At 43.0% G+C, this 144,179-nt stretch overlaps 1 protein-coding gene across 2 annotated transcripts; it reads left to right on the forward strand.

Moving 5' to 3' along the window:
- Positions 1 to 25,273: 25,273 nt before the first annotated feature.
- On the forward strand, positions 25,274 to 106,272 carry LYN (LYN proto-oncogene, Src family tyrosine kinase). 2 transcript variants are annotated; one of them, XM_073679314.1, is made up of 13 exons: positions 25,274 to 25,540; positions 74,094 to 74,167; positions 83,310 to 83,352; positions 83,449 to 83,557; positions 85,106 to 85,204; positions 85,281 to 85,384; positions 92,344 to 92,493; positions 92,982 to 93,134; positions 95,466 to 95,648; positions 96,397 to 96,473; positions 100,966 to 101,119; positions 102,620 to 102,751; positions 104,465 to 106,272. In XM_073679314.1, exons 2-13 carry the CDS (start codon positions 74,099 to 74,101, stop codon positions 104,665 to 104,667), a joined length of 1,476 nt encoding a protein of 491 aa, XP_073535415.1. In that variant the 5' UTR covers positions 25,274 to 25,540; positions 74,094 to 74,098; the 3' UTR covers positions 104,668 to 106,272. The 2 variants fall into 2 exon arrangements, with proteins under 2 accessions (XP_073535415.1, XP_073535414.1); XM_073679313.1 differs by having other exon boundaries at positions 25,278 to 25,540; positions 74,094 to 74,230.
- Positions 106,273 to 144,179: the final 37,907 nt, after the last annotated feature.

Here is a 144,179-nt window from a genome sequence, read left to right on the forward strand (position 1 = left end):
TGCTTGCCAGTATCCTCCTGTCTGCACTCCAGCCGTGCCTGCCAATACCCACCTGCCTGTATGCCAGTCTAACCTGCCTGTTCCTGCATTCCCCGGTGTGGGTCAACAACTGTGACCGGGGTCTGACCTGGAGTAGCACCTGGTCCCTCTGCTCGGTTCCTCCTTGGTCCATGGAGTCGACTAAGCCGCCGTGCGACCTTGGTCGGATCGGGTTGATACTTAGTTACGCCCCTCCAGGCACTCCTCGGTTCAAGGTACAGTGAGATCACTAATCACACACACGCCAGCCAGTCCGGGCGTGTGCATAACAGATGGTGGAAGCTGGTAAGATTGTGTCAATAACCACAGTGAAACGAGTACTGTATCAACATGGGCTGAAAGGCCACTCTGTCAGGAAGAAGCCATTCCTCAAAAAAAAAACATAAAAAAGCCAGATTAATATTTGCAAATGCACACAGGAGACATGTCCTGTGGTCTGATGAAACTAAAATTGAACTTTTTGGGCATAATGACCATTGTTGGGTTTGAAGGAAAAAGAGAGAAGCTTGGAAGCCTAAAAACACCATCCCAACTGTAAAACACAGGAGTGGCAGCATCATGTTATGGGGTTGTTTTGCTGCAGGAGGGACTGGTGCACTTCACAAAATAGATGGCATCATGAGAAAAGAAGATTATGTGGCAATACTGAAGCAACATCTCAAGACATCAGCCAGGAAGTTAAAGCTTGGGCGGAAATGGGTCTTCCAAATGGACAAGGACCCGAAGCATACTGCCAAAATGGTAACAAAGTGGCTTAAGGATAGCAAAGTCAATGTTTTGGAGTGGCCATCACAAAGCCCTGATTTTAATCCTATTGAAAATGTATGGGCAAAGCTGAAAAGGCAGGTGCGAGCAAGGCGACCTACAAATCTGGATCAGTTACACCAGTTTTGTCATGAGGAATGGGCCCAAATTCTGACCAACTACTGTGAGAAACTTGTGGAAGGATATCCCAAACGTTTGACCCAAGTCATTCAGTTTAAGGGCAAAGGTACTGACGCGCCCCCTGGGCCATGTTCAGGGGATACCCGGAGCCGGATATGGGTAGGGGTAGTAGTCCTTGTGGCGGTGACCCGGTCCGTGCCCAGGGTGTCAAACTAAGTGGCAGTCTAAGGCAGTAGATGTTAACTTGATCGACTACGCCACCCGTTGAGTGCGGCTTTGAAGCCGCCGCTGCAGGACAGTCCACTGAGGCCAGGTGTATAAGGATGTGCAGCGTGGTGGTATAACCCCCAACGGGAGGGGTATGGCCTCAGGGCAGCAGGTGAAGATGAGGGGGGTTGTGACGGTGCAGTAAGAAGAGTCAGAGTCAGGAGATGCAGTTTCAGGGGTTTTACTCACAAGTGTTCTCTCAGTCACTCTGGCCTTGAGTGACCACCCGAGCCGTGCTGCGTCCACCAGGTCCTGGACTCGGCTAACCCCCAGGCAGTTCTGGAGCGTGGTCCTGAGCTCCCTTCTCCCTCTCTGTCTCTGGCCATTCCCACCAGGGATCCACCTTTGGCCGGCTCCCTCGGGTCTCTTAGTGGTCAAACCTCCTCTGGGTTCCCTGACCCTATGCTTGGTGTGCCTTTCTGGTGGATTTGGTGAGGGTCGTGGCAAAGCTTGCCCACGACCTCCGGTTCCTGGCTAAGGGTTACTTTTGCCTCCGCCAGCTTGGGATCCGGTGCCCTTTTCTGCCAACCTTCACCCTTTTTGGTCTGATTCTGGGATCTTAGGGTTCCCTCTGGCTCTGCCTCTCTGGGTCCTTCTTTCTCCTCTCTCCTCTGCAGGCTTGGCTCTGGAGCTGGGCCCAGCCGGAGCCACAGCTCCCTGTCAGCCCTCCTGGCTGAGCTCCCCTGCTCAAAAGACCCTGTCCTAAGATGGTGCCCACCATATATACTCCCTCTATGTGTGAGCCCAGGTGACTAGCACCCAATGAGCTCCTAGCTTTACCCAGAGTACTCCCCCTATCTGCCCCTACACTACTGGGATGTTCCACCCCCCTCCCACTCCAGCCAGGGACAGACGCTGTCGTACCTGCACATATACTTGGTGGGAGTACCGTAGTTCTGTCCCCCGGAAATGGGATGTATGTAGTGCATGCAGCCTACTGAGCTCAGTCCCACACTCCATCCTTACCCGGGAGTGGAATACCACACCTCTGGAGTGAGGTGCAATACCCCTGTAGCAGCCGAGTCCTCAGGGTGCTATAGTACCAAATACTAATGAGATGTATGTAAACTTTTGACTTTGCAGTAAGTAATAAAAATGCCTTAAAACATTCTCTCTCACATTATTCTGGCATTTGGCAAATATTAAAAATTATGGTAATCCTAATTGACCTAAAATGGGAAAGATTTATTCTGATTTCATGTCAGATATTGAGAATAACATGCATATGTGTCTTTTTATCTAGTATATGTAAACTTCTGGTTTCAACTGTATGTGTGTTTTTTATGTATTTTTGCATGCGCCTTTTTCCTCATTCACTTGAATGGGTGAAAAATGCTGCAAATACTCTAAAAGAATTGACAGGCTGCAGAATTGAAAAAAAACTTTGACGATAGTTCAAATCTGCAAGGAAAAAATAAGCAGTGTGTGCATTAGATTTTAGAAATCCCATTCACTTTACTGGTACTATAAAACTCTGCATTTTCTTTCTGCGACAAAATCACAAGGAAAAAAAACACAGCAAAAACGCAGCATGTGAGCAAGCCCTTACTGGGGAATCAGATGTTATAATATCATGTGTTATATTGGCTGTTATGCTGACTAAACAACTAGTTTTTCCTGCTTTGATATTACTAATATTTTCAAAATAAGGTGAATTTACTCTTTGCAAATTTTGTTGCAGAAATTTCTGCACTGAAAATCAGTTCCATTCATATGAATATGGTTTTTCAGATTAATGGGAGAGTTGCCGAACTTTCCGCAATACATTTCACAGAGTGAATTCACTCTTAGGCCACGGCCCCACTATTAGTATTTGGTCAGTATTTTTTCTCAGGAGTGGGAGACAAAACCAGGTGAGGAATAATCAGAGAAAAGGTATAATAGAAACAAGTCACCAATTCTGCATTTACAGTGCATTGTGAAAGTATTTGCCCCCCTTGAACTTTTCTACCTTTTGCCACATTTCTGGCTTCAAACATAAAGATATAAAATTCTATTTTTTGGTGGAAGAATCAACAACAAGTGGGACACAATCTTGAAGTGGAACGAAATTTATTGGATATTTTAAACTTTTACCAAATTAAAAACTGAAAAGTGGGGCGTGCAATATTATTCGGCCCCTTTACTTTCAGTGCAGCAAACTCACTCCAGAAGTTCAGTGAGGATCTCTGAATGATCCAATGTTGTCCTAAATGACTGGTAATGATAAATAGAATCCACCTGTGTGAATCAAGTCTCCGTATAAATGCACCTGCTCTGTGATAGTCTCAGGGCTCTGTTTCAAGTGCAGAGAGCATCATGAAGACCAAGGAACACACCAGGCAGGTCCGAGATACTGTTGTGGCGAAGTTTAATGCCGGATTTGGATACAAAAAGATTTCCCAAGTTTTAAACATCTCAAGGAGCACTGTGCAAGCGATCATATTGAAATGGATGCAGTATCAGACCACTGCAAATCTACCAAGACCCGCCGTCCCTCTAAACTTTCATCTCGAACAAGGAGAAGACTGATCAGAGATGCAGCCAAAAGGCCCACGAACACTCTGGATGAACTGCAGAGATCTACAGCTGAGGTGGGAGAGTCTGTCCATAGGACAACAATCAGTCGTACACTGCACAAATCTGGCCTTTATGGAAGAGTAGCAAGAAGAAAGCCATTTCTCAAAGATATCCATAAAAAGTCTTGTTTGAAGTTTGCCACAAGCCACCTGGGAGACACACCAAACATGTGGAATAAGGTGCTATGGTCAAGTGAAACCAAAATCGAACTTTTTGGCCACAATGCACACCGATATGTTTGGCGTAAAAGCAACACAGCTCATCACCCTCAAAATACCATCCCCACTGTCAAACATGGTGGTGGCAGCATCATGGTTTGGGCCTGCTTTTCTACAGCAGGGACAGGGAAGATGGATGGAGCTTAATACAGGACCATTTTGGAAGAAAACCTGTTGGAGTCTGCAAAAGACCTGAGACTGGGACGGAGATTTATCTTCCAACAAGACAATGATCCCAAACATAAAGCAAAGTCTACAATGGAATGGTTCAAAAATAAACGTATCCAGGTGTTAGAATGGCCAAGTCAAAGTCCAGACCAGAATCCAATCGAGAATCTGTGAAAAGAGCTGAAAACTGCTGTTCACAAACACCCTCTGTGACGCCCTGCTGTGCATGGAGCCACAGATCCTGGAGGAGTGCATTTCAGGTTTTCTCCACAAGAGGCCCTCAGAGCATACACACACCTCCACCCTACCTCAGACCACCAGAGGGAGCCCGGATAGGGATATAAATACGGAGGGTGGAGCTAGGCAGAGTTAGTCTGTTAGTTAGTTCTCCTCAGGAAGTGAGTGGAGACAGAACAGTCTGGAGTCCACAGCCAGTTCCTGCAGAGTGAGACACAGAGAAACAGGTCAGTCTGCAGTGGAGCTCAGTCAGACTCAAGCAGCTCGAGTTAAGTGAGCTAAGAGCGTTGCTGACGCTCAGAGAGCAGCAGAAGAGGCAGCCAGCTAACTGCCAGTGTGTATAGCCTAGTGAGGGCCCGAGTAGGCCGAAGGCTAGAGGAGTGAGTAGCATTGGGGGCAGAGGAGCTTTACCAGCTCACCCCAGAAACCATATACCGGACACTGGGTCCGAGTCTGCAGGGATTCTTTACACCCAGCAGAAGACAATCAGAACCCCTGGCGATCCACATGTCCCAGGAATACCAAACGCTGACTGTTATACCAGGGTCAGGAGTTACCGAGGCCCCATATACCAGGGAGTGTGTACTCCAACAGAGGGCCCTACCACAGGATCAGCCGGTACAGAACAGAGACTAAGTTAGGCCTAGCTCCAGGCAGGCCAGAGACTAACACTAAGCGGCGAAGAAACAGGAGGCCCTACACCTGCTCACTGGGGAGAGTCCTGCAGTGTACCCCTCACCCTACAGTGCTCCGGACGGTACCTGCATTTCCACCAGTAAAAGGTACAGAAGCAAACCATATGTGTGTGTCCCCTGTCCTTCCTTGGACCCGGCTGGGTCACCGCCATATCGTGCACCTCGTCAAACATCACTGCCCTGAGGCCTAGCTCCATCTGTGGGGAGCTACACCATCAAAGCTGCTGTAACACCGGCCTCAGTGGACTGCCGCAGCGCTGGTGATCCTCACCAGACACCACAGGTGGCGTCACGAACTTTGACATTTCATTTCCCCCTTTTTAAGAGAGACCCCAGGGTACGGGCCCGGGAGCTGACCACCGCGACATCCCCCAAGACCAGGCATTAAGGCCCGGGCGCCGAGTAGTCCCCATCCCCTGGGCGCCACACCCTCCATCCAACCTCAATGAGCTCGAGCTGTTTTGCAAGGAAGAATGGGGAAGAATTTCAGCCTCTCGATGTGCAAAACTGATAGAAACATACCCCAAGCGACTTGCAGCTGTAATCGCAGCAAAAGGCGGTGCTACAAAGTATTAACTCAAGGGGGCCGAATAATATTGCACACCCCACTTTTCAGTTTTTAATTTGTTAAAAAAGTTTAAAATATCCAATAAATTTTGTTCCACTTCACGATTGTGTCCCACTTGTTGTTGATTCTTCCCAAAAAATGTAGAATATTATATCTTTATGTTTGAAGCCAGAAATGTGGCAAAAGTTAGAAAAGTTGAAGGGGGCCAAATACGTTCACAATGCACTGTATCACCCACTTCTGGTTTTGGCTCCCACTCCTGAGAAAAAGTACTGACCGAATACTGACCAAAGACTGATAGTGGGACCGTGGCCCATCTGAGAGGAGCATAATGTATGGTATGGTCATGTATGGTATGATTCCAGCAATGTGTCACTTACTGCAGTATTGATAAAATTCCCATTTTCTCTGCTGCAGATCTACCAGTTCTCCGAATGCTGAGCTCTGTATAACCCCGAACACACCACTGATTGGCAGATTTCTGTGTACACTGCACATAGGCGGAAAGCTGACAATCAGTGGTGGGGGCAGGGTCATACAGAGCTCATGAATATGGAGGCCTACATGGCAGCAGGGTTACTAGTCCTCTAGAGATAATCTCCTGCTAATAAAACAGTGATTTTATCAAAACTACAGCAAACAGTCTAGAAACTGACACATTACTGGAATCAGGGTCTCTGTCTATACATTATGCTGCTCTCATATTAGATTGCAAAAGCCTGGTGACAGATTCCCTTTAAACCCTTTCTGACGTATGACCTAATAGTACGTCATGGTGACCTGGGCCGATTGGACCAATGACGTATTAATAGGTCATATGGCGATCGCTCCTGTACACAAGCGGTGCTGGGCGATCGCTGCCGGGTGTCAGCTGACAGTCACAGCTGACACCCGGTGCTATGTGCAGGGTGCAGTCCCGCACCGCTCCTGGCACATTAACCCCCTCAATGCTGCGATCGAAGTCGATCGCAGCATTGCGGGGGCAAGGGGAGGTGATCGCAATACTCACCTCCTCTCCCAGACTCCAGCGCAGTCTGCCGCAGCTTTCCGGATGTTGCCATGATGACCCGATGTCATCATGACAACATCCGGGTCACCAGACAGCAAGAAGATATTTTGGTCATGCACCCATCAATATAATGTACCCATCAATAAATATTATTATGAAAAAAACAATAAAAGTACACATATTTGGTATCGCCGCGTCCGGAACGACTTGACCTATAAAACTGTCCCACTAGTTAACCCCTTTAGTGAACACGGTATAAAATAAAATAAAAAACGAAGCAAAAAACAATGCTTTATCATCTTATCGCCGAACAATAAATGAAAACACGCGATCAAAAAGACGAATATAAATAAAAATGGTACCGCTGAAAACTTCATCTTGTCCTGCAAAAAACAAGCTGCCATACAGCTCCATCAGCCGAAAATTAAAAAAGTTATAGCTCTCAGAATAAAGCGATGCAAATAAATATTTTTTTCTATAAAATATCTTTTATTGTGTAAAAGCGCCAAAACATAGAAAAACAATATAAATGTGGTACCGCTGTAAACGTACTGACCTGAAGAATAACGTTGCCTTATCAATTTTACCACACGCGGAACAGCATAAAAAAAAAAACCATAAAAACAATTCTGGAATTGCTGGTTTTTGTTTATTCTGCCTCCCAAAAATCGGAATAGAAAGCGATCAAAAAATGTCACGTGCCTGAAAATGGCACCAATAAAAATGTCAAGTCATCCCTCAAAAAACAAGCCGTCACATGAGTCTGTCGGCCAAAATATGGAAAAATGGAAAAATGATAGCTCTCAAAATATGGCGATGCAAAAACTAGATTTTGCAAAAAACTGCGTCTTTTAGTGTGTGACAGCTGTCAGTCATAAAAACCCGATATGATTCTGGTATCGCTGTAATCGCACCGACCCGAAGAATAAAGTCGTCTAATCACTTATACCGCACGAGGAACGGCGTAACAAACTCTAGGATTGTGTTAGGGTTAGGGTTGGGCTAGGGATTTTTTTCAAAAGTTAAAAAAAAAAAGTGTTGAGCGCAAGTGCTCGCTACTTGCGTTTGCATCGGGTGCTCGGGTATTCACTGAGTATCGCAGGTGCTCAAGTGACATGCTCAAGTCTCTGCCCCATATGCTTCAGGGCCAAAAAAATCTCACGGGGATTGCCTGCCATACACGAGCGATCCCCGCATTGTTTTTTTTTGGCTGTCTAATAACCATGAAACATGCGAGTGGGGACTCGAGCATGTCACTCGAGCACATGCAATATATGGTGCATACCCGTGTACCTGATGCAAACTCAAGTAGCGAGCACTTGCGCTCAAGACTAATGACAACTTATTCAATATGATGACCTAATGTTATCAAATTCTGTGTCGTACCTCTGGGTTCAAAATGTTCACTATACCCCTTGATAAAATCCTTGAGGGGTGTAGTTTCCAAAATGGGGTCACTTGTGGGGGGTTTCCACTTTTTAGGAACATCAGGGGCTCTCCAAACGCAACATGGCGTTCGCTCTCAATTCCAGCCAATTTTGTGTTCAAAAAGTCACACAATGCTCCTTCCCTTCTGAACTCTGCCGTGCGCCCAAACACTGTATTTTCCCTACATATGGGGTATTGGCGTACTCAGGAGAAATTGAACAACAGTTTTTGGAGTCCATTTCTCCTCTTATCCTTGTGAAAATAAAAAAATTGGGGCTAAAACATAATTTTTGTGGAAAAAGTTTGATTTTGTTATTTTCACGGCTCCATGTTATAAACTTCTGCAAAGCATTTGGGGGTTCAGGGTGCTCACCACACATCTAGATAAGTTCCCTGAGGGGTCTAGTTTCCAAAATGGTGTCACTTGTGGGGTTTTTCCACTGTTTAGGCACATCACGGGCACATCCGCTAAGTATTCAAGTAAATTTTACATTCAAAAAGTCAAATGGCGCTCCTTCCCTTCCGAACCCTGCCGTATGCCCAAGCAGTGGTTTTCCCCCACATATGGGGTATCTGCTTACTCAGGAGAAATTACACAACAAACTGCAGGGTGCAATTTCTCCTGTTACCCTTATGAAAATGCAAATTTGGGGACTAAAAAACATTTTTGTGGGAAAACTGAAAATTTTATTTTTACGGTTCAATGTTCTAAACTTCTGTGAAGCACCTGGGGGTTCAAGGTGCTCACCACACATCTAGATAAGTTCCCTGAGTGGTCTAGTTTCCAAAATGGTGTCACTTGTGGGGGGTTTCCACTGTTTAGGCACATCAGGGGCTCTCCAAAAGCAACATGGCGTCCGCTAATTATTCAAGCAAATTTTACATTCAAAAAGTCAAATGGCGCTCCTTTTCTTCTGAACTCTGCCATGCGCCCAAACAGTGGTTTTCCCCCACATATGGGGTATCGGCGTGCTCAGGAGCAATTGCACAATAAATTGCATGGTGCAATTTCTCCTGTTACCCTCATGAAAATGCAAAATTGGAGGCTGAAAAACATTTTTGTAGCAAAAATGTGAAAATTTTATTTTTACGGCTCAATGTTCTAAACTTCTGTGAAGCACCTGGGGGTTCAAGGTGCTCACCACACATCTAGATAAGTTCTCTGAGGGGTCTAGTTTCCAAAATGGTGTCACTTGTGGGGGGTTTCCACTGTTTAGGCACATCAGGGGCTCTCCAAACGCAACATGGCGTCCGCTAATTATTCAAGCAAATTTTACAATCAAAAAGTCAAATGGCGCTCCTTCTTTTCTGAACCCTGCCGTGCGCCCAAACAGTGGTTTTTCCCCTACATATGGGGTATCTGCATGCTCAGGGGAAATTGCTCAACAAATTTTAGGGTCTATTTTTTCCTGTTACCCCTGCAAACATAAAAAAATTGGGTCTAAAGTAACATTTTTGTGAAAAAAGTTAAATGTTAGTTTTTTTCTTCCACATTACAAAAATTCCTGTGAAACACCTGAAGGGTTAATAAAGTTCTTAAATGTGGTTTTGAGCACCTTGAGGGGTGCAGTTTTTAGAATGATGTCACTTTTGGGTATTTTCTGTCATAAAGACCCCTCAAAGTGACTTCAAATGTGATGTGGTCCCTAAAAAAATGGTTTTGTACATTTTGTTGGAAAAATGAGAATTCGCTGGTCATCTCTTAACCCTTATAGCTCTCTAATAAAAAAAAAAAATTTGGTTCCAAAATTGTGCTGATGTAAAGTAGACATGTGGGAAATGTTATTTATTAACTATTTTGTGTGACATATCTCTCTGATTTAAGGGCATAAAAATTAAAATTTTGAAAATTCCAAAATTTTCACAAAATTTCCATTTTTTCACAAATAAACGCAAGTCATATCTAAGAAATTTTACCACAATCATGAAGTACAATATGTCACGAAAAAACAATCTCAGAATCAGGGGGATCCATTGAAGCGTTCCAGAGTAACTCCTCATAAAGTGACAGTGGTCAGAATTGTAAAAATTGGCCTGGTCATTAACGTGTAAACCACCCTCGGGGGTAAAGGGTTTAAGAGACAACTTGTAAAGTGAATCTTTACAATTAGGGAGTGGACCAACCATAATTAAGGCACAACTTGTCATAGTTAGATGACATTTTCATTTCTTGGTAAAACAAAATGTTAGCTAAATACCTTATATTTTTAATGTATAGAGCAATAGTGGCATTCATGTATTCATTAGTCACAGTGTGCTGAAGCATAGTCTATGTATATGATTGTATATTGGCCACATACTCTATTGTGCATCTATACATTAATTATATAATAAAGGTGTGCAACTCTTTTTTATTTTTTTTGTAGATTTACTGTAATGTGAACCTGTCCACAGGATTTTGCTAAGTAAACTACAGGCTGCGCCATGTTGGGGCTGCTGCACTGATTATTATTATACCTGATGTGAAGAAATCCATCTTGTGGTTCTTGTGTAATCAGTGCTTGCAGTTCTGAGTTAATGATATGTTCGTGCTCCGGGGTGGGACTGTAGGCAGGGTTTTTCCTTGATAATCTTGGCCAGATAAGAGCTATGGCAAGATAAGACCTGGTCACAGGCCACCCCTGTCTGTCTCTCTGTGTGTTTCTTTGATGAGGTACATACATGTGCTTCGGGGCGGCCTGTGGCCAGGTCTTATCTCGCTGATCTGGCCTAGATTATCAAGGAAAAACCCTGCCTACAGTCCCGCCCCGGAGCACGAGCATATCATTAACTCAAAACTGCAAGCACTGATTACACAAGAACCACAAGATGGATTTCTTCACATCAGGTATAATGAAAATCAGTGCAGCAGCCCCAACATGGCGCAGCCTGTAGTTTACTTAGCAAAATCCTGCAGACACGTTCACTTTAAAGGAGAGTACAAACATTGCAAACTTGGTGCAGAATTTTGAGCAGATTTAACCCTTTCCAATATATGAATTGAAATCCTCACTGAATTCTGCACAAAGAATTGATATGCTGCAAATTTTAAAATCCTCACCAATAGTTCAATTTCCACTCAAATTCTAAGCATTATGTACAAGAAATTTGTTGAAATTTCATGTATTTATATAGCACTATATTAAGCTGTGAATTTTCTGTATGTAAGTTCTTGTAGAATATACTCACCAAATCCACAATGTGTGAATTTCCCTTAAAGGGTTTTTCCCAAACTTGACATTTATCACTGTAAGGCCTGGGCTACACTGCGACTTTTCATAGTGCTACTGATTGAGCTTAACTGTATAGCTAGAGGTGCAATCTAAAGCAATACATTGAGTTATATGCAATTGGGTAGACTGAAACTTCCACTTATTAGTTAAAATCAATCATCAGCGCTCACAAAGTCCTAGTGCAGCCTAAGCCAAAGGGCTCGCACACACGAGCGTATACATCGGATGAGTGCTATCCGATTTTATTGGATAGCACTCAGACCAATGTTATTCTATGGAGCAGTGCTGATCAAATGCTACGTAAATCGTATTGCACTCACCCATTCAAGGCTATGGGTGTGTGGAAATCATCGGACTGCACTCGGATGTCATCTTAGTGCAGTCCGATTTCCGCAGACTCACACAATGGAGAAGATGGAGAAATTTTGTTCTCCATCCTCTCCTTACTTGTGCTACGATTCTCTCCTCTGAGAGAATCAGATCACACTAAGCTGACACACTGATCAGAGTTTGATCCAAGTGTCATTTACACGACTGATCTGATTCTCTTGCATGAGATAATCTACGCTCATGTGACCACGGCCTAAAGGTGATAAAACGCTAATCATTGGAGGTTCAACCACTGCGATTCCTTCAATCACTACAATGGTGGTCCTGAGTCCTGCATTTCTTAGCAGTGGACATCCGCAGGGAGGAGGATTCTGGATGATGTTATGGATAAGAATGCTCCCTGCTGTTCACCATCCCCCATTCTGGTGATCAGTTGAGGTCTATACGGTTGCACACCTTCTGATCTAGTAATTATCACCTATCCTGTGGATTCATTTTAATGGATTATCCATACCAAAAGTTATGGGCTGCAGCACTAGGCATGATGGACCATGGCGAGCTGCTGTGCTGCAGGCCAGACTAGTCCAGTAATGCTCTCAGGCATCAAGCACAGTTCAGTATGGCATTTTCATATCTATCCAGGGAACAATGATGTGGTTACCAAAAAATCTTCTATTAAGGAAAAAGGTGATCCAACATATTGATAGGACTCCAGTATCTCACTCAGGGGTGTACAGATTCGTAATAAATGGACATATTTTATGGCCTTGGTACCTATTTATAACACTTTGGTATTTTCATAACATTTTATTGCCATTGTATTGTCGAAGATTCCCAGCCACTTCCTTTACTCCTGTTTCTGTGCTTCATACACTTGTTTTTCTCTGCATTTCCTGCAATTCTAAGTCTATTGTGCCTTATATTATGACCTGTACGTCAGCAGCAATTATCCTATGAGGATGTGACATCTATCTCATGAAAACAAGAAGGTCTCTGATTCCTCCATTATGCCATATGGAGAATAACCTTCCTTAAGAGTTTGTTTGCTGTTAGGGTCTAGTAACTACAGGAGAGCAGAGTTTGCTTAAGATTTATGCAGTTTATTGACTTTATATTTTGTAGTCTTTTCATCTTTGTAATATTTTTTTCTGATACGTAGAAGACCATGTACCAGATATCTTGTATGCACATGGGTGATTTCTATTAACTTGAACTGCAAACAATTTTCAAAACAAAGGTACTCTATGCGTAAAGATTTATTCACATCTTTAGAAGTTATCGCTTATCCATATGATAACTTGCTGATCAGTGGGGGTCCAATCGCTATATCCCCCACCAATCCTGAGAATGGAGCACTACAGAGTCCTGTCTGAATGGAGCGGATATGCACCCACCGCTCTATTCATTCTCTTTGCCACTGCTGGATACAGTCAAATGCAGCACCCTGCATATCCCAGCAGCCCCATAGAGAATTAACAAGTACGACTATGTTCCCCCAATGAGTTTTTAGTGCGGTTTTAACGCTGCATATTTTTGTTGCGTCAGAAACGCAGTGTCTTACAGTTCCAGCAAAGTGGATGGGATTTATAGAAATCTCATATAAACTGTGCTTCTTTTTAACCCAGCTTAAACTGACCTGCGGTGCTTATATCACATCCACAACACGTACATTTGTCTTGCAGGTACGCCGAGTTTTCTGTGCGGAATTTCCCCATAGACTTGTATTAGGTGCGGAAATTTTGCAGGTAAAAAATGCGCATATGTTTTTAGTGCGTTTCTGCTGCAGCATGTAATCCACACGTAAGTATGTCAAATACCATGAAGTATCAAAAACAAAGCAGCTTTATTTAAAGGCTGATACACCAACAAGAGACAAAAACCACGGAGTCAAAAACGCGATAAAAACGCATGTTAAAAAAACGCAAGTAACCTAACTTAAATAATAGGTGCAGAAATGGTGCCGAAATACTGCAACATCAAAACCTCAACAAAAGCTCATCGTGGGAACGTAGCCTAAGAGGTTGTTAAGGGACAGAAAAAGATTTCTTTATTTTGCAAAAGTTTTAAAATAAAATGTACTAATAAAGTTAATTACAAATAGTTGCCAGTACAGGGGTCCTGTCATCTCCACTTTCACATACGTTCTGACACAGCAGAGAGGTACAGCTGTACTTTTCACATCCCCCACTGTTCTCGCACCAGCGATTCCCTAGTTCCACGCTAGTCTTGACATATGTTTACACCAGCCAGTAAATGGTGACACGAATAAGGGTAACACGCCACCAATGTGACCAGTAACTGGATGCCAACGACATGCCTCTCGAGAGACATAACTAAAGTAAAAAAAAGTGTTTTTGGTCATTTTAATCCATGTTTAGTTTATTTAAAGCATCTTCTCATATAATATTATAGGGTATTGCAAGTTCCAGCTATTTTGTGTCCCAAAAATGTTAAGATTGTGTTTTCAAATTTCTATGGTGACTCCTTTTCCTTTACATTTCATTTTGATCAATGACTCATCCCTGTTTACTACGCCTTCCTTCCTCTCTTTCCGGCATGTAGGCCACGACTTCCATCTGTCCAGTGCACATCATAGATATTTTCCATGTATTTCATGTTTCTTGTTGTAGGAGAATATATAAAATAGATCATTTTAGAAGGACTGTAGTGAAACACAGATATATGTTATATTTCAGAGTTACCTCTCGTAGAGATTACATAATTACATATTTCTACTAATTATGTTCATATTATTTGGATAGTTTCTGCTGCACCTCTTCCCTCTCTTCAATAAGTAATCAGAAGTCAAATACTTGCAGATATTGTATTCCTGATAGGTATTTTCCAGGACTTTATCATCGACGGGAAATCTGCAGGACAAGCCATCAATATTTGGTGCAGGTCTGACTCAGAATACATCCACGGTTTAGCTAGATGGAGGTACCTTAGCACTTGCTGGTTAACCAGGAACAGCACTATACATATGCCATGCCTGTGCCTGGTACTGGAGTGTGCGCTACATTCCTCAACATGGGCCAAATGTGTACACAATCCACACTTCTAGCCATTGCCAGGTCACAAATACACTGCTCAAAAAAATAAAGGGAACACTCAAATAACACATCCTAGATCTGAATGAATTAAATATTCTCATTGAATACTTTGTTCTGTACAAAGTTGAATGTGCTGACAACAAAATCACACAAAAATCATCAATGGAAATCAAATTTATTAACCAATGAAGGCCTGGATTTGGAGTCACCCCCAAAATTAAAGTGGAAAAACACACTACAGGCTGATCCAACTTTGATGTAATGTCCTTAAAACAAGTCAAAATGAGACTCAGTATTGTGTGTGGCCTCCACGTGCCTGTATGACCTCCCTACAACGCCTAGGCATGCTGCTGATGAGGTTGCGGATGGTCTCCTGTGGGATCTCCTCCCAGACATGGACTAAAGCATCCGCCAACTCCTGGACAGTCTGTGGTGCAACGTGACGTTGGTGGATGGAGCGAGACATGATGTCCCAGATGTGCTCAATCGGATTCAGGTCTGGGGAACGGGCGGGCCAGTCCATAGCTTCAATGCCTTCATCTTGCAAGAACTGCTGACACACTCCAGCCACATGAGGTCTGGCATTGTCCTGCATTAGGAGGAACCCAGGGCCAACTGCACCAGCATATGGTCTCACAAGGGGTCTGAGGATCTCATCTCGGTACCTAATGGCAGTCAGGCTACCTCTGACGAGCACATGGAGGGCTGTGTGGCCCTCCAAAGAAATGCCATCCCACACCATTACTGACCCACGGCCAAACCGGTCATGCTGAAGGATGTTGCAGTCAGCAGATCGCTCTCCACGGCGTCTCCAGACTCTGTCACATCTGCTCAGTGTGAACCTGCTTTCATCTGTGAAGAGCACAGGGCGCCAGTTGCGACTTTGCCAATCCTGGTGTTCTGTGGCAAATGCCAAGCGTCCTGCACGGTGTTGGGCTGTGAGCACAACCCCCATCTGTGGACGTCGGGCCCTCATATCACCCTCATGGAGTCGGTTTGTGCAGACACATGCACATTTGTGGCCTGCTGGAGGTCATTTTGCAGGGCTCTGGCAGTGCTCCTCCTGTTCCTCCTTGCACAAAGGCGGATGTAGCGGTCCTGCTGCTGGGTTGTTGCCCTGCTACGGCCCCCTCCACATCTCCTGGTGTACTGGCCTGTCTCCTGGTAGCGCCTCCAGCCTCTGGACACTACGCTGACAGACACAGCAAACCTTCATGCCACAGCTCGCATTGATGTGCCATCCTGTACAGTCAAGCTGTTTTCTCCGTCACACGGATCACATATGCGTTTTCAGAAAATACTGCCATTTTTGGCCTCCATTCCAATTATTTTTCACTGCGTCAGCGAAGTTTTTGACACCGGTTTTCTGTTCAAACTAGTTACCTACAGGCCAGGTACTTTAAACTCTGTTTTCTCCATCACACGGATCATATAAACGTTGTCAGAAAATACTGCCATTTCTGGCCTCCATTACAAATTTCTTTCTGTGTGTCAATGAAGCAATTCACACCAGTTTGCTGTTCAAACTAGCTACCTTCAGGCCAGGTATTTAAAACTCTGTTTTCTCCGTCACATGGATCACATATAAGTTCGCTCCAAACTCAATAATTTGTAGTCAGCGTGGAAGATACTGTCCTTCATTTAAAATTGGTAAAGGCACGTGGCAAGGGACGGGGAACTGGACGTGATGGTGATGGTGCATGCAGAGGCCGAGCACAAGGCCGTGGGCAAGCTGAAATTGTGCCACAACAAACACCAACATCTTCTCGCCCGACCTTCCTGTCCCAATTCCTAGGGGACCGCAGCACACCACTATTGAACCCAGAGCAGTGTCAAAAGGTTGTTGGTTGGATAGCGGATAATGCTTCCAGTCACTTAGCCACCACCACCACTACCCTGTCTTCCACACGGTCAAGTCTCACTAGCCGTGAGTCTGGACCGCATATTCCTGACCCTGATCATCCTTCCTCCCACCATGCCGAGTCCCCAGAGACAGCTGATCCCACACTTGGACACTCTGAAGAGCTGTTCACTTTTCCATTTATAGATTCCAGCCTCTCACCCGGTCCACTTGAAGCAGGGCAAGAGGAGATCGCATGTAGCGATGACCAAATATTTGAGCAGCCACGGTCACACGAAGGCGACGGTGGGAAAGTGTCACAAGAGGTGGACGATGATGAGACACAATTGCCAGAAAGTCAGGAGGAGGACCAGGGTACGGAAGTGGAAGACGAGGTGGTGGATGATATAGTAACTGACCCAACCTGGCAGGAGGACATGCAGAGCGAGGACAGTAGCACACAGGGGGAGGGAGGCAGAGCACCCCAACAGGCAGGAAGAAGCAGTGTGGTGGCCGCAGACAGAAGGCAGGCAACTGTTCCCCGTAACACCAACATGAAGGAAGTTGCCAGTACAACTGTTAGGTCTTCCCGAGTCTGGTTGTTTTTTAAAGACTCTGCCGATAACCCCAAAAAGGCCATTTGCACCACCTGCCAGGCCAGCATCAGCAGGGGTGGCAAAACGACCAGCCTGACCACCACCAGCATGATCAGGCACATGGCAGCAAAGCACCCGACTTTGTGGGCCGAACCCCAAGGTCCAGGAACAGTGTCTGCGGGTGGCACCATTGCTTCTTCCACTGTTGTGCATGCAAGCCAATCCCCTGTCCATGGTGCATGCGAAGATGCCTCCTGCCCTGCACCTGTCATTGCACACGCTCAAGTAGCAGCATCAGGAAGCATGTCCACGTCCTTGTTTCAGCGCAGCGTTCAGTGGTCCATACCCCACTCCTTGGAACACAAGCGCAAATACACAGCCAACGCCCAACAGGCCACACTACTAAATTCTCAAATTTCATGACTGCTTGCGCTCGAAATGTTGCCTTTTAGGCTCGTGGAGACGAAAGCATTCCGCAACCTGATGGCGGCGGCAGTCCCTTGGTACTCGGTCCCCAGCTGCCACTATTTCTCCCTGTGTGCCGTCCCCACATTACACAAGGACGTGTCCCAAAATATTAGCCATGCCCTCAATAACGCAGTTACCGGGAAAGTCCACCTAACCACGGACATGTGGACAAATGCTTGTGGGCAGGGACGTTACATCTCGCTGACGGCACACTGGGTTAACATAGTGGAAGCCGGGACCCAGTCGGACCTTGAGACGGAACACGTCCTCCCGACGTCAAGGATTGAGGGACCTAGGTCAATCAGGATTGCTCCCATGGTCTACAGCTCCTGCACCTCATCCTCCTCAGCCTCCATCTCCGAAATGACCCCATCAGTCACAAGCTGGAAGCACTGCAGCACTGCCTCGGCCAAGTGGCAACAGGCTGTGCTGAAGCTAATATGCTTAGGTGACAAACCGCACAATGCTGAAGAGTTGTGGACAGCTCTGAAAGAGCAGGCAGATCTGTGGCTCACACCGCTGAACCTACAGCCAGGCATGGTCGTGTGTGACAATGGCCAGAACCTGGTGGCAGCTCTGAGGCGAGGCGAGCTCACAAACGTACCATGCCTGGCCCATGTGCTTTACCTTGTGGTTCAGCTGTTTCTCAAATCCTACCCGGAGCTGTTTGTTAAAGTACGCCGCCTGTGTGCCCATTTTATAAAGTCACCTACAGCTTCCGCCGACCTTGCCGTGTTTCAGCAGCGTTTGCGTTTCCGGCTCACAGACTGGTGTGTGATATCCCCACGCGTTGGAACTCTACACTGCAGATGTTGGGAAGGATTTGTGAGCAGAAGAGGACAGTTGTTGAGTACTAGAATCAACAAGGCCGTCGGTATTCAGTTCAGACTCCACACATAAGACCTCAGGAGTGGACATGGATGTCAGACATATGTACCATCCTTCAAAACTTTGAGGACTCCACCAAGATGGTGAGCGGCGATGACGCCATAATTAGCGCCACCATCCCGCTTCTCTGTCTTCTGAAATGCTCTCTGCTCACAATCAAAGAGGATGCATTGCAGGCGGAGCACAATGAGATGGAGCAAGGAACCATGCAGAGTGATTACACACAGCCCAGCCTCATCTCATCCCAATGTGGATTGGGTGACAATGAGGAAGAGGAGGAGGAGGAAGGACAGGAGCTAGTTTCATCCGCTATAAACGGTACTACCTGCACAGCTGTCATACCGTCTGTTCAGCGTGGATGGCCAGAGGACACAAAGGAGGAGGAGGAGAGCATGGTCAGTCATCCTCTTGGTGAGGACACAGAAGTCTTGCCTGTTAGTAGTCTGGCAAGCATGGCTGAGTTTATGTTGCACTGCCTTTCACATGACTCTCGCGTTCTCAAAATTTTGGGTGACAGTCATTACTGGTTGGTGACACTTCTAGACCCACGCTACAAGGAGAACGTTATATCTCTTACTCCTGAGGCGGACAGGTCTACAAAAATAGGGCAGTACCAGACGGCCCTTGTTGCGGAACTATTAAAAAAATTCCCATCTGAAAACGCTGGCGGCAGAGGACACAACTTCAATCCAGCAGAGGCAGGGAAACACTGTCAAGGTTCTGGGAGAGTTTTCTCAGCCCCTGCCATCGCACAGGCCCTGAGGCGTGGGGTACTCTCACAAGGAGTGCAAAGTTTGGGAAGATGCTGAGGGAGTACCTTGCCAACCGTACAAACGTCCTCCGTGATTCCTCTGTGCCTTATAATTATTGGGTATCCAAGCTGGATACGTGGAATGAACTGGCTCTCTATGCCTTGGAGGTCCTGGCCTGCCCTGCCGCCAGCGTTTTAACAGAGCGGGTTTTTAGAGCCGCTGGTGGAATTATAATCGATAGACGCATCTGTAGCACCCTGAGGACTCGGCTGCTACAGGGGTATTACACCTCAAGCCAGAGGTGTGGTATTCCACTCCCGGGTAAGGATGGAGTGTGGAACTGAGCTCAGATAGCTGCATACACTACATACATCTCATTTCCGGGGGACAGACCGACGGTACTCCCACCAATATATGTGCAGGTACGATAGTGTCTGTCCCTGGCTGGAGTGGGAGGGGGGTGGAACATCCCAGTAGTGTAGGGGCAGATAGGGGGAGCAGTCTGGGTAATTCTAGGAGCTCATTGGGTGCTGGTCACCTGAGCTCACACATAGAGGGAGTATATAAGGTGGGCACCATCTTAGGACAGGGTCTTTTGTAGAGTGAGTCAGTCTGTCAGAGTTTAGCCTGAGGAGCAGAGCAGAGAAGCTCAGCCAGAAGGGCTGACAGGGAGTTGTGGTTCCGGCTGGGCCCAGCTCCAAGGCCAAGTCTGAGAGAGAGAGAGAGGAGTCAGAAGGACCCAGAGAGAAGAAGAAGGAACCCCAAGACCCCAGAATACAAACAGCAGGGTGAAGGGTTGGCACCCAGGGTACCGGATCCCAAGCTGGTGGAGGCCACTAATCTTCAGCCAGAGACCGGAGGTCGTGGGCAGGATCTGCCACGACCCTCACTAAATCCACTAGGAAGGCATACCAAGTATAGGGTCAGGGAACCCAGAAGAGGTGTACCCACCAAGAGACCCGAGGGAGCCGGACATAAGTGGATCCCTGGTGAGAACGGCCAGAAGAGAGGGAAAGTCAGACAGGAGCTCAGGACCACGCTCCAGAATTGCTTGGGGGTTGGCCGAGTCCAGGACCTGGTGGACGCAGCACGGCTCGGGTGGTCGCTTCAGGCCAGAGTGACCATAAGAACACCCGTAAGTAAAAACCCCTGAACTGCACAGCCCGACTCTGAGTCTTCTTGCTTGATCATCCTGCACCTTCACAACCACCATCCTCTACATCTGACCCCCTGAGGCTATACCCCTCCCGTTGGGGGTTATACTACCACAGCTGCACACATACCAACAGCCTCAGCGGACCCTGCTGCAGCGGCGGCCTTTTGACCGCAAATCAACGGGTGGCGTAGTCGACATTAAGAACATTTAACAACATCTGTAAAGACTGCCACACACTGAGTTTGACACCCTGGGCACGGACCGGGTCGCCGCCACTCGGAGACTACAACCCCCATCTGATCCGGCTCCGGGTAATCCCCAAACAGCACTGGCCCAGGGGGCGCGTCACATCCACCTGTCAACTGAAAATGCTGACAGGCTGACTCTTATTAAAATGAACAAGGGCTGGATTGGGCCAGACTTCTCAACACCACCGAATGAGAGCAGCGTAACATAAAATCAAATCCAGTGTCTTTTCTTGGGAGGTGTATTCCCAGGCACCTTTTCACACCCAGACATTGGTATACGCTTCCTGATTTTGGCTATTTGCTCTTGTCCTCCTCATCCTCCACCACCATATCACCTGGGTAACCGTGGTCCGTGATGCAACATCCACATAATTTTTTTAAAGGGTGTTTATGATACCCGTAAAAAAATTTTTTTATATAGTATGTTCATGTATACCCCCCAGGGGTAAATGTTTGTCAGCCCATACACTTAGTGCATGGGCATTACAAGTATAGGAGGCCTGCTCCTTTCTAATGGGAACATTTTTTTATGAGGCCCTCCTCCATGTCTCTTCCAAGGGGCATTGGAGTGCCTCCCAATTTTTGGCAGCCCTTGCATTCACTGAATAGGCCAACACAATGGGAGACCCACTTCGTAATAATGGGAATATTTTTTTATGAGGCCCTCTACGTCTCTTCCAAGGGGCATTGGAGTGCTTCCAAATTTTTGGCAACCCTTGCATTCATTGCATATGCAAACACACTAGGAGACCCACTTCCTAATAATGGGAACATTGTTTTCAAGAGGCCCTCTGACCTCCACGTCTCTTCCAAGGGGCATTGGAATGCCGCCAAATTTTTGGCAACCCTTGCATTCACTGCATAGGCAAACACAATGGGAGACCCACTTCCTAATAATGGGAATATTGTTTTCAGGAGGCCCTCCTCTAAGTGTCTTCAAAGGGGTATTGGGGTGCATCCAAATTTTCAAAGTGGTATTGGGGTGCTTCCAAATTTTGGGAAGCCCAGGCACTCACTGCATACGCAATAATAGTATAGGAGACCCACTCTTTAGTAATGGGAACAATAAAACATAGCCGGCTGATGGCTCTCGAAGAATAGTGAGGGCCGACTGCTGGCCCTTTAAGAGTATTAAAGGCCGCCTGATGGCCCTATAAAAATAGGCTTTGTGACTCTCAGAGTCCCTCCTTCATAAATGAAACACAATGTGCCTGATGATATCTCACACACCACATGGCCAGATAAGGTTGTAAAACGTTAAAATGACATTTCCTGGTGAATGCATTAGTCACGGCTGAAAGCAACGCAAAAGTGAAAAAAAAAAAAATCGCATCAAAAACGCTATGTGTGAACATAGCCCAGGGTGTGGAGGAGCACTTTTGTTTTTGGTTATTTATTTTTCTTTATATACAAGTCATTACCCTGGAAAGGATGTTCCTTCACAGATTTCCCAGGAAAATCCATTTTGGTTTTGTTTTGGTATGTTTTATTGTGAGTCCGTAAAAATGGCGTAATACCTCTGACAACATTGTTGACAGCAGTGACCTGGGAGTCAGAAATGCTTCCAGGGGTCTTCCCCATGCTGTCCCCATGTAATTCGAGCACTGTTCCCATCGATTTGGGCAATTTTTAGGCCCTCTGCAGACCGCCGGGGGGAGCCACTAGAAAAATGCTCGAGTTTCCCATAGACTTACATTGGGCTCATTACTCGGGTCGAGCACCCGAGTATTCCAATGTGCTCGACCCGAGCATCGAGCACCCGAGCATTTTAGTGCTCGCTCATCACTATGTAGGACCCATTATACTGTATACTGGGTGGCCCATGACTTTGTCCAAGTTTTTCATTTTGGCCCTCTGCATGTTTGAGTTTGACATCCCTGCTTTAGGGTATGTGCACACAACATCTTTTTCAGTTGGGTCCACTCTGAAACCTACCTAAGTGCTCAAAAGAATGAACATATGCATTCTTATGTAAAAATTACTTGCTGTTCGTACATATATTCATTATTTTGAGCGCCTTTTAACTGCCAATGGTTAAATGAAGGGAGCTGACCATTCTTCCGGCATTTTCCATTCTAAAGACGCTGTATAATTTATAATAGCAAATAACAAATAAGAGCATGTGCACACGGCCTCATTTAGACACCTGTGCAGCCTCTGAGTTTTTCCAGGTGAAACCGCTTCTGGAAAGCATTGGCGGTCATTTCCCAGAGGCGGCTTAGCAGCGAGTACTGCCCGTTGTTCTTGTGGCGACTCTGCCAGCCGCAGCATTCACTCTACACTGCCATGTGCACACGTTCAGTATTTGGTCATTTTTTTACCTAAGCATTTGTATGCGAAAACCAGGACAGTCTCCAACACACAGAACAGGTGTCAGTCTTTCAATTATAGTTTTTCTCTGTAAGTTCTACTCCTGGATTTGGCATAGAAACATTGATGCAAAATACTAATGTGTGCATAAGGCCCTAATGGGGTTGTCCAGTCTGAGAGAACACGTTTGCGGTTGCTCTCTGACTGTAGACTTGTGATTCCTCTCGGCATGTGCCTTGTGCACTGTGAGGATTTTCTGGGGTCGGCGCAATTCACATACATGAAGTCACGTAAGGTCTAGACGCATCCGGCCTCGCTCAATACACTTGCATTGCGAAGCTGTGCCCACCTAGTCAGTACGTGACGGCATGTACAGTACAGACCAAAAGTTTGGACACACCTCATTTAAAGATTTTTCTGTATTTTCATGAATTTGAAAATTGTACATTCACACTGAAGGCGTCAAAACTATGAATTAACACATGTGGAATTATATACTTAACAAAAAAGTGTGAAACAACTGAAAATATGTCTTATATTCTAGGTTCTTCAAAGTAGCCACCTTTTGCTTTGATGACTGCTTTGCACACTCTTGGCATTCTCTTGATGAGCTTCAAGAGGTAGTCACCGGAAATGGTTTTCACTTCACAGGTGTGCCCTGTCAGGTTTAATAAGTGGGATTTCTTGCCTTATAAATGTGGTTTGGACCATCAGTTGTGTTGTGCAGAAGTCAGGTGGATGCACAGCTGATAGTCCTACTGAATAGACTGTTAACATTTGTATTATGGCAAGAAAAAAGCAGCTAAGTAAAGAAAAACGAGTGGCCATCATTACTTTAAGAAATGAAGGTCAGTCAGTCCGAAAAATTGGGCAAACTTTGAAAGTGTCCCCAAGTTCAGTTGCAAAAACCATCAAGCGCTACAAAGAAACTGGCTCACATGAGGACCGCCCAAGGAAAGGAAGACCAAGAGTCACCTCTGCTTCTGAGGATCAGTTTATCCGAGTCACCAGCCTCAGAAATCGCAGATTAACAGCAGCTCAGATTAGAGACCAGGTCAATGCCACACAGAGTTCTAGCAGCAGACACATCTCTTTAACAACTGTTAAGAGAAGACTTTGTGCAGCAGGCCTTCATGGTAAAATAGCTGCTAGGAAACCACTGCTAAGGACAGGCAACAAGCAGAAGAGACTTGTTTGGGCTAAAGAACACAAGGAATGGACATTAGACCAGTGGAAATCTGTGCTTTGGTCTGATGAGTCCAAATTTGAGATCTTTGGTTCCAACCACCGTGTCTTTGTGCGACGCAGAAAAGGTGAATGGATGGACTCTACATGCCTGGTTCCCACCGTGAAGCATGGAGGAGGAGGTGTGATGGTGTGGGGGTGCTTTGCTGGTGACACTGTTGGGGATTTATTCAAAATTGAAGGCATACTGAACCAGCATGGTTACCACAGCATCTTGCAGCGGCATGCTATTCCATCCGGTTTGCGTTTAGTTGGACCATCATTTATTTTTCAACAGGACAATGACCCCAAACACACCTCCAGGCTGTGTAAGGGCTATTTGACCAAGAAGGAGAGTGATGGGGTGCTACGCCAGATGACCTGGCCTCCACAGTCACCAGACCTGAACCCAATCGAGATGGTTTGGGGTGAGCTGGACCGCAGAGTGAAGGCAAAACGGCCAACAAGTGCTAAGCATCTCTGGGAACTCCTTCAAGATTGTTGGAAGACCATTTCCGGTGACTACCTCTTGAGGTTCATCAAGAGAATGCCAAGAGTGTGCAAAGCAGTCATCAAAGCAAAAGGTGGCTACTTTGAAGAACCTAGAATATAAGACATATTTTCAGTTGTTTCACACTTTTTTGTTAAGTATATAATTCCACATGTGTTAATTCATAGTTTTGATGCCTTCAGTGTGAATGTACAATTTTCATAGTCATGAAAATACAGACAAATCTTTAAATGAGAAGGTGTGTCCAAACTTTTGGTCTGTACTGTATATAAATCACATACTTGTGGTCAGGTGCCCCCGCGCCGGAGAATCCTCACATATCTACATAAAAACTATGCTGTGTGCACATAACAAATGCTAGAAAACCACTCAAAATACCCAACGGTGCTCAACAACCTCAAACAAGTGCTCAGGTAATGACCAAACTGAAGTAAAAAATTGCTTCAGGATAAAACCACCAACAGTTCCTGAAGTGTCTCCTGGGAAAAACATAAGAAAGCAGTGTCACAGGTGATTAGTACCACGTTTATGGAACAGACTCTGGACACTTCTGAGTTGTGCTGGCAGCAGAGACATTGGCATAAACATGCGACATTGCAGCCTGCCAGCAGAGATACAAACCCTGCCAGCGCTGCTGGTAACCCTGGGCCGTCACCATGCTTTCCCTGGGGTCGGGGAACTTTCCTTTCCCTTTTGCCCGTCACCGTTATGCAAATTCCGCCCGAGACTTCACACCAGGAAGTAAAGAGAAAAACCTCCCGAGTAACTGAGCGAAGTTCCTCATAGTGAGCGGCTGCAGGGCGCAGCGTCCACGGGTCCGGAGGAGCTGAGCAGTCACCTGGCGGAGAAGGAGCTCTGCTCCCCGGGGAGGACACGTAGGTGAGTGTGGCCCCCTCAGCCCTGAGGGTAAGGCTGCTGTAATCAGTCAGCTATGGCTCCATTACTGGGTGGGAGTGATAAGCCACAGCTGAAATTAGAGGAGTACTACTACCCCCATCTGCTGCCTCTGCCCCATTCTGTACCCATGTACTACTGCCACTCAGCGCTGTGCATTATAAAGTGTTGTGCACTGATATGTTTTATTATATTTGGGGCATTGTATCTTGTAAGTCACAATATTTGATATTTGTGTGATATTTGACTACTTTCTGCGCTGCCCTTGTTGCTTCCATACCAGATCACCGGCATGTTGTACGTGGTGTGCGGCCCCCGGTGCTGTGGATCTGTGGGACCGCCGTGAGCCTTATAGGAAACGTGCCATCAGGGCTTGTAGACGCCATCATTGGAGGTTTATGGTACTTTTATAGTTGACACAATATAATCTACATTAAAGGGGTTTTCAAAAGAGTAGACGCCAAATGCTGACCGGCATTCACTCTCCCCCCAATCCTTGCCCTCCTCTGGTCTAAGTATTTTGGCCGCAGCAGTGATGTCATGTTGACAGCACAAATCACCGCTGCAGCCAATCGCTTAGCTCAGCAGCTTGTTCTGTCTACATTGTCAGAGCCAGTGATTGGCTGCAGCGGTGATGTGCTTTGTTAAGGTAACATGGTGTCATTTCAGCCAAAACAGTGAGACCGGAGCAGAGGTCTGGAAGACACTGGGCTCGGGAGGGAGAATAACATTTTGGCTTTGTTATTTTACATGTCTGGCAGAGTTTGTGGTCCATTTTGCTGAAAGTGGACAATCCCTTTAAGAGTTGAGTAACTTTGTAAATGTATTACTTGTTTTATACTGCTTTGAGTTGTAGACGGTCACATATCCACAGGCTTCAGAGCTGCAGTCTCCCAGCGTTCATTGGTCTGCTGCTTGCATGCTGAAAATGAGGTGTGAAATCACCGACACTACAGTAATCTAATGAAAACGTGAAGGGTTATTCCCATTTTTAGAAGTTACAATCTATCCATAAATTAGGTGGTGACTCACTGATGGGTGGAGGCTGGAAGCTGAGACCCGACCAGTCCCGAGGCCGAGCCCCGGGATATGTGCACCACACTTCACCCATTCTCTATGGCGCTGCCGGAGATATGCGAGTACAGTGCTCGACTTTTTCCAGCAGCAACATAGAAAATGAATTGAGTGGTGGCGGGTCAGTGGGGGTCTCTGTGATCCTACCCCCACCAATCTTGTTACCGCCTAGCCTATGAATGGGATGGGAATAAGGCTGCTTTCACATTACATTTTCTCCAAATTCGGTGGTCCCGTCGGGCTTGCATCTGAATCCCCCTCCCCTGCAAAAGCGGGATTTGGATGTATACGCAGATGGAGCCATAGACTATAATAGTGTAGGTAGAGCGAACCTGCGCTCTGTCGTGCATCATTTTCGGGCTTATACGCCTACTGTAGGCGGACACTCAGACGTAGTAGACTGCGCCTTGCTCTCCGCCTCCAGTAGGCGTATACACCCAAAAATGACGCACGACAGGGCGCAGGTTCGCTCTGCCTGCACTATTATAGTCTATGGTTCTGTCAGCGTGTACGTCCGAATCCCATATTGCGGACTGTTTTAACGTAAGCCCCGATGGGACCAACAAACGGGTGCCAAGATATGGCAATAATAAGGGATCATAATAACATGGCAATGATAAGGGGTCGTTGTTGCCTGGCTGTAATAATGGTTAGTGTGTAATTATATAGAGAGGATTATATCGAAGTGCATATGTAAATATCTCATAATGTGAATGGTTATTATTAATGCACGACTTTCTGTGAAAAGGAGAAGTAGAGAATCTTTGCTGGAGCAGTTTGTGCAATACCATGACATCTAGATACTGCTGCTGATGTTCTTTGGGGGAAAAAAAAAACCTTAAAGAGACAGTCACCTGTTTCCTTTTTTATTAAGAGCTTCTAAAACCTGACACCTATTATGTTGTTGATAATAATTAATTTAGTACATTTCAATCACTGTGTAGTTATGTGTGGATGGCTGAGTCATGATATCATTGCTGTTGATGGCGTCCTATCCATATCCCTTTTAGAGTAGGAATAATTTCCTCTGGAGTTGTATGTGCTGTCGCATAGGTAAATTGATTATCGTGGTGTTTTAATGGTTTAGATCTATTAATAAAAAATTCCCTTTTTGGCGCACACTATATTCTCCATTTTTGTTGCACTAGTCATTAAAATTTGATGTACAATTACTGTTACATTGAAGACTTGTATTTACAGGTTGACTTAATGTAGAGGTAGTGTAAATGTATGTATAATCTCATGCAGGGGCTTATATGTATATAGTATATGGTGTAGTGGTGGGGCGTGTATTCTGCAATAGAAATAGCACCACTGCTTCCCATGTAATGAAGCTTTTGTCTGGAGCTCTCCCTTCACCTGTCCTGCCACTTTCTTATCAGGACTGTAAAGATATGAATGGTTGACTGGTTACTACTCAACGCCTTGGCTTTAGGAGACAGCTGCTCATAGAAATGAAACTATTTTCTGCTGAACCCATGAAACTGTTAAAAAAAACAAAAGCCCCCTGGACTCCAGTAGGATCAGGCCTGGGGGGGGGGGAAGCCTGAAACTATGCATGATCAAATATGGCAGCATCAACTATATGAAGAACATTAATATTTCTCAATATTTTGTTTAGCGGATAATACAAATATAAATAATACATAAAACATCCACAGCAGATTACTTCCTAACAAACATTACCTGAAAATAAAAATCCTTTATGTGAGCAACCTTTTTGACTTTGTTTTATGTTAGCCTAGTGTCTACTTAAAAGGAACCTGGCAGAAACTTTTAAGACAAAATCCTTAATCTGATTGTGTAGCCCCTTTAAAAGATAAGTAAGCCAGGCGATCCTTTTATGACTGCAAAGAATTGCTCCAGCAGCTGAGAAATGGCATTGACAGGTCTGGTACACACCATTCACCTGTCAATCAGCCAAGGTCGGGTGGTGCTAGGTAGGAAATCCAGCTTCGCAGCCGCTAGCTGGAAGTGCATCCTCACGCCCCAGAGCTCCTCCAGGCTCAACTTGAAAATGCCAGTTTTCCTTTGCTTGTGGGTCATAAAAGGATCAACTGGCTTTTATTTTAAAGGCTTACCCATTCATATAAATGCGTTTCTGACAGGTTTCCTGTGTACCAAGTTTAGAAGTTATCCCCTATCGGATTGGGGATAACTTTCCAATTGCAGGATGATTGATCAATTCCAAGAACTGGAGCTTTGAAGAGTCCCATGTGAATAGGGCAGTGGTCGATCATCGCAAATTCCCTCCATTTATTCTTAAAGAAGTACTCCAATGAATATTTTTTTCATTAAATGTGTGTATACGTGTTTAATATACTCCCCTATCTGCGTCTTCTCCGGAATCCAGCGCCGTTCCTCTTCTCTTCTCAGTGACGTCACCGGAGATCAGACTCTTCGGATCACTTTGTGCCCTATGTGTGAGCCGAAGTCTCTTTTACAATGAAAGCCTATGGAGCCTCGTTCTGACGCTCCATAGACTTACATTGTAAAAGCCACTTGCAGAGCGCAGAATGACCCGAAGGATCTGTAGAGCGGTGACGTCACTGAGAAGAAAAGCAGAATGGCGCTGGATTCCGGAGAAGACGGAGGTAGGGGAGTATATACACTGACACTACATTACATGTACATGGGGATCTCGGTAGTGGGGACTCTCAGCAGTTGGACTCCCAGCGAACAAGAAGTTGCCTTCTATCTTATGGAAAGATAACTTCTAAATTTAGTACAACCCTTTTAACTTAAAGTGTAACTGTGGTCTCAGAAGAACTTGCAGCAAAATGTCTGTCTACCTCTAGCTTCTCCCTCCATAGAACTTTAAGAGCACCAACTGCCATCTCCAATCTCAACAATGGGAAAGTCTTTATTCACTGAATACAGATTTTGCCTGTGAACTGAGAATTTTGAGAATGAAAGATCAGTCCAGGATGACAATGAAGTGGATTTCTCTGATGATATATATTACAAAGTTTCTTATTTTCATGTGTACTATTGATTTAGGAGAAAAAAAAACACAATTAAAATGAGTTATTCTTTAAGTTTCAGCCGGCCCAGCAATCAGCGAGGTTCTGCTTCATAAACCCCTGCTATCACTGCTTATCGCCAAAAGAAGCTGCAATTGACCACAGATTTACCTTACAGGGGCAATGTAGTATTACATGCTGCTCAGACAAATAAATTGTCCAACTATGTAATATTAACATGTAAGTAGTGTTGAGCCACCCCCGTAGTGTTCGGGTTCGGTTCGTCGAACACCGGGATGTTCGTGGAACTGTTCGTCGAACACTGTCGAACACTGTTAAAACCAATGGCAGGCAAACAAAAACACATAGAAAACACCTTCAAAGGTGTCCAAAAGCTGACAAACTGCTCAGAAGACGCTCTCTTTAAAAAAGCCGGCCGACAATTTAGAACAGAAAGAATAGAGCTTCACACATAGATTAGATAGATAGAAACATGTCTGTCACATATATAATAAGTACAGTGATAGTGTTGATTACTGTACTTGTCATTTAGTGTTAAAATAAAGGATTTATTACAAAAAAAAAATTGGCCTGGGGTTCCCCTTAATTTTAGTCTCTAGCGGAGGTTAAGCAGACGGCTGGGGCAGATGTTTGAAGCCTGGGAAGGGGGTAATACCCACGGAGCTTCCCAGGCTACTAATAACAGCCCCCAGCTGAATACCTAGCCTTTACTAGCTATTAAAATGGGGGACCCCAAAAAAAATGACGTGAGGTCCCCCCTATTTTAATAGCTAGAAAAGGCTAGGCAGACAGCTGGGGGCTGATATTAATAGCCCAGGAAGGGTGCCATGAATATTGGCCCCCTCCCAGGCTAGAAACACCAGCCGTCAGCCGCCCCAGAAATGGCGCATCCATTGGATGCGCCAATTCTGGCACTTAGACTCGCTCTTCCCACTGCCCTGTAGCGGTGGCAGTGGGGTAATAGGGCTGGGGTTGATGTCAGCTTATAATGCCAGCTGACATCAAGCCCAGCTTAGTAATGGAGAGGCGTCTATAAGACACCCCCATTACTAACCCCATAGTCAAAGTTAAAAAAAAAACACAAACACCCAGAATAAAGTCCTTTAATTGAAATAAACACACAATTCTTTATTGTTCTAAATGAAACCATACTTATCGTCACGCACATTCCAGCTGAAGCCAACGATCTCCTGCAATAAAAATAAAATAATAAACCAACCTCATCCTTAACTTTCCATGGTTCCTAAGACTGCTCCAGCTCTGCTACATTCACATGACAGGCTGGATCGCAGCCGAAACCTGCCATGCCGCAGACACTGAGAAGCGCAGGCATGCTTGCGCTCCTCAGTGTCTGGCTGTGACGGCATCCAGATGAGCCGAGTTCATGTCCTATGACCTCTGCTCACCTCATGCACGTCACTGACAGCGTGGGAAAATTCTCCTGCGCTCACGGCAAGCGCAGGAGAATTCTCCCACGCTGTCAGTGACGTGCATGAGGTGAGCTGAGTTCATTGGACATGAACTCGGCTCATCTAGATGCCGTCACAGCCAGACACTGAGGAGCGCAAGCATGCCTGCGCTTCTCAGTGTCTGCGGCATGGCAAGCTGGATGGCAGCTTTCGGCTGCGATCCAGCCTGTCATGTGACTGTAGCAGAGCTGGAGCCGTCCTGGGAACCATGGAAAGGTAAGGATGAGGTTGGTTTATTATTTTAATTTTATTGCTGAAGACATTGGCTTCAGCTGGAATGGGCGTGATGGTAAGTATGGTTTAATTTAGAACATTAAAGAATTGTGTGTTTATTTCAATTAAAGGACTTTATTCTGGGTGTTTGTGTTTTTTTTAACTTTGACTATGGGGTTAGTAATGGGGGTGTCTTATAGATGCCTCTCCATTACTAACCTGGGCTTGATGTCGGATGGCATTATAAGCTGACATCAACCCCAGCCCTATTACCCCACTGCCACCACTACAGGGCAGTGGGAAGAGCGAGGCTAAGTGCCAGAATTGGCGCATCCAATGGATGCGCCATTTCTGGGGCGGCTGACGGCTGGTGTTTCTAGCCTGGGAGGGGGCCAATATTTATGGCACCCTTCCTGGGCTATTAATATCAGCCCCCAGCTGTCTGCCTAGCCTTTGCTAGCTATTAAAATAGGGGGGACCTCACGTCATTTTTTTTTTTTTGGGTCCCCCATTTTAATAGCTAGTAAAGGCTAGGTATTCAGCTGGGGGCTGATATTAGTAGCCTGGGAAGCTCCGTGGGTATTACCCCCTTCCCAGGCTTCAAACATCTGCCCCAGCCGTCTGCTTAACCTCCGCTACAAACTAAAATTATGGGGAACCCCACGCCAATTTTTTTTTTTTTTTTTAATAAATCCTTTATTTTGACACTAAATGACAAGTACAATAATCAACACTATCACTGTACTTATTATATATGTGACTGACATGTTTCTATCTATCTAATCTATGTGTGATGCTCTATTCTTTCTGTTCTAAATTGTCGGGTAGCGGTGTATGCCGCTGCTGAATTGCCGGCGTTTCACTGTGAGCACTGTTCCCATCGATTTGGGCAACCACTGTAATGCCACAACCACCATGGCTGTGGTATTACAGTGAGTGGCAGACAATCCCTGCATGATGTGAAAAAATCCAGTTACGCTTTTGGTGCACAAACAGTTATCGAACATAACCTTGAACAGCCGAATTTTTTGCAAATCGTTCGCGTTCGTCGAATGACTCGAACACCGCCCAAAACAGCTCGAATTTGAGATTGGCGAACAGTTCTAGTCGAACATCGCTCATCTCTACATGTAAGTGATGGGTCCTTCATAGCAACTTTCCTTACGAGAACATCTATAAGCCTTTTTTATGTTCTCCAGTTCTTTTAAATCAATGGCCTATCCTTAGGACAAACCATCAACGTTTGACCTGACTCGTTATCCTTTAGGTCACATCTTTGGAGGTTCCATTGTTTTAAATTCTGGTTCTGAATTTTACAGAGATGTCACAGGTTGGAGAATGTCACCATGGAGGTTGTCAGTTGCTTTGTTTGATGGGGCGATGGTGCTTCCCTTCGTTGTTTACTAGTCATGGCTATTTTCTTTTAGGGCTCATGGAGACATCAGTGAATTTTCTTGTACACAAAATGGAAAAAAAACGATTTGGTCAATGTTTTTACGATGTTTCATTACCTTTTTACGCATGAGAAGCTAAAAAAACCTCTTATCAAACAAGCATGAAAATTGGACATGCACTAGGTTGCAACTAGTATGTTGACCTAGTGTGGGGTTTTCTTTAGACTCAAAGACCTGCATTGGCGGGTTTGACCCATGTTTCCAATCAAAATTGGACATATCTATGTGTTTTTGTGCGGACCACTGAGTCAACAAAAAAATTAACTTGTGAACAGCGCCATAGATTATAATTGAAATACTGTACGTGAAAAACTGATATCTGAATGAGCCGTTAGTTGAAGCTCTGCCTGATATTAGAAGAACAGAGCAGCCTCGTCCTATTCAAGATACTATGATTGAGTTATAATATCAGACATGGCTGTTTATGAAAAGTAAGGTGCTCACCACAGCCCCTTCAAAACAGTTTTTTAAGAACTTGGCAATCCCTAAAGGGTTTCTACTAATATAGGAAGTTATTACCTATCCATATCCTTGTGACTGGCACCGCTCCTTTTGATTTTAGCCCAGTGTTCCCTGGAAGTCTCTTGACATTAACAAAGTCTCATGACTCCTGCATCCATTTAGCAGGTGATGATCAGCTGCCATCTTCAAATTTCCATCCTAGCGGAAGAAACACGTCTTTTCTGCTCAGGCCAAATCGGACCGACTGCCGCTAATCAGTGGCCGCTTATTATCTGCAACAGTCACGTGAAGTTGTTTATATCAGTAGCCATGGAGGTGGGGGGAGGCACAGGGCTGAAAATGGAGAAATTGATCTGGATGTTTAAGATATCTTCTGATGAGACATGATGTTTTTCACAGAGGGAAATAGAGGTAAAATTTGTTTTTAGGGAAAAAAAAAAAATCCACCAATGAGATGGTGAGTTTAAAACGTCACATTTAAGAAATTGATTTAAAATACCAGGTAGTGGTAAAGGCAAAACCACAAAGAATATGGTTTGCCTTTACTACTACTGTATATAGTATTTTATTCAGTTTAATAAATGTGAAGTTTTATACTCCCTATCTCACCGCTGGAGAACTCCTTTTCCAATGTTTAGCTTGTTGCAGCCCTGACCTGGGCGGCTCCGAGCGATGGCTCCTTGCCGCGGCTCCGAGCGATGGCTCCTTGCCGCGGCTCCGAGCGATGGCTCCTTGCCGCGGCTCCGAGCGATGGCTCCTTGCCGCGGCTCCGAGCGATGGCTCCTTGCCGCGGCTCCGAGCGATGGCTCTTTGCCGCGGCTCCGAGCGATGGCTCTTTGCCGCGGCTCCGAGCGATGGCTCCTTGCCGCGGCTCCGAGCGATGGCTCCTTGCCGCGGCTCCAGAAGTGTTAAATGATGGTGAGCTGACTCTCCTTCTATAATTGTCCCATGTTTGCCATATCCATTAGATATTTGATCTTACCCACTTCTCTGCTGGACTATCAGATACAAATAGTTATCAAGCAACTCCTAATTCATGAATAAAGTTTACTTTGTAGATTTTCCCAGCTTATAAAGCTAATTAAACAATTGGCTCATCACTTTATCATCCCTGTCTATAGGTTGTACTTCCTACATTTTGGGCTACAATTTCCCAAATTCACCAGACCATGTGCCAGTTATTGCTGCCGGAACTATGTAGTATCCTCAGGGTTCTCCAACTCTGATGAAAGTTATCTTTTACTGAAAACAGCAGATGTGTGAAGATGTCAAGTGTTTGCTCACAGCTGATCTGATATCAGTAGCCAACCCTAGGGATAGGCAATTAATATCTTAAGCCGGAACAATAGAATCCTTGTGCCATGTCTGTTCATAACATTGAGTGTTTGGTACAACTTTCTTTCATCTTACAAACTGAAGAAAAATGGGGTCACAAATTTATCATATAAAAATAACAACTTTATTATATCGATAACCGTATCAAGGTCCCAAAAGGAGGATAGGAAATACAAGCCGCATATCAACATGATCAAGGGCTGTCTCGTGGAGACGAGCGTATAAATCGGATGTGTGCCATGTGATTTTTAATCAGATAACACACTGACCCTTCTTATCCAGGTCTGTTCAGTTGAACGATTTTTCACTACTTTCTTATGCATCTTGGAGGAGACTCAACCATTCAAGTTTATAGGTGCATTAAAAAACCCCAAAAAACAACAGATCCCACACGGAACATCTAAGTGGAATCTGATATACGGCTGCATTACTATTGTAAATCCAGAAAACTGTATGTGATCATGTGCATTTTTTAATGTAGTTGTATGAAAATGGATCACACACTGATGTCACATGGAAATAAAAAACAGACCTATGAATGACACATGGCTGACAATTAGAAAAAAATGTGTGTTTGTGGAGAGCAGGTATAAAGTGCAAGTGCAGTTCTAGGGAAAATACCCCAATACAGCTCCTGTCAAGTACAATTCAAAGGTGCTGGTACATAACCACAATACATGTGAAGTTCAGTAAAAGCAAGTATAAATCTTACCCATCGTACCCACAACAAAAGTGCAGCATATGTAAGCCACTGCCCTGACGTGCGTTTCATATGCCTGCTTTTCTTAAGGGTTTCTTTTTCATCTTGCCATCAGCAACCTTGTAATATACTGCAGCCCTTCCACCCCCTAATATTCCCTATTTACTTTAGTCCACAATGAGGTTTTGTATTAGATGTTAAGTAATTTTCTGTATCAGACATAGGTCTATGTCTTGTATTCATGGCTGTTCCATGTTAGTAGGCTCACAATATCAGTAATTCTTGAATTTTACTCTTGAGGGTTTTATATATATATATATATATATATATATATATATATATATATATATATATATATATATATATATATATATATATATATATATATATATATATATATATTATAATATTTTTTTTTTGTTTGTTTTATAGAGTTTTTGTATGTATTTTTATGTAGTCAGATTTTATATATAATTTTTTTTTTTGCTTTTTACTATCTGTTTTATGCATGCTAGTTCATATGAGGAAATTTCCAATATTTTTCTATTGAAATTATTTTCAAATTTGCTTAATTTTAGATGCATAATGACGAAAAAAAAATTGTTGTGAATATAGTCTTAAAGGGTTTCTTGCCTAAAGTATTGTCCAGGACTTTGACAAACCTGAGCCCAGCGTTGCTCCTGGTTAAATCAGAAGACCTGAGAGGGGATGAGACTCCACCCTGAGACATCTATACTTGTTATAGTTATACAAGCCATCATCCAAAACGTGCAGCCTATGGGATTTATTGATGTCTCAGATTTCAGTCACCATAAGGGCATTTATTTCCTTTGCTCCTGAGCTGATTGTGCTGTTGTATTGCATACAAATAGCACATTTTCATATGCAAATACTTATATTTTACAACAACTCTGTGACTTTTTAATGAGTTTTGCAGTCAAATTTTATGAAAATTACTTTATACCCCTGGATACATGCAGATGGGCTTGGACCCTTCAAGGTCTGCAGTAAAGGCCTCGTCCCATAAAATTAATTTCTTACTAGGTCTATAACCAAGGCTAAGACCAGGCAGAACATGTTCACTGACAGTGGATAGGCCACAGCATAAAACTACACAATAAAAACATACACTGCTCAAAAAAATAAAGGGAACACTCAAATACCACATCCTAGATCTGAATGAATGAAATATTCTCATTGAATACTTTGTTCTGTACAAAGCTGAATGTGCTGACAACAAAATCACACAAAAATCATCAATGGAAATCAAATTTATTAACCAATTGAGGCCTGGATTTGAAGTCACCCCAAAAATTAAAGTGGAAAAACACACTACAGGCTGATCCAACTTTGATGGAATGTCCTTAAAACAAGTCAAAATGGACTCCGTATTGTGTGTGGCCTCCACGTGCCTGTATGACCTCCCTACAACGCCTGGGCATGCTCCTGATGAGGTTGCGGATGGTCTCCTGTGGGATCTCTTCCCAGACCTGGACTAAAGCATCCGCCAACTCCTGGACAGTCTGTGGTGCAACGTGACGTTGGTGGATGGAGCGAGACATGATGTCCCAGATGTGCTCAATCGGATTCAGGTCTGGGGAACGGGCGGGCCAGTCCATAGCTTCAATGCCTTCATCTTGCAAGAACTGCTGACACACTCCAGCCACGTGAGGTCCTGGCATTGTCCTGCATTAGGAAGAACCCAGGGCCAACTGCACCAGCATATGGTCTCACAAGGGGTTCTGAGGATCTCATCTCGGTACCTAATGGCAGTCAGGCTACCTTTGGCGAGCACATGGAGGGCTGTGCGGCCCTCCAAAGAAATGCCACCCCATACCGGTGGGTAATGACTGACCCACTGCCAAACCGGTCGTGCTGAAGGATGTTGCAGGCAGCAGATTGCTCTCCACGGCGTCTAAAGACTCTGTCCTGTCTGTCATATGTGCTCAGTGTGAACCTGCTTTCATCTGTGAAGAGCACAGGGCGCCAGTGGCGACTTTGCCAATCCTGGTGTTATGTGGCAATTGCCAAGCGTCCTGCACGGTGTTGGGCTGTGAGCACAACCCTCATCTGTGGATGTCGGGCCCTCATACCACCCTAATGGAGTCGGTTTCTAACCGTTTGTGCAGACACATGCACATTTGTGGCCTGCTGGAGGTCATTTTGCAGGGCTCTGGCAGTGCTCCTCCTGTTCCTCCTTGCACAAAGGTGGATGTAGCGGTCCTGCTGCTGGGTTGTTGCCCTGCTACGGCCCCCTCCACATCTCCTGGTGTACTGGCCTGTCTCCTGGTAGCGCCTCCAGCCACTGGACACTATGCTGACAGACACACCTGCAGAACCACTCCTTTATTGAGTGTGTCTTGATAATTGCCAATAATTTCCATCTATTGTCTATTCCATTTGCACAACAGCATGTGAAATTGATTGTCAATCAGTGTTGCTTCCTAAGTGGACAGTTTGATTTCACAGAAGTTTGATTTACTTGTAGTTATATTCTGTTGTTTAAGTGTTCCCTTTATTTTTTTGAGCAGTGTATATTGCATACGTGATTTTGCTGTGACCGGCTGCAATGGTTTGTAAGGTCTAGGGTGAGTTCCTCCCATCTGGTTCTTCCACCCTCCTCTGCTCATGTTGTAAAGTCACTCACCACTTAGGGTTTGAACAGAATAAAGCTAGCTGTAGGCCGAATAATCGCTAAAATGACTGCTATCTCCCCCAATACACATCTGAGTGTTCCGGTTATTTCATGGCGTATAAGTCTCCTCACTCTGACATACCAGACCTGGCATGTCACTCTCCACAAGGAGAAACGTTACCCCTTAGATACTTGTGGGAGAGAGGTGCTGCAAGACACCTCTGGCACCAGATTATAGTTCTGCCAAAAAAAGGCTATTTCTCTGAATTGAAAGTGGTCTTTTACTTCTCGCCCACTACGCATCATGGGGAGGTACTGCAGATCCGCTCCAATTATATGATTAATTGTATCCGTCAGTGGCCTCTACACAATGTGAGGGTGCTGTGCTGTTCTGCTCCATACACTGTTTGCAGGCTGCTGGAGCTGGTAACAGCTGGTCAGATGGGGAGCGGGATGTTGGACCCTGACCAGTATTGATTATTGTTGACCTGTTCTAGAGATGGGTCATCGATATCATACTTAGGAAAAACCTACTTGACGACATTTTTTAGCTGGAATGAGTTATACTTTAAATGTTGTCTAACAGTTTCTATTATTTTTTAATTGTTATATATGCTGTTGCCTGAGGTATGCAAACCAGTCTTGTAAGAAATGGGACATTATCAAGCATTCCTTTTAGGCCGATTTCACACATTAGTATTCCTTGGTACATGTACCGCCCATTATTTTTACGGATCAAGGACACATTTCAATGAATGTGACTTTTCACATGTCCATACTTATTTTGGTGGACTGATTGTCAGCCCCCAAAAAAAATGTTGCAATGAAATAAAAATTGCACACAGAAGCCGTCCATGTGTTGTCGGTATTTTCTGGTTCTTTGGGACGAAGAGTTTTTTTTTTTTTTTTTTTCATTTTTTTTCCATATATGAAAAATGGATGAAATTAGGATTGTGATTGTATAAAACATCCATTATCTCGAGTGTGTGTGTAATAATCCATATCGTTAATCGTGGACATGGAAGTTAACAATTTACAACTTCCTCATCTGGGATACTTGCCCACTAAAAAGAAATTTCAGCCTATAACAGACACTCTCCATCTGGAAATGCAATAATTATTATTAATTATTAATAGACACTAGTAATTAACCATTAGTTATTACAGCATGCTTTTATTGCATAATCATGGGGACTACAAGGATGTAAAATCCAGTTCCTGTTTTATTGCACATGTTATAATGCCTAGAAGACTGACTTGTTTTAGTACATGAACTTTATAAGCTAATTAAACATTTTTTTAGAAGTCTTTTTGCTGATATTACTACTTTTATATAATACAAAGTTGGCTCTTCTAAATGTTACTAAGGCTGCGTGCCCACGTTGCGGATTACAAGCGTTTTTGATGCGGATTTTCCGCAGCGGAAACGCTTGTAAAACGCTTGGTAATCCGTCCTCCATGGTCCCCAATGAGAATCCGCAAGTTCTATGCCCATGCTGCGGATTTTTCCACAGCGTTTATGCTGCGTTCAAAAATCCGCAGCATGTCCATTAATTTTGCGTTTCCGCATGCGGAATTGCCTTATTCAATGCATGAAAAAACGCAAGGCAATTCCGCATGTCGAAAACGCGCGATAAACTCTTGCGGAATTCTGCATGCGTTTTTCCGGGAGAGGACATGCGGAAATGAAGCAGAAATTTTCTGCTTCATTTCCGCAACGTGGGCACATAGCCTAAGAGCCTTGCCCACGACTGCTCAGTCATACTGTTTTTTGCCCAGGAAAGATCCCATAACTGAAGAGTTACAACCTGTTTATATGTAAATCTGTATAAGCTCCACAACTTGCCTATTCCATTTGTGGGACAGTCCTGTGAAACATGTTTGAGAGATCAGATCAAACAATTCATTTTTTTTTTTTTTCAGAATGGGTAATATTTTGTTTTGTGTCGGGAAAATTCATGAATAGCTGATATTTTTTTATACTCTGCTGCAACTTTCAGCTTTCCTAAACTCACATGTTGTGAAATTTACAAGACGCAAATGACGTTCTCTTCTAGTAAATTTTCGTGAGCCTCTACGTGTACTTCTCTAAAATAGATCTAGTACTTTTCCATTAAAGTACAGCTGCTCTCTCTACATATGTCACAGAAACGTGTTAAGTTTTCATGGATGGGGCTCTGGGTGCTGAGACCCCTCTGAACACCAAAATGAAGGGGGAGCATCGCTCAACTGTGGACTTTCTCTCTGCGGAGGCTGAAGAGGGGCACATTGGCCCTGATTAATCCAGAACAGTGTGTTATATGCCAGTGTTGATGATAAGTTCGATGGAATAAGATGCGCTAAATTCAGTAGGAGACACATGAACTTGGTGACTCTTCTAGCTTCTGTTCACCACCACAAGAAATGTACTCCAGTCCGGGACTGAAGAACGTTTATTTTGTAATTATGATGAATTTGTTGGCCATGCTCAGCCATGCCCTTGCTCGCAATTTTTTTTGCTTATCTGAGGTACTCAAAACATTTGCAACATCTCAGTTAGTGTCACAATAGAATTCTGCCTAAAACTCTTTGATGAATCGGGGCGAACGTTCCATTGGGTTTTCAGTCTTGAAAGATAGCAGCGCTCAACTGAGCACTTCTGCCCCTTCAATTAACATCCCGACGTATCAATTTAACGAAAGCCGTGACAGTCTAATATTGCAAATTGTCACCTAAACTTTATATTAGTATCTATTTAACTGATGTCATGGGCTTTGTATAATGTATATATTAAATAGTTAGCATTATAGCCAATCGGTTATGAATGCTTCTACTAAGCATTCGTCACAGACATGTATTACCCATAGACTCTAATGGCAACTGTGTATTAGATACTTATCAAAAGCTGCTGAAGAAAAGTTTTAATGGGTGTCTATGGTGGATGCCAAACAGTGGAATCCATCACCCAAAGTCTTCTAGTCTTCCATGTTTTAAAAGAAGTGCACATTTTAACATATACTTTTTTATGAGTTCCATAAGATAGAATACTATAATCTACTATGATATTCCATACCTTGAGGACAAAAGTCTATGAACATGGCCCTATGGACAAGCTTGGCTTAAATGTCGGAATCTTACATGGCCTACACACTAATTGTAAAAAGACCATAATAATATTGATTTCTATATACAGCAGACAAAATATTTATTTCCAGCAGAATTTGACATGTAATACTTCTTGATGAAATAGGAGGTAGATAGACGTTCAGTAAGAGGACTCGTGCTTCTTTTAGAAAGCCCTTTTATGGCTTTTTATGAAACGGCAACAATGTGACAAGCCAAACAGCCTGAATTGATATATAGTTTTTTGTAATCAGGGCTGTGGAGTCAGTAAGCCAGATTTCCGACTCCACAGCCCTGCCTCACTACTGAGCATGTACATAAAGTGCAGCACAGATTCATCTCACTACTGAGCGTGTACATAAAGTGCAGCACAGATTCATCTCACTGCCTCACTACTGAGCGTGTACATAAAGTGCAGCACAGATTCATCTCACTGCCTCACTACTGAGCGTGTACATAAAGTGCAGCACAGATTCATCTCACTGCCTCACTACTGAGCGTGTACATAAAGTGCAGCACAGATTCATCTCACTGCCTCACTACTGAGCGTGTACATAAAGTGCAGCACAGATTCATCTCACTGCCTCACTACTGAGCGTGTACATAAAGTGCAGCACAGATTCATCTCACTGCCTCACTACTGAGCGTGTACATAAAGTGCAGCACAGATTCATCTCACTGCCTCACTACTGAGCGTGTACATAAAGTGCAGCACAGATTCATCTCACTGCCTCACTACTGAGCGTGTACATAAAGTGCAGCACAGATTCATCTCACTGCCTCACTACTGAGCGTGTACATAAAGTGCAGCACAGATTCATCTCACTGCCTCACTACTGAGCATGTACATAAAGTGCAGCACAGATTCATCTCACTACTGAGCATGTACATAAAGTGCAGCACAGATTCATCTCACTGCCTCACTACTGAGCATGTACATAAAGTGCAGCACAGATTCATCTCACTGCCTCACTACTGAGCGTGTACATAAAGTGCAGCACAGATTCATCTCACTAGTGAGCGTGTACATAAAGTGCAGCACAGATTCATCTCACTGCCTCACTACTGAGCGTGTACATAAAGTACAGCACAGATTCATCTCACTACTGAGCATGTACATAAAGTGCAGCACAGATTCATCTCACTGCCTCACTACTGAGCATGTACATAAAGTGCAGCACAGATTCATCTCACTACTGAGCATGTACATAAAGTGCAGCACAGATTCATCTCACTGCCTCACTACTGAGCATGTACATAAAGTGCAGCACAGATTCATCTCACTGCCTCACTACTGAGCGTGTACATAAAGTGCAGCACAGATTCCTCTCACTACTGAGCGTGTACATAAAGTGCAGCACAGATTCATCTCACTGCCTCACTACTGAGCATGTACATAAAGTGCAGCACAGATTCATCTCACTGCTGAGCGTGTACATAAAGTGCAGCACAGATTCATCGCAACTAAAAGCCCAGATCCTTAGATCAGGAACAGAACAGACATTTATAGGACATTTCATAACTTTCCCAAATTCTTATGAAAACATTTACAGCACATCCTGCATTTTACTACTGTAGCCAAATGTATTATATATTTTAGGAGTCGGTCCATTTTATACTGACTCCACCAAAATCGACTCAGACTCCATAGCCCTGTTTTGTAATATACTTTAACCATAACTAATTGTATATGTCATAGATTTATTCAGTTGACTATAGAGATGATATTCAGCTATCCAAGTAAGTGATAAGGTAATGATTTCTGGAGATCCAATTGCTGGGATCCCCTCTACCGCTGAGAACAAGGCTCTGGCGTGACCTCTCTGAATAGAGAAGTGACAACCTTTTACAGTCTTTGGATTGATATGAAAAGCTGAGACCTGATTGTTATAGGCAAGCTCAGTGTTTTTTAAAGCCATGGTGCTCCTAAGCACCTTATAGAACCACAAGCTCACTCTTCTGCAGTGCTGCAACAATGTGATAAAGATTCGGAGAATCGAAACGTCACTACTGCTGGTCGCAGTCAAGACGCACTGTCTGAATTTCTACTAAATGTTCCATTCACTTGATTCAATTCTTCATTTTTGCTGGAAAACAGCGTGCAGTGAATATTTCACTATTTTTTGACCTGACATCCCCCCTCAATCATTGTGAAAAAATGTTTTTGTCTGTAATCAGTGTTCCTGCTCTTTTTCAATGTGATGATTTTGTATTGTCCGTGTTTTCTAACATACAACCCCTCCTGATATGATAATAAATATATGGTAATGCATTCCCGCTGAAGGACCTGGTAAAGCATCCTGACTACATGTTGTTCCAGTGCAATTTAACTTGCACATGAAAATGTTATGGTTGTTAATAAGTAACCTTTAAAAGTCTCCAATGTTGTAAGAAAGGGAGAACATTATTTTTTGCAATGTACTTGAACTAAGTCACTTCCTAAAGCAGAATTTGCAATGACCAATAATTCTCCAGAATGTCCCTTCCAAGTTGCATAATGGCAATTTTTGTCTTGGTGGCTGTACTTTTAAGCTACATTTTTGCATTTATAGATTAAACTTGCTGGTTCTATACTTACAAATATGCAAAAATATATCAAAGTTTATTCCTAATATTGTCATCTACTGTTTCAGTATTCAAAGGCCATATGGCAACTCCTATTTATGCTAGTTTGCTAATCACATACAGATGCATCTCGCTAAATTAAAATATCATCAAAAAGTTAATTTATTTTAGTTCTTCAAAACAAAAAGTGAAATTCATATATTATATAGAGTCATTACAAACAGAGTGCTCTATTTCAAGTGTTTATTTCTGTTAATGTTGATGATTATGGCTTACAGCCAATGAAAACACAAAACTCATTATCTCAGTAAATTAGAATACTTTATAACAACAGCTTGAAAAAGGTTTTTAAAATCTGAAATGTTGGCCTACTGAAATGTATGTTCAGTAAATGCACTCAATACTTGGTCGGGCTCCTTTTGCATCAATTACTCCATCAATGTGGTGTGGCATGGAGGCGATCAGCCTGTGGCACTGCTGAGGTGTTATGGAAGCCCAGGTTGCTTTGATAGCAGCCTTCAGCTCATCTGCATTGTTGGGTCTGGTGTCGCTCATCTTCCTCTTGACAATACCCCATAGATTCTCTATGGGGTTAAGGTCAGGCAAGTTTGCTGGCCAATCAAGCACAGTGATACTGTTGTGTGTAAACCAGGTATTGGTACTTTTGGCAGTGTGGACAGGTGCCAAGTCCTGCTGGAGAATGACATTTCCATCTCCAAAAGCTTGTTGGCTGAGGGAAGCATGAAGTGCTCTAAAATTTCCTGGTAGACGGCTGCACTGATTTTGGTCTTGATAAAACACAGTGGACCTACACCAGCAGATGACATGGCTCCCCAAACCATCACCGATTGTGGAAACTTCACACTAGACCTCAAGCCGCTTGGATTGTGCCTCTCCCCTCTTCCTCCAGACTCTGGGACCTTGATTTCCAAATGAAAATTAGAACTCTGGGACCTTGTGGAGTGTCAATGACTGCCTTCTGGACATCTGTCAAGTCAGCAGTCTTCCCCATGATTGTGGAACCTACTGAAACAGACTAAGCGACCTTTTTAAATGCTTAGGAAGTCTTTGCAGATGTTTTTTGTTAATTATTCGAACTTACTGAGATAATGACTTTTGTGTTTTCATTGGCTGTAAGCCATAATCATCAACATTAACAGAAATAAACACTTGAAATAGATCACTCTGTTTGTAATGACTCTATAATATGAGTTTAATTTTTTTGTATTGAAGAACTGAAATAAATTAACTTTTTGAGTATATTCTAATTTAGTGAGATGCATCTGTATGTGATACTAGTCCAGCAAGCGTTCGAAAAGTAATATAGTGTTTTTAAAGTAAAATCAACCAGGGTTGGAAATTATGCTTAGAATTTTATAATTTTCCCAGAAGTATCTCCTTGCCTGCTGTATATAGTATATACTGTGTGAAGACTGCACTTGTCACACTAAATATGTTTGGTAAAATTTGCTTTAGGTTAAGTTAACGCAATACGTTTTTTGATGCAGCTTTTTTTCTGCCCCGGAAACGCATTAAAACCGCTTGGTAATAGGTCTGCCATGTATTGCAATGGTGATCCGGATGTGTTGTGCACATCATGCTGAAATTTCCGCTCCGGATTACCATTGCGGCAAAAAAACGCAGTATTACCATTTATTGTGCGATTCCGTCGTGAATTCGCACCCATGGACTTGCATTGAATCGCAGCAAACCCGCAGGTATAATATCTATAGCTGCGGATTTTGCTGCGTTTCAATAAAACACACAAAAGCTACAGAAACAGGGAATGTAGTCCTTGTAAAATTAAATATATTTTATTTCAAGAAAAAAATGAATAAAAACAAACACGGAAGGGGGTTCCACACAGTATGTATATAATTAAATGGAGGTACAATATATAATAGTATAATATCCATCAGAAATAAGTCTCATTATAAAAATTAGCACTGCATACATAACATATAAATCACAAAATTGCATCATATGAAAAAAGTATACATAATGCAATAAATAATATACCAGTAAATTATATATGTATACAACCAGATATTAGATAAGAATAATAAAGTGCTTTAGTTCAAAAGAGTCAAGATCTGGAGCAGCATAATAGGTAATGAGGTATATCATATTTAGGTTCAGGTAGTAAAGTGTATTTTTTTAAAAAGTGCAATCGGTGCATAATCTAAGTTAGTAAATGAGACAATCATGGACGACCCACATAGCAGATGTTATATATTTATACTGACCTCACATAAGAGCAATCCCGTACATTTCGCCTACCTGGCTTTTAAAAGGGAGGTTTCAATAAAAGTCAATGGGCTCGAATTCGCGTCAAAAACATGCTGCGAGTGGTATCCGGGTCGGGAGAGGAGGCTATTACACGTTTCATCCGACCGCTGCCCTGGCTGATAACAGCAAGAGCAGCGTGGATGGGAGGGGCAGCGTGGATGGGAGGGGCAATCTGCTCTTCTGTGCCTGCGGTAGTAAAAAAAAAAAACCTCTATACTCATCTGTCCGGCGGCCCCCGATGTCCTCCTGGTCCCCGTCAGCGATGTCTTCAGCCCGGCGGCCAGCGGTACACTGAGGGAGCTAAGTATACTGTGCTTCCAGGACCTGCGCTGACATCATCGATCAGCTGATGGTCACGTGACCATCAGCTGATCGCAGACGCCGGCAATCAGCTGATGGTCACCTGACCCTGGGAACATTCGCAAGAATGATCCCATGGTGGTAAGTTCACCGGGGCTGATCAGCTGATCAACTTCAGTGACCTCCTGCAGCATGTATACTGACAGGGGTGAATTTACACCACTGTCAGTATACAGTAATGTATTCTACAGCTGTGACATCAGTGATTGTTGATGTCACAGCTGTAGAAGTGACCTAGATCGTCGTGGGACACTCTTTGGCAGTACGTGGACTGCGTCGTTGACAGCGGACAGGTGAGAAATATGGTTGTTTTATGTTTTTTTCAGGATATCGAGGGCTTCGCGGAGGCGTACAATAAATTAAAAAAAAAAAACGTTTTTTTTTTTATTTCATTAAAATACACTGCTCAAAATAATAAAGGAAACACTCAAATAACACATCCTAAATCTGAATGAATGAAATATTCCCATTGAATACTTTGTTCTGTACAAAGTTGAATGTGCTGACAACAAAATCACACAAAAATCATCAATGGAAATCAAATTTATTAACCAATGGAGGCCTGGATTTGGAGTCACCCCCAAAATTAAAGTGGAAAAACACACTACTGGCTGATCCAACTTTGATGTAATGTCCTTAAAACAAGTCAAAATGAGACTCAGGATTGTGTGTGGCCTCCACGTGCCTGTATGACCTCCCTACAACGCCTGGGCATGCTCCTGATGAGGTTGCGGATGGTCTCCTGTGGGATCTCCTCCCAGACCTGGACTAAAGCATCCGCCAACTCCTGGACAGTCTGTGGTGCAACGTGACGTTGGTGGATGGAGCGAGACATTATGTCCCAGATGTGCTCAATCGGATTCAGGTCTGGGGAACGGGTGGGCACTCCATAGCTTCAATGCCGTCATCTTGCAGGAACTGCTGACACTCTCCAGCCACATGAGGTCTGGCATTGTCCTGCATTAGGAGGAACCCAGGGCCAACCGCACCAGCATATGGTCTCACAAGGGGTCTGAGGATCTCCTCTCGGTACCTAATGGCAGTCAGGCTACCTCTGGTGAGCACATGGTGGGCTGTGCGGCCCTCCAAAGAAATGCCACCCCACACTATTACTGACCCACTGCCAAACCAAATACTGAAGGATGTTGCAGGCAGCAGATTGCTCTCCACGGCGTCTCCAGACTCTGTCACGTCTGTCACATGTGCTCAGTGTGAACCTGCTTTCATCTGTGAAGAGCACAGGGCTCCAGTGGCGACTTTGCCAATCCTGGTGTTCTGTGGCAAATGCCAAGCGTCCTGCACGGTGTTGGGCTGTGAGCACAACCCCCATCTATGGATGTCTGGCCCTCATACCACCCTCATGGAGTCGGTTTCTAACCATTTGTGGAGACACGTGCACATTTGTGGCCTGCTGGAGGTCATTTTGCAGGGCTCTGGCAGTGCTCCTCCTGTTCCTCCTTGCACAAAGTAGGAGGTAACGGTCCTGCTGCTGGGTTGTTGCCCTCCTATGTCTCTCTCCACATCTCCTTGTATCTGCTCCATGCTCTGGACACTGTGCTGATAGACACAGCTACCCTTCTTGCCACAGCTCGCACTGATGTGCCATCCTGGATGAACTGCACTACCTGAGCAACTTCTGTGGTTTGTACTGTAGACACCGCCTCATGCTACTGTACTTCTAGGAGTGAGAGCAGTGGCAAAATGAAAAAGTGACCAAAACAGCCTAAAAGGATGAGAACAGAGAAATGGTCTGTGGTCCCCACCTGCAGAACCACTCCTTTTATAGGGGGTATCTTGCTAATTGCCTATCATTTCTACCAGTTGTCTGTTCCATTTGCACAACAGCAGGAGAAATTGATTGTCAATGAGTGTTGCTTCATAACTGGACAGTAGATTTCAAAGAAGTGTTATTGACTTGGAGTTACATTGTGTTGTTTAACTGTTCCCTTTATTTTTTTGAGCAGTGTTCTGACCATGTTTTTATTGAAAAGGCGGCGAATATTTTACCACGCGGTTAGTAATGGGGGCGTCTTATTGATGCTCTCCATTACTAACCTGGGCTTCACATCAGCCGCGAATACAAGGCTGACTTGAACCTCAACCCCATTACCCCACCCACCACCACTACAGGGCAGTGGGAAGAGCGAGGCTAAGCTCCAGATTTGGCGCATCTTATGGATGCGCAATTTCTGGGACTGTTGAGGGGTGATATTAATAGCCGCGGAGGGGGCTAGTATACATGGCCCCTTCCCTGGCTATTAATATCAGCCCGCAGCTGTCTAGTTTAGCCTTTGCTGGCTAGATTTTATAGGGGGACCCCACGTAAAAAAAAATTTCTGGGGTCCCCCTGTAATCTAGCCAGTAAAGGCTAAACAAACAGCTGTGGGCTGATATTAATAGCCAGGGAACATTTTTGGCTCATGGCCCCTTCCCCGGCTACTAATATCAGCCCGAAGCGGTCCACATTCCCTCTGCTGGTTATAAAAATGACGCTGGAGCCCATGACATTTTTTTTATTTTATTTTAGACTCTGTACCCCCAATCCGGACGTAGCAGCACTTTGGATGCATATTTCTTGCTGCGTCCAAAACTTTGCATTCTACTGAACGCATGTAAATCCACATGTGTTCACTGAACCATGTGGATTTATCGCATTCAATATTTTCTAGTGGTCAAATTTCTGTTGCGGAGACTAGCGACTCTGTAAGAGAATTTGACATGCTGCGGTCCTGAAAGACGCACCGCATGTCAGTGTCCATGGGTGATTCGCAACCTCTGATGCACGTATAGTGGACATGGGATTTCTAGAGATCCCATCCATTTATGCTGTAACATCTGGACACTGCGGGTTTGATGCTGTGTAAACGCAGTGCCAAACCTGCAGTGGCTCCTGACCGTGACCACGTACCCAAACTCACTCGCAGCTTGTCAATTTCTGTAGCGGACATGCTATTCTCCGCTGCAGATTTTGACAGACTGAAGTGTCATTATATGCAGTGGATTCACATGTACCGACAACAAAAGTGTGGTATTAGAACACCGCATTTTGGACGCAACAAAAATGCGTTGTGTCCAAAGCGATGCTGAGTGCTGATCGGGGGGACGTAGCAGCTAACGAACCAGAAATGAGATGTTCACTATGGCCAGGGAAAATGTTTGCCTAATGGCACCTTCCCAGGTTAAGAATAACAGCTCACAGCAGCCACATAAATTACATGAATAGAAATGCTAATGAAGATTGGGCGAATGGGACTAGCTGACACCCAGCTATTTTGTTTGGTGATGACAAGGTGTCTATCAGACCTTTTCATGACCAAACTTAAAGTAAAAAGAGTTAAATCTAAACCTTCTCTTTTTCTTGGAGGAAAAAAAAACCTGATGCCACTCTCATCAGTCTGACCAGTATAATCGGACCATTTTTCTCGGATGGAAAGAAACCGGCGATTTGAACCTCAGACTGAATTTCTGCTGCTGCTTAGCATGGGAAACACATTTTCTTCCAGAGTCTGGGAAGGGAGGGAATTGGGGATCAATGAAGATAAGTCATGTCCTTTACAACAGGAGAGGGGAGATACCCACGTGTTCACAATGCAGAATATAAACAGGAGCATGGTCATGTAACTCATCAGAAGACCGAATTTCAAACACACATATTAGTTCACATGTTGCATTTTTGCTGCGTTTTTTTTTTTTCTTCAGCAAAACCTGCTCTCTTGGCAGTCAACAACCTGCCTCAAAAAAGCATGCTTTCTTGCTTTTTTGCTGCGTTTTTGTCAGTGTTCATTTGTCTCTTGTGCTTGCTGATAAAGTTTAGTGCAGAAATAAATATCCTAATTCAACGTCGGCAGGTTTTGGCACCAAAAACGCATCAAAACCTGATACCTTTTTTTTCCACCACACATTGCTTTCAATGGGTAAAACACGCTGCAAAAACACTGACCTGCTGCATTTTGCAAAAAACAAGATATTTCACAAAATACTGAGGATATAAAAACCAAGCTGTGTGCATTAGATTTCTGAAATCTCATTGACTTTGCTGGTACTGTAAAACGCAGGTAAAAAATTGTATAAAAAAACGCTGGAAATAAACGTGTGTATGTAGCCTTAAAGTAAGTCTATATAAAAAGGATATAGCAGAAGTGTAAGAGATTAAGAGTTGCTGTATAAATACATCAAACAAGTGAATTAATAAATAACTTGTACAGTAGAAATACCATGCATATATCAGATGGCAGAAATACCATAGGTAAGAGATATCAACACAGAAGTAAAGACCCCACGACTCCTAAGGGCTGCAGGAAGGGAATGAATGCACACTTGTTGCATGAGCACTACTGATTCGAACAGATAAATATTGTCAGCGAGTCTAAATGTAAAAATGAGTAACCATACCATTTTCTATATAGTAATGGGAATCTGTCAGTAGGACCAACCCTGCTAAGCCGTTTATATGGACATGTAGGTCATAGGAAGCTAAATAAAATGATACCTTCATATCTGTGATCAGTTGTTTTATTCCAGAGAAATCCAAGTTTTTCTTTTCTGTAAATGAGCTGTTAAAATTTATGGGCCGGACACAGATCTGCCTCCAGAGATTATAGTAAATGAGAGGGCATAACCAGTGTGAGACATGTAATGACTGACAGTGTGCTCTCCTGATCTACATGTCTCACACTGGTAATGCCTCTTGTCATTTAGGCTGAGTGCCCACGATGCGGATTTAATGTGTTTCTGCGGCGGCGTTTCTGCCGTAGAAACGCATTAAAATCTCTTTTTAAGAGGTCTGGGATGTATCCCAATGATGATGCGCATGTGCTGTGCACATGCTGCGGAAATTTCCGCTGCGGATGATCATTGCGGAAAAACCCGCAGCACAACCAATTTGGGCGACATTTTTCGGCAAAATCGCGCCCATTGACTTGCATTGAACCACATAATATCCGCTTGTATACATGCAGATGTTATGCAGTTCAATGCGCGGATGGTACCCGGGTCTGGGGAAGAGGAGATTCTCATCCAACCCAGGTACCATAGTACCTGCAAGTTAAAAAAGAATTATAAAGTAAAAAATAAAAAAAATATTCATAGTCACCTCTCCGGCGGCCCCCGGTCTCCTCCCGGCAGCGTCCTCTCTTCTCGGCGTCCCGCGGTGTGCTGGCCGGACCTGCGGTGACGTCATTTAGTCAGCTGATGGTCAGGCGACCGCTGACATCAGCGATCATGTGATGGTCGTGTGACCATCAGCTGATTGACGTCACCGCATGTCCTGCCAGCACACCGCGGGACGCCGAGAAGAGAGGACGCTGCCGGGAGGAGACCGGGGGCCGCCGGAGAGGTGAATATAAGGTTTTTTATTTCTTCCTTTTTTTTTACTTTTGATGCAGCATTTTATAGTAGAAATTTCCTCTAAGTTGGTCACACAATATAAATCCATGCCAGTTGCACGGATTTATATTGTGTGACCAACTTGTCAAGCCCTTTTTCCAAGTGATGCTCAAAATCGCTTGGAAAAACGCTTGAAAAAAACGCATGTAAAAATGCTGAAAAAACGCATGTAAAATCCACATGCGTTTTTTTTTTCTGCCAAGGAGATGCAGAAACGCTCAGGAAATTTCTGCATCGTGGGCACATAGCCTTAGAATAATCTCTGGAGACAGATTCTCATATAGATCTATGTTCAGCCCAGAAATCTTAACAGCTCATTTATATATTAAAAAAATGTGGATTTCTCTGGAATAAGACATCAGATCGTAGATCTCAAGGTGTGATTTTATTCAGCTTCCTATGACCTACATGCCCATATAGACTGCTTAGGAGGGTTGATCCTAATGACAGATTCCCTTTTAGGCTATGTGCCCACGATGCAGAAATGCTCAGGATTTTTTCCTGAGCGTTTCTGCATCTCCCTGGCAGAAAAAAACGCATGTGGATTGTACATGCGTTTTTCCTGCCAGGGACATGCGGATGTGAAGCGTTCTTCACATGCATTTCCGCATGCGGGTTGACAAGCGCTTTCCAAGCGATTTTAGCATCACTTGGAAAGTGCTTGTCAACTTGGTCACACTATATAAATCTATGCAAACGGCATGGATTTATATAGTGTGACCCGAGAGAATGTCAAAAAATAAAAAAATAAATGTATACTTGCCCTCCAATGGCCCGCGCTGTCTTGCTTCACCGTCCCTGCTGCTGGCAGCGGTACACTGAAGGACCTGCCGACGTCAGTGTTGCGTGACCCGTCACATGACTCTGGCGTCAGCGCAGGTCCTTCATTCCATCGCGAACTGCTGCCAAGCAAGGAGGAGCGCACCGCGGGCCGCCAGAAGGTAAGTATATATTTATTTTTTATTTTATTCTTTTTTTTACAGTTTTCAGTGGTACCCAGGTCCGGAGGAGAGTCTCCTCTTCTCTAGACCTGGGTACCATCTGCACATTAGAACGCATAGAATGCGCATCTACAGATGCAGTTATGCGGAATCCATGCGTTCTAATGCAAGTCAATGGCGGCGAAAACGCAGCACCTCCGCAAAATAATTGGTAGTGCTACGTTTTTTTCCGCAATGATAATCTGCAGCGGAAATTTCCGCAGCATGTGCACAGCACATGCGGATTATCATTGGGGAACATGGCAGGCCTTCTACCATGCGTTTTTCAAGCGTTTCTGCAGCGTTTTTACCGCTGCGGAAACGCTTAAAAAACGCATCGTGGGTACATAGCCTAAAAGTTTAACGTTAGTGTCATATGTGACTTATCACTTTTGACCCGTGATTGATCTGTTCAGTTTTGTACTCCCTGCTAGGTTCAGAAATAGCTGTGTCAGGAGCTATCTTCCCTAGCAGCTTGTATTTATTTCCTTATTTGCATTCTCAGAAAGTGAGCTCCTTCATTTTCAGTTGGCGCATCAATAGTAATTATACATAGTGCATGGGGAAAGGGAGTGTTCAAAAGTGCAAAAGCTCTAGTCTACCCTGAATGTCACCACACTAGGGTTTGTTCACACTTAAGCAAAATAAATATTTGTTTTACTAACTATTTACTGTTAGTTTTTCCTTTCACAGGAACTAAAAGGTTCCTCCTTGGGGAAACTGATATCTAACTTAAAGCCTTTGCTTACATTTTATTTTATTTTTTTTGTGTTCACTTGGTATTCACAAGGATCCTAATACAGGGTTTGTCCTACTTTAATGTGAAGTCTTGAGTCACAGTGGACCAACTGTTAGCCCCCCAGTCATTGACTTACTGACTGACTCGCTCCTATACGTTAGTGTTGTCAAAAGGAAATGCAGCATTTGCATTAGGCAGTATATATTAGAAAAAATACACATTTAGTAAATGCAGTATAAACCAAGCACTTTAAAGAGAATCTGTTAGCAGGTTTTTGATATTTAATCAGAGAGCAGCATGATGTAGGGGCAGAGATCCTGATTGCAGTGATTTGTTACTAACTAAGGGCTAAGTGTCATGTGCATGTTAGACCAGCTAATCTGTGTAATCCTGCCCCCACAACTGATTGTGAATTGTCAGAAAGCTGCCAGTGTACACAGGAAGCTGCCAATCAGTGGTGTGGGGGGGCTATACACAGCTCAGCATTCATAGCACTGCTATGTCTACTGCAGGGAAAACAGTGATTATATCATACACCTAGATCCGATTAGAAAATCAGACCGTTCACCATAGCCTGTGCACGGCAACGTCACCCTTCACCAAGCCAAAATCAAATCCAATATGCTATCACATAGTCTTTAGTTCTTCATATTAAAATTTTTTATACAGAGTAAATATACAGAAAAGACAGTTAAAGTATCAGCATGAAAAAAATGCCAATTGGCTGACGTGTGTCAGACGACTATTAAGATTTTTTTTTATATATATATCATGTGTCAAGTGTTAGAAAATGGCTTCATGGAGCAGCTAAAACGGTGCTCTCTGAAGCTTCGGTGAATAAATAGCACTTTATTTCCTGAAGTTTGGAGTGCTGCTCTCCTATTTCTCTTCTTAAAAGATAGCAGAGTAGTTATGTGTTTAATTAAATCTAACCATGTAATTGTAGGTCAGAATGAAAGCGAAGACTATAAGTAGCATTTAATGTAACCATCCAGCGGGCTTCTCTATACAGAAGCAGGGCTGTGGAGTCAGTAAGCCAAACCTCTGACTCCAACTCCTCAATTTCCACAACGCCGACTCCACGACTCCGACTCCCTCATACATGGCTCATGTTTAAGTGATAAATTTACTGTAGGACACATTTTTCTCAGCTAAAAGTCTAGACCCTTAGATCAGGAATAGGACAGACATTTATAGGACATTTCATAACTTTCCCAAATTCTTATGAAAAAATATTCCCCACAAACTGCATTATACTACTGTACCCAATTTATTATATATTTTAGGAGTCGGAGTTGGTCCATTTTATACTGGCTCCGTCTCCACAGCCCTGTACAGAAGCCCCTATCACTAAAGGGGTTGTCCAGGCCATGTATAAAACTAGGGAGAGGATGTAACTTCCTGTGTATTATTCTGTTAGGATTCCGCTGCTTCCCACTCTTGGCGGCCATCACACCACTCATGTGATTTACCGATTTGCAAACACATGCTGACCTCTTTCTATAATACTTTTCTAGATGGTCTGAACCTTTCTATTTCTCTCTCTCTCTATACCAAAAAGAGAGAAACCTATGCAGTCACCCACATGCATAGTATAGAATTTTTGGGATAAATTCGAAGGAATATGACTCTGGATTACTGGAGTCTCCGATATTGTCACGGGTGTGTCAGGGTTGACATACAGTCATACGGTGGGATTCTAGTAGTCGGCTAGAATTACCTTGGAGTTTCTTCGTGGATTGTTTGTGCTTTCTCCGGTGTCATCTTGGAGCTACAGTGGTGGCCAAAAGTATTGGCACCCCTGCAATTCTGTCAGATAATACTCAGTTTCTTCCTGAAAATGATTGCAATCACACATTCTTTGGTATTATCTTCATTTCATTTGCTTGCAAGGAAAAAACACAAAAGAGAATGAAGCAAAAATCAAATCATTGATCATTTCACACACAACTCCAAAAATGGGCCAAACAAAAGTATTGGCACCCTCAGCCTAATACTTGATTGCACAACCTTTAGCCAAAATAACTGCGAACAACCGCTTCCGGTAACCATCAATGAGTTTCTTACAATGCTCTGCTGGAATTGTAGACCATTCTTCTTTGGCAAACTGCTCCAGGTCCCTGATATTTGAAGGGTGCCTTCTCCAAACTGCCATTTTGAGATCTCTCCACAGGTGTTCTATGGGATTCAGGTCTGGACTCATTGCTGGCCACCTTAGAAGTCTCCATTGCTTTCTCTCAAACCATTTTATAGTGCTTTTGGAAGTGTGTTTTGGGTCATTGTCCTGCTGGAAGACCCATGACCTCTGAGGGAGACCCAGCTTTCTCACACTGGGCCCTACATTATGCTGCAAAATTTGTTGGTAGTCTTCAGACTTCATAATTCCATGCACACGGTCAAGCAGTCCAGTGCCAGAGGCAGCAAAGCAACCCCAAAACATCAGGGAACCTCTGCCATGTTTGACTGTAGGGACCGTGTTCTTTTCTTTGAATGCCTCTTTTTTTTTTTCCTGTACACTCTGTTTATGCTTTTTCCCAAAAAGCTCTACTTTTGTCTCATCTGACCAGAGAACATTCTTCCAAAACGTTTTAGGCTTTCTCAGGTAAGTTTTGGCAAACTCCAGCCTGGCTTTTTTATGTCTCGGGGTAAGAAGTGCGGTCTTCCTGGGTATCCTACCATACAGTCCCTTTTCATTCAGATGCCGACGGATAGTACGGGTTGACACTGTTGTACCCTCGGACTGCAGGGCAGCTTGAACTTGTTTGGATGTTAGTCGAGGTTCTTTATCCACCATCCGCACAATCTTGCGTTGAAATCTCTCGTCAATTTTTCTTTTCCGTCCACATCTAGGGAGGTTAGCCACAGTGCCATGGGCTTTAAACTTCTTGATGACGCTGCGCACGGAAGACACAGGAACATTCAGGCCTTTGGAGATGGACTTGTAGCCTTGAGATTGCTCATGCTTCCCCACAATTTGGTTTCTCAAGTCCTCAGACAGTTCTTTGGTCTTCTTTCTTTTCTCCATGCTCAATGTGGTACACACAAGGACACAGAACAGGTTGAGTCCACTTTAATCCATGTTAACTGGCTGCACGTGTGATTTAGTTATTGCCAACACCTGTTAGGTGCCACAGGTAAGTTACAGGTGCTGTTAATTACACGAATTAGAGAAGCATCACATGATTTTTCAAACAGTGCCAATACTTTTGTCCACCCCCTTTTTTAGGTTTGGTGTGGAATTGTATCCAATTTGGCTTTAGGACAATTCTTTTTGTGTTTTTTTTCATTGAAGACAAATTAAATGAAGATAATAATACCAAAGAATTTGTGATTGCAATCATTTTCAGGAAGAAACTGAGTATTATCTGACAGAATTGCTGGGGTGCCAATACTTTTGGCCACCACTGTAAGTGTATTCCCCTGTTTGTTTCCCCTGTGTGTACTTTAGCTTGTAGTGGGGCTGACTTCATGCTCACCCCTCCCACTCCTTACCTAGGGCTTAGCCTTACGGTCAACTAGGGTCAGGTTTCGTGCTTGGAGATAGGTTCTGCACCTATTTAGGGTCTATAGGGGAGTTTGGGGTTTGTTGTTTAGATCTGTTTAGGGGTCTTCACTCTCCCTTTCCCTAGTGGTAGTGCTCCCTCCCCTTTTCCCGTCATTATGCGCTGGGTTCTCTCCATACTTAGCGTGACAGATATGCTCCTGAATTCTAGCTGTTATTTTTTTCGAAGTGCATGTGACATAAATTACATTGCATAATAGGCCTCATATTTTATATGTCCCATAAGTGATTTACAGTTTATTGCCCATTAGATTTTCTAATTCAATAGTATTATCAATATTTTTTTCGTTTTTAACATATTAACACAAGCATTTTTTACAGCATATTTCCATTGGACTTGAAAAAGTGTTAGTACTTTGTTAACCATCTGCTCCTGTTTCTTTTTTTTTCTTTTTTTTTTATAATGAAACTAGGGTATAACATACTCTTATATTAAAAGAGTTATTTTAATTGAAAAAATACACCAATTGCTAATTATTATTTTAGTACATCATCCTGATGTAACAATTTAATATCTTAATGATATTTTTTTGTTCATTTTCCTTGCTAAAAGTGGTAACAAATATAGGCTTATTTATATTTCTTCCTGAACTTTTTTTTCATATATTTTATCAAATCCACTCTTTCTGATTTTGTACAACACATTTTTCCTTATTAACTAGTTTGTTGCATACGTTCTTGTTCTTGTTGAAAGGAATAACTAGCTGAGTGATTTGTATTTTGCTCTTGTCACTTCACCAACTGGAATCCTTTTTAAGTACAATATCGACCCTACGTGCTTCGGATGACATGATTTTGCACTTACAATGGTGTTTCCTGCTGTAGATTTACAGAATGTTTTATTAGTCGTCCTCCTATCTCATCATCTGTTAGTAGTAAATCTAGAAATGTAATTTCATGATAATTCCATGAATATGTAAAGGACAAGGTAAAAGGATTCTCCTTAAGTAATTGGACATATTGTGGCACGGCTGCTACATCTCCAGACTAGACGATAGCCACTATGGTATATCATCTGTGTAGCGACCCTACCAAGTCATGTACATAAGGATTGCTGCTGCAGGCAAAATGATTTTCAACATAAATGTTTTTAAAAAAAATGTTATGAATTGCTCTGATATGTACCAACTACATGAGCGTCGTGATAGGCCAAGTACACCCCACTCATATCCACAATATTCACTAATGGCACTGGACTATTTCAGTGGGGTAACGTGACCTGCCATGCTGCACTGTTCAGGAATGGTTTGAAGAACATAACTCGGCCTATATATTCTCCGGATGTCAATCGAATTGCTCATCTGTGGGAGGTGCTGGAAAAGCAAGTCCAATCCATGAAGGCCTCCTCATCATGCAGAACCTTCTTCTAATGTCTTAACGTCAGATACCTCAGAGCACCAGAGATATTGGGGAGTCTGTTCCTCAAAGGGTCAGAGCTATGGGTGACACAGGTGGAACCTTCACAATATAGGTTTAAAGGGGAACATGTCAGCCCTTAGAGCTATATTTTACTCAGAAATGCTGCAACCTTTCAGAGAAAACTGCTAAAAAAAAAAGCTAACTGGGCACAAGTAACAAGTGGTTGATGGGGAAAGAACTATTTGTATGTAAGGAGAGACATTTTAACCAATCAGAGTCTGGTGAAGAGCAGCCGAAGAGAGATGCCTTGTGGACTCGTCTTCATGCCCGGCTTGTTTCCTGTGAAACATTGCAGCGTTTCTCAGCAAGACCTAACTTTCTGTAATGAGGGAGCCCGTCTGTGGTTTGGGCAGCATGAAATGAGAAATAACTAAGTGCCCACGATGCAGAAATGCTGCTGATTTTTTCTGCATCTCCCTGGCAGGGAAAACGCATGTGGATTTTACATGCGTTTTTCCTGCGAGGTAGAAGCGTTTGTCAAGCGTTCTTCACATGCATTTCTGCATGCGGGTTATCAAGCGCTTTTCCAAGCGATTTTAGCATCACTTGGAAAGTGCTTGACAACTTTGTCACACTATATAAATCCATGTAACCGGCATGGATTTATATAGTGTGACCAAGTTAATAGTTAAAAAAAAAAGAATAAAAATGGTAAAAAAAAAAAAAAATTATACTCTCCTTCTGATGGCCTGCGGTCTTCTCTCCGGTGCGTCCGGTCTCTTGTACGGCTCGCGGTGGTGTAAAAGGACCATCCATGACGTCATTTAGTCATGTGACAGGTCACGCGACCACCGACGTCAGCGGTCGCGTGACCTGTCACATGACTAAATGACGTCATGGAAGGTCCTTTTACACAATCGGGAGCCAGGATGCACCGTACAGGAGACGGGGGGGGGGGGCCATCGGAAGGTAAGTATAATGTGTATTTTTTATTTTAAATTCTTTTTTTTTAAACAGGTTCTATGGTACCTGGGTCTGGAGGAGAGTCTCCTCTTCTCCAGACCCGGGTACCGTCCGCACATTGAATCACTTAATATCCGCATGTGCACATATAGTCATGTGGATATTAAGCGATTCAATGCAAGTCAATGGTGGCAATTACGCTGCGTGTCCGCAAAAATAATGGACATGCTGTGGATTTTTCCGCAATGATAATCCTCAGCGGAAATTTCGGCAGCATGTGCACAACACATGCGGATTACCATTGGGGACCATGGGGCATGTATTACCAAGCGTTTTTTAAGCGTTTTCGCTGCAGAAATTCTGCGGCAAAAACACTTGAAAAACACATAATGGGCACGCAGCCTTAGAGATGATCGGCCACTGGGGTTATATGGTGCTCATGGTATTCAAGTTATCAGTCACATGAACAATAAATGCAGCTCTGAGTGTGAAAGCAGAAGACCTGATGAAGGTCAGGACTAGAATTGATGAGTGCGCTACGTGATGGAAATGACTGCTCTCATTTTATTATTTTCTTTTATTTCTACTCTCTTATACTACGCCATTAATTCCATAGCGCTTTGCATATCTCATCATCGCTGTCCGCATTAACCCCTTTACCCCCCAGGGTGGTTTGCACGTTAATGACCAGGCCAATTTTTACAATTCTGACCACTGTCACTTTGAGTTAATTACTCTGAAACGCTTCAACGGATCCCACTGATTCGGAGATTGTTTTTTTTCGTGACATATTGTACTTCATGATAGTGGTAAAATTTCTTCAATATCACTTGCGTTTATTTGAGAAAAAATTGGAAATTTGGCGAAAATTTTGAAAATTTCACAATTTGAATTTTTATTCCGTTAAATCAGAGAGATATGTTACACAAAATAGTTAATAAATAACATTTCCCACACGTCTACTTTACATCAGCACAATTTTGGAACCAAAATTTTTTTTTTAGTGCGCTATAAGGGTTAAAATTTGATCAGCAATTTCTCATTTTTCCAACAAAATTTTAAATTCTAAAAACTGCACCCCTCAAGGTGCTCAAAACCAACATTCAAGAAGATTATTAACCCTTCACGTGCTTCACAGGAATTTTTGGAATGGGGAAGAAAAAAATGAACATTTAACTTTTTTCACAAAAATGTTACTTTAGACCCCATTTTTTTTTATTTTTGCAGGGGTAACAGGAAAAAATGGACCCCAAAATTTGTTGTGCAATTTCCCCTGAGCACACAGATACCCCATACGTGGGGGAAAACCACTGCTTGGGCGTATGTCAGGGTTCGGAAGGGAAGGAGCGCCATTTGACTTTTTGAATGTAAAATTTGCTTGAATAATTAGCGGACGCCATGTTGCGTTTGGAGAGCCCCTGATGTGCCTAAACAGTGGAAACCCCCCACAAGTGACACCATTTTGGAAACTAGACTCCTCAGGGAACATATCTAGATGTATGGTGAGCAGCTTGAACCCTCAGGTGCTTCACAGAAGTTTATAACATGGAGCCATGAAAATTAAAATTTTCACCTTTTCCCCCAAAAATGTTTTTCAGCCCCCAGTTTTGCATTTTCATAAGGGTAACAGGAGAAATTGCACCATGCAACTTGTTGTGCAATCTCTCCTGAGTAAGCCGATACCCCATATGTGGGGAAAATACACTGTTTGGGCGCACGTCAGGGTTCAGAAGGGAAGGAGCACTGTGTGACTTTTTGAACGCAAAATTGACTGGAATCCAGAGCGGACGCCATGTTGCTTTTCGGGAGCCCCTGATGTGCTGAAATAGTGGAAACCCTCCACAATTGACTCCATTTTGGAAACTAGACCCCTCAAGGATTTTATCAAGGGGTATAGTGAACATTTTGAACCCTAAGGTACGACAGAATTTGATAACATTAGGTCATCATATTGAATAAGTTGTCATTAGTCTTGAGCGCATGTGCTCGCTACTTGAGTTTGCATAGGGTACTCGGGTATGCACCAAGTATTGCGGGTGCTCGAGTGACATTCTTGAGTCCCTGCCCCGCATGTTTCATGGTTGTTAGACACCCCAAAAAAACATGCGGGGATCGCTCGTGTATGGCAGGCGATCCCAGCAACGTTTTTTTTTTGGCCGCGAAGCATATGGGGCAGAGACTCGAGCATGTCACTCGAACACCCGCGATACTCAGTGCATACCCGAGCACCCGATGCAAACTCAAGTAAGCGAGCACTTGCGCTCAACACTGGTCGCCTTATTGTCGTCATTTTTTTTTTTCTTTACTTTTGAAAAAATCCCAACCTCAACTCTAATACAACCCTAACCCCAACCCTAACCCTAGCAGAGCCCTAACCCTAGAGTTTATTTTTTTACACTGTTCCTCGTGTGGTATAAGTGATTAGACGACTTTATTCTTTGGGTCGGTGCGACTACAGCGATACCAGATTCATATCTTTTTTTTTTTGCAAAGACTAGTTTTTGCATCACCATATATTGAGAGCTATAATTTTTCCATATTTTGGCCGACAGAGTCATGTGATGACTTGTTTTTTGGGGAACAAGTTGACGTTTTTATTGGTACCATTTTCGGGCATGTGACGTTTATTGATCGCTTTCTATTCTGATTTATGGGAGTCAGAATAAACAAAAACCAAATTCAGGATTTTTTTTTTTTTTTAATGCCATTCCACGTGTGGTAAAATGATAATGCAGCGTTATTCTTCGAGTCAGTACGTTTACAGCGGTACCGCATTTATATAGTTTTTTTTATGTTTTGGCGCTTTTACAGAATAAAAACAATTTTCTAGAAAAAATAATTTTTTTGTATCGCTTTATTCTGAGAGCTATAACTTTTTTTTATTTTTCGCATGATGGAGCTGTGTGGCGGCTTGTTTTTTGCGGGACAAGATGACGTTTTCAGCGGTACCATTTTTATTTACATTCGTCTTTTTGATCGCGTGTTATTCCATTTTTTGTTTGGCGGTATGTTGATAAAACATTGTTTTTTGCTTCGTTGTTTATTTATTTTTTTTACCGTGTTCGCTAAAGGAGTTAACTAGTGGGACAGTTTTATAGGTCAGGTCATTCCGGACGCGGCAATACCAAATATGTGTACTTTTATTGTTTGTTTTTTCATAATAAATAAATATTATGGGTTCAATATATTTTTATTTTTGGGGGATTATTTTTTTCATTTTTTTTATTTTTTTTTTTATAATTTTACAATTTGTTTAATTTTTTTTTTTTTCACTTTTCTACTTTTTTTTTTTTTTTTTTTACTTTTACACATTGTCCCACTATGGGACTTTCACTTTTTGCAGCCTGATCGGCTACATGGCATAGAGAGCAGCAGCTCCCTATGCCATGCAGCCTGTCAGCACTGCACACAGGGGAGACATTACTCTGGTCGCGCACTGCGCATGACCAAAGTAACGTCCTGCCTCCTGGTGACCCGGATGTTGTCATGACAACATCGGGTCATCATGGCAACATCCGGAAGCCGCCGCAGACATAGCTGGACGCCGGCAGGAAAGGTGAGTATAACGATCACCTCCCCCTTGCCACCGCAATGCTGCGATCGACTTCAATCGCAGCATTGCAGGGGTTAATGTGCCGGGAGCGGTGCGGGACCGCTCCCTGCACATATCACTGGGTGTCAGCTGTGACAATCAGCTGACATCCGGCGGCGATCGCCATGCACCGCTTGTGTGCGGGCGCGATCGCAGCGCTCGTAATAATACGTGGCTGGTCCCTAATTCCCAGGGCACAGCTGTTACTGAAAAGGTCGGAGAGGGGTTAAAGGGGTTTTCCCACAAACTAAAGTTCATTTTAATCTATAGCTCCTGGAATAAAAATAATTTCCACAATTGGATGTGTTTAAATAAAATACTCCTGTGCTGATATAATCTTATAAATGTGCCCCTGCTGTGTACTGTGTAATGGCTGTGTCTGACCGTATAGGAACATGGTCTGATCATACAACATTTCCTGGGCAGGGGAGGACGCAAAAGAGTATACAGACATTACAGCCGGGGATCACAGCTGATTCTTTTTGTGAGGAAAAACATTTCACTGCCTGTTTTTAAACAATGGTTTAGTTTCCGAGAAAGTATCAGCTATGATCCCTGTGCTGTAATGTCTGTATACTCTTTTCCTTCCTCCCCTGCCCAAGAGATATGGTATGATCAGACCATGTCCCTGTACGGTCAGACACAGCCATTACACAGTACACAGCAGGGGCACATTTATAAGATTATCTCAGCACAGGAACATTTCATTTAAACACATCCAATTGTGGAAATTATTATTATTCCAAGATCTATTGATTTAAAACTTTTGTTTGTGGGAAAACCCCTTTATGACTAAATTCCCTATCCATATGTCTTGGAGTGTGGGAGGAAACCAGAGCACTCTGACAAACACAGGGAGAATATTCAAACTTCTTGCAGATGTTGTCCTTGGTGGGATTTTGAACCCAGGACCCCAGTGCTAACCACTGAGCCACTGTGCTGACAATTTCTGAAAATTCAGTTTGTGCCTTCTTGAGGACTTGATTAACTGTAAGAAATCTTTCAACTAAACTTGGAGCAGTGTTCTCTTGGCCAGGTGACGAGTGTCGCCGTTACCTAGCATCAGCAAGAACGCTCCGTGCTGCATTACCTATTGTGAGTATCACTTCGGGTGCCATTTACAGATTGTGTGAGACAAACATAATCTGTGTGCAAATGTTTCTCATGAAGTCATCATGAAAACATCTGACCTTTTTAATGTCTACTCTATGAAATATTTTCTGACACTTATTTCCTTAACCAGATATTCCCTTTCTTTCTGCGGCGTTCTACATGGTATGTGTCGCAGAACTGGTTCCACTAGTTTTAGAAGTTTCAGGTGACACAGATTACCAGAAGCCCTTCAGCACACTGTGTAACCCTCCCTGCATAGTAGGCTATTGTATCTAATATGTCATTTTGTTTGTACAGTATATAGATGGGTAGCTCTTTCCAGTATTGTGAATAGTTAGGGGAAAATTTGCTGGGAAATTCTAAAACCTTGTAAGATATGTCCTTTTAAAAACACATGTTGCTACAACATATCTTGTAATTAAAGAACACAACTATGACTTAATTTACTAAAACGACCCTCCAGGCTCAAACATACTAAGACTAATTTGCCTCCGTATATGTGCAGAAATGACCTGCCATTCGTTTCTCCAGAATCATTGTGCTCTCTCTCTCTCTCAAGTGTTTATTTCTGTTAATGTTGATGATTATGGCTTACAGCCAATGAAAACACAAAAGTCATTATCTCAGTAAATGAAAATAATTAACAAAAAACATCTGCAAAGGCTTCCTAAGCATTTAAAAAGGTCCCTTAGTCTGTTTCAGTAGGCTCCACAATCATGGGGAACACTGCTGACTTGACAGATGTCCAGAAGGCAGTCATTGACACACTCTACAAGGTCCCAAAGTTCCAATTTTCATTTGGAATTCAATGTCACAGAGTCTGGAGGAAGAGTGGAGAGGCCACAATCCAAGCTGCTTGAGGTCTAGTGTGAAGTTTCCACAATCAGTGATGGTTTGGGGAGCCATGTCATCTACTGGTGTAGGTCCCCTGTGTTTTATCAAGACCAAAGTCAGCACAGCCGCCTACCAGGAAATTTTAGAGCACTTCATGCTTCCCTCTGCCGACAAGCTTTTTGGAGATGGAAATTTCATTCTCCAGCAGGACTTGGCACCTGTCCTCACGGCCAAAAGTACCAATACCTGGTTTTAAAACAACAATATCACTGTGCTTGATTGGCCAGCAAACTCGCCTGACCTTAACCCCATAGAGAATCTATGAGATATTGTCAAGAGGAAGATGAGAGACACCAGACCCAACAATGTAGAGGAGCTGAAGGCTGATATCAAAGCAACCTGGGCTTCCATAACACCTCAGCAGTGCCACAGGCTGATCGCCTCCATGCCACGCCGCATTGATGCAGTAATTGATGCAAAAGGAGCCCCGACCAAGTATTGAGTGCATTTACTGAACATACATTTCAGTAGGCCAACATTTCGGATTTTAAAAACATTTTTCAAGCTGTTATAAAGTATTCTAATTTACTGAGATAATGACTTTTGTGTTTTCATTGGTTGTAAGCCGTAATCATCAATGTTAACAGAAATAAACACTTGAAATAGATCACGCTGTAAGGCTGTGTGCCCACGATGTGTTTTTTAAGCGTTTCCGCAGCGGCAAAAACGCTGCAGAAACGCTTAAAAAACGCATGGCAAAAGGCCTGCCATGTTCCCCAATGATAATCCGCATGTGCTGTGCACATGCTGCGGAAATTTCCGCTGCGGATTATCATTGCGGAAAAAAACGTAGCACTACCAATTATTTTGCGGAAGTGCTGCGTTTTCGCCGCCATTGACTTGCATTAGAACGCATGGATTACGCATCACTGTATATGTAGATGCGCATTCCATGCGTTCAATGTGCGGATGGTACCCGGGTCTAGAGAAGAGGAGACTCTCCTCCGGCCCTGGGTACCATAGAAAAATGTGAAAAAAAGAATAAAATAAAAAATAAAGATTATATTTACCTTCTGGCGGCCCCCGCTTTCCTTGTCTTCACTTGCCGGCAGCTAGCGATGGACTGAAGGACCTGCGCTGACGTCATAGTCATGTGACGGGTCACGCGACGCAGACGTCGGCAGGTCCTTCAGTGTACCGCTGCCGGCAAGGGAGAACTTAGGGAATCAAGACACCGGGGGCCATCAGAAGGAAAGTATATAATTATTATTTATTTTTTTTTTACCATTCTTTCGGACACTATATAAATCCATGCCGTTTGCATGGATTTATATAGTGTGACCAAGTTGACAAGCACTTTCCAAGTGATGCTAAAATCGCTTGGAAAGCGCTTGTCAACCCGCATGCGGAAATGCAAGTGAAGAACGCTTCACATCCGCATGTCCCTGGCAGGAAAAACACATGTACAATCCGCATGTACAATCCGCATGTACAATCCACATGTACAATCCACATGCGTTTTTTCTGCCAGGGAGATGCAGAAACGCTCAGGAAAAAAAACGGAGCATTTCTGCATCGTGGGCACATAGCCTAATAATAATATAGGAGTTTCACTTTTTGTATTGAAGAACTGAAATAAATTAACTTTTTGATGATATTCTAATTTAGTGAGATGCACCTGTAGTTTGTTCCTCACATGTCCACAATAGTTCAGAATATTTTTTTTTTATTTTTCCTCTAACAGAGGGGCTTGGCGGAGATGGTTTACATTGTGATTCCCACTTGGTAGGGTCCTATAAATATACTTAAAACACTAGTGCTTATGAGCCCACATTTTTTCATCTTTGTTATAAATTGATATGTTGTTCTCCAGTCCTGTCAGGTTAAAATTTAATATGGGGTGTCCTATGAAAACTGCTTCTAACTTTTCCACAGCATAGGTGATCACTGATTGATGATGGGGAACTGCTGGGACTCGCACCGATTGGCAGAATGAAGAATATTTATCTCCGATAAGGCACTTTTAGCCCCAATAGAATTGAGTGGCAGTGCGCATGTCTGACCACTGCTCAGTTCATTCTCCTTGGGGCTCCCGGAAAAACCCAAGCACAGTACTAAGCAGTCCGCTAGGGCATGAATGGAGCAGTGAGGAAGCATGTGCACTGTTGCTTAAAGGACAATTGGTGCTGGTCATAGTGGCTATACCCCCTTCGATCCTGTGGATAGGTGACATCTAGTGGTGGGCGAACCAGAACCGTAAAGTTCAGGGTCCGTACCGGACACCGTGTCCATGCACTGACTCCGAACACGGACTTCTTCAGCCAATCAACAAGCTTTTCCTGTGTGGGCACTTCTGGCCCCATCACTTATTGGCCTGCACAGAATGTTACAAAAAATAAATAAAAAACAAGTGCAGGTAAAGCAGACTGCTGTGGGCTGCAGCCCTCAGCTGTCTGCTTTACCTTGGCGATTATCATAAATAGAGGGGGCCCCCATGCTGTTTTTTGTAATTATTTAAATGATTTAAAAAAAAAATGGCGTGAGGTCCCCTTTATTTTTGATAATCAGCCAAGGTAAAGCAAACGGCTAGGGGCTGGTATTCTCAGGTTGGGAAGGTCCATGGATATTTGGCCCTCTCCAGTCTAAAAATAGCAGCCCACAGCTGCTCCAGAAAAGGCTCCCAATTGTGGCTCTTTGCTTGCCTCTTCCCGCTTGCACTGGTGAGTTGGCAAGCGGGGTTATATTTTGGGGTTGATGTCAACTGTGTAATGTCCACTAGCATCAAGCCCAGGGGTTAGTAATGGAGAGGCGTCTATAAAACACCCCCTTTACTAACCCTGTAGTCAAAAGCAATAAGCACACAGAGAAAAGTCCTTTCATTGTAAAAAGCACTCCCCGATAATTACCCTCTTTTTACCCATTGATTACCTTTTTAACAAATAAAATAGAGTCCCTTGGGCTTGATGTCACAGCTGACATCAACCCCAAAACAATTACCCTGCTTGCAAACGCACCAGGGCAAGCGGGAAGAGCGAGGCTAAGTGCCAGAATTGGCGCATCTAATGGATGAGCCATTTCTGGGGCGGCTGAGGGCTGATGTTCTTTGCTTGGAATGGGGCCAATATGCATGATCCTATTGCAGTCATACGGACATGTTCGTTGGCCATTGCTGTAGCCAATGATCATGATCTGCAGGAACCGCACGAGAATGAGGGTGAAGAGTTTCCCTTTTGAATAGAGCTTCAGATAACCATGCACACTGGACTCGATGGCCAAGTACAGTACCCTATCTTTGGCAGTCCCCTAAGCTTTGAATGAAGTAGTACGCAGGATCCACCACTGTTCCTTTCAAACAGTCTCTGCATAACTCGGCTTGTAATAGTATCTCATCTCATGTGACCGTGGCAGGTAATCGCAGGCTACAGTGGTAAGTCACATGAGATGTTGCACAGAGAACAGAGGGCCACCCCAAGGAGTCACAGATCCTCAAACAAATCTGATGCGGATTTGGAGCTGTAGATGTCTCTGTGATTTCTGGTGCAATTTTCCCATTGCAGTTCAGCCCCTTGTGAGCCCTTCTCTCCTGCTAAAGTCAATAGTTACAGTACTTGCAGCTAATAATCTTCCTTTATTGGGTGAGTTGGTGACGTTTTTGTTTTTATCCTAATGTGGAAATGTCCTTTTAACTATAATACTTTTAGTTGAGAGCAAAACTTCCTGTTTCAGGGCTGTCAACCCTATCGGCTCAACAAAACAAAAAAAGGAATTGAAAATATTTTGTATGAAACATTTGCATGTACACAGAATGGTGAAAAACAGGGTGTGGAGAGAACTTGCCAAAGTTGATGTTGGCGAGATCGTGACTTACAAGAGATGTATATTATGTCTTTTTAAAACCTTGATGTAGTAAGTATCTTATTCTTTTGGATCAAGTTAAGTGTTCGAGGAGATAGAAGCTTAGTGTCTGTGTGCATTTAGGGTCATGTTGTAGATCTCCTAACACTGACATGTTTTTATAGGTAACCATTGCAGTTGTAAATGCCTTATAATTCTCTGTAGTGCCTTCATTGAACTGCTGGTATTTGATAGTAAGGTATGTAGCGTGAGAACGTGTAACATGAGGAACAAGATAACTGTTCACAGATCATTGATGGGAGTTTAAAGTGTAACTGTCGTTTCGATTTTTATTCAATAAATCAGTACTGCACATGGAAATGAGCAACTATGTAATACATCTTATCAGAGAAATCTGCTTTTTCTATCCTACTTGATTGATCTTCCCTCTCATTTCTTGGGGTAAAATCTGTATTCAGTGAAGATGGATGTTCACATTACTGAGATAGGAGATGGCATTTGGTGCTTTTAAAATTCAGTGAAGACGGCCGACACAAACATTGTGCTGCAAGTTTATCTGAAATGCCTGTTACTGTTCTCCATAGAATTTTATGAACACCAACTGTCATCTCCTGTTTCAGTAATCTGTCACCACTAAAGTCAGATTTTTCCCATGAATATTTACTTTTTTCATTTATTTTCCCCACTTATATAGCGCCATTAACTCCACAGCGCTTCATAGACAATATCGGCACTGTCCCCATTGGGGCTCACAATATAAATTTCCTATCAGGATGTCTTTGGAGTGTGGGAGGAAACCAGAGAACCCAGAAGAAACCCAAGAAAACACGGGGAGAGCATCCAAACTCCTTGCAGGTGTTGTCCTTGGTGGGATTTGAACACAGGACCCCAGTGCTGCAAGGCTGCAGTGCTAACCACTGATCCACCGTGCTGCCCCTATTTTATAAATTAATTATGTCATTCAGAAGGAGAAAGAAGCAAATTCCAGTGATAAGATATGTTACAAATTTCTTATTTTCATGTGCACTATTGATATACAGTAATACCTTGACTTACTAGTTAAATTTGCTGTGACCGAGCTCTTAACTCAATTTGCTCATATATCAAAGTAAATGTCCCCATTAAGATGAATTGAAATGCTATTAATCCATTCCAGCTCCCCAAATTCCACACCAATTTTTTTAAGGTGTGTTTAAATAATAATAAACTTTATTAATAACAAATACAGTAATCTACAGTATGAAAAACTATTAAACATGTAAAACTATTGTACTGTACTTTTTTTTTTTAATAACTTCACTTAATCATCTTCACTGAGTGTTGCCTTTTTCGCCTGAAGCCGACACTCCAAAGAGTCAGAGAGTGCATATAATAGTGCCGTATACCTTGCCGCACATGTAAAATAAGGTACTGCCACAGGAAAAACAGAGAGACAGAGATGCTTGCACGGCAGGATAACAACGTGACGCAAGCTCTCTCGTAACTCCGAGCTCGGCTCGCATCATAAAACAAGAAATCGACCGAGCGACAGCTCTTAAAATTCGGCTTGGAAAATTTGTAAGTAGTTAGGGTATTAATGTATTAAAAAAAAAAATGATGGTAACTCTTTAAGGATAGATTACGATGGGGCGAATGCTAAGTGTATTTCCCTATTCGGATTTGCGAGTGGAAAACCTTAAGGTCTCACTTATGTTCACATTTGAACACCGAAGGTGGGTTTAGATGGGCACATTTCTTCCCATAATGCGTGGCAATTGGCAGTATTACGAGTTGATCATTTCTTGCTCACTTGTCAGCTGAATGCGGCCATGTATGTACATGGGCCCGTTATCGGAGCAAGCTTTATTAAGAATGCTCAATCAGATATTTTTTATTTTTTTTTGGTAACGGAGAGTATTTTTTGTATAGATATAATCTCAAAGGTGGCAAAGCGATTTGTTTTAATTAAGTTAGACATACACATTAGATGAATGTTGGCAAAATTCACTTATTTTGGCCAGTGAGCTAACCATCTAATGTGTGTGGAAGACCTCAGGAGCAGACTCGGACAGAAGAAGGCTCCTGAGTAAGAACAATATATGGGCCTATTGCAGCCCAATAGCTCATCATAATGTACAATTCCTTCTGCTTTGGAGGTGGAAATGTGCCCGAATGCTGATGTCGGATGAAAGGCACATTGTATTTTTCATGGGAGATAAGTGGGTGCCAAAAGTTTTTATTGCAGTGCATGTGATCTGTAATTGCCAGGATACTGGGTATTACTCTATACACGCCTCATGTTCTATGGGAAGTAGGTTGTGGTGCTCATGGGGGGAAAATTATTATACAGGCTTGTTCTTTTTTTTTTTTTGACTGATACTATTAGGGCACTATTTTAAGGCTCCAGTGGAACCTTAAGCAGAATCTGACAGCATATCCATGCTTGAGTTAAAGGCAGCGTGAATCAGACATTGGTTGCATTATTACAGCCTTGTCATGTTACTCTGAAACTTTGCAGCGTTTCATAGAAAACTTTGAACAGTTGGACAAGGACTATGGCCCTGAATCATCATTTTTCATGCCGTTCTTAATGAGGGGTCGTACTGGAGTCAAACGCGTCTGATTCATTAAGAGGCGCACGCCTCTTAATGAACCAGGAGCATCTGCCAAGTGACATGTGCCTCACCACAAATCTTCAGTTGGGGTAAGGAACACCACCACTCGCCATTAATAAATTGGGCGAGTGAAAGTTTCCATGCCTTCATCCCGGCCAAGCTCTGCCCACTTTGGTGACGCTGGGCGAAAATGGCCTGACAATGGCAAAAGTCACAAAATTTTAGTACAACTTGGTGGCAAAATTTTGCAAGTTCAGAGCTTTTTACACCAGAATCCTGGCATAAAAACTTTAATCAATTGAGCCCTATGTATGTTGGATGACTAGTCCAGAGGCCGGTCTCCTTCTACTTCTCTCTGCACCAAGTCCCTTGACTGACAGATCTTTGTGTATGTTGAGGGAGAGATCTGTCAGATATAGGAAGCAGATGGCTTTTCAATGTATGTTTTCTTTAAAATGTCAGTGTTTCAAAGTAATACATACACTGCTGCAATAATGTGTTATGAACGTAACACACATTCACTCACGGGTAATGGAAAAAGGAAGACCTACTACAGGGAGACTCCGTACCCACACCCAGCTGGTCCCTGTATAGATAAGAAAAGACCCTAGCCGCACAACTCAAAAACCCCATCTCAGACCTGGCTCCCTAAGGCTATGTGCCCACGATGCAGAAATGCTGTATATTTTTTCCGCTTCTCCCTGGGAGGAAAAACCCATGCGGATTTTACATGCGTTTTTCCCGCCAGGTAGAAGCATTTGTCAAGCGTTTTTGCATGCATTTCTGCATGCGGGTTATCAAGCGCTTTTCCAAGTGATTTTAGCATCACTTGGAAAAGTGCTTGACAACTTGTTCACACTATATAAATCCATGCAACCGGCATGGATTTATAGTAGTGTGACCAAGTTAGTTAAAAAAAAAAAAATAATGAGAATGGTTAAAAATAAGAAAAAAAGATTATAACTTACCTTTCGATGTCTTCCCGGTGTTTTCTCCGCTGCGTCCGGTGTCTTGGGCGGCTCGCGGTGGTGTGAAGGACCTGCGGTGACTTCATTGGGTCATGTGACAGGTCACATGACTCAATGACGTCATGGCAGGTCCTTCACAACACCGCGAGCCGCCCAAGATACCGGACGCAGCGGAGAAAACACCGGGAGGACATCGGAAGGGGGGTATAATCTTTTTATTTTTTATATTTTAAATTCTTTTTTTAACAGGTTCTGTGCTACCTGGGTCTGGAGGAGAGTCTCCTCTCCTCCAGACCTGGGTACCATCCGCACATTGAACCGAGTGATATCCGCATGTACAGATACAGTGATGCGGATGTCATGCGGTCCAATGCAAGTCAATGGCGGCGATTACGCTGCGTGTCCGCAAAATTAATGGACATGCTGCGTATTTTTCCGCAATGATAATCCGCAGCGGAAATTTCCGCAGCATGTGCACAGCACATGCGGACTATCATTGGGGACCATGGGGCACGTATTACCAAGCGTTTTTTAAGCGTTTTCGCTGCGGAAATTCCGTGGCAAAAACGCTTAAAAAACGCATAGTGGCCATCATACCTTCTGAGGAACCTGAGGGGATGCCACAACACACTGCCAACAAAAGGAAAGTAAAGTGTGCAGAAAAATACGAAAACCCAGGGTGAGAAAATTAAAACCTGTTCCTACCGGGTAGAGAGGGAAGGCAAAGAGAACCAAAAGTAAATGGAACAAGTATAACCTCCCAGAACCTAAAGAGGTAAAAGGAAGAAGAACTGGGAAGGAAATCAAACAGATTTCCTGCAGGAATTTAACTGGTGTTTACCGTGCAAAGTAAACCCATTAGCTGAAGGGCTGGAACTCCTAAACCCAAGTCAACCTAGAGGTATAGCCAGCAAGGAAGTGCAGTGAAAGGTGAACCTCTAAAACACAACCCAGCATGTGATAGGGCAGACCGAAACGGGAAATGGAAAACACCTGGAAAGGAGCAAACCAAGGGAGGGAACAAAGAAAATATGAGCCATCATCATTAGGACAGGGAAGAAAAGGCAATAGCCCAGAAGACAGAGGAACCAACCATGGAGCAGGTCAGCAGATCGAATCTCAAAACTGAGCCATGTCATAATGCAACTGAACACTGATTCAAGCTGCCTCTAAGTCCTAGGTTTCCATCTGTATCCCTTAGTAATTCTTAAACTGGTCTTAATGGTTTATTCCATATTTTTATAATCTAAGTTAAATGATCCATGAGAGGTGATTTTTGGAAGCCATTAATTGCGTATCTAAAAGTGTATCTTAAAATATTGTTCCTTGAAATCTACACTTGAAGTTGTTTTTACTCACAACAAATAAACCTTGGCTTTTAGCAGTGTTGATCCTGAGCTTTTTGGTTCATAAATTGAATGTCAGATCTACAGTCAAGTCTATAATTTATGTAGGCAATACAGTAAGGTCAACAACTCCTGCTAATAAGATGAAAAATACTATGAGTGGTCATGGCAGCAATGAAAGGTTGTCGCTAAGAGTCTGTTAGATATTAGGTTTGTTTTGTTAGTGGTATTGTCAAAGAAGATGGCCTCTATGCATTATACATAGTCACAGGAAATCTAGTCTGGATAAAGTGGTGGTCTTTTTGGGAAGGTTTCACTGTATTTCATGTGGTTGTCTCCTAATAGAAAATCCCTTGAAATATGAGTACAGCCACGTGTTAGCTTGTCACTCGGACTTGTACATTGGTTCCCAGCGAGAGACACCTCCACCCCCCCCCCCCCTTACCTCCGTGACCTCATATGCCATAATAGGACAATTGGATAAAGTTTGTCTTGATGGGACAAATGCTTTTAACGATAGAAAGATATATAGATGTGATTCTCCAGTGTCCTATGATCTTTACATGCGTGTGTCTAAAATCAATTTCATTGCTTTTATTGTTGCAGGAAAAATGGGATGTATCAAATCAAAGACGAAAGACCCAAACTCTACGATTGGAAACGATACCAAGAGCTATCCAGTACGTAAACCTGAACGAACTATTTATGTACCAGATCCAACGTCCAATAACCAGCAAAGGCCAGTAAGTAGATAGACGAGGAAAGAATGAATTCAGTGGTGCCCCATATTTTTTCATACTGCTACCATTCTTTTCTTATGTGTAGGATTTTTGAGCAATATCTGGCTGTCTAGCTGCTGGTGCTTTTGTCTTTACGGGTTGTATTCTAATCTCTCTATATAAATGCGTAATCACTGAATCTCTCTAGTCAAAGGTATCTCAGCTACACCTATAATACTTGGATCATTGAAAAAAAAAACCTTCGCACCACATTTTATTTGGCTGTAGGTGACTAAGAACTCCTATTGTTAGTAGTCAGAATTCAGTTTGTTAGTTAAAATTCAACTTTGATAGCTGATATCCTCATCCATCCGTGCACTATTCATTGAATAAAGAAAACAAAAAGCAAAAACCAAGATAAAAACATAATAAGCAAATAGCCTGCAATAAATAAATGGCAACAGGGCATGAAAATAACATAGGGTGCTTAGTTAACATAATTTTGATCAAAAAAAGGTAAAAGCCATCCCACCACGTCACAATAATCCTATTCGGGAAGGTCCTAACATCTGGCATTAAAACCTTACCGTTTGTGAAGTAACGTACATGTGGATAAGGGCTGAGAAGGACTAGGATTAGTCAGGAGAAAATAACACCCCCACGACTAGTCGCCCACAAATTAGCATATCACATGCCAAGTTATAAAAATGAATTTATTATGGTTATAGACAATGCAATAAACTTCTAAAAGGGGCTTGTTTGAAAGTATGTAAAGGGTTGAATAAAGACATGGTGGCAGTTTCGGGGGCCTGTGGACGCTGACCGGCTCCCTCCAAAATTGTATAGTAATTAGTTGCAAGTGCAATGGGCGGGCACTGCACTTGCAGCTCTCTGGCTTCTCTGCCTTGGTGACTTGGTGTCACATGCATTTTGGCCACCCTGGTGCTGTATGAATCTCAGGAAACAGCTGGCAAGGCTCTTTAATGCGGCTTCTATTAACTACTTTCAAGTGGCTGAATCTTGGCTGTTTTGTAAGTTTGTGTAAGGGAAGAAGACTCCAAATTAGGACCATGGAGGAAATAAGTATCATTGTGTGGACACTGTGGTTGTGCATGTGGTTCTGCTTGGTACGGTCATACATGCACTGGCTGGAGTATTGGCATTGCACACACATTCTTATAGCAGTAAGTAATGTGCTCACAACTATACGATTGGAAATATTTTATGGCTGCCTTTAATCTACCACTACTACAATCTCTCCCATGGTCACACTAGTGGGGGACATCTCTGCGGTGGCACCAGTGTATAAGCACCAGTGTTTGGGGCCATTTTGAGGATAAAAATGTTGTAAGATCTACTTTTTTAGAAAATGTCAGCAGTGTCCTTTGCATGTATAAGCCATTCTGAGAAGTAAGGGTTAAGCTTCGTAAGGAGAATATATGAAAAACTTGCACATATGCTGTGTTTCTTTGACTGGCAGCTAGTTATTATTGTAGCTCCCAAAATTAACAGTGTGTTCTTCACCAAACAAGCGGTGATCGTTTAATAATTAGTACAAACAATTATTATCAGCCTATGTAAATCGGCCTTTACTTGTTCGAACACCCCTGCAGCAGCATATCTAGACAAGGGTCTCTCATCAATCGTGTTTGTTCAGGAAAACACTGTTTTTTGCAGTGCTTCTGGACTTTCCAGGGACACTGTGTCCTATTGATGTTTAGGGATAAGTCAGCCATCCTGCCCCAGTTGGAGCCAGTTTCCATTGCAAAAATTACTTTTCTCTAATTTGAAATGAAAGTGCTTTGCAATATGCCTTATCCTTCACAGCCGTCACCAACTTCCCGTGTCAATGACCACACACTCTTTGCATAGAATAGGCACTATAGCTGTGGTCATGCGCATCCTGTGTGCCCGGCCAGGACTAGAAGAAGAAGCCTGGTGAAGTATGAGTTATGCAGACTGAGTTGTGAAAATATCTGCAATTTTTTTAACCCTAAATTCTGGGATTTTCTATTTCACAAATTGAAGCCTTAGCTGGTGTATATTTAGCAGATTGCTTTCATTTCCCAGCACAAAAGAGGAACAACTTCTAATCTTACGAAGGAAGTACCGTATGTTTTTTTCCACTATGCAATAAATACGTATAACATTAATTTCACCATAAGACTTATTAGTGGCCCCGTGAAAATATATTGACCTCAATGAGACCCATCACTTATCAAAACATTGCGTTCTCAGGGTATGACCTTTTATATATTTCCTTCACTGTCTGAACCTGTAATTGTGGGGTAAAAACATTGGTTTCTTCTTTTTAATAGACTTTGTACAGAAGTCTAGTCTGTATGGCATTTACAGTATATGCCCAAGTAGAGCAAACTCATAGGGGTTATTATCATAAGACATTCTACTGGGAAATATCTGGAAATATAATTCATGGGCCGTATCCAAAAGAGAGGAATAGCAGCTTTTCATTCTGGTACAAGGGAGCTGAGTCGCAGACCTATTCTCGGATATTTTTGTCTTTAATAAGGGACATGGACAGGAGTTGTGTGCTTTAAATAATCCCTACTTCTTAGACGGATCCCTTTTGAAATAAGCTGATCACAAAGTGTTAAATCCACAGCAGTTGTTCAATTTTCCAGTACCTCCATAACATGGAAAATCAATGTGTGTAATGAAGGATGAACAGGTCCTCCAGACCTAGAGAAACTCTTTGTACCTGCTCTCCAGTCTGACCTAGATATGAGGATCCTGGACAGTGGACTTCCTCTATTAACTCAGAATTCCCCAACAGAATGTATGAAAAATTGGTTTCCTAAACTGGAGATCCCTTTTTAAAATGTGTGTTCATCTTTTGGAAGGAGATGACCAAATGCAGATGGTCACTTAGAAGCTCAGACATGGTTGATTGAATTACCCTCACACAACTATGACTGCTGACTTTGTTTTTTCCTAAGAATCAATGATAAAGTCCGGCCTTCACTTATGGTTACTATTTATGAATTTGCTTGACACCTTTTCTTGAAATGGACAACCATAAACTTGTCTACTAGACAATAATAAATAGGAAAGAATGGTATAAGAAAATGGCATTACTATAACTGGTATTACTACTACCATCATTTCTATAATGGTTGACGGTAATAAAATATCTTTGCATCAGTTATGCGCCTCAGGAAAGGGGGTCAAATACTTTGTCACGGCAATTTTTATTTTATTCTAAGCCACTTCTGTAACCTTGCCCAGTCCATTATAGGTGTCCACACAGAAATATTTCTCTTAGTGAATGCCATTAGTGCTTCCACACAGTCTGGTATCTGTTACATTGCCCCAATATTGCTCTCCACACAGTATGATGCCTCCCCCTGTCTCTCCCCCCCCCCCCCCCCCCCCCCCACAGTATGGTAATCCTTTCATTGCCCCCAGTCAACCCCCACAACACACAATATAATGCCACACAATCTCCCTTCACACAATATGGTAACCCTTTCATATCCTTCATAGTATCCCCTCCCTACACGCATGCACAGTATGAAGCTCCCCAAACAGTATAATGCGCTCAGTCATCCCCACCCTCCCAATATGATTAACCCCACACACACAGCGTGATGCCAACCCACTTATTTGTGTGTCCGGTCACATCTTTGTTCCTCTGGTCTCTGCTGCCCAGTCACTTGATCTGAGAATGTCAAATGTCCTGAAGGTCCTTCAGTATCACTTAGAAAAAATGGTGCAGGGATCTGACCTTCCTGCTCCACCATTATTTTCAACTCTTTCTGTGTTTGGAAGACAGATACAGTTGAAGCTGGGATGCACCCCTGACCTCCTGAGATAGCTCCCCAAATTCAGGATTTTCCCCCAGGATCCAGGATGTTTACGAGATATGGCATCATTAACGCTTCTAAAACAACTCTAGTCAAACTTAGACAAGTCAGAAATGCTGAAGTATTAGTGGATGTTCATATCAGAACCCCAAACAAACAAACCGAACATCCAGGTCATAATGCAAAAATAAATAAAGAATTAGCCAAACATTGTGTTAGACTAAAAAACCTTTATTACAAAAATCAATAGGTCTTGGTGGCACTAAAGAAAAAGTGCATACACGGATCTACAATAAACACATAATGTCTTAATATAAAATACAAACGTTGAGACACTGGACCAAATTGCACCATGGTACGTTGATGCTGCAGATGTAATATGGGATATACATTGTGTTACATCCACCACTTAATATGCACAAGTGAAGTAAGTGCAAAGTGGCCCTATCAAACTTTAATTATGTATGTGATCAGTAACCAAAGGGCAGCAAGGGCATCCACCCATAAAGCTGGATCATGACTGGTGTAAAAATACTGAGTGTGGAATCACAATCTGTTTAGATTCTATTCATCTAAACAGATTGTGATTCCACTCTCAGTATTTTTACACCAGTCATGATTTTGATAGGGTCACTGTGCACTTACTTCACTTGTGCATATTAAGTGGTGGATGAAACACAATGTATATCCCATATTACATCTGCAGCATAAACGTACCATGGTGCAATTTGGTCCAGTGTCTCAACGTTTGTATTTTATATTAAGACATTATGTGTTTATTGTAGATCCATGTATGCGCTTTTTCTTTAGTGCCACCAAGACCTATTGATTTTTGTAATAAAGGTTTTTTAGTCTAGCACAATGTTTGGCTAATTCTTTATTTATTTTTGCATTATGACCTGGATGTTCGGTTTGTATGTTTGGGGTTATGATTAGTTTTCCGAATGGTCGTTTCATAGTCTGACACATATGTATGTCACACAATACATCCCACGATTGTAATGTATGGGATATTTATTGCATGGACGTACATTATATGTGAATTCCAGGAATTGTTCTAATTAGATGTTCATATCAGGTAGACTTGTTGCAGAGGTTTTTGTTAACTGTACTATACATCTGCAAAATTAGATGGAGCCCTACTGTCTAATTGCATGTTCAGAGGGAAGCAGGGAACCGTCCGCAAAATGGCACATGGAAATGGGTGAAGCTCGTTAACAGCACCCGATGTGCAAATCTGACTTGTGATGAGGACAGCATGCTTTAAGTGACACAAAAATTAAAATTTGTGATGTACTCCATAGACAATTAATGATATTTATTTATATAGCACCATTGTATTCTGCAGCACTTTACAGTTTAGAGAGGACATGTACAGACAACATCAGACATTACTGCATTTCACATGTTCAAACGAGGAGTGAAGGCTCTGCTCACAAGAGCTTATTGTGAAATGCTTTTAGCTCGCTTAAAAATCTGTATATGCTCAGCAGCACGTAGTCCTGTGTAAACAAGACCTGTGCTGCCAAGAACAATACATTACTGATTGTTCTGTGCGCATGTTAGTAAGCGTTCTGCCTGTCTGGCTAGTCAGTTAGTAGCCTATTTAATCAGCGAATATGTACTGATCGGCAGTTTTTAATGTCACAGATTGCATAACGTAAAAGGCCCCTAGGACCCTTACTTTACAGTGGGTACGGAAAGTATTCAGACCCCTTTTAAATTGTTCATGCTTTGTTTCATTGCAGCCATTTGGTAAATTCTAAAAAGTTCTTTTTTTTTCTCATTAAAGTACACGCTGCACCTCATCTTGACTAAAGAAAACGGATGTAGAAATTTTTGCAAATTTATTAAAAAAGAAAAACTGAAATATCACCTGGTCATAAGTATTCAGACACCTTTGCTCAGACACTCATATTTAGGTCACATGCTGTCCATTTCCTTGTGATCCTCCTTGAGATGGTTCTACTCCTTCATTGGAGTCCAGCTGTGTTTAATTAAACTGATAGGACTTGATTTGGAAAGGCACACACCCGTCTATATAAGACCTCACAGCTCACAGAGCATATCAGACCAAATGAGAATCATGAGCTCGAAGGAACTGCCCAAGGAGCTCAGACACAGAATTGTGGCAAGGCACAGATCTGGCCAAGGTTACAAAATAATTTCTGCAGTACTCAAGGTTCCTAAGAGCACAGTGGCCTCCATAATCCTTAAATGGAATAAGTTTGGGACCACCAGAAGTCTTCCTAGACCTGGCCGTCCTGCCAAACTGAGCAATCGTGGGAGAAGAGTCTTGATGAGAGAGGTAAAGAAGAACCCCGAGATCACTGTGGCTGAGCTCCAGAGATGCAGTAGGGAGATAGGAAAAAGTTCCACAAAGTCAACTATCGCTGCAGCCCTCCACCAGTCAGGCCTTTATGGCAGAGTGGCCTGACGGAAGCCTCTCCGCAGTGCAAGACATATGAAAGCCCACGTAGAGTTTGCTCAAAAACACATGAAGGACTCCCAGACTATGAGAAATAAGATTCTCTGGTCTGATGAGACGAAGATAGAACTTTTTGGTGATAATTCTAAGCGGTATGTGTGGAGAAAACCAGGCACTGCTCATCACCTGCCCAATACAATCCCAACAGTGAAACATGGTGGTGGCAGCATCATGCTATGGGGGTGTTTTTCAGCTGCTGAGACGGGACGACTGGTTGCAATTGAAGGAAACATGAATGCGGCCAAGTACAGAGATATCCTGGATGAAAACCTCTTCCAGAGTGCTCTGAACCTCAGACTTGGCCGAAGGTTCACCTTCCAACAAGACAATGACCCTAAGCACACAGCTAAAATAACAAAGGAGTGGCTTCAGGACAACTCTATGACCATTCTTGACTGGCCCAGCCAGAGCCCTGACCTAAACCCAATTGAGCATCTCTGGAGAGACCTTAAAATGGCTGTCCACCAACGTTCACCATCCATCCTGACAGAACTGGAGAGGATCTGCAAGGAAGAATGGCAGAGGATCCCCAAATCCAGGTGTGAAAAACTTGTTGCATCATTCCCAAGAAGACTCATGGCTGTACTAGCTCAAAAGGGTGCTTCTACTCAGTACCTGGCAAAGGGTCTGAATGCTCGTGACCATGTGATATTTCAGTTTTTCCTTTTTTAGCAAATTTGCTAAAAATTCTACTTTTTTTTTGTTTTTTTTTCAGTCAAGATGGGGTGCAGAGTGTACATTGATGAGAAAAAGAGTTTTTTTTAGAATTTACCAAATGGCTGCAATGAAACAAAGTGAAAAATTTAAAGGTGTCTGAATACTTTCCGCACCCAGTGTATATCTGCTTAGATAACAATCAGATCACGACAGCTGATGATCTACTGAAGGCCCCCAGTGCTCGCCATCTTAGTACTTCTTTGAAGCCCCAAAATGGTACCAATAGAACTGTTTTTTTTTTTTTTTTTTTTTTAGCATACACTGAATTCTATAAATATAAAACTTCTAAAACAATGGCAGGATTTCGTTTTTTTTCACCATTTCACCTTACTTAGAATTTGTCATTTAAAACTACAACTCTTTTCACAAAATACAAGCCCCATGTGGCTATGACAATGGGAAAATAATAAGATATGCCTCTTGAAGGAAAGGAATAAAAATTAAAAATGGCCCTGTCAGAAGGGGTTAAGATTCCTCTAAGGGTTTGTGCACACATCTTTTTCAGTCTTATTCCACCTGAAAAAAAACACTAAAAAAAGTAAAGAATGAACATGTGCACAGCAATGTCAAAGCAACTTGCTGTGTCTATGTTCTTTATGTTCTTCCTTTTGTCGCTTTTAGCAGCTTCAAAGCGACTAAAAGAAGTGACCTGTCCGTTCTTCTGGCTGCTTCCACTAAAAAGCCGCCACTATTTTTTATATATAGAATGTAAAAAACAAAAAAAAGAAACATGCCAGCCGCAAAGCTTCCGCAAAAGACGTCCAGAGACATCAGAAAAGACGCTTCAGGAAAAACACTGCCCGAGTTTTCCTAAAGTGTCTTTTGATTCAAAAACAATGCAGGTACGCCGGTATCTATAAGTCACCTTGTGCCCAAACCATAAGAGCTTAATGGGCAATCCTAAAGGAGTTAAGAAAAGCCCCAAGGGTAACGGCAAACCGCCCACGGAAGACCCTATAAACAGCAGAATCCCTTATTCATGTGTCCACTGTTAGAAAAACACCACTATCCAAATAAGTTATTGCAGCCTGTCTCAAGTTCACCCTAGTCCACTAGGAAATAAGAAACGCGACTGATGATAAAACTCACATGTGCACAAAGCCTTGGATCAGTGAGTATAAGTCAGCTATAGATCGACTGTGTATACTTGTATTTGAGAATCAAAATAATTATTACCTAATGTCCATTGTGAGAAAGTGGCCATACGCGTGATCTCAGATGGCCTTTTTCCTGAACATCTTGTCGGGAGGTCTGTGACGGTTATTTTTGTGTGTTACTTTCTGTGATTCTCTTTTGGGCTTCCACTTAGGGCATGAAGATCTGTCTCCTCAACCATATAGTAGGGTCTATTTACTGGCGAGAGCAGTGTAAAACTGGACCAGAAATACAAGCTGGGACTATAAACTGGGATATACTTCTTGGCACAGTGACAGAAATCTATAAAAAGTGACGTTATTGTCCATTCTGCGATATTCTGTATTGGTGTATCTGGAGAGTTATCTGGAATATGTCACTGTTTGTTCCCCTTGTGAATATAACCTGCATCGCGTTTGGTATGTGGTTTGGTTACATGTCAGCAGACATTTAATTTTCAGGGTACTTTCCACAGATTATCTGCCATGACACTTCCTGTGGTAAATACAGAGCGTTATAATTTATGGTATTAATCAGAATTAGGTGTAAAGTGTCATTAATGACTATATGAGTGGTCACAGTCAGGAATACCAATCTATTTCTGGATTTATTTGGACGGTGAATACCATAAAGAGGGCCATATGCAAAATGCCGGGATGATGGAAGAAGGGATAGGGGATTCTAGCTATGGGGTGAATGAATATTTGGAGCGCCTCGTCCCTATAATTTGGAATGTATAAAAACACCAGAGTCTTTCCTCACTCCTGAGTTATCAGTTAGCTTTCAGCATGTGATACCTTTTGGACTAGTGCTTTTTCTTAAATCTTGGCCTCCTTTTGGTGGATTGGGTTACTTTTCCTTTCTAATAGTCTCCTATGCATTTTAATAGCCACATCATTGCCCCTTGCTCCATAGTTACCATGTTGAATTTATTTTCTAGCCACAACGTGCGGGAAGCCTGTTACCTGGGCAAAGGATTGCAGGTAAGTTTGGGTATTTTGCCTAAACCTACAGTATCCACAATGCCTTGTATTCATTTGCCACATGTAATACAACGCTCCTTGTTTCATCCCTTTCAGAAGCGGCGGAAGAGTCTGGGAATTTAGTAGTAGCTTTATATCCATATCAAGGAATCCATCAAGATGACTTGTCTTTCAAGAAGGGAGAAAAATTGAGAGTAATTGAAGAGTAAGTACTATTAGGCTATGTGCCCACGATGCAGAAATTAAGCAGAAATTTTCCTGAGCATTTCTGCATCTCCTTGGCAGAAAAAAATGCATGGGGATTTTAAATGCGTTTTTTCTGCCAGGGAGAAGCGGTTTAAGCGTTTTTGCATGCATTTCCACATGCGTTTTTTCAAGCGCTTTTCCAAGCGATTTTGAGCATCACTTGGAAAAGTGCTTGACAAGTTGGTCAAACAATATAAATCCATGCAACTGGCATGGATTTATATTGTGTGACCAACTTATGCTGCTTTAAATGCAGCATCAACAGTAAAAAAAAATTAAAACGCTTAAATATATATATATATATATATATATATATATATATATATATATATATATATATATATATATATATATATATATATATATATATATATATATATATATATATATATATATATATATATATATATATATATATAAAATTATACTTACCTCTCCGGTGGTCCCCGGTCTCCTTCTCCGGTGGCGTCCTCGGCCTCCCGCGGTCCTTCTGAAAGGACCTGCGCTGACGTCATTTAGTCAGCTGACAGGTCACATGACCGCTGATGTCGGCGGTCGCGTGATCATCACATGACTAAATGACGTCACCGCAGGTCCTTTGAGAACACCGCAGGATGTCGAGGACAGAGCACGCCACCGGAGAGGAGACCCGGGGCCACCGGAGAGGTAAGGATAATGTTTTTTTTTTACGTTTTAATTCTTTTTTTACTAATGGTACCCGGGTCTGGATGAGAGTCTCCTCTTCACCAGTCCCGGGTACCATCCGCGCATTGGATCGCATAACATCCGCATTCATACATGTATACATGCGGATGTTATGCGGTTCAATGCAAGTCAATGGCGGCGATTTCGCCACGTTTACGCACAAGAAATGGTTGTGCTGCGGATTTTTCCGCAATGATAATGCGCAGCGGAAATATCCACAGCATGTGCACAGCACATGCAGATTGTCATTGGGGAACATGGCAGACAACTTAACATTCGTTTTTAATGCGTTTTTGCGGTGGAAATAGGGCTGCGGAAACTAATTAAATCCACATCGTGGGCACACAGCCTTAATGATTGGGGTATTTGTGAACACAGGCAGATTAATAGCTCACATTCTAAAGGTTTTTATTTAAAATGTAGTGTAGGACATATTAAGGGATTACTTCTAAAGGAAAAAATAATTAAAATTTAGAGACGAAGAACCTTTGCAAAAATCCATGAAATCAAAAATGGATGTTATAAATGGTGTAGAATCAAATTTGGGGCAATGATGAATATTTTAATAGAATATACTGACTAACTTCCCTTTTCAGTTGTTTTGATATACTATGTTTTTTTTTTCTTTTGTAATATAATTTAGTTAGTGGTAATGCCAAGAGTTTTGTTTTATTTCCTAAATGTCTATTTGTTAATTCATCTGTCTGTTTGTTGCAAGTCATTCCTCCCTGTGTTTTTTTGTTGTTGCTTTTTTTAAAGACTTTATCACTTTTTCATCTCTGATTATTTGATAATTTTACAGACAAGGAGAATGGTGGAAAGCAAAGTCCTTATCTACAAAAAAAGAAGGATACATACCAAGCAACTACGTGGCCAAAGTTAACACTTTAGAAACAGAAGAGTAAGTTCTGTGGATTTGTGTTTACAGCCATTTCTTATTGATCACCCTCATGCTGAATTCATCATTTATTTCTCAGATGGTTTTTCAAAGATATAACCAGAAAAGATGCGGAACGACAGCTGTTGGCTCCAGGAAATGCTGTCGGAGCTTTTCTCATCAGAGAGAGTGAAACCCTCAAAGGTAAGTCCAGTGACCATTCATAGTAATGATACGAGGAATAACCTGAATAGTGACTCCGTGGTTGGCTCCATCACTTTGCAAAGCTAGAGTTCAAATCAGATGAAGGACAACATCTGCGTGGAGTTTATGTTCTCACGGTGTTTGCACAAATTTCTTAAAAGTACTTCGGTATCCTTCCACATGTCAAAGTATACACTGTACATAGAGGAATTTGTAACTCCTCTAGAGATTGTGAACACAAAGGAGGATAGTGACTGATGATGTCAAGTAGAGCGCTGTGCAATATGTTGGTACTATGTAAGCACCTTAAATGAATAAATATCATGCTAACAGCAACTGCCCACACAGACTGCCAAAGAATGAAGTCGTTTCTTGATATGGCACCATGATTGGGAGATTTAGCTGGAAAACTTCCGAACATTTTCACACCAACCTTCCGATCACCTAACATTGTAGCTGGTGGAAGGCTGTATACCTGGTATTGTGCCATTACAGATTTTCTCTGATTATTGTTACAGATCATTCATTATTACTATTTCCTCTAAGCCTACCTACCATTAAAGCTAAGTTAGCAGAAAATGGCTTATTATTTACATCAGGATTTGTGTTAAATAGGTGTTCCCATGAACAAAGTTAATTTTAATCAACCATTTTAATCAATAGAACTTGGAATAATAAAATAACTTCCACAATTGGATATGATTAAATAAAATGTTCCTGTGCTGAGATAATCTTATAAATGTGCCCCTGCTGTGTACTGTGTAATGGCTGTGTCTGACCGTACAGGGACATGGTCTGATCATACCACAGCTCCGGGGCAGGGGAGGAAGCAAGAGAGTCTACAGACATTACAGCAGGGGATTGCAGCTGATTTTTCCTTAGATGTGAAACATTTTGCTTCACAAAAAGAATCAGCCGTGATCCCCTGCTGTAATGTCTGTATACTCTTTTGCGTCCTCCCCTGCCCAGGAGCTGTGGTATGATCAGACCATGTTCCTGCACGGTCAGACACAGCTATTATACAGTACACAGCAGGGGCTCATTTATAAGATTATCTCAGCACAGGAACATTTTATTTCAACACATCCAATTGTGGAACTTATTATTCCAAGAGCTATTAATGAAAATGTAATTTGTTCGTGAGAAACCTTTTTAAATGTACATATATACACGCCCCCATATAACAATCTGTAAGAAAGATAACAAAGGCTGTGTGCCCACGATGCGTTTTTCAAGCGTTTACGCTGCGGAATTTCCGCAGCGTAAACGCTTGGTAAACCTTCCCCCATGGTCTCCAATGCAATTCCTCACTTTCAATGCCCATGAAGCGGATTTTTCCGCAGCGTTTATGCTGCACTCAAAAATCCGCGGCATGTCCATTAATTTTGCGGAAGTGCTACGTTTTCACCGCCATTGACTTGCATTAGAACGCGCCAATTCCGCAAGACTTCATCTGTAATTGCCGCGTTCTAATGTGCGGATGGTACCCGGTTGTGGAGGACAGGAGACTCTCCTCCACACCCAGGTACCATTAAAAGCTGTAAAAAAAAAAAGAATAAAATAAAAAATAAAGATTATATTCACCTTCCGACGGCCCCCGGACTCCTTCTCTGTGCTTGCCGACAGATCGCGCAGGACTGAAGGACCTGCGCTGACGTCAGTCATGTGACGGCAGGTCTTTCAGTGCAGTGTACCACGATCTGCCTGCAGCCAGCTCAGGAGCGCAGCAAGACTGCAGGGGCCATCGGAAGGTAAGTATAGGTTTATTTTTTTTATTTTTAACCATTCTCTCGGGTCACACTATATAAATCCATGCCGTTTGCATGGATTTATATAGTGTGACCAAGTTGTCAAGCACTTTCCAAGTGATGCTAAAATCGCTTGGAAAGCGCTTGTCAACCCGCATGTGGAAATGCATGTGAAGAACGCTTCACATCCGCACGTCCCTGGCAGAAAAACGCATGTACAATCCGCATGTACAATCCGCATGCATTTTTTCTCCCAGGGAGATGCAGAAATACTCAGGAAAAAATCTTGAGCATTTCTGCATCGTGGGCACATAGCCAAATAGAAATCTTGCAACTTTCACACAGGCCACTGGGGCTTTTTTAGACCCTAATCTCCTTTTTCAGGAAACAACAAATGTACATACTGTAGCTACAATGACCAGACTGTGCCCCTATCTCTTGTGTTGAAACATTTAATGAGCAAAGGTCATTGTGAAGGGTGAGCTGTGACGTCGCCTACTATGATTGGTGGATCCGGTGTTAGCTGTGTATAGAGGTGTTACCTGTCATTGTAATCCTGCCACTGATTATAATGAGTCTACTGACTTTTTTTAATCCTATTTCCTGTCCTTTCAAAAAGTTTTCAGCAGTCAGAGTGAAAATTGCAAGATTAGTAATGTTAATTTTTTTTTTATAAAAGTTCATAATATGGAGAAAGAAAACATTGCTAACATTAAAATAAATAAATAAATGTAACACAAAAGCATGATTTCAGCAATAGGTCATTCTCTGATGTTGGCTTCCTTTAACCCCTTCACGATCTTTGACGTAAGTTTACGAGGGACTGATCGTTGCCATGGCAACCTGATGTCGTCATAGTGACCTCCAGAGGTCGTCATGATGACCTCTGGGTCTGCCAGCTATGGTGGCCTTGTTAGGTCATGGCAGGAGCATGGTCTAAGAGGCTTGTGTCAGTGCAGCACTAACAGGTATAATGCATTGCAATGCATTGTACCAGCAATCAGAGTAATGAAAGTTAATGTCCCATAGAAGGACTAAGTAAAATAAAAAAAAATCTGAAAAAAAACATTATACCAATAAATGCATATATTTATTTAAAACCAAAAATAAATAAAAAAGTACACATTTTGGTATCACTGCGTCCGTAATGACCTGAACTATAAAACTGTCATACTAGTTAAGCCTTTCAGTGAATAACGAAAAGAAATAAATAAATTACGTGGCAAAAATTGATGCTTTTGCATCATACCACCGAATTAAAAAGGGAATAAAACTGAATCAAAAAGTCAAATGTAAATAAAATGTAAAAAAAAAAATGGGATCACTGAAAACAGCATCTTGTCCCGCAAAAAAATGAACCAAATATGGCTGTCAGCAAAGAAATAATAGTTGTAGCTCTCAGAAAATAGCGATGCAAAAACATTTTTTTCTAATAAAAAAAAAAGTGTAGAGTAAATGCACCAAAACATAAAAAAATTATATAAATGTGGTATCGCTGTAATCTTATTGACCCAAAGAATAAAGCTGCCTTATCAATTTTACCGCACGCAGAACGACATAAAAAAATAAAACCAAATTTTGATCTGCTCTTGACTTTATTCTGCCTCCCCAAAATTGAAGTACGGCTCGGCTCACATTTATCCTGCGCTCTGCGCTTACAACGTGGTTTCCGTGTAAATCTCTGAAATACGTGATTCAGACGGAACCCCCAGCAGAAGATTCCCTATAGTGAGGCAGATGGAGGCACTGTGGACGCTGTCTGACCTGTCATCCAGCAGTGTCAGTCTTTTTAGCCATGCACAAAAGCACGGTCGACCACAGTTTTGTGTTCATCTGAACAGAAGGACACTGCTGAACAGAGGCCAGACACAGTCCAGAGTAACATTATAGTGAATGGGATCCATCAGGGGTTTCATCTGAATCATGTCATTCGGAAATTTAGATGGAACTCCTCATATAAGCGCTCAGCGTAGAGCACACGATAAATGTGATCTAAATTTTTTTGTAAAATATTTCTATTATAAGCTTCAACTCAATCCACAAAAAAAGTCCCCACTCAGGTCAGTCTGTCAATGGAAATACAGGGGGCTTCCATGTTACTTGTAGCAAAATGGCTACTCACCCCACAAAAGAAATCTACTGACTTCTGCACTCCCAAATCCTAATGCCCCCCTCCCTTCTGAGCCCCAGTGTGCCTAAACCGCAGTTAGCATCCACAATTGGCATTTCTGTAGCGATGAGAGTCCGCATTTCTTTGCAGGGTCCATGTCTTAAGAAGCACAAGCTGGGCACTACAATTTACTGGAGTCAAAATTGTCACTACACCTGTAGATAAATTCCTATAGGGGTGTAATTAACAAAATGGGGTCACTTGAGGGGGTTTCTGCTCTTCTGGCACTTAGGGGCTCTGTATATGGAGTCCGCAAACTATTCTATGAACATTTTGTTCTCCGTCAAATAGCTCTCCATCCTTCCCGAGTCTCGCCTTGTGGCTAAGCAGTACTGTACAGCCACATACTGGGTATTGCCACATTCAGCAGACATTGTGTGACAAATTTTGGTGCCATTTTTACCCATTTCCCCATGTGGAAATGTAAAACCTGGGGCTAAAACAACATTTTTGTGGTAAAAATGTAATTATTTTTTTCATCACCACCATATAAAATTCTGTGACACACCCATGGTGTCAATATGATCACTGCACCCCTAGATGAATTTATTCAGAGGTGTAGTTTGTAAAATGGGGTCACTTATGGTGGGATTCTGATGTTCTGGCACCTCAGGGGCTCTGCCAATGTTACATGGCACCCTCAAACCATAACAAAATCTGCACTATAATATGGCGTGCCTTCTTTTCTGAGCTTTCCACTTTGTCTGAAAAGTATTTCCCTATTTACATCTAGGGTATTGGCACACAACAAAATGAGATCCATTTTTTCCTATTAGCCCTTGAGCTTTGCACTGTGCCTCCAAAAGTAGTTTCTACCACATATGTGGTATAGGTTTACTTTGGAGAATTGCGTAACAAATTGTAACATTCATTTTCTCCTATTACTTCTTTTGAAAATTAAAAATTTGGGGCCAAAGCAACATTTTAGTGGAAAAAATTTTAATTTTTCATTTACTCATCCCAATGTTAAACAATTCTGTGAATCGCCTGAGGTTTAAAAATGCTGACTACACACTTAGATAAATTTCTTTAGAGTTGTAGTTTCCAAAATGAGGTGATCTGTGGGGGGTTTCTAGTGATTAGGCACATGAGTTCTAGCCAATTTTGCACTCCAAAAGTCAAATGATAGTTTTTGGGGTTTTTTTACCATGTGTGGGGAATCTGTGTACTCAGGAGAAATTGCTTAACAAATTTCAGGGTCCATTTTTTCCTGTTACTTTAAAATTTGGGGCTAAAGCAACATTTTTGTTGGAAAAATAAAATTTTAATTGTTTCCTTCCAAATTGCTTTAATTCCTGTGACACACCTGAAGGATTAACACATTTATTGAATGTGGTTTCAAGCACTTTGGGGGGTGCAGTTTTTAAAATGGTGTCACTTTTGGGTATTTTCTGTCACGTAGGCCCTCAGAGCCACTTCAAATGTGATGTAGTCCCTAAAAAAATTGTTTTTCCAGATTTTGTTGGAAAAACGAGAAATTTGCTGATCAACTATTAACCCTTCTAAATTCCTAACAAAAAAAAAATGTTTAAAAAATAATGCTGATGTTAAATAAAGATGTGATACATGTTAGTTATCACACAAAATAGTTAATAAATATCTGGTTTAAGGTCCTAAAAATTAAAAGTTTGAAAATTGCTAATTTTTCTCCAAAATTCCAATATTTTCACAAATAAGCACAAAAAATATTGATCTACATTGACCACTTACATAGAGTAAAATGTGGCATGAAAAAACAGTCTCAGAATCACTGGGATATATGGGAGCGTTACAGAATTGTTACCACATAAAGTGACACTGGTAAGAATTGTACAATTTGGCATGGTCAGGAAGGTGAAAACAGACTGGGAGAGGAGGGTGAAGAAGTTAAACGAATTCTGTAAGCCTGGCTGTACCACAATGTGTGCAATGCATCTATACACTTTAACACTGTGCTATGGGAAATAAGTATGCACTTGGCCGACTGCTGTTAGGTAAAGGGGTGCCCATCTGTTTAGGTGCTATTGAAGTGACATGACTTGTCTCATTCAGAAGATCACAAATGCTGTAGCAAGTTGCCTAATCTTTTCAGAGAGCTGCCCTAATTACTTTTATCCCATATACAAATGCAATATTAAAAGAGGAATTGTATATCATTAGTAGTCTAGTTATCTATTCAGCGGGCTGAATTACTTCAAGGGAATCTGTCAGTAGGTTCAACCCTCCTATGCCATCTATATGTGCATGCAGGTCATAGGAATCTGAATAAAATGATATTTTAAAATCTGCTATCTGATGTGTTATTACTGAGGAATCCACGTTTTTTTATATGTAAATGTCCTCTTCCAGGCTATGGGGGGGTTGCTGTCTGGAAGATTACTGCCTCCAGAGATTATTATACATGAAGGGGTAGTTATCAGTGTGAGACAAGTAACTAGCACAGAACAGGAGAAATTAAATTTGTCTTCTTGCAAACACATTTTTTGCAGCTCTCGGAGCTCTACTGTATAGTAACAATATTACAGCCCTGTCTGCCTGTGAGCTGGAGGCTGAGAGTAACCTGCAGATGTGTCAGGTATAATCACACACAGCTCTGCAGTGAGATCAGGAGAGCAGAAAGCGGCCATTACATGTCTCACACTGGTAACTCCCCCTTCATGTAATATAATCTCTGGAGGCAGCGTTATCGTCCAGGCAGCGTCCTCCCCAGAGCCTGGAAGAGGTCATTTACATAAAGTGATAAAAGATGATTTCTCCACAACAAGACATCTGATATGACGCATATATTTATCACTCTTCTCAGCAGTCTATATAGTTTACATAGGTCAAATGTGGTGACAGATTCCCTTTATCAAAAATAGATTGTTTTTACATCTTATACATTGTATTATCTATTTTGTTTTATCCTCACTTGACTTTCTAAGGATTTGCAGCCCATTTCCTTGCAGTATAGTACATGATAAATCTCCGAACACTAGAGCGCTATCAGGTTTATAGTGCACCTGCTGTCAGCTACTGTTGCCCGCTAACTCAGTGTAAACCCATATTTGTCTCCTTATCAGGCAGCTACTCCTTGTCAATAAGGGATTTTAGTGCAGATTCTGGTGATGTCATCAAGCACTACAAAATCAGGACCCTCGACAACGGCGGATTTTACATTTCTCCCAGGATTACATTCCCGTGCATCAGTGACATGATCCAGCATTACCAAAGTGAGTGGTTTATGATCGGGTTTTATGTGAACCTGCCTTGGTCATCAGATAATGTGAATCATGCAGTAAAGCTGGTTTATGGTTTTTAGTGTACTTTAATATAAAATAACTTTGGAAGTGACTGTTTGTAGATGTCTGCTGTGCTCTTTCACACACTGCATGCAGACCTGTTTCTTTTTTTTTCTTACACTTTTGTGATGTCTCATAAAATAGAAAGTTTATCATGTCTTCCAACTTCATTGATCTCAGTCTGTTGACCTCTTCCAGGAGGTTAGCTGAAGATCCGTAAAACCCAGCACCGTGCAATTCATATGTATATATAGTAGTCAGTCATTTGTCATAAGAAAGGCCCAACATTTCAGGACCATGATGTTTTTTGGCACGGAGTTCTTCAATTTTTCAAGCTTTATGCATCTTTCCTCTTTCGCATACTGTCTGTATTTTATAGTGCCTTGATTTTTGAACCATTGTCTACTTTGATGTTTTAGAACAACCAGACGGATTATGCAGGAAATTAGAAAAACCCTGTTTTAGTCCCAAACCACAAAAACCATGGGATAAAGATGCTTGGGAGATTCCAAGAGAGTCAATTAAACTAGTGAAGAAACTTGGAGCTGGGCAGTTTGGTGAAGTCTGGATGGGTGAGTATGCAAACGTATTTGGAAATGCTTACAAAAATGAAGCAATGGCAAAAATAAAAATGCAGTAATGCTAAAAGCAAGCACATGGCCGGGGACCATAGCTAGAGACCAGACTACTCCGGCTCCACCCCCAGACGGCTTTAATCACCGCCATTCTAGGTGATTGACAGGTCTCTCGCTATGGGAATGACCAGTCAGTCACCTGCAGAGGCGCTGGGAAAAGGCGGCTAGGGGTGTAGATGGACAAGTCTTGTCTCCAGCTATGGTCCCAAGCTGGATCTTTAAAGTAGTTGTCTGAAACTCATGAGCATTTCAGAGAAAAAAAACTGTCAGCAGTTGTGCAGTCAGGCTCTGATTCATGCTGCCCACAGTTTGGACAGCATGATTCAGGTGATGGGTTCCCTTTAATGAATGCTGCTGTCAGATCCTGAGGGCTGTATATAGATGCTGATTACATCTATGTGTAAGTATTCAGGGTTTTTGTTCCTTATCTACTTTCTTCAGGGAAGAAAGACTATTTAGTTGGAATTAGAGGAATTGAGAATAAAATGTTAATACCTTTTTGTGTGTGTAATGGATGGATATGGACTCTGTCTAAAAAAAATTATTTTCTGAACTTGAAATTATTAATTGATAAAGATTTATAAATAAATTAGTAGGTTGCAGACAGAGTTGTGTTTCAAAACCTAAATTTGTAGAAGGTAAAGTTGGATAAGCTCCAAAAACAAATGACTTTGAGGAGCTACGCCATTTGTAAAGTCTGTGTGACAGACTGCAGTGAGTGGCCAGACTGCCAAAATAAAGGGTTGCAGAGAGAACTCATCTAGAAAACTAAAAATATCCCAGTAATTCATCCAAGTGGCACTGCCTCAAGGGGTTAGCTAAGGGCAATTTTAATGACTACATCATATAAAATAGAATTCATCAGAGCTCAGAAACATGGCAACTAGTGTTCCTCAAACAGTCATAAAGGTGAAGTTCTTTGGACAATACTTGTGCCTTTGTGACTACCATCAGTCAAGTGCAGCATTCAAGAAGACATTAAAAGGCTTTTTAAAATAGATCACCAGAAGATAAGAGAGGAGTCTAGTTATCTGTGCACCAAATGATAACTGGGAAGCACAGCCTGATCCAACCACAGAAGAAATGAATGGCCTGTAATACTTACAGTATGTTAGTGCTACTTAACCCATCTTCCCATTCATCTCTTAGGATGCAGATAAAGCGGTCAATCCCTTTAATTGGCCTAATCCACAATTTAAAGAAAAGTATACATTTTGTGACCGGCCAGAAACCATTTGAGCATGGCCATAAACTTACCAATGTGATAGAATTAGAGTGGGCTAAAAATGATCTGCCATGTACAAGAATGCGATCATATTCTTTCCACAGCACGGAGCTCCTGATGACTGTAATGCTTGATGTGGGTGAGCGTGAGGCCACATTCACAAACTAGTATTTTGGGCAGAACTGTGCATCAGTATTTGTAAATCACAACCAGGGAACTTAATGGAAAGATCCACAATGTTTTGGATCCTTTTCTTTTTTTGACTTGCAAACACTGGTGTAGAACATTGATCAAAATATGAAAGTGGCCTTAAAGTAAAAAAACACTTAACCCAGAAAGGTTGTGAACAATGAAATCTAATTGTCTTCAAAATACATCAATATTTTGAATATGATTTCCTTTGCAAATGCCAATTGTAAATGATGCAGTCCCATTAGGAAGTATTATAATTAACAAACATTAAAATATTATTAATATCCTAATAATGAGGTTAACATAATAATGAAGATAAAGGTATCACTCATTAAACAACCCCAAAGCCTGTATTGGGATGTAAAGGACATTCACTGCTTCTTCCTTTCAACATTTACAGAACAGGAAATGACGTGGACAGTTTTGCAAATAGTCTGAAATATGAGTTTCCTTTTGCTATGTATGGAGATTGACGTTCTACACAAAATATTGTGTCATTCATGTTAAAAAGGTTGCTTTATTAGGGCATATGGACCTCATAGAGGAGTGATCCTATATTTTATCCCAGCATCTCTCATTCTGACATACTTGAATTTCACAAGCTGCTGTTTATCAGAATGGCTGCCATGTAAAACATTCAAGCCTCAATGGCTGGTGGTGGTCTTTCCTGGCAAAATCATCCGTTTGCTGAGAGAACCATCAGGGGGGTGAGACAACTTTGTTGTAGTACAACCGTTCATAGGGTTGCAATGTATTTTATATGTTCTTAATAATAACCCTTGTTCCAAGTACCCATAACTTTTTTTTTTTATTATTATTATTTCTGCTCATCTTTCAATATTCCACTTTAGGTTTTTATAATAACAATACAAAAATCGCAGTTAAAACCTTAAAGCCAGGATCCATGTCTGTGGAAGCATTCATGGAGGAAGCCAACTTGATGAAGACTCTCCAGCATGACAAACTAGTGAGACTTTATGCTGTGGTCACTAAAGAAGAACCAATTTACATCATTACCGAATATATGGCAAAGGGTAAGTAATCTGCCTACAGATAAGTCCAATTTCTATAAAACAGAACTGAGTACTGAAGCTGATACATTAATATGTATTTACTTTATTTAATGGTTACATTATTTAGTATAATAAAAAATTAATTTGGCACGCCAAGGAAATGCAAAAAATAAAGTTTTTATTGCACAGATTTTCTTCTGTTTGCATTAATTTATAATGTTTCAGCCTGTTGTGGCCTTCTTCAGAACAGTCTATAGTTCAGCAACAACAGGCTGAAACGTTGTAAATTAATGCAAACAGGAAAATCTGTGCAATAAAAACTTTATTTTTCGCATTTACTTGAAGTGCCAAATTCATTTTTTATTATTTAATCTGGAGTGGAATCCTATATGAGCACCCATCACAGGAGTGCCGCATAACCTCAATTTTTGTAACTATTTAGTATATTGCATACTTTATATTAAAGGTGTTGTAGATTGGCTTATATTCACGGGATATGGCGCTGATCTGCAGTACTCTGCAGCGTTCATTACATGCAGAACACACCTGTGCAGTACAACTCTGATCAGTGTTACTATGTGGCCGCTAGCAGAGCAAATAACAGCCCATCTGCCAGATGTTGGACCTCCACCAATCTAATATTGATGACAAATCCACTATATAGGTTTTCAATATCAAATGAACATCAACCCCTTTCATTCTCTGTGCACTATAGCAATAATGTGTTATCACTGGATAATCTTTTTTGTAACCTCTTGTTACTTGTCAGGAAGCCTGCTAGATTTTCTCAAGAGCGATGAAGGTTCTAAAGTTCTTCTTCCAAAGCTGATTGACTTCTCTGCTCAGGTATGCATAATATGGTGTCCGCATTGTGGAGTTTATTTTATTTCTATGACTATTGGATCTTCCTAAGGCTGCTACTGGGTCCACATGTTACAACCACACAACAGCCGAACCTTTATCAACATGCATTGAGTTTCATGCAATCCTGTGGACTGCAGCAGTCATGAAGCCACAATTCCTAAGTTTTCCTTTAATTTAACGCTGCATTGGTGCCACTAATCTAAGTTCCCTACACTTAGTCTCACACTCACCAGCCGCTTATACACCACAATTATCGGGAAATGAGCATTCCTATAAACTCTCGTTCCCAATGATCCTGAGGTATAAATCACTCTAAGGGTATGTGCACACAACCCATTTTTCTAGATCCCATTGAACCCATCAAGTTTTTCAAACTGAAGACCCTTCAGGAAAAATGCCATCTGCGTTTTTCCTGAAGCCTTTTTTTTGGGGTATCTTTTCTGATTTTTTTTGTCTGCGTGTTTTGTTTTTTTTTTACTATGTGTAACAGAGAGCGGCTTCAGCCCCCTTAAGAAAGGTCAGGCCTCCTCTTTTAACTGCTTTTGTGTCTTTCAAAGCTTGAAGCGGTTAAAAAAAAGCTGAAAAAGACGACATATGCACACGGGCATTTTGACATTGCAGTTGATATGTTCTTTATTTTAAGCATTTTTTAAAGCGCTTTTTTAGATAGTTTCAGAGTGGACCCTCCTGAAAAAGATGCCTTGCGCACGTACCCTTAGTTCGGATTACCCTGGAAAAGCTTTTTGTGTTATAATGACCTCTCCTGGCAGAAGAGAATGATTTACATGATTGGCAGATTCTTACCCGCTGTTTACGGTACAGAAAACTGTTTATAGGGAAAATAATAATCTATCTATTAGAGAGGAGGCCGTAGTCCGCTCCTTTAACCACTAATATTACTGTGAGTGTCAGGCTTTGGCTCCCAGCCACCAGTTTATATAAACCTAGGATGCAAACTTTAGTGCTCTACCTGTCCTCACATTCAATGGGTCATTGTGTGCTGCGTGGGCCGCGGCGGTCCCGTATTGTGCCCTCAACGAGATGTTGTCTGTTTATATGTAAAGGAGAATACACAGATGCCCAGACAAAGGGCTCGCTGTAAAGTTTTAGCTGAGAAACTAGGAAGTGGAGATAGGCATGCAAATTATACATGTAATGACCCACAAAAATGTGGAGGTTTGATAAAACATGGAGGAAAGCTTGTCTCCATTATCTCCGCTAACTCAAGTGGAAAGGAATGAAGTTTCGGCCCCTCTTTATCCTGGGTTAATAATTGTCTGCTATTGATTCATGTTTGTTCCTGTACAGTGTTCATTGCACAACTTTGTGTCTGACCGGCTGATGTCTTCTACACATCCGCATTCATAGGACACTCTACTAATGTTCCCTTTTATATTATATTAAGGTATAATGGAAATAATTTCTGAAATATCATACAGACTAACCAGATATAATTTCTATATATGCTCTGCTGTGTTGTGTACTGGAGGCATTCAGGGCTATGGTGTAAGGGCTGAAAATCCCAATCACACAGAGTAATAGTTTACACATCATGCAATGTATGGTTTTTATATGATGACATGTATTTTCAGATACAGCTCAATCTAGTGTCATAGAAATTCTGTCAGTTTTCGTGTCCTTTATCATCATTGCCAATTTGTACTATTGGGGGAACCTTGGAATCCTCAGTGTCCAGTAAGGAATGTTGGTATAGTTAGCCGACCACAGATCTCAATTAGTCCTCACCGCGCACCTCCCTATAGTCACATACCGGAGCAGACGAATATTCCTGTCTGCTGTCTCCCATTGATGTGTGTCCTGACCCTTCCTTCCTCAGTTCTCTGGGTCTATTTTTTCCCATTATATGTCGGAGTTCATGTTTGCTTTGATCAGAAGGAAGAAGAGGATAGAGGGAATAAAAAGTAGCTAGAGAGAGGGAGCCATGTTGAAGAAATTTGGCAAGCAATTCCTGAATGACATTAGATGGAGTTATGCTGACTAGGATTGCCCCTTAATCCATGAGGTGGAAGCTATTTTAGTTCTGTTCTTCTGGGCTTTTTAAAGTGACAGTGCGTAGGTAAAGATTATATTAGACCAGAGACTCCAACTAAGGTCCATTATCACAATGTGTGGAGGGCACCAGCAATTCTAGTAGCCAAACAATAGCAGTTATCTACAGCTTTCACCCTCAGAGTTGTAGAAGGTACCACGGACACAAAATGATAAAATCCTGTGGCACATCTAGTAGTCAAGGAACGTAAGTTTTTCTTCTGGGAAATTCTAAGTGGCAGTGCCTAAGCGCCTCACTGACCCATGGAGGTGCCTTCTTTGTGGCTTATAAGCTCATGCAGGGTTTGAGGGAGATGACTGAAGTGGTTGAGGGCCTCATAACCTGTTAATCACCTTCTCCACCTCTATTAAGCTGTTGTTATGACCGATACTCCTAGTTGCGTCAATAAGTTTGATATAAATTTTTGTTAGGGGCCACAAATTCCTTGGTGGCAAGTGGTTGTAAAGCCCCAATAAATGTGCACCCAGAGCTGAGCGTGGATGTTTCTCTGGATAAGGACGAATCATTGCAGCTAAAATTGGCACGTTTCACCACGTTTTATCTAATGTGTGTTTGTTTTGAATCTTCTGTCCTGTGGTGTCTACTAGGTGGTAATTTAATCTGAGAGATAGGAAGTAGTGCCTAGGGGTTGCTGATGGGGATTCGTAAGGCCTTCATACACATTAGATGGCTGTCAATCGACCAACAGCTATCTCTCCTGACTTCCCCATACAGCTCAGCTGAACGTTCATATGTTTTCATAAGGGAGAGCGGAGAAAGCCTCTACCAAATCACTCTGGCAGTGGCTTCTCTCCTGAAAAAGGTTGGGCAGAAATACAAAATGCCCAACCCTCATCTCCCCCTCATCATTTGTGAGGAGGGCTCCATACACATTATACTGTCTGATCCTGACCATATCGGCTGGTTCAGCCAACGTTAATCTAAAGTGTATGGAGGCCTTTAGTGGTGATAAGATCTAGTTTACATAGTATAATGAAGGCGATAAGGTGACATTTGGCTTCATCATTACTATAAAAGCAGCAGTATGAAAGAGGAACTGAGAGTCTTCACGGTCAGCATGTGAAAAAATATAATGCAACCCTGGTAGGGGAACTAACAGACACTATGCTGCAAAAGCTGAATGTGTTCATATTTTATATATATTCTGTGTGACAAATTATAAAAGCTACACCTAAAATTGCTCATTTAGATGTTAAGCCTATAACTCTATTAGTGGAACTAATGCTAGCCATACCTGACACAGCTGCTGGATGAACTCTACATCCAAACTCCATCATAAATGCGCATCGGGAGCTGAGCATGAATGTATATCTTAATAGGGTGAAATCAGCGCAGCTTAAAGGGATTGTCCAGAATTCAGGACTCCATAGAAAAAAAAGCAACAATCTCTACTCCCCTCCTGCAGTGGCAATGTTCAGCGATATTGGTGGCACTATTCATGGCGGTCAAATGACATTGTCACTTAACTGCTGCAGCTAATCGACTACTGATGATCAGCGGTGGTCATCCGCCCTGATGGAATATTGATGAGCTACACCCAATTAGTGGTTTTAGCTATCGCTGATTGGCTGAAGCTCATCAGTGTTACATCGAAGCCGATGTCTGCTCTGACGAAAAAAATAAAGGTTGCAGCTGATTGGCTACTGCAGTTACATAACACAAGAGTGTCATGTGACCTGCCAGGAATAATGGCACCAACATTGCAGGTCCGGCACCGTTGCAGGAGTTGAGTATAAATTTTTTTTTATTTTCTAAAAGTGTATGGTTATTTTTTATCTTCTGTTTGGTGGTATCCACTTGGTGGAAATTTACGGCTTCCTGAAACTGGTGGCCTCTACAAGCAGAACAAAGACTTGGTTTTGTTAAAATCCAACATGTTCGATTCGCATTTCCCCATTGTCTGCTGTTAGGAGGAATTTACATTAGATTACACTGAGGTTTTGTGTGTATGAATAGTTTTAAACTTGCCTTGTGAACTGATGCTTGTAGTGCATGGGTGATTAAAAAAATATATATCTGGTTACATTGCCCTATTTATTTTAGATATTTTCTTTACATGTAGTTTATAGATTTTCTTTCCGCATATTTCACTTCATTCTGGATTCTTAAAGTTACTAGAAACGTGTTTTACCAGATCACAAAAATATGAAGTGAGCTGTGGGTCAGGTTTCAGTAGATCTACCAGGTTCTGGCTGGGAAATAACCCATCAAGGTATCAAGAATAACACAGTTGGGGAAAAAGAAATAATGGAGAATTGTACAGCACATCACATCCGGTTACTGTAGCTGCCTTATTAATACTGTGCTAATCAGAAGAATCTGCCCTATAGTGCGTCAGTCAGTGAGAAGGTGTCATTTATGAGTAAAGTACAACATATGCTCTCATTATGTAATCCTTTACAGATTGCCGAAGGAATGGCGTACATTGAAAGGAAAAACTACATCCACCGTGATCTTAGAGCAGCGAACGTGCTGGTGTCCGAGGCTTTAATGTGTAAAATAGCGGACTTTGGTCTGGCTCGTGTTATTGAAGATAATGAATATACAGCGAGGGAAGGTATGGCCTAATCATTGTTGAATATCATGAAACCTATTCAAAAATACACTGTACACCAGGGGTCTCAAACTCTGCCAAATAAATGGGCCACACAGAAAAAAATTGCAGTTGACTAGCTGCTTTCCTTCCCATTTTTTTTTTCGATACGACTTGTTGATCACTTTTTATTGCATTTTTATGTCCGTATAATGAAAAAGCTACATTTTTTGCATATTTTTTTAAGGTGTTCAACATATAGGCTGTAGTACAGTTTAATAACTTTGGTCGTTCCAGACACATTTAATTACATTTTTATATAAAACAGAATTTTCGTGGCAAAATATTTTCAGTTATTTTATACTTTCATTTTTTTTTATTTTTCGTTATTTTCTTCCTTAGTCCCTATGTGGAACATTAACTTTTAGTTGGCTGATCGCTGATCTAATATAAACTTTTGTACTGCAGGATATTAGATCTGTCAGTTTTACTGACACTTCACATGTTAGGCCCTGTTTGTTGCAGGACCTTACAGGCCACCGTAGCTGGCTGACCCAAATCCTCCTCTCCATATTCACCTACCATCACAGACCCAGCATTGTGGGAAAGAGACGCCTCCCCACCAGCGCACTGCGCTCTGAAGCATTGTGCTCCAGCGTGATGTCCTTGATGGGTGCTGGCACGCTCCTCTGTTAGCTCGGTCTCTACCGTCCTGAGAATGTATCGGGTTCTTGGGTGCCCCGTGGGCCACAGATGACTGCCACAGGGGCCATAAGTGGCCTTTGGGCTGCGTCTTTGAGACCCCTGCTACACACTTTAACTGTCTGATACACTTTTGTGTCTGATATTTTCCACATTGGATAATCTAGCACCCTTGTAGGATGCATGGCATATTAATGCTGGTGGCAAATGTTTAGGAAGATGGCACACATCAAGCTCAACATTTTCCCCAAAGAAATTATGAAAATATATACTTACATTTATTTCCACACTCTTAAAATGTTGCAGTGTATTATATGTAGATCAACTGGAAAAGGACTTGCAGCCACTACTGCTGGCACAAGATAACATGACAGTCAGGCCAACAAATGTACCCCACCAATAGTCATGTCATTTAATTATAGATCAACCTCCTTATATTTAAAACAGTCAATAACTTGGGCCCATCCAGCCACAACCATTTACTGCTGCCGTAAGCCACAAGGATGTGCCGTCATGTGATGGAATAAAAATGTTGCACACTCTTAAAAGATTTTCTTGCAGATTTGCTGGCAATGTAAACATTATGCATTGGAAATATCTCATGCACCTTGATGCTACTGTAATATGCCACCGATTTTTCTGCCCAGGAATTTGGGCAGAAAATCTGCAGAACTACTTCCCAAGAGTCCGAAGTGAGAAAAGCTCTATAGAAATATAGTATTGTACTATTTACCAGCACACAAGGACTCTTATGCTCGTCCTTCTATTTTGTATAAGTCTTTTTTTCTCCCCCGTGTGTAATTGATAGATTTGCTGTTTCAGGTGCAAAATTCCCTATCAAATGGACCTCCCCTGAAGCCATCAACTATGGTTCATTTACCATTAAGTCAGATGTGTGGTCATTTGGCATTCTGCTGTATGAAATTATAACATATGGAAAGATACCATATCCAGGTAAGTTACAGGTTGGTGGGTGTTAAAGGGGTTAACAATTTCTTTATAGTGGATAATAATCTCGGCAACTATGTGTAGCTTCCTACTTTCTAGAGTCATTTGCAATAAAATCTATTCTTTGCAGAAAAAAAAAAAATGCAATGCAAATGTAATCCCTCAAACATTTTGAAGAAATTGTCTTCGTTAAGCAACCACTTATAAAATGGCCATTTATAAAGAGACTAGATGTTGGCCCGATTCTAACGCATCGGGTATACTAGAATATGTATGCGGCCGACCGGGCGCAATCAGCAAAGCAGTGTTTAAATTTGGCGCCAAAATCGCTGATTGGTCACGGCCGGCGGCCGCGACCAATCAGCGAACTGTATTAGTGAGGACCGGAGAGCGTGTTTAAATTTGACGCCAAAATCGGATTGGTCGCGGTCGCCAGCCGCGACCAATCAGCGATTTTGGCGCCAAATTTGAACAGCGCTTTGCTGATTGGTCGTGGTTGCGGCCGTCGCCCGCGACCAATCAGCAAAGCTGTGTTTAAATTTGGCGCCAAAATCGCTGATTGGTCGCGGCCAGTGAGGACCGAGGAGCGGCGCTGCCTGTGCGGGTACTTCCGCTGCGAGCAGCTGGGAGATGAGCGGCTGCTCGCAGCAGAAGTATCCTGACCGGTGGCGCTGCTCCCCGGTCCTCCCTTCACACTTGCCGTCGGGAGCCGCATGGAGGTCAGCGGCGCCGCCGGTCGGGGTAGTCCTGCTGCGAGCAGCCGGGAGATGCGCCAGTCATCTCCCGGCTGCATCGCCGCTGACCTCCGTGCGGCAGATGAGCCACTAACGGCGGCCATCTTTTTCTGAAATCCCGCGTCGCTGATTGGTCTGGCCGCGGCCAATCAGCGACGCGGGATTTCCTGGACAGACAGACAGACAGACGGGGTAAGACGATTATATATATATATATTAGATTGGTCCACTGAGGCGACACGTTACACATGTAATAAAATAAGTAGACTGCCCTTCCATTTCTAAAGGTCCATAGATTTAAAGGGATCCTGTTACAAGGTTTTTGCTACCCTATCTGAGAGAAGCATGATGTAGGTGCAGAGATGCTGATTCCAGCGATGTCACTCACTAGGCTACTTGCTATATTTTGTTTTATAAGATCCCTGTTTTCTCTGCTACAGATCTATCAGTTCTCTGTTGAGTTCTGTATATCCCCACCCACACCACTGATTAGCAGCTTTCTGCGTACACTGTGCATAGGCAGAAAGCTGCCACTCAGTGGTGGGGCGGGGTTATACAGAGTTCATGGAGGAGTACATGGCAGCAGATTTTACTAGTCCTCTGGTGATAATCTTCTGCTGATGATACTTTGATTTTATCAAAACTATATTAAGCAGCCAAGTAAGTGATACAGGTCTATCATGCTGCTCTCAGATTAGGTGGCAAGAACTTGATGACAGATTCACTTTAAGGTTGAAAGAAGACACGTCCACCTGATTTCAACCAATAACCTAATGTGTGGTCCCAAAGGATGCTGTTGGATATTAGCCTGCCATCAGTTACTCGTCTAGGCATCCAACAAAATAACTAGTTACCCCATTAAGGATACAACAAAGTAGGACTACATGCAAAAGAAGGTGACAAACCACAGGAAAGTTAAGAAAACTATGCAGCTAATATGATTGTAAATTATCATCATGTACCTTTTTTCTTTTTCTTTTTGTAGGAATGAGCAATACAGACGTGATGTCTGCGCTGCAGCGCGGCTATCGATTGCCACGCATGGACAGCTGTCCAGAAGAACTGTATGACATCATGAAACAATGCTGGAGGGAGAAAGCTGAAGAGAGACCGACATTCGATTACTTGCAAAGTGTCTTGGATGACTTCTACACAGCAACAGAAGCGCAATATCAACAGCAGCCATAGATCACGGACAATCCCTCTGATTACTGTGTGCAAATCCTGGAGATTCCCTGGATCCCCTCATCCAGTCGTGTACTGTTCTTTACAATGGCTTTCTGATGTGCAAGCGTCAGAGGTTATATGGGTACATTACATGCGGCCCTCAGCGTCAGATTCTTTCTATGTGTGTATATAATGGACTAATTTAATCCTGTTTTCTTTATCTGAGTATTTAAAAGATTTTCTAAGGCCTAGCTGTGAATTTCCACCGGTCACCTATTACAGCCGTCTGATGTGTTACTGCAATGTACAAGATAACGTCATTCATTCTCCAGTGATCAGCTTCTGTTAATATGTAAGCTGAATAGAGATACATGTAAGGTATGCTTATCGGGCAATATCCCTGTTCCATGACGCCGCACTATTACATAAGAGTGGCCAAACTGTCCGAGCGGCTCACCCAGATACACAATACGTGTGTCATATGTATGTCTGTCCGAGCGGCTCACCCAGATACACAATACGTGTGTCATATGTATGTCTGTCCGAGCGGCTCACCCAGATACACAATACGTGTGTGATATGTATGTCTGTCTGAGCGGCTCACCCAGATACACAATACGTGTGTCATATGTTATGTCTGTCCGGGCGGCTCACCCAGACACATAATACGTGTGTCATATGTTATGTCTGTCCGGGCGGCTCACCCAGACACATAATACGTGTGTCATATGTATGTCTGTCCGAGCGGCTCACCCAGATACACAATACGTGTGTGATATGTATGTCTGTCCGAGCGGCTCACCCAGATACACAATACGTGTGTGATATGTATGTCTGTCCGAGCGGCTCACCCAGATACACAATACGTGTGTCATATGTTATGTCTGTCCGGGCGGCTCACCCAGACACATAATACGTGTGTCATATGTTATGTCTGTCCGGGCGGCTCACCCAGACACATAATACGTGTGTCATGTGTTATGTCTGTCTGAGCGGCTCACCCAGACACATAATACGTGTGTCATATGTATGTCTGTCCGAGCGGCTCACCCAGACACATAATACGTGTGTCATATGTTATGTCTGTCTGAGCGGCTCACCCAGACACATAATACGTGTGTCATATGTATGTCTGACCGAGCGGCTCACCCAGATACACAATACGTGTGTCATGTTATGTCTGTCCGGGCGGCTCACCCAGACACATAATACGTGTGTCATATGTTATGTCTGACCGAGCGGCTCACCCAGATACACAATACTTGTGTCATGTTATGTCTGTCCGGGCGGCTCACCCAGACACATAATACGTGTGTCATATGTATGTCTGTCCGGGCGGCTCACCCAGACACATAATACGTGTGTGATATGTATGTCTGAGGTTGCAGCATACACCATGCACGTAGAGAGAAACATAAAATAAGGCTGGCGGAGACAATGCAGTTGGTTTATCTGCAGTCCTATGCAAAACTATTAATTACATATTGTGAGTGTGCCGAGACACACTCTTCTGTGTTGGAATTTCCCCAACATGTAAATCTGCAAGTCAGATTAAAGATGTGAGATTTTCTAAGTGTTATACTCAGGGACTGTAATAGCAAAACATTTGTTAATACCCATAATCAGTGACCACCCGGTTATTATATCAGAAGAACTAAGTGGTTTACAAAGGTCGTGCAGTGGAGATGTAACTGCTTCTTATTTTATTTTCATTTTTATTATGCACTTAATAGCAAAGTGTCTTTAAACATATTGGGGCCGAACAATCCTTTACTGCCTCTTCCCCACAATCCATATTTCTTTTTTAAGACCGTTCCACTTTCCATGTATTTCTCTTGCCTTTGGAACCAACATTTGGTTTATAGAAGGGCTCTTGTATATTTAAGGGTGCCGTCCTTTTAAATACAAGTGGGGTACAGTAAGTAGTCCCATCCTACTTAATGTCTTTTCATTAGATGCCTGGTATGAAATACAGGGAAAATATATATATTTTTGTACCGTGTTAGCCAGTAGATAGAAAAATATTTAGATTGGAGAGTCCTCAGTGGTTGATACCTTTTAATGGCTAACTGAAAAGATGGTAACAAGTTGCAAGCTTTCGAGACTACTCAGGTTTCTTCATCAGGCATTGTCTCAGAACTATGATACTATGCTTGATGAAGAAACCTGAGTAGTTTTGAAAGCTTGCAATCTGTTACCATCTTTTCAGTTAGCCATTAAAAGGTATCAACCACTAAGGACACTCAAATCTAAATATTTTGGTATGAAATAGTAATGGAGTTGCTGTGTAGAGCAACTTAGAGTCCACAGCCGTGCTATTTTTGCAGCGATAGTGAGAAGAGTCCCATATAATCTACAGACACTGGCTGCTCATATTATGAAGCTTAGACTTATGGGGAGAACTTGTGCTGCCTGTATTCCTTTTACATGTAGGGTAGGATGCACTTAGGGGTATGATCTGAAAGCACAGCTTAGTTCCCTATGTATGTGTTGAGCAGAGAGAGGCTATAAAGGATGAATAACAGTCTATAGGTAACTGATGCCACTGATATGGGATCCATTTAACTGATTGGTCTTAAGATGCCACAATTAGCATCCAAAAATGTCAGAAAATCAAATTGTGGCAAATTTGAATCACATAAGAGTACGACTGCCCCATTCTTCTTATATAATCTACCACTATTCCAAGTCAAACTACTCCTACAACATCTCCTCTGCCAATGAACAAAGTGGGGTGTTCTGCAGCAGAGACTGGCAGCCAGTGTTGCCCACCTCTACTAAAATGAGTATTGTGCAGCAGATTGTAATTCTAAGCATCCCGTCCGCATACTGTATGTGATACCTTTTCTTACTGGAGGACCATTATGTGTATATTTTATTACTTAGCTGTTTTGCTTTGGTTGTGAGCTACCTGAATTAATCACAGTCTCAGCGACTTTTCTAGACTTCAATTGAAAGTAATGTATATAATGTTTTTCATTGAGTATTGTGAAATATTAACTTTGTTATGGAAGTAATGCTATTTTATGTTGATTTATAATATACATCGTGCTGTATAAAAGGCTTGTTCAATTAAAAACACCGACTGGTAAAGTAGGAGAGAGGACACGGCCCGCGAGGGCTCACAATGTACAAGGGATGGATGAGGGTAAAGCTGGTTGTGCAGCGGTATGGTGGAGCGGTGGTTACTGCACGTTGTAGGCTTGTCGGGAGAGGTGGGTCTTATTTAATTGGACTGTGCTTAAAATTAATCTGTAATGATGAATAGTTTAAAGGGGTTGTCTGGCTCTATGTGACCGCTGACTTATGAATCCCCACACCGTGCGTACTGTGAGGATTCTCCTCTGTGGGCGCCTGACTGCATCATGTGGTTTGCATACATGTGGTCACATGCTAACTAGATGGGCACGGCCTCACTCAGTGTAAGTGTATTGAGCCAGGCCAGACAAGTCTAGTCACAATGTATATGGAAGTATGCAAATCACATTATGCAAATTATTTATATAAAATGCACTGCAAATAACTGACAATATTTAGAGGTCAGTGTCCTGAGACCCCCAACCGATCGCACAAGATACCACTCTAAAGTGCACAGCTCTTGTCTGTCTGTACACCATTTCACAGAATTGTGAGCGGACCCATAGACTTCCTACTTAGCCCGTACTGCTGTGTGTGCGGTCTGCATCCAAGAGCTGTGCACCTCAGAGTGTTGTATTGGGACCCGGACCCATAAATTGTATAATTAAGTTACACTTCAAAGCACACTTTATTTTCATAAAACAGTAGTGTTTGAGATTGTGCTACCTTTATTAATTCAAGTATGTGAACAATGTGCACTTATCAAAAGGAATTGTTTTTCAATTGGGCAACCTTTCTAATAACAAGGTATACATGACTGTGTTATCTATGACTAGTTATATAGTTGATGCTAATTTATTTGTAAATCCCATTCCATCAGCCAAGACAGTAGTCTGTGGCCGTAACACTGGAGCTTGAATTCTGTTTTTTGCCTGGATAGTATTCTTTAGATTACCTATCCTAGTGCAATGTTATCGTTGTGGTGTGATGCACATGTAATATTGTGCCTGGTCAACTAATCAAAAGAAGAGCCACAGATGTCCTCAGGTAAAAGGTGTTGCTTCCTCTCCCATCCAGCATTCACAGACTACTTTTGTAGTCGATGGATTGAGACTTGTAAATCAATTCAAACCAACTCTGCTACTCTTGACTGTATTGTTTAGAGAGTTTGCGCAAAGCACCATACATGTACAGAGCAGTGATGGTGTGGGCTCAGGAGCTGAGATTGCAGTGATGGTAGTTCATATCAGTTGCCTTTAACATGTTGCTGTAACGTGGCGCGGGACCATGTCCGTGGGCGAAGGTACTCTTCTCTTAAGCCCTGTCACGTTACATGAAGGTGGGGGTTATGGCTGAGTGTGTTGACTTGTGCTATGGGGGCACTACTCCCTTGCAGGCCGCATGCTGCCGATGACTTTGGTTGGCCAGGATCAGATGTTGAGGACGTCAATGACCAGTCAAAAATAAACTTTTTACTTAATGACTTTATGGGAATTATGTACAGTAGGTAGCGGGTACACAACGTTTTGAACGTTTCCTTCACAATATGGAGCATTTTCCTCTTTACTCATTTGTTCTTTATCTCCACTGTTTCACTTTCCATCACCACAGCCCACCTCAATACTACAGTCCAGTTAGCAAGAGTCCTATTCTCAACCCACGGTTGAGCGTCTTCTATGTTGCCAATATAGCCAGTACTCAGCGTCTCTGCTATTGACGCCTTGGAACTCCTGCCCGAAACATACTCTTCTTCTCACGTACTCTGTCCCATCTTGGTCTGTTACCACCCTGAGTTCTAAGCTCTAGGCCATACTGCTAGGCGTCCTCTCCCAGGACTCGTCTACGATTGATCACTTCGTCCTCCTGTTGGTTTTCCTTTTCTCTTACTCCAGTTCATGCTAACCACCATAGTGTTCTCCCCCCACTTCGGGAAACACCCACGTCATGCAGCACTGCTTACTGTCCAGACCTTAGGTCTACTTCAGATGCACACTGGGCCTCAACTGAAATCTTGAGTGAAAACGGTCTCTCTCCCTTCACCTTAGCCCCTCCCACTTCTTGCTAGTCCCAATCATTAACTCTCCCTACTGCCGGGCGGTACACAATACCAGCACTATTAACGCATGTCTCAGTTCACATTACACAATACAACAATTTGTGTGTTCTTGAAGGGGGAACGTGGGCAGTATGTTCTTCTCCCACATTGCAAAGCTGGGATCTGAGAAAACTTTGATCCCCCAAAGTTTACCCCTTTACATGGGATAATTGGGTGTTGAATATAGATGAGAAAACCCATACGTGAAAGATCAACTTCAAACAGGATCTTCCCTCAAAAGTCTTCTCCCAGAAGTCGATTCATGCTGCACAAACCATAGTCTGAACCAGAGCGTGGCTGCCTTATTGCAGCTAGATATGTTTTTCTCTGAAATGCTCTGGCATCCAAAGCCTGAGACAAGACTAGTAGGGGGACCATACCCGGAGACCAGATTCATCTGGTGCTGATGCTGGTGATTAACAGGTCTCTCACTATGGGAGAGACTTGTTAATTGCCTCTAGCAGCGCTGCAGAAGCTAGCTGGTAACGGTGTCAGACAAGTCTCATCTCCAGCTATGCTCTCTGGCTGGATCTTCTAACTGTATTTTCTCTGAAACACCATTGTGTTTCAGATAAAAAATATTCCTAGCTGCAATTGTGTAGCCAGGTTTTGATTTGTACTGCCCTTGGTTTGGGCAGCATGGATCAGGTGTCCTCTCAGAAAACCACACTATTTACCTGCAGATATAGGGTCAATTTATAGGTGAATAACATTACAATGCTTCACGGCCACCTTAATGAAAATGCAGCTACTGGGAGAAAATAAACTTATTTCCACCTCGGAACCTTCACCTTTCAGTCGTAGCGGGATGCACAGAGCGGCTTCCGTCATTGCTCACTCTATTGTGTGTGGCGGCTGTGCGCACACCCAACACTTGACAACTCGCTTTGCACATATGCGATGTAGAGCCAGCTGTCAATCAAAGTACCAGACCGTGCTTACTGTACTGTGAGTGCAACCTTAGTTGCTCCATGCACCGCCCCCATGACTGAAAGCCAGCGGCTCCCAGGAGAAAATAAGTTAATTTTCTCCCAGTAGCCACACTTTCGGTAAGGGAAACATTGTAATGCTATTTATTTGCAAATGAATCCTATATCTGCAGATAATTAGCATTCTCTGACGTAACAGGTTCCCTTTAAACATGGTCAGTCCTCCAGTAAAAATTAATCCCTTGCACAGCTTGGTTGTCAGAACAATAAACAAGTTCTGACTCTCAAAATATGGCAACACAAAACAAGCCCCTGTATTTTATGCTTAGTATGAGAAGGACATCAAAGAAGAATAGAATGACCAAGGCGAAGAGGAAGACCAGCAAGCCGATAGTATCAAGCCATCAAGATAATAGCAGAGAAGACCCTGGTGGAACTATTTAGGCTTTGACAAGATCGATCTTTCTACAGATCGTTCATCCATCAAGTCATCATGGTTTGAGATCGGGCAAAGGCTGTTACAGAAAAAAAAGGTATGACGTATCCTAATAGTTCATTTTAGTTTGCTGTGAATAGTAACTGATTACAAAATCACAAATTCACAACACATGTAGAATTCCTAACAGGTTCATATAATCTAGACAGTCAGATAATCTGTCATTGTGCTCCTTCTCACCTGAGTTTATACCTCTTCACTTCCTTCTGAGGTTTCAGCTGATTTATGACCACGAAATTCAGCTTAACTGTCATGTGGTCATAAATCAGTTCAGAGGAGCTAAGAAAAAGGAAGTAACAATCTCTCCTGTCAAAACATGCTCACTGATGGATTCTTAGGTAACTCAGAAGAGCGACCACGGCAGTAGTCCATGGTCTATGGACAGGAGCCTTGAGAACCGCCTCTTACCTGCTGGCCTTCCTGGTGCCTCTTCTGATTAGTAGGTCCAGTGTCACGTCATGCCTCAAAGATGACATCGCACTAGGCCTTCAAATCAGTAGAGGTGCCGATATTTTGGCAGGTAGGTGGTTGTTCGCATGGTTGCTAGGTTTCCTATTTGCTCATCTTAAAGTAATTCATTCTGAAGCCAGCAATAGAAAATACGATGCACTAAAGTAAAATATAAAAATAATGGGGATGTCCAGTTATGGGCTTAAAATTATTATTTGCTATTTCTGGATATCTGTTACATGCTATTCATTATCTTTTTAGCCTTTATATGGCAAAGTTGAATTTTTAAAAAGTGTTGGTTCTCTGTTATGGGTATTATTTTAATCATAAGTAAATCAAACCCATTGATCATTCCTAAAAAGATGTAATTTAATGATTTTTACTTTTGAGTACTTATAAACAATTACATCAGTCTGAAGATAAAATTCCCCAGAAAAGACAAAATGTCCCATACGTGCGCCTCCCAGTTCACAAAGAGGCTTTTAAGAGAGCCTGTCAGGTCCCACAAGCCTCCCAAACCACTCCTGATTTTGGCTTACAAATACTAAGGTAAAATACTGACCAAATACTGAACATGTGATCCTGGTGTTAGTCACGTGCTGACAAGCTGCTTTTCCTAATTCTCTCAATGTTCAGTGAAATACTACAACCCCTGCTTCACTGAGAGAGGCAAGAAGAGAAGCTAGTTGTCACTCGATCGTAAGTATAACAATCGCGTATGAGTGGTCAGATAATGACTGCTAGAACCAGCAAGCAAAGCTGAATCCTGACAGTGAGTATATTACATGCTGTCAGGATTGGCATGCTACATTGCATAATGTTATATTTAAAGGGGTTGTCCAGGCTTGTGATGAAAGTCTGTAGTCACTCTATGTGACTGCAGACTTCTGAGTTCTCAGAGCATGTACTGCACATTTCCAAGTTTGGCTGTGTGCCCACAATGCGAATTGAATGCGTTTCTGCGGCACCATTTCCGCCGCAAAAACGCATTAAAAATGCATGTTAAGTTGCCTGCCATGTTTCCCAATGATAATCCGCATGTGCTGTGTGCATGCTGCGGAATTAAAACGAAAAAACAAAAACAAAAAAAACATACTTACCTCTACCGTGGCCCCCGGTCTCCTCTCCGGTGGCGTGCTCTGTCCTCGACGTCCCGCGGTGTTCTGAAAGGACCTGCGGTGACGTCATTTAGTCATGTGATGGTCCTTTCAGAACACCGCGGGATGTCGAGGACCGAGCATGCCACCGGAGAGGTAAGTATAATTTTTTTTTTTTTTTTTACGTTTTAATTATTATTATTTTTTTTCTATTGATGCTGCATTTAAAGCAGCATTTGTTGGTCACACACTATAAATCCATGCCAGTTGCATGGATTTATACTGTGTGACCAACTTGACAAGCACTTTTCCAAGTGATGCTCAAAATGAAAAGCGCTTTAAAAAAACGCATGCAGAAATGCATGCAAAAACGCTTATCCCTGGCAGAAAAAAAACATCTAAAATCCGCATGCGTTTTTTCTGCCAAGGAGATGCAGAAATGGTTAGGCTATGTGCCCACGATGCAGAAATTTCCTTTCTCCCATGCCGACGGCAAAAGTGCATGGTCATTTGAGTTCAATTTGCATACTTCCGGCCACATTCCGACTAGACGTGTCCAGGCTCGCTCAAGTCACTTGTATTGAGCAAGGCAGCACATATCTAGTCGGCACGTGACCGCATGTATGCAAATCACATACTTGCGGTTTCATGATATGCCACTCTCACCACTGGCACCAGCACCATACTTCTGTGAGAATTCAGAAGTATGCAGTCAATTAGAGTGACTGCAGACTTAATGGGTTTGCAGACTTGCATCACAAACTTAGACAACCTCTTTAATGCTCCTAACATACAATAGGGACAAATAAGTATTTCATACACTGCCGATTTTGCAAGTTTTCCCACCTACAAAGAATGGAGAGGTCTGTAATTTTTATTGTAGGTATTGTAGGGATGGTACTCACTCAGGTGCAGTTTGTTCCTTTAAATGTCCATAGTAACAGTTTTTAAGGTTGAGGGAAGACTAAGTCCATCTAGTTCAACCCATAACCTAACGCAGTGGTGTATTGGCTTCATAAACCGTTCAAAAGAAAAACGCAAACACAACAGCCTTTAGTGCAGGCAAAAGCAAAGATAAGTCCTTATACCAAAGCTTCTGGATGGCCAGCACTATGGTCACACAGGCTGGTGTAGCGTCCAGTGTCCTGGCTTGGTCTGGAGGCAAAACATACACAGGAGGCCTTCTCCCTCCAAACACACAGACCATGTGACAAACAGCCTCCATTATATAGGCTGGAAATCACACCCAGAGGTGAGGTATGTGGGTTGCTGGACCCTCCCATCTCTCATTGCAACCCGTACCCCTTCTCCCCGACGTGCAGTAGAGAAAATACACCGGGTTACATCACAGAAAATCTCTGCTATACATACCTCCCATCAACTACATGACCATTAGCCACCTTGCATACCTCCGCTCTCTGCCTAAAGCCGTGGGGCTTGACACCTTCTACCACTAGGCAGGGGATTCTCGAGAGGGCATCAGCATTACTATGTAGCTTCCCTGCTATATGTTCTACATGGAAGCTGAAATCCTATAGGGCTAAAAACCAGAGGGTGACCCTGGCATTTTTCCCCTTTGTTTCCCTAATCCATTTGAGTGGGGCATGGTCGGATACCACTCTAAATTTTCGACCTAGCAGATAGTATCGCAACGTGTCCACCGCCCACTTTATGGCCAAGCACTCCTTCTCTATGACCGCATAATTTTTCTCACAGGAGGACAGCTTCCTACTCAGGTAGAGGACAGTGTGCTCCTACCCGTGTATCTCCTGGCAAAGGACTGCTCCCAAACTGACATCTGAGGCATCTGTCTGAAGTATAAACTCTTTCTTGAAGTCAGGAGCAACCAGGACTGGTTGCCTACACAAAGCCACTTTCATCTCTTGAAAGGCTGTCTCCGCCTCTGTAGTCCACTTGGCCATGGCTGATTTTGTCCCCTTAAGAAGGTCAGTCAGGGGTGCGGCCATCATGGCGAAGTTTGGGATGAACCTTCTGTAGTATCCCACGATCCCCAGGAAGGCTCTAACCTTTTTTTGACAGCAGTTTTGGCCAGGTTTGGATTGCCTCCACTTTACTGATTGGGATTTGATCTCGCCTCTACCGACCACATAACCCAGGTATTTGGTTTCTTCTTTCCCCATGGCACATTTCTTCGGGTTTATTGAAAACCCTGCCTTCCTGTGAGCATCAAACACCGCCTGGACCTTTTCCAGATGACTCTCCCAGTCCGGGCTGAAGATAATATCATCCAGATATGCCGTGGCGTATTGCTTATGGGGTGCAAGAACTCAATCCATAGCTCTCTGGAAGGTTGCAGGGGCCCCCTGCAGTACAAACGGCATCTGGACATACTGGAAGCATCCAACTGGCATAGAAAACGCAGTCTTCTCTTTGGCTCCCTGTGCCATGGGGACCAGCCAATATCCCTTCGTCAAATCCAAGGTGGTTATGTACCTTGCTGACCCAAGTCGCTCGATCAGCTCATCAACGCGTGGCATCGGATACACATCGAATTTGGAGACCTCATTCAACTTCCGATAGTCATTGCAGAACCTCTATTCCCCATCGGGCTTTGGGACCAGGACAATCGGGCTCGACCACCCACTCTTGGATTCCTCAATGACTCCGAGCTTCAGCATACGAGCCACCTCTTTGGAGATCAACTCTCGTCGGGCCTCAGGTATCCGATAGGGCTTCAAGTTCACCCGCACATGTGGCTCCATCAGAAACTTGTGTTCTATGACCCCTGTGCAGCCCGGTAGTTCCGAAAACAGATCCCGGTTCTTCTGTAGCAACTCCCGACACTACTGTTTCTGGGCCTTCGGTAGTGTTTCCGCTATTGCGACTCCTTCAACGTCACCTTCTGGTTTTCCAAGCAAGCATGGAGTCTCCACCGCCTCTCTGTCTTGCCAGGGCTTGATGAGATTAATGTGGTATATTTAATACAGCTTACGGCATCCTGGTTGATGAACCTTGTAGTTCACTTCACCAACTTTTTCCACCACTTCATATGGCCCTTGCCATTTGGCCAAGAACTTACTCTCCACCATAGGTATTAGCACGAGGATTTGGTCTCCCGGATTGAATTGCCTCACCCTGGCTGACCAGTTGTAGACCCTGGCCTGAGTTTCTTGTGCCTGGAGGAGATGTTCTTTCACGATGGGCATCACCTTCGCAATCCTTTTCTGCATCAGAGTAACATGCTCGATGACGCTCCTGTGGGACATGACTTTGGCTTCCCAGGTTTCCTTTACGACATCCAGGAGACCCCGCGGATGTCTGCCATACAGGAGTTCGAAGGGCGAGAACCTAGTAGAGGCCTGCGGAACCTCTTGGATGGAGAACAATAAATACAGAAGCAGACAGTCCCAGTCTCTACCGTCCTTTTCTATGGCCTTCCTGAGCATACTCTTCAGAGTCTTGTTAAATCTTTCCACAAGGCCATCTGTCTGGAGATGGTATACTGAAGACCTCAGTTGGGAGATTTGCAGGACTTTGCATAGCTCTCTCATCACCTTACTCATAAAGGGAGTTCTCTGGTCAGTCAGTACCTCCTTTGGTAAGCCTGTTCGAGAAAAATGTGGACCAACTCGCGGGCTATACTCTTTGCAGAAACGTTTCTTAGTGGAATCGCTTCAGGATAGCGTGTGACAAAGTCGAGGATGACCAATATATATTGATGCCCACGAGCAGATTTAACCAGGAGACCGACCAGGTCTATAGCAATCCTCTCAAACGGCACTTCAATAATGGGCAATGTCACGAGGGGACTTCGAAAGTGAGAGGTGGGGGTGGTTAACTGACATGTAGGGCAAGACCTGCAATACTTCAGTATTTCCCGGTGACACCCGGGCCAATAAAACCTTTGCCTGATCCGTTCCTGCGTTTTTTCCACTCCCAGATATCCCCCCCCCCCCAAGACATGTGAATGGGCCATGTCCAACACCTTTCGTCTTTTGGGTCCTGGCACTATTAACTGCTCCACACGCTCCTCCCTCACTTTCATACAACAACTCCCCACTCATCATAAAATGGGGAAACCTTGTATCAGCCCCTGGCTCCTGTGTAACCCCATTTATGACAGTGACATTATTAAAAGCTTCCTTCAGAATTAGGTCCCTATGTTGTGTAGACCCCAAATTTTCGCTGGTCACCCCTAACTTTGGAACGTCAGGCTCAGGGGACACTACCTCCTCATCCCCCACAGAAAACACAAAAGGGAAACCCGTCTGCTTCTGGGTGTGGTGATACCGCTTCACGGTTACCTGCCTTCTCAACCGCGCCAGTGAACCCTGAACCCTTCCCCCACAGATCCCAAAATAAACAAAAGTTCCGGCCTATAATGATAGGGTGCAACAAGTCCTGAACTACGCTGACCTCGTGTGACTCTGTACCGTGGGCTGTTTCAATGTCCACTCTAGCCATCGGATAGTCCTTAGCTTCTCCCTGAATGCACCGTACGCCGACTTTTTCCCCTGGGATTAGTTGGAGAGGGAAGAGTGGCCCTCACAAGGGTCACCAGACTCCCGGAGTCTAGCAGTGCTGTTACCTGCCACCCGTTCACTTTCACAGGACTTGCTTGTAGCCACTCATGGGGTGGACAGTTCACACTTCAGGCCAGATACGCATAATAGGAACAATGGCGCCCTATGCTGCAGTCCATCTGCTCGGGGGTCCTGGGACAACGGGCTTCTATATGGCCTGGGCCGTGGCACCTCCAGAAGATCACATCACCCGTAGGAACCTTGGGCACCACCTCCTCCGCCACTTTGGACCTTGGACGCCCCACCCCCTTTTGGGCCTCCACCCCTAGCTGGGCTCCACAGTGTGGAGTGGGCTGCCTCCCCAAGGAACCCTCAACCCCCTGGTATCTCTCGACCAGTCCAATTAATCCATCAGCATTTCGGGGATCACCCTGGGCAACCCAAGTCAGTATGGGCCTCGGCAGGGAATGCACAAAATGGTCCCTCACCACCCACTCTACCATTTGCGCAGGCATAGAGGACTCTGGCTGCAGCCACTTCTGGACCAGGTGTAACAGGTCAAACATTTGGGAGCATGGCGGTTTGTCCCAGTAATACACTCAGCTATGAACCCGCTGCGCCCTGATAGTCATTGTAACCCCCAAACGTGCAAGAATCTCAGTTTTTAGCTTGCCGTACTCTTTGGCGTCCTGCAAAGCTAAATCATATTATGCCTTCTGGAGCTCTCCCGTCAAGTATGGCTTCAACATCATCCCCTGCGGTCATTTTCTGCAAAGCCCGTCTTACCGCCTTCCGGACATGGGAGTCATCAGCTGGACTCGGGGTTGGGGCGCTCGTCCTGCCCTGGACGGCATCTGCTGCCGCTGTTCCTGCTGGTGCTGCTGGATCTGCTGTAACAGCTGGTTGGTCTCCTGCTGTGACTGGACCAAGTGTTTCAGCAGGACCTCCATTTTGTCTGGCGATGTTTGCTGGCTTGCGACAGACTTGACCCAGGACATGCAGCCCTTCCTGTAGCAGTCACACGTCTCTGCTGGGAACTCTGCCCTCATTCTCCACCAATTGTAGTGATGGTACTCATTCAGGTGCGGTTTGAGGCAAACAGGAGCCATGTTCCTTTAAATGTCCATAGTGGTTTATTGGCTTCATAAACCGTTCAAAAGGAAAATGCAAACACAACAGCCTTTAGTGCAGGCAAATGCAAAGATAACAGTCCTTATAGCAAAGCCTCTGGATGGCCAGCGCTGTGTTCACACAGGCTGGTGTAGCGTCCAGTGTCCTGGCTTGGTCTGGAGGCAAAACATACAGAGGAGGCCTTCTCCCTCCAAACACACAGACCATGTGACAAACAACAGCCTCCATTATATAGGCTGGGAACCACACCCAGAGGTGAGGTATGTGGGTTGCTGGACCCTCCCATCTGTCCTAGCAGCCCGAACCCCAGCTACCAAGTGCAACAATGAGACCTCTTAGTGCAGGCGTGCACTAGAGAAAATACATCGAGTTACATCACAGAAACCAGCTATCTCTGTGATACATACCTCCCATCGACTACCCGACCATTAGCCACCTTACAGTACATTTCAACTGTGAGAGACAGAATCTAAAAATAAAAAAAACAGAAAATCACATTATATGATTTTTAAATAATTAAATTGCTTTTTATTGCATGTAATAAGTAGTTGATCACATATCAACCAGCAAGAATTTTGGCTCTCACAGACCTGTTAATTTTTCTTTAAGAAGCCCTTCTACTCTGCACTCATTACCTGTATTAATTGCACCTGTTTGAAGTTGTTACCTGTATCATAGACACCTGTCCACACACTCAATCACACTCCAACCTCTCCACCATGGCCAAGACCAAAGAACAGTCTAAGAACACCAGGGACAAAATTTTAGACTTGCACAAGGCTGGGATAGGCTACAGAACAATAGGCAAGCAACTTGTTGAGAAGGCAACAACTGTTGGTACAATTATTAGAAAATGGAAGAAACACAACATGACTGTCAATCTTCTTCGGTCTGGGGTTCCATGCAAGATCTCTCTTCGTGGGGTAAGGGTGATTCCGAGAGAGGTTATGAATCAGCCCAGAACTACACAGTAGGACCTAGTCAATGACCTGAAGAGAGCTGGGACCACAGTCTCAACCATTACCGTTAGTAACACACTACACTGTCATGGATTAAAATTCTGCGGAGCACGCAAGGTCCCCCTGCCCACGCCAGCACATGTCCAGGCCCGTTTGAAGTTCACCAATGACCATCCTGATGATCCAGAGGAGGCATGTGGTCAGATGAAACTCCACTAGCCGTGTTTGGAGGAAGAAGGATGAGTACAACCCTAAGAACACCATCCCAACTGTGAACCATGGTGGGGGAAACCTCATACTTTAGGGGTGCTTTTCTGCAAAGGAGACAAGAAGACTGCACCATATTGAAGGGAGGATGGATGGGGTTATGTATCGCAAGATTTTGGCCAACAACCTCCTTCCCTCAGTAAGAGCATTGAAGATGGGTTGGGGCTGGGACTCCCAGCATGACAATGACCTGAAACACACAGCCAGGGCAACTAAGGAGTGGCTCCATAAGAAGCATTTCAAGGTCCTGGAATAGCCTAGCTAGTCTCCATACTGGAACCCCATAGAAAATCTTTGGAGGGAGCTGAAGCTCAATGTTGCTCAGCGACAGCCCCGAAGTGTTTCTTTGGTTCCGGTGTGACCACAGGTGACCTCACTCACTCGTGTGCACTTTTTAAGCTGACGCTTCCGTTTCTTAGTAGAGCTCACTCCAGGCAGAAATTCTATGTGCAGTATTGTTTACTCTCTCAGGAGCACTAATTTACACCTGGCTCCAGGTAATCTTATTAATTTTCCTTTTTCCGATGTCAGCTCCACAAAAAAGGAAAATGAAAACAAGACAAAGGCTTTGCTGTACCTGTGATCAATCTTTACCTGACTACTGTGCTTAGGATGCACAGTCGTCCTGCTCATTGTTATTAGCTCCCATGAAGTGAAAGTACATATTGTGGAATATCTCCTGAAAATGATTCAAATGAAACAGTTTTTTATATTAAATTAGTATGGAAACACATTTTGACTCAACTGTGATTAATTGTCGGAGCCCATGTGACATGAATTAGCCAATGAATGATGACTCTAGTGTTTTAAAAAGCCACATGGTAGGCCCTGTTCCTTTGTCACAATGGGGAAGACAAAGGAGCTGTCTGAGGACATAATAACTATTATTAGCAAACACAAGACTTCCAAAGGGTATAAGGCCATCTCCATAGACCTTGGTATCCCAGTTTCAACAGAGCACAATGTTAAGAAGTTTGCCAAGCATGGAACCATCAAGAACCTCGCTGGACATGGGGAAAAGAGGAAAATTGACAAGAGATGTCTTCATAGGTTGGTGCGAATGGTGGCAAAAACACCACGTTAAACATCCAAAGACCTGAAGGCCAACCTGGAACAGTCTGGGGTCATGGTTTCAACAAGTACAATACGCTGCACACTAAACCAAGCGGAGCTTTATGGGAGAAAGCCAAGGAAGAAACCATTGCTGAAGAAAATACATTATAAGGAACAACTGATCTTTGCCAAAGAGTACCTTGAAAAACCACCATCCTTCTGGGAAAATGTTCTATGGACAGATGAATCAAAAATAGAGCTTGTTGGCAATGCAAAGCAACAGTTTGTTTACAGACAGCGCAATGAAGCTTATAAGGAAAAGTACACTTAACCAACAGTTAAGCATGGTGGAGGATCCATATTGCTGAGGGGTTGCTTTGCTGCAGCCGGTACTGGAGGCTTTGACCGTATCACAGGAATCATGAAATTAGAGAATTATAAAGCGATTTTAGAGCGAAATGTCCTACCTAGTGTAAAAAAACTTGGTTTGAGTCGAAGATCATGGGTCCTCCAGCAAGACAATGACCCAAAGCACACATCCAAAAGTACACAGGAATGGTTGAAAAAGGAAAAATAGACTGTTTTAAAATGGCCAGCAATGAGTCCTGACTAGTGATGAGCGAGTATGTTCTGTTAACCCTTTCGGCGAGTATGCCCGGGCCGAGCACCGAGTATTTACAGCTGCTCGGTGATATGTTTGAATCACTCCCGTGTGCATGATTTGCGACTGTTTGACAGCTTCAATACATGTGAGGAATGTGTAAGAAATAGACATTCCTTACATGTACTAAAGCTGTCAAACAGTCGCAACAAGATTCTTCCAGGGGAATGGAGCCTCAACGACAAAATATTTCTTCAAATCATCAGCAAAATGGGGTCTCCCAATCTGGATGCTATGGCCACACATCAGAATGTGAAGATCCTCCATTTTTGCTGTCTCTGAGGGTGCGACTATCCATGAGCTCTGGACGGTCTTTCTCTTCCCTGGGTGGGCATGCTGGTGTATGTATTCCCACCACTGCCATTAATTCTGAGTGTTTTGATCAAGATCAAGGAAGAGGCAGCGGAAGTAATAACAATTATTCCCTTCTGGCCTTTGAAGAAATTGATTTCCTCTCATGTGGCATCTATCGAAAGGTTGGAAGCTTCCACCATTTCTGGATCTTTTGAGCCAAGGTAACAACTTCCACCCAGACCCAGCCAGGCTACATCTGACGGCATGGAGATTGTCCAGGAGAATTTAGTTGCTCGTGGTCTATTAGAACAGGTCATTCTAACTTTGTCTGCAGCTAGAAAACCAACAACACTCATAGAATAATAGAATGTTAGAGTTGGAAGGCACCAGGGTCATCGTGTCCAACCCCCTGCTCAATGCAGGATTCACTAAAGAATCTCAGACAGATGTCTGTCGAGCCTATGTTTGAAGAATTCCATTGAAGGAGAACTCACCACTTCCAGTGGCAGCCTGTTCCACTCATTGATTACCTTCCCTGTCAAAAAGTTTTTTCTAATATCTAATCTGTATATTCTCCCTTTCAGTTTCATTCCATTGCTTCTTGTGTTTCCATGTGCAAATGAGAATTATGATGAACTTTCTACACTGTGACATTTCTTCAGATATTTGTAGACAGCCATTAAGTCTCCTCTTAACCTTCTTTTTTGCCAGCTAAACATTCCCAGATCCTTTAATCGTTCCTCGTAGGACATACTTTGCAGTCCGATCACCATCCTGGTAGTTCTTTTGTGAACTTGCTCCAGTTTTCCAATGTCTTTTTTAAGATGCGGTGCCCAGAACTTGACACAGTATTCCAGATGAGCCCTGAACAAAGAGGAGTAGAGGGGGATAATTACTTCACGTGATCTAGACTATATGCTTCTCTTAATACATCCTAGAACTGTGCTTGACTTTTTTTGCTGCTGCATCACACTGTTGACTCATGTGCAGTCTATGCTAGAATATGGAGAATCTATAAAATCTGGTGCTTGGTGGAAAAATCTGATATAAAATCCATAGCCTCAGTATTGAAGTTCCTTAAAGCGGGGTTTGATAAGGGGTTGAAGATAAACACTCTCAATACTCATTTTCCTGCCATCAATGCCCACCTGGATTGCTCTTTCTCAAGCACTCATCTGATAAAGCAGTTTTTTAAGGCCATCAAATACCTGAGACCGCCCTTTGTAGCTCTATTGTCCTCATGGGTTTTAAGGTTAGTTCTTAAAGCTCTACGGCTCCCTCTTTGAGCCGGTGGATGAGGCATAGATTAATATATCTGTCTTGGAAGGCCCTATTTCTAGTGGAAATCATAACAGCCAAACGTATGGGAGAATTCCAAGCAATGTCGTCCAGGGATCCATACCTACATATATTTCCAGATGACGTGACTCTAAGGCTCATTTCGGTATTTATACTGAAAGCAGGTTCTTCCTTCAATGAGCAGCTACTCCTACCGGCCCTATGTTTTAATCCAAGGAATGATGAGAAGCGTAGCCTTCACTTACTGTCTTGATGTCAAAATAATTCTTCTTTATCTTCATAATACTCATCCTTTTAGGAAAGATGAAAATATGTTTCTTCAGTTTGGAGGTCCTAATCTGGGATGGATGGAAAGCTAGCAAAAGCACTTTAGCCAGGTTGATCAGGAGTTTAATTTGTTATACTTACCTGCTGAATTAGCAATAGCCACAGCTTCCTGTTAGAATTCCATTCATTCCATTGGGGCAGCCTCCACATCCTGGGCCGAGATGCGCACATGCCATTCGGTCACTTCTGCAGGGCTGCTACCTGGACGTCAGTATCCACGTTTGTGAAGTATTACCATCTAGACATCTCTGCTACAGATGGTTCAGCAAAAGAGTGCTAGAGCAAGCAGTGGGGTCCTGTACCCAACCATAGAAATATGATGGTTGCCTATTGCTCGTCAAATCTCATTGTGTGCTGCCGTAGGATGACCAGAAAAGACCAAAATGTATTTACCTCAAATTTTCATTTCCTGAGGTCAGTAGGCAGAACAGACTTCCCTCCTTGTTTTAATTAAATATATTATTACTGCAAGAAACTTACATGGTATAGGGTCTTCTTACTCCTACGGGTTGTGGGAGTATCTGCTTAATTAAGTATTAAGCCATCGTGTGCTGCCTACGGACCCCAAAAAATGAAGATTTCAGGTAAATTAATATATATAAATACAGTATATATATCTATATACATACACACACACACACACACACACACGGTCAAAATTGTTGGTACCCCTTGTTTAATGAAAGAAAAACCCACAATGGTCACAGAAATAACTTGAATCTGACAAAAGTAATAACAAATTAAAAATCTATGAAAATGAACAAATGAAAGTCAGACATTGCAAAAATGTCTGACATTGAAAAAATCCTGCTTCCACATAATTAAAAAAAAAATTAAACTCATGAAATAGGCCTGGACAGAAATGATGGTACTCTTAACATTTAATATTTTGTAACAACCTTTTGAGGCAATCACTGCAATCAAACGATTCCTGTAACTGTCAATGAGACTTCTGCAACTCTCGACAGGTATTTTGGCCCACTCCTCATGGGCAAACTGCTCCAGTTGTCTCATGTTTGAAGGTTGCCTTTTCCAGACGGCATGTTTCAGCTCTTTCCAAAGATGTTCAATAGGATTTAGGTCAGGGCTCATAGAAGGCCACTTCAGAATAGTCCAATGTTTTCCTCTTAGCCATTCTTGGGTGTTTTTAGCTGTGTGTTTTGGGTCATTATCCTGTTGCAAGACCCATGACCTGCGACTGAGACCAAGCTTTCTGACACTGGGCAGCACATTTCTCTCTAGAATCCCTTGATAGTCTTGAGATTTCATTGTACCCTGCACAGATTCAAGACACCCTGTGCTAGATGCAGCAAAGCAGCCCCAGAACATAACAGCCTCCTCCATGTTTCACAGTAGGGACAGTGTTCTTTTCTTGATATGCTTCATTTTTCCATCTGTGAACATAGAGCTGATGTGCCTTGCCAAAAACTTCCATTTTTGTCTCATCTGTCCATAGGACATTCTCCCAGAAGCTTTGTCGCTTGTCAACATGTAGTTTGGCAAATTCCAGTCTGGCTTTTTTATGATTTTTTTTCAACAATGGTGTTCTCCTTGGTCGTCTCCCATGAAGTCCACTTTGGATCAAACAACGACGGATGGTGCAATCTGACACTGATGTTCCTTGAGCTTGAAGTTCACTTTTAATTTCTTTAGAAGTTATCCTGGGCTCTTTTGTTACCATTCGTATTATCCTTCGCTTTGATTTGTCATCAATTTTCCTCCTGCTGCCACGTCCAGGGAGGTTGGCTACAGTCCCATGGATCTGTATGTCAAAAGTAAAAGAAAAGTCAAAGATGCGATAGGATTTTTACAGGATGAAAATAGGGAAATGGTAAGAAAGGATGTTGAGAAGGCCGAACTTTTTAATTCCTATTTTGCATCTGTTTTCTCTCAGAAAGAAAATGTAACATCAACTGATCTTCACTGTCCTATTAAAGGAATAGAAGAATCCAAGTTATCTGTAAACAGAGAGATTGTGAGGGAATATTTAGCTAACATAAATGAGTTCAAGTCTCCAGGTCCAGATGAATTACACCCCAGAGTACTGATGGAGATCGCAAAAGAAATTTTAGAACCACTCTCCACAATCTTTGAAAATTCTTGGAGAACAGGAGAAGTCCCAGAAGACTGGAGAAGAGCAAATGTTGTTCCTATCTTCAAAAAGGGGAAGAAGGTGGACCCAGGGAACTATAGGCCAGTGAGTCTGACTTCTATACCAGGAAAGATCTTTGAACAAATTATTAAACAACATGTATGTAAGTACCTGGATAAGAATGAAGTGATTAACCAGAGTCCGCATGGGTTTGTAACTAACAAGTCATGTCAGACTAACTTAATTTCCTTCTATGACAGAATCACTGACTGGGTGGATCAGGGAAATGCTGTAGATATAGTATATCTTGACTTCAGCAAAGCATTTGACAAAGTATCTCACACCATCCTTATTGAAAAAATTACCAAGTATGGAATGGACAAGGCAACTGTTAGGTGGATTCATAACTGGCTTAGTGATCGGACTCAGAGTGGTCGTAAATGGCTTCACATCCAGTTGGATGAATGTCTCAAGTGGGGTACCACAGGGGTCTGTCCTTGGACCTTTATTGTTCAACATCTTTATCAATGATTTAGATGAAGGAATTGAGGGTAAACTGATTAAATTTGCTGATGACACAAAGCTAGGAGGGATAGCTAATACTAGAGAAGAGAGAGAGGATTCAAAAAGACCTAAATAAACTGGAGCAGTGGGCAGTAACTAACAGAATGGTTTTTAACAGGGAAAAATGCAAAGTACTACATCTGGGCAATAAAAATGAAAAAAGCATATACAAAATGGGAGGAATAGAGCTAAGCAACAGTACATGTTAAAAAGACTTAGGTATACTAATAGATCATAGACTGAACATGAGTCAACAGTGTGATGCAGCAGCAAAAAAGGCAAATACAATTCTGGGATGTATTAACAGAAGCATACAGTCTAGATCACGTGAAGTCATTATCAGACTTTACTCCTCTTTGGTCAGACCTCATCTGGAATACTGCGTCCAGTTTTGGGCACCACATTTTAAAAAAGACATCGACAAACTGGAGCAAGTTCAGAGAAGAGCGACCAGAATGGTGACCGGTCTGCAAACCATGTCCTATGAGGAACAGTTACAGGATTTGGGAATGTTTAGCTTGCAAAAAAGAAGACTGAGAGGAGACTTAATAGCTGTCTACAAATATCTCAAGGGCTGTCACATTGTAGAAGGATCATCTTTATTCTCATTTGCACAAGGAAAGACTAGAAGCAATGGGATGAAACTGAATGGAAGGAGACACCGATTAGATATTAGAAAAAACTTTTTGACAGGGTGATCAATGAGTGGAACAACCTGCCACGAGAGGTGGTGAGTTCCCCTTCAATGGACGTCTTCAAACAGAGGCTGGACAGATATCTGTCTGAGATGATTTAGTGAATCCTGCTTTGAGCAGGGGGTTGGACCAGATGACCCAGGAGGTCCCCTCCAACTCTACCATTCTATGATTCTATGATCTTAAATTTCTGAATAATATGTGCAACTGTAGTCACAGGAACATCAAGCACCTTGGAGATAGTCTTATAACCTTTACCTTTAACATGCTTGTCTATAATTTTCTTTCTAATCTCCTGAGAAAACTCTTTCCTTTGCTTCCTCTGGTCCATGTTGAGTGTGGTACACACCATGTCACCAAACAGCACAGTGAGTATCTGTAGCTCTATATAGAGGCCCACTGACTGATTACAAGATTGTAGACACCTGTGATGCTAATTAGTGGACACAACTTGATTAAACATGTCCCTTTTGTCACATTATTTTCAGGGGTACCATCATTTCTGTCCAGGCCTATTTCATGAGTTTAATTTTTTTTTAAATTTTGTTCATTTTCATAGATTTTTAATTTATTATTACTTTTGTCAGATTCAAGTTATTTCTGTGACCATTGTGGGTTTTTCTTTCATTAAACGAGGGGTACCAACAATTTTGACCACATGTGTATATAGACATAATAAAGGGAACACTCAAATAACACATCCTAGATCTGAATGAATGAAATTGATTACTTTGTTCTGTACAAAGTTGAATATGCTGACAACAAAATCACACAAAAATCATCAATGGAAATCAAATTTATTAACCAATGGAGGCCTGGATTTGGATTCCCCCCCCAAAATTAAAGTGGAAAAACACACTACAGGCTGATCCAACTTTGATGTAATGTCCTTAAAACAAGTCAAAATGAGGCTCGGTATTGTGTGTGGCATCCACGTGCCTATATAACCTCCCTACAATGCCTGGGCATGCTCTTGATGAGGTTGCGGATGGTCTCCTGTGGGATCTCCTCCCAGACCTGGATTAAAGCATCCGCCAACTCCTGGACAGTCTGTGGTGCAACGTGACGTTGGTGGATGGAGCGAGATATGATGTCCCAGATGTGCACAATCGGATTCGGGTCTGGGGAACGGGCAGGCCAGTCCATAGCTTCAATGCCTTCATCTTGCAGGAACTGCTGACACACTCCAGCCACATGAGATCTGGCATTGTCCTGCATTAGGAAGAACTCAGGGCCAACCGCACCAACATATTGGCTCATAAGGGGTCTGAGGATCTCATCTCGGTACCTAATGGCAGTCAGGCTACCTCTGGCGAGCACATGGAGGGCTGTGCGGCCCTCCAAAGAAATGCCACCCAACACCATTACTGACCCACTGCCAAAACGGTCATGCCGATGGATGTTGCAGGCATCAGATCACTCTCCATGGCGTCTCCAGACTCTGTCACGTCTGTCACATGTGCTCAGTGTGAACCTGCTTTCATCTGTGAAGAGCACAGGGCGACTTTGCCAATCCTGGTGTTCTGTGGCAAATGCAAAGCATCCTGTACGGTGTTGGGCTGTGAGCACAACCCCCATCTGTTGACGTCAGGCCCTCATACCACCCTCATGGAGTCGGTTTCTAACCGTTTGTGCAGAAACATGCACATTTGTGGCCTGCTGGAGGTCATTTTGCAGGGCTCTGGCAGTGCTCCTCCTGTTCCTCCTTGCACAAAGGCAGAGGTAGCCGTCCTGCTGCTGGGTTGTTGCCCTCCTACGGCCACCTTCACATCTCCTGGTGTACTGGCCTGTCTCCTGGTAGCGCCTCCAGCCTCTGGACACTACGCTGACAGACTCAGCAAACCTTCTTGCCACAGCTCGCATTGATGTGCCATCCTGGATGAGCTGCACTACCTGAGCAACTTCTATGGGTTGTAGAGTCCGTCTCATGCTACCACGAGTGTGAAAGCACAACCAACATTCAAAAGTGACCAAAAAATCAGCCAGAAAGCATTGGTACTGAGATGTGGTCTGTGGTCCCCACCTGCAGAACCACTCCTTTATTGAGGGTGTCTTGATAATTGCCAATAATTTCCATCTATTGTCTATTCCATTTACACAACAGCATGTGAAATTGATTGTCAATCAGTGTTGCTTCCTAAGTGGACAGTTTGATTTCACAGAAGTTTGATTTACTTGGAGTTATATTCTGTTGTTTAAGTGTTCCCTTTATTTTTTTGAGCAGTTTATATATATATATATATATATATATATATATATATATATATATATATATATATATACATAAGTACGTATATATATATATATATACAGTACAGACCAAAAGTTTGGACACACCTTCTCATTTAAAGATTTTTCTGTATTTTCATGACTATGAAAATTGTACATTCACACTGAAGGCATCAAAACTATGATTTAACACATGTGGAATTATATACTTAACAAAAAAGTGTGAAACATCTGAAAATATGTCTTATATTCTAGGTTCTTCAAAGTCAGGTTTAATAAGTGGGATTTCTTGCCTTATAAATGGGGTTGGGACCATCAGTTGTGTTGTGCAGAAGTCAGGTGGATACACAGCTGATAGTCCTACTGAATAGACTGTTAGAATTTGTATTATGGAAAGAAAAAAGCAGCTAAGTAAAGAAAAACGAGTGGCCATCATTACTTTAAGAAATGAAGGTCAGTCAGTACGAAAAATTGGGCAAACTTTGAATGTGTCCCCAAGTGCAGTTGCAAAAGCCATCAAGCGCTACAAAGAAACTGGCTCACATGAGGACCGCCCCAGGAAAGGAAAACCAAGAGTCACCTCTGCTTCTGAGGATAAGTTTATCCGAGTCACCAGCCTCAGAAATTGCAGGTTAACAGCAGCTCAGATTAGAGACCAGGTCAATGCCACACAGAGTTCTAGCAGCAGACACATCTCTTCAACAACTGTTAAGAGGAGACTTTGTGTAGCAGGCCTTCATGGTAAAATAGCTGCTAGGAAACCACTGCTAAGGACAGGCAACAAGCAGAAGAGCCTTGTTTGGGCTAAAGAACACAAGAAATGGACATTAGACCAGTGGAAATCTGTGCTTTGGTCTGATGAGTCCAAATTTGAGATCTTTGGTTCCAACCGCCGTGTCTTTGTGAGACGTAGAAAAGGTGAATGGATGGACTCTACATGCCTGGTTCCCACCGTGAAGCATGGAGGAGGAGGTGTGATGGTGTGGGGGTGCTTTGCTGGTGACACTGTTGGGGATTTATTCAAAATTGAAGGCATACTGAACCAGCATGGCTACCACAGCATCTTGCAGCGGCATGCTATTCCATCCGGTTTGCGTTTAGTTGGACCATCATTTATTTTTCAACAGGACAATGACCCCAAACACACCTCTAGGCTGTGTAAGGGCTATTTGACCAAGAAGGAGAGTGATGGGGTGCTACGCCAGATGACCTGGCCTCCACAGTCACCAGACCAGAACCCAATCGAGATGGTTTGGGGTGAGCTGGACCGCAGAGTGAAGGCAAAAGGGCCAACAAGTGCTAAGCATCTCTGGGAACTCCTTCAAGATTGTTGGAAGACCATTTCCGGTGACTACCTCTTGAAGCTCATCAAAAGAATGCCAAGAGTGTGCAAAGCAGTCATCAAAGCAAAAGGTGGCTACTTTGAAGAACCTAGAATATAAGACATATTTTCAGTTGTTTCACACTTTTTTGTTAAGTATATAATTCCACACGTGTTAATTCATAGTTTTGATGCCTTCAGTGTGAATGTACAATTTTCATAGTCATGAAAATACAGAAAAATCTTTAAATGAGAAGGTGTGTCCAAACTTTTGGTCTGTACTGTTTATTGTAGGGATTTGTACTCACTGAGCCGCATTGGGGGTAGGCATAGGTTCACACAGTGATGCAGTCCACGGGTTCAAACAAACTGGTGGTTTATTTAGTGTCCATACACCAATGAAGAAACAAAAGTAACAGCCTTTTCCTGGCACAAAAAGGAATAACAGAACAAAGCTCAAAATAACAAGTCCATGCAGCACAGCCTCAGCCGTTTAAACAAAGTGCTTTTTCTCTGCCTCCAGCAGGCTCTGAGAAGCACATGCAAGGTCTGCTCACCTTGCCCAACACACACAGCCAGCCAGAGAAAGGCGCAGCTGTCTTAAATCAGCCTTCCAAGATCTGGACTGGAAGTAAGTGAGCAGCTGTCCCCCCCCCCCCCAGCTCTTTCAGCGGCTCGTAAAACCCAGCCCTGTAATCCAGGCCCATTAAATTCCTCTCAGCACTATGTGTGCTGGAGCTGCTTCTCCGGGTCCTACATCACCAAAGCTTGACACTTAGAGGACACATACCTCCCGTCCACGAGCTGTCCGGCAGCCACCTTACATACCCCCCTCTGCCCAAAGCCGGGGGGGCTTGGCACTTTCTGTCACCTTACAATAAACTCTTGACAAGGCATCAGCATTCCCATGTTGTTTCCCAGGCCTATGCTCTACCCGGAAACTAAAATCTTGTAGAACCAGGAACCACCTAGTCTCTCTGGCATTGTTCCCCTTCTTTTCTCGCATCCACCTCAGTGGGGCATGGTCTGACACTAACCTGAACCTTCTACCTAACAGGTAATACCTCAGAGTGTCTAACGCCCACTTAATGGACAAACATTCTTTTTCTACAATGGAGTAGTTCTTCTCACAAGTGGAGAGCTTCCGACTGAGGTATATTACTGGATGTTCTTCTCCGTTAATCTCCTGGGACAACACTGCTCGCAGCCGGACATCCAATGCATCCGTCTGGACCACAAACTCCTTGAAGAAGTTGTGCGCCACCAAGATAGGCTGTTTACAGAGGACCAGTTTCAATTCCTGGAAGGCCGCTTCTGCTTCCGGGGACCACTTGGCCATAGCCGACTTTGTCCCTTTCAGAAGATCCGTCAGTGGGGCTAGTATCGGGGCAAAGTTAGGGACAAATCTTGGATAGTAGCCCACAATGCCTAGAAACTCCCTGACCTGCTTCTTCGAGAGGGGCTGTGGCCAGTTCAAGATCGCCTCGACCTTATTTATTTGTGGTTTTATTTCCCCTCTACCAACCACATACCCTAGGGACTTGGCTTCCTCCATCCCCATGGCACATTTCTTCGGGTTGATAGTAAAGCCCGCCTTCCTTAGGACATCAAGTATGGCTTGAACTTTGTCCAGATGACTTTCCCAGTCCTGACTGAATATGACGATGTCATCTAGGTAGGCTGCTGCATACTTTTTGTGGGGTGCTAAGATCCGGTCCATGGCTCTCTGGAAGGTGGCCGGAGCTCCCTGCAAACCAAATGGCATCCTGATGTATTGATAACATCCGTCTGGCGTCGAGAAGGCTGTCTTCTCCTTGGCCTCTTTGGACAGGGGAATTTGTCAATATCCTTTGGTGAGGTCCAGAGTGGTGATGTACCGAGCGGGTCCTAGCCTTTCGATAAGCTCATCTACCCTAGGCATTGGGTAGGTGTCGAACTTTGAGACCTCGTTCAGCTTCCTATAGTCGTTGCAAAACAGCCATTCCCCATCTGGTTTCGGCACTAAGACTATAGGACTGGACCATCCACTTTTGGACTCTTCAATGACTCCCAGGTTAAGCATCTGCCTCACTTCTTTTGAGATCACCTCTTTGTGGGCCTCGGGGATCCGGTATGGTTTTAGATTGACGCGAACATGAGGCTCTGTGAGAACCTCATGCTCTATGACCTGGGTGAGTCCTGGCAACTCCGAAAACAGGTCTTTATTTCGCTGTAGCAACTCTTTGCACTGTTGCTTTTGGGCACGTGACAGTGACTCTGCCACCTTGACCTCTTTCACATCGGCCTCAGCCACTAAACAGAGAGCTTCCACGGGCTCTCTATCTTGCCATGGCTTAATCAAGTTAGCATGGTAAATTTGGTAGGGTTTCCTCTTCCCCGGTTGGTGGATTTTATAGTTGACTTCCCCCCACTTTCTCTACCACCTCACAGGGGCCCTGCCACTTGGCCATGAACTTGCTCTCCACTGTGGGCACTAGCACAAGCACTCGATCTCCTGGGTTGAACTATCTCACCCTGGCCGACCTATTATACACCCTGGACTGTGCCTCTTGTGCCTTGAGGAGGTGCTCCCTCACAATGGGCATCACGTGGGCAATCCTCTCTTGCATCTGGGCAACGTGCTCCACCACGCTCCTATAGGGAGTGGTCTCAGCTTCCCAGGACTCTTTCGCCACATCCTGGAGTCCTCGAGGGTGTCGTCCATAGAGTTGTTCAAACCTGTGGAAGCTTGGGGAACTTCCCTCATGGCGAACAACAGATAGGTAATCAGACAGACCCAGTCTCGACCATCCTTTTCCATTGCTTTCCTCAACACTGCTTTCAAGGTTTTGTTAAACCTCTCGACCAGTCCGTCCCTCTGGGGATGGTACACGGAGGTTCTCAGTTGTGCAATCTGCAATGTCTTGCAAAATTCCCTCATGACCTTCGACATAAATGGAGTTCCTTGGTCAGTCAGGAACTCCTTAGTAGCGTTGAGCCACCCCCGTAGTGTTCGAGTTCGGTTCGGTTCGTCGAACACCCGTATGTTCGTCGAACACCTTCGAACACCGCTAAAACCAATGGCAGGCAAACAAAAACACATAGAAAACACCTTCAAAGGTGTCCAAAAGCTGACAAACTGCTCAGAAGACACAACTAACACATGGAAAAGTGACAAGTACATATAGTCATGAGAAAAGAAAAGAGGTGGAGGAGTAAAAGGAGGGGGAGACACAGACACAGGCATGTCATGCCCTTCTAAAACCAAAAAAGTGCGAAGCTGACACGGCCAGTCCGTTCCTGCCCGTGCAACCTCCGTGTCGCCGGGTTTGTGCCAGAGCTGCGGTGGATCCTGACGGCCAGCCCCCCTCTCCCAATACTGGTGCCTGTCCGCTGGTGGGTCGAGCGAGCCCCCCTGCGGTGGAGTCAGGTCTAAGCTTTTTAATTTAAATTGTCTCTGTAATTTAAATGAGTACACTTTAAATCCTTTTACAAGGATCTATTGGAGGGCAAGTCTGATGCCAGCAGCCGCGGGAATTCCAGCTCCAGTAGCGTCCACTAAAGCTGCTGCAGTTAAAAAGCTTTTATAAGGATCGAGCTTGGCGGTCCACAGCAAGGCGTCCTACCGCCAGTCCCAGCCCCTGTGCCTTGGGGTGCCTCCCCGATGCTCTTCACTGAGTGTCCCGGGGGCCCGAAGCATTTCCTTTGAAAAAATTAAGTGTCCAAACTACAAGTGGTGTAGCTTGCTTAACAGGTGGGATAATCCGCTGACTAGCAGACACTGCTACTAGGTCCAAAGTATTTCCTGGGTTAGATGCAGTTAAAAATTTGTAATTAGATCTACAGGTGGTGGCTACTCTGCTGACTAGCAGACACTGCTACTAGGCCCAAAGTATTGCCTGGGCTAGATGCAGTTAAAAATTTGTAATTAGATACTCTCGTTGGATGCTGAGAAAGCATTCCATAGAGTCTCCTGGCACGCAACATATCATTCTCTTAAAAAGCTTGGGGTAGGGGTCTAGGGGACCCTTTTATAGCCAAAATCATGGCCCTGTATCGCAATCCGTCAGCTAGGCTGAAGATAAATGGAACATTTTCATCACCTTTCATAATCACCAATGGGACAAGGCAGGGATGTCCTCTGTCCCCTCTCTTATACATCCTAGTGATGGAGCACCTGCTCTCATCATTTTGCGATAACCCCAATATTAGGTGGATTGAGGTGGGAGGCACCGAGTACAAGTGCTCTGCATTTGCTGATGATGTCCTAGTATATATCACTCAATCACATATATCCCTGCTGTTATGAATGAAATAGATCACTTTGTTACATGGTCAAATTTTAAAATCAATGCAGCGAAGTCTGAGGCCCTCGATGTCTCCCTCCCCAAATCCAGGCCCTCACAGGGTATCAAATACTTAGGAATTCGTATTCATAGAGACCTCTCCCGTCTATTTTATCTTAATTTTGGGCCCTTTATTGAACAACTCCATAAAGATCTTACTACTTGGACAGTGAAGGATTTTTCCTGGTTCGGCAGAATAAGTATACTAAAAATGAACGTCCTACCTAAACTCTTATACCTCTTCCAAACCGTTCACGTGGTAATTCCCTCAAATTTTTGGAAAAGACTACGCAGTAGCTTTTAGTCTCCCCAGGATGACACAGGTGGGGCAGATGGTGGTTGTCCCGGCCCGCTAGGCCGCATTGTAGCACAGTGAGCTTCGCACTGCAATTTATGCTTCATATCCATGTGACGGTTCATGCATGAAGTACTCAAACTATGGATTTTTTGGCCTCTACTTAGCTTTTGGTGACAAATGTTACAGATAACACGAGTTAGGTCATCCTTAGCGATCTGAAAAAATGCACAGGCTATGCAAGGTTTAGAGCCCATGCGACTCTGCTACTAGCAATACTATCAAATGATTGGCTGGGTTAGATGCAGAGCGTCTGGGTTTGGTTGGCTGTCCCCACAGTCTGCCTAGGCTAGATGCAGTTAAAAATTCTCATTAGATACACAGGCGGTGCAGCTTGCTTCGCAGCTTGGCTAATACGCCCAAAGTATTGGTAGACTCTATACTAAATAAGGAAGGATTCACTGACTGTGGTGGCCCCTCCGTGGGCCGTGGCGATTGGTGGAGATTTGGTGGATGATTATAGGAGAAAGCTCCTTAATAGAGAAAGTTGGTGGATTTATACTTTAAATACACGTGTACCAGCGGGTTTAAACATCAGACATGATTTGATGTATCATTATGAGTGATCATTTATAGATATTATATATGTGTTCCTTTTTTCTTCTTTTCAAATATTTACATTTATATGCATTGTTTCTATGTTATACGATTTTAACATGGTATGTGTGTTTAAATTTCTGATTAACTCAGCCTTGAACAGGTGCATAGCAGGACATGACATATACATACCATTTCCTTGCTGTTTTTTTGCTATGCAATGATTAAGAACTCGTATATATATTGTGCAGAAAGAAGGGTGAAAGTACGCACAGGTGGGAGGAAATTGGAGTTTCATAACACATATTTGAACTGGAGAGGTATTAGAGGCCTGCAATGGCCACAGGTACTAATGGAGGTAATCAAGGTAGGGAGAGAGGCAAGAGGTCTGGTCATCTTAGTTATACAGGCCGGGGGAAACGACATAGCTTATCACAAGAGCGCATAACTGATGGCAATAATGAAACTAGACACTGAGCGCTTCAGAGAACTTTTCACAAAACTAACTATAGTATGGTCAGAGATTGTGCCGAGAACGGTATGGCAAGGTGCGTGAGACATCACGGCCATCGAACGGACAAGGCAGGTAATAAATATTCGGATGGCAAAATTTATAAGAGACAGAGGCTGTGTAGTGATACGACACCGACAACTGGAAGGAGATAAAGCAGGCCTCATACGGCCCGACGGTGTTCACTTAATGGATATTGGACTGGACATATTACTGTCAGGACTCCAGGACGGAGTGGAACAAGCGTTAAGAGTGATGGATGGGGGTCGGAGTCCTGCATACGAGTAAGCAGGATCCTCCGTGGCCTAGAAATAGAAAGGACATGTTGGAGAGTTACACTTGTTGGCCAACTTGCCGTTGTGGAGACTGGAGACACAGGGCATGCTGCAACAAGCTGAATTATTTTAGAAATAAACTGCATTTCTAATGGAATGAGTATAAACAGTTAATAAAGCTGTGACCGATCCTCACCCATCCAGTTGTAAGAGTTACATGATTGTATTGTCAATGAAAGGGGGGCGTTAGGGGGCTGAGCGTCTGGGTTTGGTTAGGGGTCCCCACAGTCTGCCTAGGCTAGATGCATTTAAAAATCATTATTAGATACACAGGCGGTGCAGCTTGCTTCGCAGCTGGGTTACTACACTGACTAGCAGACACTGAAGCTTTGGGGCAGACCTATGAGTAAACAGCTCTTCAGACTCAACCATCTGTGTTACCCCAAGCCATAGTGTATGTATTTTCTTACGGTTAAAAGGGGCAGGGGGGGGGGGACCCAATCCACCTCTAATTGATGATGGCAACGTCACGTAAAACAAAGCAAGGGGACTCCAAAAAGAGTCTCCATTTTTTCCAAAAATTTGTGGCACAGACACCACTTAAGTGGCATCAATTGCCCCAGAGTTGTTTAAAACGGTTGGTTAGAATGAGTACCACACACTGCTACTATGCCCAAAATTATTTTCCAGACAAGATGCAGCTAAAAATTATTAGTAATTTGCAAGCTGGTGGAACTTAGTATAGATGGCATAATAGAATGAGTACCGCACACTGCTACAGGCCCAAAATTATTTTCCAGACAAGATGCAGCTAAAAATTATTAGTAATTTGCAAGCTGGTGGAGCTTAGTATAGATGGCATAATAGAATGAGTACCGCACACTGCTACAGGCCCAAAATTATTTTCCAGTCAAGATGCAGCTAAAAATTATTAGTAATTTGAAAGCTTAAAACGGTTGGTGAGGTGATTTTACGAAATCCTCAAGCTTTTACTCTCCCCAGGATGACACAGGGGTAGAAAAGTCCTTGCGGATCCATGATTTGTTCATCTTTATGAATGTGAGTCTGTCTACATTCTCAGTGGACAGCCGCGTGCGCTTATCTGTCAGCACACCACCAGCAGCGCTGAACACACGTTCAGAGAGAACGCTGGCTGCGGGGCATGACAAGATCTCCAAGGCGTAAGTGGCGAGCTCCGGCCATTTATCCAGATTGGAAGCCCAAAAAGAGCAAGGGTCCAGTGACACGGTCATGGCTTCAATGTTTACTTGGAGATACTCCTGTACCATCGTCTCTAGGCGTTGACTATGTGTCAGACTTCTTGTCTCCTGTGGCCTTGCAAAGGATGGGTTAAAAAAGCTGTGAAATGATTCCGCAAAATTGCTGTTACCAGCAGATACTGTGTTTCTGTTACAGTTTGAGTGCTGAACACTCGACAGTCCCACGGTTGGCAAGTTAGAACTGTGAGATTCACTACGTGCACCACTGGTGTTTTGTGGAAAAGCACATGTAAGATTCTGCAACAGTCTCTGCTGATACTCCTGCATGCGTGAATCCCTTTCTATGGCAGGAATTATTTCGGCAAATTTACTTTTGTACCGGGGATCTAAGAGTGTGGCAACCCAGTAGTCAGGATTATTTCTAATTCTCACAATTCGAGGGTCATGTTGCAGGTAGTGCAGCAAGAAGGCACTCATGTGTCTTGCGCATCCAGGAGCACCAAGTCCCTGTTGTGTTGGTGGCGAGGTAACAATCATGCTTCCTTCCTATGCCCTCTCCCCCCAACCTCGCACAACAGAAATGTGATCAAGGTCTCCCTCATCTGATGAGTCTTCCATCAGTTCGTCCTCCACTTCTTCCTGGGCTCCTGCACCTTCCTCACTAGTTTGGCTGCTACCATGCACCCTGGTAAATCCTTCTCCCCCACCCTCCCATGCCTGCCGCCTTGGTGCTGCCGACAGTCTGGACCTTGCAGATGTTAGCCCTTCCGCATACAACTCCTCCTCTACTTCCTCCACCTCCTCTTGTCGCACCACCTGACTCCGAATTCTGTTTAACATGTGCTTCAGCATGTAAATCACCGGAATAGTCATGCTGATAATGGCATCGTCACCACTAAACATCTTCGTAGCCATTTCAAAACTGTGCAGAAGGGTGCATAGGTCCCTGATCTGAGACCACTCCTCCAGCGTGATTTGCAACCGGGCGTTAGGTGTGTTTGAAACTGGACCTCAGCAGAATTCTGGCATGGATACAGCTGACTCAGATTTTCATGCACTTACTAAGGAATTGACTAATATGCATAAATCTCTTACGAAAATATGGTGGAATGTCAGGAGCCTAGAGGAATATAAAAGACTTGGGTTGGTATCCCGGGGTCTCCGGGTGCAGATTTTCCCTGCGTGGGAAGTAACAGAACCCTTCCAAAAAACTTGGGAAACTGGGCTCTTAAAATGTTTAACAATCCTGATCGATATGTTAATAGAGCATGATCAGGTTATGCTTAATAGATTAAAAGAGGATATTAGAGGGCGGGGGGATAAATTGAAGAACTTTGATAATGAGAAGTTGGTTACCCCGTTTAAAGAACGGTTGAAAGTCTCTATTGATCAATTCGAGAAGGAGATCATTAATAGGAAGAAATATAAATTCCAGAGAGATAAGATGGACTTTGACAGCGGGAGAAGCTTCAAGTGGGGCCACAGGGGCAATAGACGCCGGGGTACTATGGAGAAAAATCCTCCTGTGGATACTAACACAAGACAGGAGCTATCGTCGAGCGATTTTTTTATCCTCAGACCCAAGCGACATCGAAGGGGCCGCCGGGGGACAAGAGGTACCACCAGTCAAAAAAGGAAAAAGGAACAGAGGCTACAGAGTGTAGTCCCCGTCTTACAAACGGGAGACCAGGAACAACAGGAGACACCAAAACTAAATACAGGTAACATGGATATGGACAATATTGGTGAATTACAAATCATCAATTTGTCCACATACGTATTATCCGACGTCGAAAAATCTGTTTTGACACGTGGTCTTTCCTTCTCACCCATGAAAACTCTGAATAAGTTTGAGTTGATTAAGGATACATATTTATTCTGTCGACAGCTCACTTTTAAATTGTTATATCATCAACCCTCCCTTATCGACAGTCTCCCATTGGATGAGAGACAGACCTTCCAGGATCTTCTAGATCTCTTGCAGGAAAATGAGAACCCGAGGTTCCAGAATAGGTTCTCAGGTAGACTCTTATCCCAGGCTACACCAGCATTTTCTATGTTTCCTGCGGTACAGATTTTCTTTGATAATATGTGCAGAGATATTGATAATCTAAAATCCAATAAACATAAATTTAATAATCTGAGCCGAGAGGAAAGGGATGCACTTACGAGTCTAATGGCGAACCAAGAATTCATCATTCAGGAGGCAGATAAGGGTGGGAATATTGTTCTATGGCCATATTCATTGTACATTAAGGAAACTGACCGCCAGTTATCAAACACCATTTGTTGCCATCTGATCCCACCTCTTTTTTTAAGGACAAGCTGGATACATTGATTCAGAGGGCGGGCCATAACAATATCCTGAACAAGAAAGAAATGGACTTCCTGACTACTACACACCCGGTTGTACCAACTTTCTACCTTCTGCCTAAAGTGCATAAGTCATTGGTGGAACCACCAGGTAGGCCGATTGTCTCGGGCATAGGGGGATTGTTTGAACGCCCATGTATTTATTTGGACTACTGTCTCCAACCATTGGCTCAATCTTTAAAATCTTTTGTTAGGGACTCCTCCTCCCTAATTCAACACATTCAGGGATTGGTTATACCTGAAAACACCATTCTTGTGTCATTAGATGTGGAGGCCCTTTATACAAGCATATCCCATGATTTGGGTATACAAGCAGTCTCTTATTTCCTGGACCAACACACCACGGGGGATCGTAGACAGGACTCATTCATTTTGGAACTACTGCATTTCGTTCTGGACAAGAATTATTTTGTCTTTGACCGGAAATTCTATCGGCAAATAGCTGGTACTGCGATGGGCGCACGTTGTGCGCCTTCGTATGCAAATTTATTTTTGGGATGGTGGGAGAAGACCATAGTCTATAAACACGAGGCTTATTGCAACCATGCATTTGCATGGCTTAGATTTATAGATGGTGTTTCTTCTATGGACTGGTAATGTGGAAGATTGCGATACATTCATTACGGACCTTAACAGGAATGCTCTGAATATTTGTCTTACATCTAAGATCTCAGATTTGGAGATTGATTACCTTGATGGGTATTGATTGCCCATCTACTCCATCCCTGTTCAGGCTCCTCCACATTTGGGAAATAATGACCCTATTGCTATTAGGTACAACAGGGGCACTACTAGCATGAATGGGGTGGATATTATGGTTCAGATATTGCTTTCCATAGGAATTTGCCATATGTGACCCATGTGACTTGCCTTGTATTTTTGTGGTTGGCTATCTGTGTTCTATCAGACTAATGCCCTATACATGTGTGGTCTGTTATTTATGACTTATTAAGTCCTGCACTCATGTGATTTGTTTTTGGGATCTTTGTGAACAACATTGTTGGTGGTGAGTGGCTACAATTAATGTACCAATGTGCAATATTGATCACCAGGGACAGCCTTTGTGAGAGTCCTGTTTTTCTATTATCTGACTTATTGTGATTATGTTGTTTAGGGGATGGTTTTCAGTAGATGGGTGTTCTAACAGTGGGTGACTCCACTATAAATAACAACTTTGGCTTATGTTTTACTTAACTATATTGTGACGTTGTTTATATTTAAAATAAAACTTATTTATATGGATTGATGTATTGTTTATATTGGGTGATCAATGCATAAAAGAATACCTAATTGACAACTCTGAAGTTGTTTGCACAAAAAACGATGGATGGGAACCGAGCAGAGCTGAGTGGCCAAACTGTGGTATTAGCCCAAATGGATTGGCTGGGTTAGATGCAGTAAAACAATTTTATTACATACACAGGTGGTGGAGCTTAGTATAGATGGACTAATAGAATGAGTCCCACACACTGCTACAAGCCCAAAATTATTTTCCGAGCTAGATGCAGCTAAAAATTATTTGTAATTTGCAAGCTGGTGGAACTTAGTATAGATGGACTAAGAATAAGTCCCACACACTGCTACAAGCCCAAAATTATTTTCCGAGCTAGATGCAGCTAAAAATTATTTGTAATTTGCAAGCTGGTGGAGCTTAGTATAGATGGACTAAGAATAAGTCCCACACACTGCTACAAGCCCAAAATTATTTTCCGAGCTAGATGCAGCTAAAAATTATTTGTAATTTGTAAGCTGGTGGAGCTTAGTATAGATGGACTAAGAATAAGTTCCACACACTGCTACAAGCCCAAAATTATTTTCCGAGCTAGATGCAGCTAAAAATTATTTGTAATTTGCAAGCTGGTGGAGCTTAGTATAGATGGACTAAGAATAAGTCCCACACACTGCTACAAGCCCAAAATTATTTTCCGAGCTAGATGCAGCTAAAAATTATTTGTAATTTGCAAGCTGGTGGAGCTTAGTATAGATGGACTAAGAATAAGTCCCACACACTGCTACAAGCCCAAAATTATTTTCCGAGCTAGATGCAGCTAAAAATTATTTGTAATTTGCAAGCTGGTGGAGCTTAGTATAGATGGACTAAGAATAAGTCCCACACACTGCTACAAGCCCAAAGTTATTTTCCGAGCTAGATGCAGCTAAAAATTATTTGTAATTTGCAAGCTGGTGGAGCTTAGTAAAGATGGACTAAGAATAAGTCCCACACACTGCGACAAGCCCAAAATTATTTTCCAAGCTAGATGCAGCTGAAAATTATTTGTAATTTGCAAGCTGGTGGAGCTTAGTATAGATGGACTAAGAATAAGTCCCACACACTGCTACAAGCCCAAAATTATTTTCCGAGCTAGATGCAGCTAAAAATTATTTGTAATTTGCAAGCTGGTGGAGCTTAGTATAGATGGACTAAGAATAAGCCCCACACACTGCTACAAGCCCAAAATTATTTTCAGAGCTAGATGCAGATAAAAATTATTAGTAATTTGCAAGCTGGTGGAGCTTAGTATAGATGGCCTAATAGAATGATGCTATGCCCAAAAGGTTTTACTTGGCTCGGTGCAGTAAAAAAAATTGTATTCTATACACAGGTGGTGTAGCTTGCAACACAGATACGCTACTCCACTGACTAACAGACACTGCAAGAGGCCAAAAAGGATTTGCTTAGCTAAATTTAGCCAAATGCTGTGAAAAACACTTGCACAGCACTGGCACAGACCTGCCTGGCAAAAAGTCCTAGGAAATGCTGTAACCTAGTCCTCAAAAGGACTGCAATCACAACTATTCCCTACTCCTAAGCTATCTGTATATTTCTGAGAAAATTGGCTTGAAATTAACACTGAAAGTATAGCGCACACAGCAACAGCGGTGCCGTCTAACACACAGCTGCAGCAGTGAGAAAATGGTGGCGACGGGGAATATGGCTGGGTCTTATAGGGCAAGGACATGTGACATACACAGCCAATGACACATGCCCTTGCTTGTGTGAAAAAAAGCAGTTCGCTCCGTGTGTGCGCTGCTGATAGGCTGACAGACTGCACCTCCCCACTGTAAATGCGGGAAAGAGAAAAAAAAATGGAGATCTTCATTATTTATGCAGAGATCCATCCCCTGCCCCTCCCCCCGCCCCGCTGTACACTCAAACTGCGTATTTACATTGATTATCAGCATTACTGTGAAAAAATCCAGTTATGATTTTGGTGCACGAACAGTTATCGAACATAACCTCGAACAGCCGGATTTTTTTCAAATCGTTTGTGTTCGCCGAACGGCTCGAACACCGCCCAAAACAGCTCGAATTTGAGATTGGCGAACAGTTCGAGTCGAACACTGCTCATCTCTACTCCTTAGGCAACCCCGTTCTTGAAAACATGTGGACTAACTCCCGGGCTATACACCTGGCGGAGGAGTTTCGTAGTGGTACGGCCTCCGGATACCGTGTAGCATAATCTAATACCACCATGATATACTGATGCCCTCGGGCGGACTTGACCAGAGGCCCCACTAGATCCATTGCTATGCGTTCGAATGGAACCTCAATGACAGGTAGGGGCACTAGGGGACTGCGGAAGTGGGCCACTGGGGAGGTTATCTGGCATGTGGGGCAGGAACGACAATAACTCTTTATTTCTCTATAGCAACCTGGCCATTAGAATCTCTGGAGGATCCGTTCCTGAGTCTTGTCTGCACCCAGGTGACCACACAACACATGAGAATGAGCCATGTCTAACCCTGCGTCTATAGGGCCCTGGCACCAGAAACTGTTCTATTACCGCACGCCTTGGCTTGCTTAGTCTGTACAGCAAATCCCCATTCACAGCAAAATGAGGGAACTGAGTGTCAGCCCCCAGTTTCTGAGCCCCCCCATTTAACATAGTAACATTTTCAAAGGCCCCTTTCAGAGTTAAATCCCTGAGTTGGGCAGTTCCAAAGTTTCCCTCGAACACCTCCAGCTCAGGGATATTGGCCTCAGGGGATGTTGCCTGATCCTCATCGCCCACAAACACACACATGGGAAACTCATCTACCATGTTCTGCGGGTAAGTTTTCTTAGGGGCGATCTGGCTGTTGTTCGAGCAACCAGGTGTCCCCGCTTTGCCCCACATTTCCCAGAATAATGCAAAGTCACGTCCAATTATTATGGGATGCAATAGGTCCTTAACAACTGCCACTTCATGAGATGTGGTGCGACAGTCCGTGTTCACATCCACCTGGGCCACAGGATAGTTCTTAGCGTCCCCATGGATACACCGGACACCCACCACCTTCCCAGAAACCAGTCGATGAGGGAGTGTGACCCTTATCAGGGTCACCAAACTTCCTGAGTCCAATAGTCCAGAGACTTGTGCCCCGTTTACTGACACTGAGCATGCCTGAGGGCCCTCGCCATGTTGAGGAACCGCG

The sequence above is a fragment of the Phyllobates terribilis genome, unplaced genomic scaffold, assembly GCF_046119375.1.
Source record: "Phyllobates terribilis strain yellow unplaced genomic scaffold, ASM4611937v1 Scaffold_4__5_contigs__length_816908805, whole genome shotgun sequence".
NCBI classification, from domain to species: domain Eukaryota; kingdom Metazoa; phylum Chordata; class Amphibia; order Anura; family Dendrobatidae; genus Phyllobates; species Phyllobates terribilis.

Excerpts from the sequence above, each read along its gene's own strand:
- LYN (XM_073679313.1), top strand. The coding sequence starts at position 74,099 with ATGGGATGTATCAAATCAAAGACGAAAGACCCAAACTCTACGATTGGA. Across the intron at positions 83,353-83,448 it reads ACCTGGGCAAAGGATTGCAG|AAGCGGCGGAAGAGTCTGGG; the intron begins GTAAGTTTGGGT and ends CATCCCTTTCAG. Across the intron at positions 85,205-85,280 it reads AACACTTTAGAAACAGAAGA|ATGGTTTTTCAAAGATATAA; the intron begins GTAAGTTCTGTG and ends TTTATTTCTCAG.